General features: G+C 40.8%; 1 pseudogene; it reads left to right on the forward strand.

The window, feature by feature from the left end:
- The first annotated feature begins 7,618 nt into the window (after positions 1 to 7,618).
- Positions 7,619 to 95,542, forward strand: LOC148041535 (putative glycosyltransferase STELLO1; annotated as a pseudogene).
- Positions 95,543 to 144,179: the final 48,637 nt, after the last annotated feature.

Consider the following 144,179-nt stretch of genomic DNA (forward strand, 5'->3'; position numbering starts at 1 on the left):
TATGGAGGAATCTTGACCACCCTTATCCAAGAGGTGATAAAAGAGGCACAAGATGGAGAAGAGTGAGGAGATGAAACACTTGATAGGTCACCTCCTCGTTAGGACAAAGAACAATCAAGTGAGGGGATGGTTAGTGAAGAGGAGGGAGAGCAAGAAGCTCAATCTAGCAAAAGGAAGGCAAGGATGCCTAATAAGAAGATGACACAGAAAAAGTAGGAGGAAGAGAGGAAGAAAAAGGAGGAAGTGGACTTGCAAAAAGCCAAGAATGAGTCAAAAAAAGCTGAGAACACCATATTGGGGAATATGGGAATTTTCCATAAGTTTGGGACACGTGGTCAAATCTTTGGATTTTTCATAACTTGAATACTATAACTCCAAATCAAGCGCTCTATAGCTCAATAGATTCCATTTTTCAAGAGCATTTCAATGATAGGTCATTATATGGTTTTGAGAAACTTATGGGCATGTTATCCGGGTGCCACCTTTTTAGTATTAAAAAAATGGAAATTGAAAGATTCCCAAACTCACTAATATTGTGTTTGAGGAAGAGAGGACAAGAAAAGCCGCCGAATAAGAGGAGGAGTTGAGGAAGAAGGAAGAGGAAGACATTGAGCTAGACAAATGAAGATCAATGGAGCAGCAAGGTGAACAGGGCAAGATGGACACCTTAAGCCCAAGGAGAGAGGAGGGCCCAGGTTTAAGCACTCAGATACTTGAAGGCATGCCAACCACAGTGCAAGAGGGCAAGGACAATGCCCTTGTCCATCCCATTTCACCCCTCATAGTGTCTACCCCCGCAACGACAACGCCCACCCAGAGCACCATGGTTGACGCCACTAATCTCATGGCTTGGGTGAAATATTTTGTTAACAAAGAACTAGCTTAGGCAAAGATCATGGAATATTGTAGGGAAAAGAAGACTGGCAACAGTAGTAGATGCCGAGTCAAGGCAATACCCTAAGCGACAAAAGGTGGGAGCCTCCACGGCTCCCATCCCCACAACTGTGACGCCACTTGCTAACTACGATGGTTATGTCGCGGAGCTACTTTCTCAACTGGAGAAGACCAAGGAAGAAAAGAGAATAGTGGTGGTTGAGTTGGAAGTTGAGAAAGAGTCAGTGGTTGCCTTCTAGCTAGAAAAAACTCGGCAGGTGGCCATGTACCAAAAGGAAGTTAGCGAGCTAAAGGCCAAAAGCTTAGTGCCAAGGACAAAAAGGAGAAAACCTGGAGAGGTAGTAGCTCGAAGACGAGAACCAGGAGCTGATTTCACTACAACATGACTACAAAATCTTGATACTACAGTACCAAGACCTGGAAGCTCAACTGAAGAGAGTCCAACATGGAAGAACTTGCTAAAAGAGAAGCAGAAAGGAAGCAAGAATAGGAGGAGTATCACCGAGAGGTCGAAGACCTAGTAGTCAGGGTGTTCCTGGAAATAGATGAGTAGGAGAGGCTAGAGAGAGAATATGAACACTTGAAAAAGGAGAAGGAGGGGCTCACCCACAAGGGGAAAGAATATGAACACTTGAAAAAGGAGGAGGGGCTCACCCACAAGGGGAAAGAACAAGAGTTGATCATAATAGCCCTAACACGGAGGTAAGGGGAGAGCACCGAGGAGATGATGAAGAGAGTAGAAGACTAGGAAACCCGAAATGAAGGAAGGGTGAGAACCCGGGTGTGTCATCTAGCTCAAGTAGAGAAATACAAAATTCTTGCTGAAAGCAAAGCAAAGGCCGCCTAGGTGGGCTTCCAAATGCAACAACGTGCCTTCTTGAATACCTTGTTGGATGTCACACAAGTGGAGGAGGAAGAGTCCATAGAAGCCATCAAGAAGAAGTTGGGAATGGCATGCAGGGCCCTGAGAGCAGGCCTGCAAATGCCACCACAACTTGTGGGAGTTGGCCTTAACCTAGAAGAGCATCGTCACTATCTCTTGTTGGCAAGCCTAACCCCATAAGAAGTGGACACACTTGTGGATTCATTGAAGGAGAACAGTAGAAGCCAAGGCAGGAGGAGGAGGAGGACATGAACTTTGAAATGGGGTCACACGAGGAAGAGCTTGTCCCATCGCCTCCTTCCCCACGGCTTAACGAGCAGTGACACACAGATGCATCCGCAGAAAGGAAGGCAATGTTGAGAGAAAGAAGAAAACAAATGGTGGAGGAAACATGAAGAAAATGTAATGCCAAGGGAATAAGGGCACCACTGGCACCTATTCCCTCTTGCAAGGATGATTCCCCAACGAGCTTCCACGCTGACCTTGTAATTTGGGAGAGGCAAGAAACAACCAGGAACTCCTTCCACTTTAAATTCCAATTTCCCACCACCCTGCGTAGAGTTTTGCCCATCAAGGTGGTGGAGGAGGTGATTCATATTCAGAGGTAGGCTCGGGGAGAAGTGGCTAAAGGAGAGAGAACAAAACCCCACACTATGGGGCATTAAAGATGTAGAAGTTTGGCAAAACAAAGTTTTTGAGGTGCCAAGGTTTGTGCCTGGTTACGAATGCCAACCTAAATGGAGAAGGCAAATCTGTGACGCCAACATGGACACTTGGATGGCCTTTTGCAACAGTCAACCCTTTGAGCGGAATGACCCAACTTTCATGCCATACCCTTGAAGGGTGGGAGTGGATTTAGACTCTAGTGTCCACGACCGCTATGACTTCCCAATAATTTATAATCCTCATTGTAATACATATGAAGATGGCCTTGTTTTCACATCAGAAAATTTGTATGATACCCTAATCCACTTTTTCAATGAGTTGTCTTCATGCCATGACCCCGCCTTTATTACCACTTGTAAATACCTTAGATTACTTAGGATACTCCTTAGGCAGCAGGAACCCACTCCTCAAGAATGCGGCCTCCCTGTCCTCCATTTTGATCCTAATGCTATAGATAGTCATGCGATGGCTCAACTAATGATGCAAGCTGCTCTACTACCCCCATTTTGCTTAGCTCTTCTAGAAGACATGAATGATAGTAGCAGCTTCACCCATTGCAATCATCCATTCCTTTCCACCACCACCCTTCAAGTCTACTTAGGCCTCAAGGGGTATCTCTAAAGCTGCCAATTCCTTAACAAATCTATTAAGCCTTCCTCTCACCTCACTCGGAACACGAAGACTAGCTTCTGTCACAACTATGTAACTCAAAGAAAAAAAAAAGAAAATAGATATCACACAAGACACCTCGAGCTACAAGTCGATCATAGTCACTGCACCTAGGGGTTCTCAAGTTAGGTGCGTTCGGTGGCCTCGATTGGGCGGCCCCATGTCTAATCCCCTAGCTCCTTTTGATCCTCCATTACACACACTTAGGGAACCTGGGTAGGACATATGAGAGCGGAGTTTTGAGCGCGGAATGTGCCTAAAATTTGCCAAAAAATCCGAAATATAGGGAAAAAATATTCGACATCGAAGGCGACGACTGTAGCTAGGACGATTTTAAGCACCAAGTGAAAGATGGCTTTCAAAAGGCGCCTGAGTGACACTTCTGGATTTTTGATACTTTTTTCGACTACCGTGCGGGATGCCGGGAGCTGCTAGCCAGTGCGGGACCTCAAGACGGACGCGTAGAATTTTTCAGAGGTCAAATCGGAGTCCGGATGCGAAAGTTGCCAAAAATTAGTAAAATTTGAAAAGGTGGACATTGAGAGATTAAAGGGGGGTGCCGTTTGGGGCCTTAACCCCCCCAAATTTTCCAGCGACGGTGGTAGCATGTTGTTGCCCTGTTCAGCGCGCGAAAAAAACGGCCCCCCCAACAAATCGATGAGATGGCTTCAATAGAAGCCATACAACAGATCATAACCGGTAGATCCTCCATCTTTCCTGATCCTATCGCCGCCCTTCACGTGAGATATGGCTAACTGAATGAAGAGATCAGAATCTAGTATTTCTCTCTCCTCCCTCTCTCTCCTCTCTATGGGCTGTTCATGCGCACTATCTTGAAGGAGGAATCGGGAAGGAGATTGAAGAAAACGATGATGGAGATGCTGAAGATTGATGTGCAGCATTGGATTGAGAGCAATGGAGGCTCCGTCCGCTGGTCACGTAGTCATTTAATGCGTCTCGGGTTTCGTAAAAACACAGTATTACTATTTTTATAAAGGAAATGATGGTTGTTTGGTATTTTATGATGGTAATGATGTTTTTATTTGATGAAATTTTGTTTGAGTCCTGGTTGCACCATATTTACTTGTTATCTATGGAAAAATTCCGATTTCATAATGATTTACATGTGCTATTTAATTCCTGCAAAACCTGAAATGCGGTTTTTAAGCGGTAAAATGATAGTTTTGTCATTTCGAGTGGGTGAAATGTGTTCTTATGGGGAAAAAATAAAAAATAAATTGAATGTTAGTATGCTGAAGTGATTGAAACAAGAAAAATAAAAAAATAGCATATTTTATTGACAAATAAATCAAGAAAATGAAAAAAATAAGGGAACAAATAGAACTACGCCTCACAAAAATAAGGAAAAATATAATGAGTGTTTGTGGATCTATGGTAGTGGCAAAGCATGAGGTTTAGCCCTAGTTTTCCCTATCTCTTTGTCAAAGTTTGTGATTTACCGCTTTTCATACATCAAAACATGACAAAATGAACCTCTACACCTATGCAACGAAAGCAATACCTAAACGTAGGGGGTTGGGATGTTTGAATGGTGCGATTTGCGTGCTGATTGTTGCTGATTTTTTGATGCATATCATGATATAGGGTTTGTTGTATTTTAATTAAGAGGATAGTAGCACGGGCGTTGTCTCGGTGCTGTCCTTACATTGCCGCAACGAGTTAGTGAATGAGCGTTGGAAAGCCTAGTTGTGCACAACACGTTTCTGATTGAAAATTATGTTTGAGCACTTTAGGATCATCCACTTTTGCATGTGCATGTCAACCATGGTATCAGAATACAAAGGACTGGATGCATAGCACCTGTTTTCGATTACGATGACCCATGCTTGAGTGTGGAAAGGCAACCTAAGCCGTAGGATAGACGTTCGTTTCTTGGGGAATTATTTGGAAAGGACACATGGTATCTTCTGGAATACGTTTAAAATGAAAGAGTGGAGTTTGTTCGTTTGTTCTATATGTTGAGCAGCGCATCAAGGGGCCAATCCCTGCGATGTAGGAGAGCTGCAGTGGGGCCGCGGTGATTCCACCAAGAGGTTGCCTCCCATGTATGTGATTATCGTGGCATTTATTGCCAATGTGTATGGGTTCTCCCTCTGTGGAGTTTAGAGAAAGGGAAACGTTGGACTACAAAACTATAAATGCATAGGTTGGGCTTTAGGACAGTTCGTCCTTTAGCAGCAGATAGATACTTCTGGTCCGCGAGGCCATGTTGGTGTGTTTGTCTGTCATAGCCAGTGCCGGCACATTTGAGGTCCCATCAACATACCTAGGGAGGTAACACTCGCCTATGGTTAGACTTATCACCCTAAGTTACACGCACCGCACCTCCTTATGCACACACTAGGTCCTCAACTAGGGGACAACCCTAGGCTTTGGTCTAACTCTCTATTCCACTTGCAGAAACACAATGCACCACATGGCAAACCAAGTACACCCCCAAGTAGTGCACCTTATTTTCTTTTTAGGTACACACAAAGGCCCCAACCACTAGCTTCGGAGGCCCCATCATCCATGCAATGCGCTCCAGGTCTACACCACCTTAACCGGGTGATCCAATTCTTCCCAAGACCAATTCCCCTGAGACCTCATCAACATCGACTCACAAGTTCACCCTTTCTCATCAAACCTTCACGAGCTCAAAATCGCAAGTGTCCTAGAGCCAGCACTCGCTTGAGAACGGGGTCATTTCATGAGACAATGTCACCATGAGGTAAACAAGGCAGACATAGGCAACTCAGTCAAACAGTGAATGAACAAGCTCATTTGGAACAATGTAGGAGAAGGCAACCACAGAGGGCCAAATGATGGATCCATCCAGCACCACATTCAATTTCAAAGATGGATCCATCCATCAACCTCTCTCCACGCAAGGATCTGTTCAACACAATATTGAATTTCAAATGACAAATCCCCTCATGACCAAACCCCCGCAAGGCCTTGTCTACACACTCAAAAAAGCCACCACGGCTACACCCATTCCTCCTTCCTACCACTCCACATCAATGCCATGGGACTGGCACTATACTAGGTGGGGGGTAATGTTAACCCCAACTCGAGATGGAAGAAAAAGATGTCAAATACAAAGGCAATGAAAGAAGCAGGACAAAGAACAAGCAAAAGCGCAAGGATAGCCTCTAAAATCAAGCTAAAGGCGAAATTTGATTTTTAAGTAAAAGGCACCCCAAAATTTTTGTAAAAGAGCTCCGCTAGGCTCCCTCCTGTGCAAATTGTAAAATGATAGATGGGCGTAAACTAAAGAAATAGGCCAAGGAGAAGAGAATGGAAAAAAGGACCTTGCCACAATGGTCAGCCATGTAAAAAAGGGGGATAGGTGCCCATGGGAATTTAGGGCATGTATATAAAGTTCAAAAAGTGAATGAGAGCTCATTCTTTGGTGTGTGGTAAAGTGGAATCTTGTGCTTCTCTCCTTCTCTTCTCTTGCTTGCTTGCTTGTGAGTGCTTGAGGAAGGGAGTGTGGGTGAGTGAGGGAGTGAGTGTGTGAGGGTGAGGGATCTCGAAGGTGAAGCCCTTCACCATCTCCTCTCTTCTTCTTCTCTTTTCTTGTCTTGTGCGTGGCTATGGAGGATGGAGCTTGGAGGAAGAGGCTTGAGGATGCTTGATCTTGCATCATGAATCATGGAGCTATCCGAGTGCTCGAGAGAGGAAGTAATTCAATCAGGCATCAAGGTAAGCTCACTACTCTCGTAGAGAGGGATAGCGCGTCGACTATGTGAGAAGTATCCATTAGTGCTCGCTTGAAACATTTGAAGGAAAAAGTGGTCAGTGGGTCTTGGCCGTTGAGTGTGAGCTGGCCTCTACAGTGTCTTTTGGTGGTGCTAGGTATTATGTATCCTTCATTGATGATTTTAGTCGATAAACATGGCTATATATTTTGAAGCACAAGGATGAGGTGCTTGATGTCTTTAAGGACTTTAAGAAGCATGCTAAAAATTAACTTGGGTGTTATATCTCATGTTTGAGTTTTGATGGAGGTGGAGAATATGTATCCAAAGAGTTTGACAAGTACCTTGCTAAATATGGCATAAAAAGGCAGCTCACATGCAGTTACACACCTCAGTAGAACGGTGTGGTAGAGAGGAAAAATTAGGTGCTTATGGAAGCTACCAGGGCAATGCTTAATGAAAATAATTTTCCATATGCTTATTGGGCTAAAGCAGTGGTTATTGTAGTTTATGTGTTGAACTGAACACCTACAGCTGGGATTCATGATTTGACTACGTATGAGAAATTGTATGGGCACAAGCCCAACATTAGTCACCTAAAAGTATTTGGCTGCATTCCCTACATACATGTGCTTGATGAAAAGAGAAAGAAGTACCCGAAGGAGGTTGTCAAAAGTGTTTTTCTTGGCTATGCACATGAGATAAAGGCTTACAAATGCTATAATCCATCCACTCGGGAAACCTGATCAGCAGGGATGTAGTTTTTGATGAGCTAATCTCATGGTATGGTAATCTGAATGCAATGGTCTTTAATGGAGTAGCCAGCCCTACTTATGCTGAAAATTATCCTCAAGCTAGTGAATCTATGAGTGGCCCAATAGGTGATGGTTCATTTATGGTTAGTCCTTGGACAAGACAACTCTGCAGTCGCACTACTGCATCCAGTGACACGGATATGCCAGTGAAGGGGAGATTGGATAAAGAAAAAGAAAATATGTTTGACAATGTGATTGACCCGCTTACAATTGGATATGAGTCACCTGGTAGTGACAATCTTGAAAGTGAATTAGGCATACCATCAGTTATGACGCATGGTGCGAGGCAAAGCAGGTATGTGCTGCCTCATGAGAGGCAAGCCTAGAGTGCAGTACAGTTGAGGAGGTCTGAAAGGGTCAAAAAACCAGTTGACAAACTGACATACAGTGGGTATTCAGCTAGACATTATGCATATATGACTAAAGTGTCAGGCTACAGAGAACCTATGAAGTTCAATAAGGCAATTATAGATGAGAATTGGTGTGTTACCATGGATGAGGAATACACATCATTGGCTAAAAATGAGACATGGGAATTGGTCCATTGGCCTAAAGGCAAAGTACCCATTGGGTTTATAAAGTGAAATGTAAGTCAGATGATTCGTTGGAAAGGTATAAAGCCCAGCTGGTTGCAAAGGGATATGCACAACAATACAGCCTAGATTATAAGGAGACTTTCAGCTTGGTTGCCAAGATGGCAATGGTGATAACAATTATTGCATTAACAGCTTCTAAGGGCTAGAAATCATGGCAGATGGATGTAAAAAATGAATTCTTGAATGGTGACTTGCTTGAAGAGGTGTATATGGAGTAGCTTGAGGGTTATGCACACTTTGATTATCCGACATATGTGTGTAAGCTTAAAAAGGCCTTGTATGGGTTGAGACAAGTAGTAAGAGCATGGAATGCTCGCATAAGCACGTATTTGCAATAGCTTGGTTTTCAAATAAGTCATGTAGATCATAACTAGTTTACAAAGAAGACAAAGCATGGTTATGTTTTTATGGTGGTTTATGTCGATGATTTGATAGTCACTTGAGATGATGATCATGGGATTGCTGAAATTAAAGTAATGCTACAGATTGAATTCAAAGTCAAGGATCTTGGTGAGCTAAAGTACTTTCTTGGGATTGAGGTTGTGTCTACACCTCAAGGTATATTGCTATTACAAAAATAGTATGCTCATGATATGTTGTTGAAATATGGCATGATGGAGTGTAAAGCCATGGAAACACCATTGGATCAGAATGTCAAACTTGCAGTTGATGTTGGGGCTGAGATCGAGAATGCCACTATGTACAAATAGATGGTGGGTAGCTTGATTTGTTGAATATAGCAAATGATGATTGGCCATAGAGGTCAGTTGTATGTCCATACAGACTAAATCTATGCCTTGAAGAGGCTAGAAGATAGAAAAATGATGTATGCTCTAGGATGAGATGTTTAGAATCCCATATGCACAATGAGGAAGAGCGGTACTATCCAAAATTCTATATAAGCATGTACTTGACACTCATTTCAATGAAATGGAACTATTAATTTGAGTTACGCAAGAGTGTCTTTATGAGTCCAAGCTAATCTATATTGGAACCTAATTCACTTGAGTTACAATCTCTCATTTTGATAATGTATCATATGTTTGATTTGCATCCACCATAGCTAACTAGCTCTAGATCCGTGTTTCTCAACATGGTATCAGAGCCATGCCTGAGCTAGATAGCTAGTGAGTATAGCTTCCTAACATTCCCTTCTTCCTTGCATATTCTAAACCCTTTCCATCTCGTTCTTCTCCTTGTACACACCTGTCTCTATTCCAATTTTTCAAGCCAACATCCAGTGTTTTGTATGAGGTGAAGAAGCTCAAGAAGGAAGGTGATGCAGTGTTGCTTAAGAAGCTCAGGTTGGAGTTCACATTAGAGGTATTAAGGTTCATTTCTCATTTTAGAAGTTGTCATTTGGAAGAAGAAGAAGAGGGACTTGCTTAAGGCCAAGCTGAGGGCTTGCTTTCAATTGCAAGTAGGGCTTTGCTTTGAAGAAAAAGGAAAGGGTATGCTTTTTGGTTTGATAGAGAAGAGAAAGAAGAAATGGGTGTAATAGATAGAGAAGCATCGAGTTTCAGTCGTTGCAGAGCCTCATCATCGACGGCAAGAAGATCAAGGCTCAAATCTGGGACACGGTGGGTGAGGAGCGTTTCTGGGCCGTGACCTCGGTGTACTACAAGGGATCCATCGGAGCTCTCCTCATCTATGACATAACCATGAAGATCACATTTGAGAGCATTCAGAGATGGTTGGAAGAACTTCGGCTCCACTTAGACATGAGCGTGATAACTATACTTGTCAGTAACAAGTGCAACCTGGAGCATTTGAGATAGGTGAGCGTGGAAGAAGACAAGGGCTTTGTGAGTTGGAAGCGGCAGCTTCTGATTCTGCTACAAGAGGAGGTATGCAGCCCGAATCAGCTCACTGCCTCTGTAGCTCGATATTCTCTCTATTCTAATTTTTTTTCCTATGTTTTCCTAAAGTTTAAGGCTTGAGGTTGAAAAAAAGACCTAACTCAATCTCTCTTTTCACACTCAAGCTAATTCTTTTAATGTGTGTTCACATTATTACTCTCAAAAGAGGTCCAAGCAGCCCTATTCACTCTATCCTTTTCCTCAAACTGATTTATGTAATCACCTTAAGAAAGTATGTGGTTTTGAAAGAAGATCCAACATCAATGTAATGACAAGCTATATAGCCAATAAGCCAAAAATCAATCTTATGTATTTCAAGACCTATGTAATGGATCAACAAGTCATGTATGTCAAAAAGAATCTACCATGTCAAAGCAATGTACCAAATTATATCTATCACATTGAGAAGAAATATTCTGTCAAGAAAACTGGAGAAAAATGCACATACTATGCATCAACAAAAGGGATAAAGAGCGCAACAAAGGAAAAGAGCCTGAAGACCAAGAAGATGAACCAAAAGATTGAAGGGTGCTAAAGAAACATAACAAAGATGAATAAGATTTATGTTTTCACTGCTGCAAATAAAAAAAATGTATTGCAAAAAATTTCCCATAGTGGATGTAACAAACCCTACGGAAAATGTAAATTTTCAAGCTTGACCTGACTAAGGCTGCCAAAGAACTAGTCTCCTGATTCATGTTCACATGTAGGGGGGGCAAATGATAGTAGGTGTAGGAACTCATCATTTGAAGGGGGTGTTGAGAATAGCAAATGATGCTTGGCCATAGAGGCCAGATGTATGCTCTAGGATGAGACATTCAAAATCCCATATTCACAATGAGGAAGAGCAGTACTATCCAAAAAGCTATATAAGCATGTACTTGACACTCATTTCACTGCAATGGAACTATCAGTTTGAGTTACTCAAGACCATCTTTATGAGCCCAAGCTAATCTATCTTGGAACCTAATTCACTTGAGTTACAATCTCTCATTTTGATAATGTATCGTGTGTTTGATTTGCATCCATCATAGCTAACTAGCTCTAGATCCATGTTTCTCAACATGTTTCACCTTACTATTACCCATCCTGACTTGAGTTATGCAGTGGGGATGATTAGCCAATTTATGCAAAAAACCTTGTAAGCCACACTTAGATGCAGTTAGGAGGATTATGCGGTACGTGAAAGGTATTGTTGATTATGGGCCATTTTATGAGCATGGGAAATCATTCGACATGATAGGTTATACGGATGCTGATTGAGCTGGTTGTCTCTATGACAAGAGGTCAATCAGTGGGTTATGCTTTCAATTTGGGGAACAGTATAATCAGCTAGAGTAGTAAGAAGCAATTGACCATTGCTTTATCTAGCTTTATCTAGTACAAAGGTAGAATATAGGAGTGGAACCTTAGCGGCATGTGAAGCAATTTGGCTTATCAAACTGCTACATGACTTGGATATACAATTAGATAGGAAGGTCACATTGCATTGTGACAATCTCAGTAGTGTGATGTTGGTTAGCAACCCCGTCTATCATGCTAGATCCAAACACATAGAAGTTCATTATCATTTTATCAGGGAGATGGTTCTTGCTGGAAATATTGATCTATTCCATGTGAAAACAGAAGACCAGGTAGTAGATATCTTTACCAAATCACTTGATAAAGAGAAGTTTGTGTATTTCGGGGAGCTACTTAGAGTACAATAGTTAGTTTGATCTTGAGGGGGAGTGTTGAGAATCAAGCTTGTGATCAGTATCACCAACTTGACCGACCTTATCTTGACAGTTTTCATCTTAGCTTTCACTCTACATGTGTGTTGTAATAACTAAGTCGGTCAAACTCAACCATAGTTAGTGGTATGGTCAATTAGTGACCTAGTGTGTTTATCACTTATGTGTGATTAGAATTTAGTAAGCATTATGGAAGAATGAGAAGAACAAAACAAGAGAGTTCACTACTCTCTATTACAGCTCTATGTCTTTGTCTATCTCGCCCTCTGAATCTTCAATAGAAGAGAGAGCTAGAAGAAGATTGGAAAAGAAAACTGAGCGAATAGTGGAGTAATTAGAACTATTGAATGCCGAATTGCAAAATACCTTGCAAGGTGGGCTGGATTTGTCATTAGAAACCAGAAAAGCCACTGGAGAGATGTCTTCTATAGGGACTTACCTAGATTAAATTGGGAGAGGCAAGCAGGAAGCTCCAAGGGAACGAGTGGTACCAACAATGGTAGGAAGTACTAAGAGCATTATATATGACTGTGAGAGCCCTTGTGCGACTTACTGAGTTTACACATTACTCTGGTCATTGAGATGATGATCCTGATATGCATGTCCAATGGTTTTAAGTCACATGTATAGCAAATGAGATCATTGATGATGATCAAAAACTTCATATATTTCCAACCACTTTGAAGGATGAAGCAACTTTGTGGTATGGGAAACTTCCTGTTGCCACAAGGGTGACTTATATAGTATTAAGAGAGGCATTTTTAACTTAGTTTAGGTGGCAAGGGTTCCAAGACCGTTCAGGATTGGAATTTGACTATTTAGCATAGAACATAGGAGAAACTGTGGAACATTATATTGAGAAGATGGAGACACTAATTAGGAAGCTAGGAAAAGATGCTCCCTTAGAGGATATGCAAAAACGGAAATTTATTGAAGGATTGTAGGAAACAGTGAGGAAACATGTAAGCCTTAAGTAGCCAGCTAATCTAGTAGATGCAAATATAGAAGCATGATGGTGGGAGGAAGTATAATTAGGACAATTAAGGAGGAAGGGGTTATATAGTATCCCGGGATTAGTTCCCTCAAGTATGTCCCCACCCATGACAGCTAGTACTCCATATGTAGAAGCTCTGTTAACTCCTTAGGCTACTAACATGATGAATGTAGGCATAGCACCATCATCAATTCCATACTCAGGATTAAATCCGTATATGGTTCTGCTATTTATCCACCACCTTCAACAGTTATTACTGCATCTATAGTAAGGAGTTTGGATGAGCTTAAGGTGATGAACTGATAGCCAAATCCTTGGCAGCTTTGAGGAAAGATATTTTGGCTGAGGTAAACCCCAATATGAAGAGCGTTTATAATGTTAGCTAGCCTGCTAGTGCAATGAGACCAACTCCAATATCTAGACAAAGGAATTCCACACCACCAAGGTCCAATACATGGTGTGGAAAATGTCATGGTTTTGGTCATTTAGCAATAGAGTGCCCCACACCAAGTAGAGTGGTTCTTGATCAACCGAGAAGTTTGTTTTGTGGGTATTGTTTGAGAAACAATCATGTGGAGGATTAATGATGGGTTAAGCAAACTCATCTATGTCAGCAAGTAGCCCAAATGCAAACAACTTATAATTATATGGATAGTCAAAATGTGACTTATCCGATAGGACCTCCTAATAGTTTGTTTATGCCAAGAGGCATGCCGATCCAGGGGACACCTCATGTGCCAAGGAATCAAGGACAGAGTGGATATTTAGGGAATGAGAGGAGGCCCTCATAGTATAGAAATCCTAATTTCAAAAGGAATAATAACACAGGAACAAGTGTAGTTTTTTGGAGATGTGAGCAACCTGGACACGTGGCTAGATTTTACCCAAATGAGCAGAAGAGAAAGGATTATGTCCCTTTGTGTGCCAAGTGTGGCCGTGAGGGTCATTATGAAAAGGATTTTCCAAGAGGAAGTACATCTTCACAAAGCCAAGAAAAGGGTAAAGGCATTGTTGATTCAACAACAAACTTAGTAGAAATCATAGATGACTTGGAGGTGAGACCGATCAAGAAAAATGTTGAGATTTCTACAATCACACCTACTTAGCCTCTTTGTATGGAGCATGGGCTCAGGACTAGAATCCCATAAGCACAGTAGGAAAAGTACTACCATCTAGTTCTTATAAAGCATTGTACTTGCTCTCTTTTCTAATGCAATGTCATAGTACTTTTGTCCTTTAGTAAAGTCTCTATGTCATTGTCAGTCTATACACAAGATTGTGTTTATGAGTCCAAGCTTATATCTTGGAACCTAATTCACTTGTGTAACAGTCATCAGTCATGTCAGTGTCTTCATGAACTCACTCTTTCTCTTCCAACCTCCATAGCTTTCGCCTCAAGCCATGTTCTAGATCCATGTTTTTACAAAAAAATGAGTCACTTTTAATTCTGATGTAATGATTAGGGAAATCATGCATTCACAATCAAATCCAATGATTTATTTAGAGAAGGAATAGGGTTTAGGGCTAAATGAAACTATTAGTACCAAGACCAAGACTTGAAAATAGGAGACACCTTTACCAAAACACTCTGAAGATCATAATATAGAAAAAGAAGCTACAATTTTGCCACCTAATTCAGAAGATCAGCTTGTTTTTCCCATTCCTTTAAGTTCTCCAAAGATTACAAAGGGAGTGGCTCCATTTCCTCAAAGATTGAGAGGATCGAAAGTAGCTAAAGATAATGACAAGGATAGAGGAAAATCTTTTGATGTATGGGATGAATTGGAAAGTTTAAACTTGTCTATTAATTTGAGAAAATTACTTGAAATTGCTCCTACTTGTAGAAGAGAGGCATATCGTAGATTAGTACAATGAAGAGCTAAAAGGAGCAATCCTACGACTATCTTGCCAACTACAAGAGGTGATAATATAAATATAGGTGTTCATTCCGTAAGAGTTGTGGATCTATTTTCGGATCCAGGGGCTCCAGTTGTAGACATAGAGGTGATGAAGCACATGATATTTGGGACTCAGTTGAATTGTGGAGAAGCAATGAATTTAATGACAAAGGAAACAATGCTTAAATTAGGGTTGAACGATAAGAATGAGATTACAAGTATTGTCCTACGTTTAGCCGATCAATGAAAAGTGACACCTTTAGGTCCCTTACGTTAAATTCCAACTGTGATTGCGGGGTTTGATTTTATCATTAATTTCTTAGTAGTGCGACCTATTCAAGGAGCTACTTCTTATCCAATTCTTTTGTGTAGACCTTGGCTGTTGCAGTCTTGATGCGACCAAAACTGGCACAAAGATATTATTACAATAGGACTCAAGCATGATTGGGTGTAATTGAGAGTTGTAGCGAGATTTTTTGCATGAACCAATGGAGGAAAGCACATTGATACCTCTATAACTGAGGAGGAATTACATGAGAGTTCGGAGATTGAGAAAAATTATGCATGGTTGTATAGGGATTTGTGTCATCGAGCCTCATTAGATGGAGACAAGACAATAGTCAATATGGTGCAACAAAAGAATGTCGCAAAACCTTTAGGAATGGGGGAATATTTTGTGCACTACTCTTTGGAAGATGACAATGATAGTGATATAGCCAATTGGTTGACTACTTCTAATAGTGCTTTATCTAATTTATTGAAAGTTTCTGTGGATGAGGGAAATGCGGAAGATGGATGGGAAATTTCTCGCCTTGATGCTCAAAGCTTAGTGAGAGATCATTCAAGGTCAATTGTTAATGAAATGCAAGAGCATGATAATTTTCAAGATTTCTTCTTTGGGTTTAATTCCTGAGTTGTGATAAAATAAGAATAATTCCAAAATGAAATAGAGGAGACAAGATTTTAGATATTATCCTAAAGAAAGATATGGAGATTTTTAGAACTGGATGTCATTTAAAAGAAAAGACAAGTGATATTTTAGTTAGTTTGGAGATTTTATAAAAAGAAAAAAATAAAGAGAGGATTTGCAAAATCGCGCGCACCGCGATTGCAGTACACAGGCAGTGGACAACACTTTGAACATAGAAAAGAAGGAGTGAACTAAGAGCTTTCTAACCAAGTGTCTTGGAGTTTTATCCCCCTTTCAGAGCCAATGGAACCATCAGATTTATGATCTGAGCATCAGATCACTGATCTTTCCAAGATCCCCCTCCACAAAGAGCTCCACTTCTCAACCACAAGCCCTCTTCTCTAATTCACTATAAATATGAGGCATGGGAGAGGTATATACAAGCATAAGGAGACCCCGAGAGGCTGCAAGAGAGAGGTAGAGAGAAGGATACCCCTCCAAGGAGATTGTGAGGAAGAGCTTGAGAGAGAGAGAGAGAGAGAGAGAAGAGTCACCTCGAGAGGCTGCAAGGGAGAGAATTAGCTCAATTCCCTCTATCTCAATCCTCGACTTAACCATCTTCTCTTACGAGCTCCCATCTTGAATCTATTCTACCTTCTTAATCTCTTGAGTCTACCTGCGGACGATGACCTCCAAGCGAAGAATGTTGCGTGTGGATGACAATCCTGCAACTAGCAACAAGGCTTCGAGCAAAGGCATCACTGTCTATCCAATTGCGGTTCCAGTCGTAAGTAATGTATTTTCAAATTGATAGATGTTTGCTTTGATTTTCGTATGAGATACGTTAGGCCCCATCTAATGAAATGATGATAGAGGATTCACTTGATACTTTTGATTTTATGCAGAGAGATGATATTCTATTTGAGTTTGATCAATTACCTTTGTCCATTCAACGACTTTACTTCTATTATTGGAGAGAGAGAATATGAGAATCTCATAGTAGGAGCTGTAGGTCTTTCCAGTCCTTCTCTTGTAAAGAAGATAATGATGATCCTTCAAATGGTGAAGTTGTTTCATGTTTCACTACAATGATTGATTGGGAAGAAAAATGGAAAGATGAATTTAGTCATCATCATCAAGTAGTTGGGATGCCCCAAAGAATTGTGTCTCGTTTAGTGGATGTGCTAGAGCATGAAATTTTATATAATATAGATGAAGTTGTAGATGATAGTGATCTCATTCAACCATTGCTAAATAAAATCACTTAACTACAAATAGATAAAGGTGCTGCAGAGCGTGAAGCATTAAAGAACAAAAAGTTGGTTCAATCCTTACAATTATACTACGATGAGGAGATGAATCATTTAGAAGATATTGTGTTCCAAACTAAGAATTTTTCCAAGCATATATTACAAGAGAAACGGAACATGGAACAAGTATAATCACAATTGATGGATCAATTAGTTATGCAGGCTGCAATGATCAGTGCTTTGCAAGGAGGAACGAATTCAACATTAAAACATGAAAGAGTCATGGTACCCACTAATAGGGGGCAGGGGGCTACAAATGTCCCTTGGCTTTATCATCAATTTCATTAAATAAATGACCTCAATCTAGGAGTGTCTTTATGATCGAGGATGGGAAGTTTATCTGCATGTCTGAGTGGAGAGTGTGGTATAAAAAGGATTTTACCACATCCTACTAAAAAGGTCATGGATTTTACAATTTATGGTGATGGGATTGAACCACATCTTTTATGGCATGAACTAGTCGCTCCAACCAATTTCATAGAGCTTAAAAGGATTATTCACTATTTAGGTTGTCACATACAAGGTGAAGCAAATGAAAATCTTCATTTGTTGATACTAAAACCGAAACGGAAGAAATGGAGGTGGGCTTACGAAGATCAATAATGTCTTGAGCATCATAATTAGATTCTACAAAGTTATCGTTAGAATTTGCATGACCAAAGTAAAAATAAATATACAGGTGCACAATATTGTTTAAAGGACAAGCAAGTGTCCATGAGGAAGCAAGATGTGTTAGATCATTATATAGTTGAGATTACTGAGTTCTCACAATTAGAAGAGTCTTCCACGGCATTAGTTGTGTATCAAGTGTCTTTCAAACCTGTGTCTCAAGATTTATTATCTAAAAATAATGATGGACAACCTATGGGAGTGAGTAATCGGCTAACTCATGTACCTATGAAGAAATCTATTGTGATACCAATTATCAAACCTAACAGGGTTCAGATAGCATATCTTGTGTAATTTTGAAATTGAAACAACCCATTTTGAAGTGGCACCTAATAAGTTTTTGTTATTGGGTGGTCTTGCAAGGTGTTGCTTTGGAGAAATTACAGAATGTTTTTAAGAAATATTATTGTGTGTTTGGTTGGAGCTATGCGGATTTGAAAGGTATGAGACATGAATCGTGCCAACATTATATTGATATTGAACCTGGTGTTAGACCTATATGCTAGCATCAACGGCACACAAATCCTAACTATGCACACAAAGTGCATGCTCAAAATTACTAAATTATTAGATGTGGGTTTTATCTATCTGGTGTGGCATATAGTGATTGGGTTTCACCTATAGTCATTGTTCCTAAAAGAACTCTAATAAAATCAGTATATGTGTGGATTATCACGCATTGAATAAGCACGCTCGTAAAGATCATTTTCTATTGCTATTCTCTGATCAATTATTAGATTAGGTGGCAAGACACCAATTATATTATTTTATGGATGGGTTTAATGGCTATAATAAAATTCTAATCAACCTTGAAGATCAGCCCAAAACTACTTTCACTACAAAATGGGGGACTTTTGCCTATAAGGTAATGCCATTTGGTTTGTGTAATGTACTATAGCTACTTATCAGAGAGCAAGGATGGCAATTTTTCAAGAATTTTTGATTAAGTAGATGGAAGTTTTCTTAGATGACTTGTGTGTGCATGGTGATGAAGAAAATATGGCTGATTGATTGGAGGAAGTATTCCAACATTGTGAGAGCACATGAGTTTCTTTAAATCCAAAGAAGTGTGTTTTTGGAGTATCATGGGGCATATTACTAGGCCACATTGTTTCAAGTGATGGTATTGCAATGGATACATAAAAATTTACCAAAAATAATTGATTTACATGCACCACAAAATTTGAAGCAATTACCAGGGTTTCTTGGTCATTTAAATTTCTATAGGCATTTTATTGAGTCATTTATAGCAGAGTTGTTGCACCTTTAATTGCCTTGCTTAGAAGAATCAACTTTATGATTGGGGTTGAGTGCTAAGCTACATTTGAGAAATTAAAAGCTAAGTTGGTTGAAGGACCAATTTTGGTCTCACCTGATTCGTCTAAAGAGTTTCATATTCATGTTGATGCTTCTATGGATACAGTGGGAGTGGTCCTATGTTAAGCAAATGATAATAATATCGATCACTCGCTTTATTATGCTAGCCGTAATTTAAGTGACACTGAGGAGAAAGAGAAGGTTCTAGAACCTTCTAAGGTCCCCCTGCTTAAGCCTTGTTCCTACTCATCTTGCCCCCTCACTTAAACCGCAGGATCATTGCCACTATTCCCTTCAAATTGAGGGTTGTCGAATTCCTAGCAAAGCTATGGAGTTTCTTGAAAGGTTTGCTCTTTGAGGAAGGAGGACGAGAGCTCGTTCGACGTGATCGAAGTACGAAAGTGGGAGCTGCGAAAAGGGAAAATAAGCCGACCGAATCAAGTGGAACTGTTAATGTCTCAACTCTTGCAGATCAAAATCAGGTTTTTCTAAGACCTGGGATTTATGGTAAATTATAAGTTCAAAAAGATAGTTTAAATGCATTAGAACTTGGGATGGAAAAATTCTCCCGTTCTTCCACGAAGAGGAGACTTACATACTAGGGCAAGGATGTCCTAGTGGACTCAATGCACAACAACATTTAGGAGTTAGATATGCAAACTATCTAGGGAAAAATTCCTATGAAGACCTAGTCGATGCTAAGGTCATTGGAAAGGGCGGAGTACCAGTCCATAACTCGAAAAGCATGAGTTGAATTGGCATTCAACTATGTAGATTCTTGTTCCTTACAAGCAAAGACAAACTTAGGGAAAACCCCAATTCCTAAGGTATTGGATCTTGCGGGTTGCAATCTACCTAAGGAAGAATGCTGAGGGTATTCAGGAAAGGAACTTCACCTTAACAAGAATGTTGTACAAATCACCAAACTTGTCTATGTTTGAAACAATAGGACAATGTTAGCCTTGATCAAATCAGGATCAAGGGGAAGACCACTTAGATCAATTAAAGGATCTAGAAGGAATTTGTTAAATTGACATTGCAAAGCCCTAACCCAAGGGGGAGAGCGGACTTTATGGTAGTTGATTTATGCTAAGCATGTTGCTTGGAACTATTGAAATGGTTTTAATGAAGGTTGATCTTGTTGAAGATGGATTGTTAACCCAAGTTATGCTTGGTTGTTTGAAAAGGGTATCCCCAAGTGAATGTCGACTGGTTGTGTTGGTAAGAGGAGAGAATCTTACTAAGGATAGGTGGATCATAAGCAAGGTGATTGCTTGATGTGGTTTTGGATGCTAATCTAAGTTGTTTGTGATTGATGATTGCATGGCCGGGTCTAAGATGACTGATTGCCATGGAAACAAAAGGGATGTTTTCCCTAGTAAATGTTATTAAGCTAGTTGCTTCAATTGTGGTTGATTTCCTAAAGGGATAATTAAGGAAGGATGGCACTAGCTACCCCCCGCGAACCGCCAAACCCTAACCAAGGGGGTTATGAATCTGCACTGGGAATGTGGACCGAATCCGCTGCGAGAAGTCTCTCTGTGGAAATTACTTGGCGTAGGAGGATGCTTGGGTGCCAGTGGGGGCTCTGGCTGTAAATCCCAATGCCTTCGGACCCTACACAAGTGTTCTATGTGACTTGAGATGGGATCTCAAGGCCTTGATACTAGTTAGAAGGCGGAGTCTTGGTAGGATAAAACTTTGGGTTTTTATTTCAGGGGTACGGAAGGATTTTTCTGCAGAGGCAGAAAGGAACACTTAATTCTCCTGTATGGGCGAGAGACAAACATTAATCTATGTTGAGAATCAGCAATCACACTCAAACAGCCTCTTTGTATGGAGTCTCAGGGTCAAGGACATGCAGGCTAACTTATCCCATATGCACAATGGTGCCTACTGCAGTTTCCTACTTTCCTATAAAGCATTGTACTTGCTTCCTTTCTTAATGCAATGATAGTACTCTTTTCATTTCAGTAAAGTGTCAATGTCATTGTCCACATACACAAGATTGTGTTTATGAGTCCAAGTCTCAATCTTGGAACCTAATTCACTTGTGTAACAAACAGTGTCCATTCCATCATGAGTCTACACTTCTCCTTCCATCCTCCATAGCTTCCGGTTATGTCATGCTCTAGATCCCGCATTTCTAACATGGTATCAGAGCCCAGTTGGGCATGGCATTGCTTCTCCAGCCTCTCTTGATTCTTCTGAACCTCCATCCAGATCAGTGTCAGTGTATGACTTCTTTTCTCAACTCTACTCTCACTGAAGCTTCCATGGTAGCCATAGCCAGCAGCACCCTGTCAAATTGAACTGCTTATATCTCACTCCACAGGTCAAATCTCTTGGAGCTTCCTTCTTGAAAAGTATTCCCCAAATCATAAAGCTTCCCTGTATCACATCAATCCAGGACATTGGACCATCTGGAGCTCAGCATTGTGAAAATCCCCAATCTCTGTTCTGTGTCTGCCATAGCCAGACAGGACCTACCTTTCTTGGAGCTTCCATAACTCTTCAATCAGGCATAATTTCAACACGATTTCTTCTGGAGAAATGTTCCTTGGCTCAGGGCGCAGCTTCCTGTCACTTTAAACACCAACATTGATGATCTACAGCTCCAGCATTGCTCAAATTCGATCTCGCTGTCCAGATCTGCGCCGATTCTGTTCGCGGCACTTGCGCGCTATATACTGACCACGATGTTGACAATCTCCATGGGGCTTTGGTAGCCCATGACATAAGCTTCCTAGATATGTAAAAAGTTTTGAAAATGATGCACTGTAGCTCCTGCAATCAGCAAAAAACCAGGCCCTTGTCTCAGAAACCCTAATTCCACCATAGCCAAAAGCTTCAAAATCTTGACATTTTTCACTGTTTCTCTCACTGAAGTTATCAACAGTGATTTTAATCACTGAGCAATACTCTCTGAAGTTCGTTAAAGTACTGTCACTCAGATCTGAAGGCATCAACATCAAATCAAGAAGGGGAAGATCACTTGGAGTAAAAGACTTTTGCAGATTTGGTATTCATTGACACTCAGTTAGTGCTTTTTAGCACTTGTGTCTCTCAATCAATTCTTCTGTTGCTCAAATCTAATAAAGTCTGAAGTTGATTTGCTACTGTTCCCGTAAATCTAACATGGGCAAAGACTCGCCAAATGCTCGATTCAAAGGAGTCGGATTCCACACTTGGCAAACCCGCATCAAGCTCATCCTGATGAAGAAGGGTCTCTGGGCCATCACAAATGGCAAAGAGAAGAAACCGCGGGACGCGGACCTTGCAACTACTTGGCAAAAGAATGATGACAGAGCCCAGGCCATTATCAAATTGGAGCTAGATGATTGTTATATCCATCACGTGGATAACTGTGAGACCTCACAGGATACATGGAAAAGACTTGACACCCTGTTCGGTGCACAATCTAAATCATCAAAGTATGGTCTCCTAATTGAATTCTTCAGGCTTGAAATGAAGTCCAGCACATCACTTGCCACACATCTTAATTACATGGAAGGACTCCTAACCCAACTTGCAGGAATCAACATTAAAATGGATGAAGATGTTTGCATCGGTGTTCTACTTAAGATCTTGCCTCTTGAATATAATAACGTATCAACAACTTTAATCAACATGCCAAATCCTGAACTTGTTGATATCCAGGCATCACTGTTAGAAGAAGAAAAGAAGCTAAAAACTAAAGAAGAACCAAGTACCTCTAGAGATGAGCATGCATTATATGTTGGCAACAGGTACAAAGGCAAGAAAGATCAGCTCTTTTGTGACTTCTGCAAAAGGACCGGACACACCGAGAAGTTCTGCCACGCAAGAAAGAGATCCCAAAAGGCCTATCTAGTCGCAGTCAAAGAAGAAGAAGAAAATGAAGCAAAGGAAGAAGAAGATGAAGATCACCAGGATCGGAAGGACAAGACTCATCAGTCCTTGTACTCTCATAATTCTGATAGACTGTTTTAATAGCCTTGTATTTTTCCTTGCCCTAATGCTTCCTGCCATAAGCTATGTAAACTCCTTATGTAACTTGGCATTACAGTCCCTATACACTTTGTGAGGCCCCTGTTACAGCCTCTGGATGTCCACCATGTTTATGGTACCCACACTTAGCTTTTTCTGCGACAGCCTCTGGTGTTTTTGCCATGTCTGTGGTATGCCCACACTTTGCAGGTGGTTCTCATTACAGCCTCTACACACTTTGTGCCTTTCCTAGTTGTGATTGAGGAGGGGTGTTGAGAATCAGCAATCACACTCAAACAGCCTCTTTGTATGGAGTCTCAGGGTCAAGGACATGCAGGCTAACTTATCCCATATGCACAATGGTGCCTACTGCAGTTTTCTACTTTCCTATAAAGCATTGTACTTGCTTCCTTTCTTAATGCAATGATAGTACTCTTTTCATTTCAGTAAAGTGTCAATGTCATTGTCCACATACACAAGATTGTGTTTATGAGTCCAAGTCTCAATCTTGGAACCTAATTCACTTGTGTAACAAACAGTGTTCATTCCATCATGAGTCTACACTTCTCCTTCCATCCTCCATAGCTTTCGGTTATGTCATGCTCTAGATCCCGCATTTCTAACAATCTGAAGATAAGTTAAGGAAGTGTTTGATCTTGTTTTTGTGTCAGTGCCCTAAATTACGTAAAGGAACCTGTGATTAATGAGATTAATTAAGGAAGTTGGTTTTATGTGTCAAACATAATGTGGTACGTAATTAGCTAACTAAAACAACCCCCGAGGGAAGTGTGGTGGATGTGACCAATGGGTCTATTCTATGGAGGGGTGGTCTCGATTAGTCGAGAGCTTTCCTAAAAGGAAATGTTAATGAGGAATGTTAGGAAAGGTCGGACGATGACCTTAGACAATGTTGGTTAGAACCATGATACATACCGTTTTAGGGGACCGGAATGGGACTATGCCCTATGGGCAGAGAGGTCGAGCGATGCATCCCTCTCATTTCCCATTCTCTTTGAACCAAGTGCGGTATGAGTCTGCTTTGGCCCAGTTGTGTTTGCGCAAAGTGGAGCAATTTTAGACCGATGCTAGAAGGCTGTTAGGAAGACCTGATTACAAGGAACCCGGACTTCAGGTCGATCCTAGTGGGAATGGCCAGATAAGTTTTACTACGGGGCAGACTCGAGAGACCCTAGTTGGCAAACCCCATGTCATTCCCCTTGGGAGTGCCGAGCGGCGTCTTCTAGATATATCTCTCGATGGACTGCTAAGATGTGTCCCGCAATTTGAGGAGCAGGCACGTTACATGATCCACCTTCATGATATCACTCTAATAGGTATATTTTGGTACGTATCGATTATATAACTAAATGGGTGCAAGCTAAAGTACTCAAGACTAATCGGGTAAGGATGTCGCTTTATTTCTTTATGATAATATTATTACTCACTTTGGATGTCCACTAGAATTGGTTAGCGATATTGGATCTCATTTCTTGAATAATTTAATTATCCTTGTGCCAACAGTGCTCTCAAAGTTACTAATCGTATTGTGATGGCAATTTTAACCAAAACAGTAGCTGAGAATAGACGTGATTGGGATGAGTGCTTACCATAAGCACTCTGGGCATGTCAGACTCCTTACAAGGTAACAACTAATAATACACCTTTTAGTTTGGTCTATGGGACTAAAGCTGTATTTCCTATTGAGTTGGAAGTTCCTACTTTGCGTGTTGCATTATCTAATCGTCTTGGTGAGCGAGAATCTCTTAGTAATCCCTTGTGCAAGTTGATCAACCTGGATGAGTATCGTTTGTTTGCTTTACAACATATTGAAGCCCATTATAAACAAAGGAAAGTCTAGCATGATAGATGCTTGAAGCTTAAAGATTTTCAGAAGAATGATTTAGTCTTATTGTATGATAGTCGTTACTATAAATTTCCAAGGAAACTTCATATATGATGGTTAGGTCCATTTCAAGTTAAAGAAGTGTATGATAATGGTTTACTGGATATTCAAGACTTAGAGGCAATTCATGCACCTTTTCGAGTTAATAGTCTTTGTTTGAAACCTTTTGTGACTTAGTTGAGAAGTTTGGTTGAATGGTGGAGATAAATTATTAAAATGTTTTTCTTGCATATTTTGGTGTTTTGTTTTGTTTGTTTGGGGGGGGGAATATTCTTTATGAGATACTTGTATGAAGATTTTGTGGATGCATGCCCTCAGACCTCATCTTGATGATGATACTCTTGATCCTATGCATACATGGCCTTATAGCATGCCCTGTTTTTAGACACATAACAGGTCTTTGTATGCTTTGAGAGGTGAGGCATGTTGTGGTACATCTTTTATGGTTGTTTTTTGTTTGCAGTATCATCCATGTCAAGGAGAGGACTGGGGAGAGATAAAGAGGAGAGAGAAGACTATAGAAGATAGAGAAGAAGAGAAGCAGAAGAGAGAGAAAGAGAGTGATGAGGAGAGAGAAATACTAAAATAAGAGAGAGAAATATAGAAAATGAAGGAAGGAAGACATGAAAGCTGGCGAGAGGGAGAGAAGATGAAGGAGACTTGTTACTATAATTTGATGAGAACAAATGTCAAGTCCCTTACATCTTATATACCCGCCAGTGTAGCAGGTATTTTTCCTCCATTATTTTATTCCCGTATTTTCCATTATTCCCTGACTCTTACATTTCATCCCCACCCAAGGGTTTTTTCCCTTAAAAACAAAATGAGCACTTATTACAAAACAGGGCAAGGCAGTCTAGACTACTTCTCTACATGATTACAAGGGGTTATTCAATAAATCATGTGGGGGTTATGTATGTATATTGGGTCATGGATACAATATGATGTATGGACATTGTTGGAAAATAAGAAAAATCCAATTTGGCCTCATATTCAAAGAGGAATTGAGTGCTATAGATCGTGGACAACATGCTATCTACTATAGGACCTTGCTGTAGTAAATTTGCAATAACTTTTGATAGGTAACTCCAATCGAGGTGTTTGACATATAGAAACAGAGCTTACTTTGAGTACTTTTATCCCATATATGCATTAAGTGCTATCCATAATTCAGAATCAAATCTGTCTACATGCTATCTAAACAGGCTAACCGTTGACATTTTAGCCAAGTTAGCATCCATAAGATGAGGGAACTCTTCCATGATTGAATCTGATCACCAAGAGGCCTATTCAAGGGGTAATCCTTGCCATTTGATCAAGTATTTCATGATTTATCTTGAGCGCAACTTCTTTTCCCTTTGACCTATGATTGTCTCTAGAATGTATTGGATGATACCCTCTTCATCCATAGGAGAGAGCTCTTCTAAGTAATCCATTGATGATCCAATGAAAGGTTTGAGTTGACTCACATGAAAAACATTGTGAATCTTGGTGGAAGGGGGTAATTCCAACTAATAAGCCAAGTCACCCATCCACTTGATAATCCAATAGGGGGCCCATAAAACATGTGAGCTAGCTTGTTGTTGAGCCATCCTTAAGAGTGGCATACCTAGACTTAAGTACAGCAAAACCAAATCCCCTTCTTGGAACTCAATGTCCCGTCTTTTCTCATCAGCATAAAGCTTCATTTGATATTGAGCTCTCTTTAAGTTAAGCTTACATTGCTAAAGTAGGGGCTGCATCCTATACAATTCTTTGCTTTGAGGATTGATCTTGTCATTGAAGATGACCGTGGGGAGAGGGATCTTATACCCATATAAAGCCTTAAAAGGTGAGACTCCAATGCTAGCATGGGTGGAGTTATTATAGGAAAACTCAACCAAATGTAACCATGCATCCCAAGCATGTTGAACATCATGACAAAAGTGTCTCAGATAAGTTTCCAACCCTTTCTTGACCCTCTCTATTTGACCATCAATTTGGGGGTGATAAGATGTAGAGGGAGCCAACTTAGTGCCCATAGAACTAAATACTGCTTGCCTAAAATTGCTCATGAATTTTGTATCCCAATCATGCACAATGACTTGCGGTAAACCATGCAATTTGAATATATATTCCATGAATTGGCTGGCTACTTGTGATGTAGTAAATTGACTTTAGTGGGATAAAATGAGCTACCTTTGTGAGCCTATCCACCACCACATAGATGCTATTCCACCCTTTCTTGGTGAGAGGCAAACCTGTAATAAAATCCATGGTTATATGAGTCCACTTGCCCTTGGGAATAGGCAATGGCTGTAGCAACCCACTTGGCTTTAATGTGCTATCCTTGTTTTGTTGACAAGGCATGCAGCTCAAGAAAAATTATTTAACATCTCTCCAAAGGCCCTTCCAATGAAAACTATTGCAAAATTTTGTCATAGGTTTTGAACACTCCCAAATGACCAGCTATAGGTACTGAATGCATTTCCTGCATAATCTTTTGCTTGAATGGGGAAGTGCGAGGGATAGCAATCCTACCATTAGGTTATAAAAGCCGATTTTAAGCTAAAATGGAGAGTTTTCTGTACATTGACCTTGCTGTAATTTCTGAAATATATTTCTGAAATTAGCATCCAATAGGTAAGCCTCCTGAAGCTCGTGTGTCCAATCGCTATGCAATTCCATGATGGCAGAGACTTTACATGCCTACATTTTAGACAAGGAATCGGCCACTACATTGTCTTTTCCACGAGTATGGGTAATGTCAAAGTCATAATTTTCCAATGTGGCCACCCATCTACGTTGCTTAGGAGTAAGGTTGGACTGAGATAAGAAATATTTGAGGACGTATGGTCATTCTTGACTCTAAACCTGCTGCCATACAAGTAATGGTGCCATTTCTTTATGGCATGAAGAATAGCCAGCATTTCCTGATCATAAATAATCATCACATCTTATTTTCAACAAGTTTTCAGCTTTCAAAATTTATTATCCCATGTTCTTGTAGCAATAATACACCAATACATCGCCCACTGGCATCACACTGAATGGTAAATTCCTTGGAGAAATCAGGGTGGGGTTGAAGTAAGGAAACCTTTTAGCTGATTAACACTTCTATCTACAAAGGCATCCTACAAAAAATGCTTCTTTCTTCAACCTATCAGTGAGAGGAGCTACAATAGTGGTGTAGTGTCGAATAAATCTATGGTAGAATGAAGAGAGACCCAAGAATCCTCTCAAAGAGGTGGTATTTGAAGGTGTGAGACAATCTCTGTCACATTGCACTTTCTTTGGATCAACTCTAACGCTTGCCGCCTCACTAACAATGTGGCCCAAATACTCTACCTTAGTCTGCATGAAGGAACATTTTGACTCCTTGGCAAAGAGTCTATGCTGTCTAAGTACATCAAATACCTGCCTCATGTGCAAATAATCTCATCGCCTTCAAGCATGCGTATCTGATGGTAGTTGGATCTCAAATCAATCTTTGTGAAATATTTAGCCCCTTTCTGCTCATCTAACAAGTCATCCACCTTGGGGATAGGGTATCTATTCTTCATCATGGTTATCTTATTTAAATCTCTATAGTCTATACACATTCTAAATGAGCCATATTTCTTTTTGAATAGCAAGACAGGTGATGCATAGGGAGATGAGTTGGGCTCTATGAAACCCATATCCAATAAATCCTTGACCTGCTTGGCCACTTCTTCTCTTTCACATTTGGACAACTTGTAAGGAAGCTTATTCACCAGCTTTGAGTGTGGTTCCAAATCAATGGGATGGTCAACAACTCTCTTGGGAGGTAGTGCTATAGGTAGCTGAAACAAATCAGTGTACTCATTAAGAAGAGCCTTTAAAGCTGAATTATCTTGCACAATGCTAGACTAATCTGTATTTTCCTTATTTAACTACAATACAAAAATCTGAGAGCGTTTCTTGAACTCTTTCTTAAGTTGTTTGGCTATAATGAGCTAATGTTCATTGTTGTTTTGGATTCCTTGCAAGTGAACTAATTGTCTAGCATTGAAACACTGCATATACAACAAGGAGAAATCCATAGAAATGGTGCCCAAAGTCTTCAGCCAATCACAGCCCAACACAATGTGTATTGGCCCTATGTCAAGTGCAATTAAGTTTACATTCTACCCACAATTTTGAACAAGCTGAATATGTACAGTTGGGCATATTTGAGTACTAATTTCTTCACTTCCATTGGCAACTTGCACCCTCAGTGGTTGGTGTAAATTAGTGGCAAAACATTTCAACCTATCCATGGCTACTCTATTTTTATGAGACTATGTGTGCTACCACTGTCTACCAAGATAAACACATATTTCCCATGAATATTACCTTGAAGACGAAGAGTATTAGGACTCTTTGATCTTGTCCAAGCATCCAAGGAGATAGCACAAATAGTGGCAGTAGTATGTGAGTCATTCTTGTCACCCGTATCTACACGTACATGACCATCGGGGTCAAAAGGAAAGGTGTGCAAGGTCAAAGAACTCGTCCTCCCCAATTTCTTCATTAGCCTCATCATTTTCAGTAGTGATTACAAAGGCACTTGCATCCTCATGGTCATCCTATGAGTCTTCAGAGACCAATATACTTTGGACTCTTGCCTTTGCATTTCTATAAGCACATTTGGAAGCATGTTCAGTTGTGTACTTTTTCCCACACTTGAAACAAAGTCCTTTTTATTTCATTTCTTTATACAAATCCATGGGAATGGATCATTGACCACCAAAGGCTGAGACATTCTTGTTCTTGCTATCCCCTTGTTTATTCTTAGTCCTGCCATTGTTTACTGCCCTGAAATTATAGGTTTGCCATGAGGCATTAAAGGTGAGATATGTGGGAACTCTAGAGGTGCTAAATGGCATATTTTCACCACCATAACTGGCCCCAAGCTAGCCTTGCTTTACACCAGCTCTTTGCCATCCAAAATTGGACTGTGTAGGTTCTATAGGCTGCCCAAAAGATGGCAGAGACAAGCCTCTTTGTTGTCCATACTGTGGTTGAACTGAAGTATCCCTATGATACTTACGGGAGTATCTTTCAACCAATTCAATAGCCTTGAACAAATCAGAAGGTGACTGCATTGAAACATCAACTGATAATTGAGGATCCAAGCCATATATATACTTATGTATCTTTGCATCATCCCTTATGGACTCAACATACATCATAAGATTAAGAAATTGATTTGTCTAGTCTCGAACTGTCAAGCCACACTACTCTAAGCTGTACCACTATCGGGCAAGCTTCTCTTTCTCTACAGGGGACACAAAAACTTGAACCATAAGTGCTTTAAATGCATCCCAAGTATCAACTTGCTGATTTTCCCTCTTAATATACTGCCACCACATATGAGCAAATCCTTCCAAGGGGATCATGGCAAAGTGGATCTTTTGGCCATCATTTCTTGGTAAATTATCAAAGTAGTCTTCAAGCTTTGAAAGCCATTCTTCCAATTTAGCTGGGGAAGAGGATTGGCCATTAAATTCAGAGAAGATAATATTATCTCTCAACTCTCGTTCATGAGGAATGACCTATCCAAACTGTCACAATTGATATTGATAATTTTGAGTGCCAAAAGTGGTACTATTTCGAGAGTGATTCCTGCCAAAAGTCTGTTGAAACCTTGTTGAAGGCATGGGGGCTAATGGAAGATGAGAATTTCCTTGTGATGCATTTTTTAATGGGTCCTCTTGTCGATGAGAAGGCTCGTTAAGATCAAAGCTACTATTGGGAATGCCCATTCTTCCTAAAATGCCTTGAGAATTTGCATTAACTAATGGGAATGTGATTCTTTCAGCATGACATATCTTCTTGCTCTTTTCCCTTCAATTGAATGTCCAACCACTTAGAGAAATTGGCATTAGTTGTGTCCATGCTGGATCTCATTTAATGCATTTCCTTCATCATCTCAGCATGATTTTTTGTGTTTGCTGCTATGCCTACAAGTACAGCCTCCTGTCTTTCCAAAATAGCCTCATGTCTTTGATTATGCCTTGTCTCATGCCTGCATAGATTGTCATTAAGAGCACTGAGACTTCCAATATCATGAGGATACTCCTCATAATCCATTTTAGGGTTTTTCTTAGTCCTCAGTTCTCATGCATCCTTGATTTGTTGTTGAACATCTTCATTGGCCTTGGTTTTTCCCCTATTCCTTGCCATGGTTAGGTGCAGTCCTGTTATACCACCTATTAGTGTTTCACATGTAACTTGAGCTAGGAATCTCTGATTGACCTAAATTTTTATTCAAATAAAAGCCAAGGATGCCCTCTTTTAAGTGAGTATAAGCATGCACTCCCAAATTTTATACATAAAATTCTATAATAGGAAAAGTAATGCTATACTATGTAGTTCAGCACCCTGTCTACACCTATAGGAGGCTTGTTTTGACCTGTAAGTATCTTGTAGAGTCCCAATAGAGCTCCAAAATTGATCAAGGCACTTAGTAGGACCTATGGGCACTCTACAAGACCTGCATCTTAGTTTCTAGGAGTAGATATACTTCTCTAAATGCAAGCAAATTTCTTATAGCACCCAAGTGGGGGTAAAGAAAGGGGTTGCAAGGGATCAACTTGTCAATGCATGATTGAAGGGTCATCCCACATGGCATAATGCATTTCCCAATCACCCAAATTCACTATTTTCAACCTTTTTCCAGAACTAAGGATATCATAAGCATAATTCCCCATGCATAGGAATCTCCCATACATTCCAAGCATCATATTGACTGCCATTGACTACATATGTATTCTCATGTATGCAAATACATCCTCAATAGTATTTTCCCATACATTTGCAGCCAATAGTACATCCATACATTAGAAAATACATTTCATACATCAGTGCCAAGTAAATATCTTGGTTCTTCAAGAGGGTACCTACACCTGCAAGCAACTTCGGGCTGTGGATTGGGCGCTTTGGATCACCGAGAGGTAGGCAAAGTTACCCTCGGGCCGGGTTGTGCACCCCTTCAAGGTCTTTGATGGAAAGGGGGGTCACCCCTCTTTTGTCTTGCCACCTTGCTTGGCATCTAACTTTTCCACACTTGAAATATACATGGCAGACATTTATTAATTAAACACCCAGCATGAGATGCATTTGGAAATAGGAATTGAACCTTTTCATGAAATGCATGGAATGGAAAATTGGGATCAAGGGCTTACCAAGTAGTGACTCAATGCTGACTTACCCTTATACAATGGATTTTTTAAAATTTAAGTGGCTCAATCATAAAAAAACAACTCAATTGGTTAAGGTAAGCAGAAGCAATAATCCTCTGAGTCTTAGCACATGAATTTACCCATTCCAATGCAATGTGAGTGAACCAAAATGACTATGACGAATTGGATAGCAGACAAGCATACAATTCATCTCCTAATGCCTACTTGAGCTCTTGAATTCTCTCAAGCAATTGATTATGGCTCAGCAAGAGGATGAATTTGAGAGAATAAGAGTTCAAGAACCAAGTACCTTATGATGCTTGATGAAGATGGCAATCAAACAATGATTCATCCTTTCTTGAGTGCTCCAAGATGCTCCATTATGCTCCAGTAAGCTCCATGGTTGCAATGCTCATCCAAGAGAGGAATCTTTGAGCTTGAAGAATAAAATTCTTCAATTGGGATGGGAGGATTGAGCTCTCAATAGCTCATAGCTTGCATAGATGGGCATAGAAGGGAGATCTTCCATAAATGTACCCCATAATGCCTTCCAAGCATCAAAGGCTCTTCCCAATCATGGATCAGTCATCAAAATTGCTGCATTGATTGCATCATGTGGTTCACTCCATGGTTGCAAGAACTATTAAAGTAGAAGTTCCAGAACCATTGAGTACTCTTCCTAGCTTTGCTGTACTCAAAGATGAAATAGCTCAACTAGTTTGGTGTTCAAAAGATGAGAAAAATTATATCCCAGAAGCATTGGCCTCCATATCTCAAATCCCATAAATGCTGAATCGAGTTCTCAAATAACTCAACCAATTTGGTCATCCAAAACTGAAAGATGTATCTCCATGTTAGGAAGTTCACTTTGATCCAATGTCTCTTAGCTATGGATCAGCTGCTCTTTATGGGTGACAAAGTTGCCCCAAGTTTGCTGACTAACCTCACTGATTCTACAAGCAGTTTTGGCATGGAGAGTTATGTTTTCCCTAGTTTGTTAGAATCCTAACTTTGATTTGTCCGCCAATTTTCATATGAGAATGAACTCCAGGATGGGTAGTAGTTGTGTGTGATGCCCTCCTTAAGGGCCATGAAGGGCTTCTGGAGCTTGACCTGTCTACAATTGATATATGGAGGATAGGAGCATGTGTTGTAGTGCAAGTTATGGCTATAAAGCCAGGCTTCAAGCTCAGTCTTAGGGACCTTGGAGGATAATGATAAAGAAGACGACTCCAACCATTTAATACCTCAATTGCAAGATTCTTTACTCAAAGGCCCTCTAGAGAAAGGCGCAATCACGAGATCGACCACATCCACTTCTTCTCAATCTAGAAGTGGCTCAATTTCTATATCTCAAAATTGGGAATGGTTTGTAGCAGGTGCCTCGAGATCTACATCTTCTATTTTTGTGATTGCTTGTTAGCAATGGAGAAGATAAGCATTGTTGTTAATTCCTCGAGCTCTGATTGCAACAAAAGAATACAATGGAAGGTCGATCTATTCTTTTCTTCAAATTCCTAGTGTGTGGAGCAAACTTTGGCTCATACAGAATAGGATCTTGTAGTGTGAAATGAGACTACAAAATAGAAAGCTATGTCAACTGGCAATAAGAGAGCTATAACTGCAGAATTTAAAAGAAGCAAACTTCATGGCATGGAGTAGAGTGATGTTTTTGAAATTAAGCTAGCAACTATTATGACCAAAAATCACGACCCAAATTTGTTAAACTATGATAACTTAAATTTATCTATAGTTGCTTCTCCTCTTTTGGAGTGGAGAAGGCTGCAAATGACAATCTATTAGCTCAGGAATTGGAGAAAACTTCATGGTGCCTCATGAGCATGAAAAGAAAAGTTTATGCTCCAGATGCATCTAGTGTTCCATGTAGTGAGAAGTGGGAGAGCTCACCAATTCTTGTTAGCATGCAATCAGGAGCTCACCACTTCAATTTTGACTTGGGAAAGTCAGATTGTAAGAGGATATCTGTGGAACATAGTCATACAACCTGGAAGAAGCATTGACCCTAGATTTTGCTCAGACATGCTGAGTCGCCACACAGAAAGGAGAAACAAGGCACCAGTTACTTGGTGGAGGCAGGAAGTTGCAACATCCAACAGGTTTTGCACAAAATGTCTAGTCCTAAAGCTATCAAATTAAAGGAGTAGCTCAAACAACTTTTAGATTAGGGGTTCATTCGGCCTAGTAGTTCGCCATGGGGAGCTCTTGTGTTGTTTCAGTAGAAGGATGGAACGACTACAGAGGGTTGAATCAATTAACCGTCAAGAAGAAATAACCTATCCCAAGGATAGATGAGTTACTCGATCGCCTACAAGGGGAAAAAATCTTCTAAAAATTTGACTTAAGGTCAGGGTATTACCAAATCTACATCAAGGATTAGGATATTCAAAAGACAGCTTTCCACACCAGATATGGTCATTTTGAGTTCACAGTAATATCCTTTGGAATAACCAATGCTCTTGCTACATTCAATAGGCTAATGCAAGATATCTTTAGACCATACCTTGACAAGTTTGTACTTGTTTTCTTTGATGACACCTTGGTCTACTCAAGGAAGAAGAAGACCATGAGCCTCAACTTCGCATTGTCCTTGAAATCATGAGGACGCACAAGTTTTATACCAAAAAGAAGAAGTGTGCCTTCCTCAAATGGCAGATTGAGTATCTAGGCTTCATTGTATCAGAAAAGGGAATCTTTGTGGATCTTGCAAAGATTAAAGATGTACAAGAATGGCCCCCACCAACCAGTATTAAGGAAGTGCATAGCTTTCTTGGTCTAACGGGATGGTATAAAATCTTCATCAAATATTACACCTTAGTTGCGGCACCCCTCACAGATCTACTATAGAAGCAGGTTGCCATAGTGTGGACAGTCAGTGAACAAGAAAGCTTCGATGAACTCAAACATAGCTTAGTGACAACACCAATTCTGAAGCTCCCAGACTTGAGCAAGGAGTTCGAAGTTGTTACAGATGCCTGCTCACTTGCACTAGGTTGTGTACTAATGCAAGAAGGTTATCCAGTGGCATATTCCTCAAGGAAGTTAAAAATCCATGAGAATAATTATGCTACTCATGACTTGGAATTGTTGGCTATCATTCATGCCCTCAAACTCTAGAGGCACTACTTGCTCGGAAACAATTCTCCTTGATCATGGACCACAAGAGCCTCAAATGGATCTTCTCCTAGGTTGACCTCAACATGAGGCAACGCCGCTGGATTGAGGTGCTACAAGAGTATGACTTTGAAATCATATATAGATATGGCAAGGAAAATGTGGTCACTGATGCCTTAAGTCATGAAGCATTCCTCAACTCTCTCATGATGGAGGAACCTTCAATGACTACGGATCACTACCACCATGGTGTCAATGCCAGGAAACCCTAGGAAGGACTCTAAACATGACCCACAATATGAGAAAATGATAAAGGAGATCCTAGAAAAGGACCAAAGTCCCAAACTCATAGTTAAATACCAAGAGTAATCTGTCTATGAAGGCCTAGTCTACTTCACGACAAGACTATATACTCCTTCGAGCCAAAGACTTAAACAACGGATACTTTGGAAAGCACATGATTCCCCTTTCTTTGGTCATCTAGGATATGCCAACACCTTCAGCATAGTTAGGAAGAGCTATCATTGGGAAAGACTTAAGGGAGATGTACTCAAATATGTCACGGAATGTTTGTCTTACCAACGCATCAAGGCAGTGCATGTCAAGATGCCTAGAAAGCTACAACCCCTCGACATCCCTCAAATGAAGTGGGATTTTATCAGCATGGAATTTATTGTTGGGTTACCTCTAGTTCCAGGTGGGTACAACTCAATTATGGTTGTAGTAGATATGCTCACCAAGGTTGCACATCTCATCCCAGTAAAGACAAATTATAAGGCTTCAGATATTGCCAGACTGTTCATTAAGGAGATATTTAGACTCCATGGTCTACCCAAAAGGATCATCAGTGATCGAGACTCCCTTTTCACATCTCATTTCTAGAGAGGGATATTTGAAGCTATTGGGACTCAGCTTTGTTTTGTTACAGCCTATCATCCTCAAACTGATGGCCAAACAAAAAGGGTCAATTAAGTGATTGAAGATATGATTAGAGCATATTGCTGTCATGAACCCAAGAAGTGGATCCAATATCTACCCTTGGTGGAGTTTGTCTACAATGCTTCCTTATAGCAAAGCATTCAAATGACACCTTTCCAAGCATTGTATAGGCATGATTGCCATTCTCCATTAAATTTCTTGGACCCTACTTTAAGGGTAGAGGCTTTCAAGAAGATGCTAGAAGAAATGGATGAATAGGTTAAGGCCATTAGACAAGACATCAAAGCTGCCAAGGATAGGAAAAAGGCTTATGCAGATTTGAACATGCAAGAGTGGTTCTTCAGGGAGGGGAATATGGTTTTCATTCGTGTATGACCCAAGAAGAGTTCCTTATCATTGGGAGAATTTAAAAAGCTTAGCCCAAGGTATTGTGGGCCTTACAGGATCCTCAAAAGCCTAAGACCTAATGCTTACAAACTTTAACTCCCTAAAAATGTAAAAGTTCACCACGTATATCATGTTAGTCTACTAAAGAAATAAGTGCCTAATCCTAGCCATGTACTAAGTGATCAACAAATTGTAATGCCTAGCCAAGGAGTCCTTGAGCTGCAACCAAATAAAATCCTAGATACTAGGGAGAGACAATTGAGGAGTAGAACCCTTAGAGAATACCTTGTCCAATGGAAGGATTATGTTGAAGAAGATGCTACATGGATAGATGAGAATGCTCTTCATCAACAATACCCACCACGGTTTCTCTTGAGATGAGGACATCTCGATTTCTCTAAGGGGAGGAGGATGTAATACTTCCATGCAATTAAAAATTAGTTGGTTAGTTCGAAAGTTAGTTAGTCAATTAATAAGTTAGTAAGGTTACTAACTAAAGACTAACTAAAGTAAAAAATAACTAACATTAATAACTAATAATTTCTATTTAATTAAAAATAAAAAAATTGTGAGTTATAATTCAACATTTTTCTCGAATTGACAAGGACTGTAACCATTGTTAACCCTCAAACGAACGAAGGTGGAAAATCCGAAAAAGCTAAAGCAGAAGACAAAGACAAAGGCCAAGGCAAAGAGAAACGGAAGACAAAGACGCACAAGGAGAAGAGTCCTAAATAAGGGAGAAAGGCGCACAAGGAAAAGCGCAAGTTAAAACTTTTCTAAAAGAGCGCAAGTGCATCATGGTTTAATTCAAGGAGCGTCGGGCTCTCACCCGTGCAATTTGTAAATGTAGATGGGCGGTGGAAAGGAAGCTAGGAAGATAGAAGGACAATGGGAAAAAGGGCCTAGGCTACGGCCGGCCATGTAAAAAAGGGGAAAAGGGGATGACCGCCCAAAAGGGATTTAGGGTTATGTTAACCCTCAAATGAACAAAGGTGGAAAATCCAAAAAAGCTAAAGCAGAAGACAAAGACAAAGGCCAAGGCAAAGAGAAACAGAAGACAAAGACGCACAAGGAGAAGAGTCCTAAATAAGGGAGAAATGCGCACAAGGAAAAGCGCAAGTTAAAACTTTTGTAAAAGAGCGCAAGGGCATCATGATAAAATCCAAGGAGCGCCAGGCTCTCACCCGTGCAATTTGTAAATGTAGACGGGCGGTGGAAAGGAAGCTAGGAAAATAGAAGGACAATGGGAAAAAGGGCCTAGGCTATGGTCGGCCATGTAAAAAAGGGGAAAAGGGGATGACCGCCCAAAAGGGATTTAGGGTTTTGTATATAAAGTTGAAAAGTGAATGAGAAGCTCATTCTTGTGTGTGGTCAAAAGTAGCTCTCCTCTTCTTCTTCTTCTTCTTGTTCTTGCTTGCTTGAGCTTGTGCTTGAGAGAGGGAGTGTGAGGGTGAGGGACCATGGGGTGGAGAAGCTCTCCATCTTCTCCTCTCTTCTTCTCTTCTCTTCTCTTCTCTTCTCTTGCTTGCGGCAATGGAGCTTGGAGCTTGGAGCGGGAGGATCGAGCTTGTTTGAAGCTTGCACTTGGATCGTGGAGCTACCGGAGTGCGTGGGAGAGGAGGTAACTCGAACGGCACGGAGGTAAGCTCACTACACCCATAGATATGGATGACGCATCGGTTATGTGAGAGGTAGCCATTAGTGCTCGGCTTGGAACGCTTGAAACAATAAGCAGTCCGTGGGTCTTGGCGGTTGAGCGAGAACTCCAACATTTTGGTTCCATTGTCGGGACCAACGGATTCAAGCCTTGAGCACTTGTGCACTTCGAATAGAGCATCGAAGTAAGGGCTTTTCCCGAACCGGTGCTTGAGATAGGTAGGAAGGGAGGGGGTTGAAGATGGTATTCGATCTCCTTGGCAAGTAGGTTTTTTGCTTTTTTGAGATTTATGTTGTGAGATGGAGTAGTGTAGATATTTACTTTGTGATTTGGATGCATTAGGGTAGGAAAAAACAAAGAAAAAGAAGAAAAACAAGCATCAGGGTTTCTACTGTCATAACAGGGCATGGGGGTTTGATTCGTTTGTTGAATTGCGTTTTGGAGTTTATTGACGATTCCTAGTTATATAGATCTCTTCCCCATCACTCTAGTATCATTCCTATTGAATCTCATAACTTGTAATAATCAATACCTTAAGATTTTTTGACGATTTCATGCTCGAAATTGCGTTCGGGTCTGCGGAATTGGACATCCGATCTAGTGTCCGATTCTGAGAATCGGACGTTCGAAACAACCGTCCGATCAGACCACTCGAACCATCCTGTCCGATCGAACCACTTGGACCAGTCAAAATCGGACCAGTCCAGAATCGGACAGTCCAGAATCGGACCAGTCCATAATTGGACTACTAGAATCGGACCACCCTGTCCAACCCGATTCCCAAAATCAGACCACTTTTTCGATCCGACTCCCAGAATCGGACGTGACCAAAATCGGACCACTGGTCCGATCGAACCAACCCAAAATCAGACGTCCAATTTTGATAATCGGACTCCTGAAAATCGGACATCTGAGAATGGGACAAAAAAACTGCCAAAATCGGACATGTATTTAGAACACAAATTTTGATGCATCTAAACTCGAAATTGACCCCAAAGGCTACGTAGAGCTAAAGGCACATCACAGATCCATCACTGGGCTGAAACTTAGAGCAAGTAGTTCAAAATTTGGCTAGAAACGGTCCTCCAAATTGCGCATGGTGTTTACCATAACGGCCTTGCGGGTTGAGGGGACTGTCCCCCCCGGACCCCCGCAAAGGGGGCTCTGCCCCCTCTGCACCTCCCCCAAGTAGGTTGGAGAGAAAACGCGCACCGTGACAGGTCCTCCAAATTGGACCCTAGTGTAGTAATGGTTGTACATGAGCATGGATTCTCACTTGCAAAAGAGAAACCAAAAGCCCATACCCAAACAGAGAGAAACAGAGACCCTAAAACATCAATGGGTCAATCTAGCCATCAAGGGCAAAAAGTCCACACCACGAGAACACAAAGACATTGTATTCACCATGTCTAGTCAGAGCGAAATGCAACATCAGCAAGCTACAAATGCCAGGATGACTAGACATGACACTCTTGACGAGAGATGTACCTTGAGCAACACTGCACAGACAACCCAAGACATTGGTGGAGAATCCACGTCTAGTCATGCAAGTGGAGACTCAAGGGCATCTATCAGAATGCTTAAATTTACAAGCCAAGACCCGGAAGATGAAGACATAGTACCACCTGCTTATCTTAGGGTCAAACTCACCGCGAAAAGAGAGCATACTATTAATGCTCTGATTGATGAAGGAGCAGATTTTAACATCTTGACCTATGAATCATGGACCCTACTAGGCCACCCAGAGCTCACACCGATTAGTGCAACTCTTAGCCCTTATGGGGGACACCCATAAGCACTCATAGGGAAGTGCAAAATCCTTGCGATAATTGAAACGAAAAGCTTGCCTATCCTATTTCATGTTCCTCCAAATAGTGCTAGCTGCGGGAAAGAAACCCTCCTAGGAAGACCCTTCAAAAGGGTGACCAAGTGTGAGGCCGACTATGTAGCACAGAGGATACACGTGACACTAGCAAGTGTGAGGATAGTCACAACCTTTAGCAAGGGTGACCTCATCAAACCTCGAGGGAAAGGCAAGGAAGGTGCTGACGTAATAGTCAAGCCTACTAACAAGAGCAAGGACTTGTTGGAAAAATTGATACAAGCACAGGTCGAACAACGAGAACTAGTGAATGAGGCCATGCCTGAAACAAGAAGGTCAAGAGACAATGTCAAGGACGGGCTTTGGACTTACAAATCTTGTAGAAGACCCCAAAAGAAGCCCAAGCCTTGTAGACGCAGGCATCGATGGAGGGTCAGCACAATGCCGTGATGGATATCCAAAGCGTTGCTACGTGCTCAAGGGTACTACGCAGGTAACCAATGGATTTGGGTACCAAAATCCCCTGCTAAACCACCTCTATCAGCTGAAGGCCAGAGTGCATCAAAAGCAATGAAGCACAAGAGGAAATCTAAGAGAAACTCTAGGTCTCGAGGCAAGAAACCAGACATGATTGTTCGAAAGAAAGAGTCTCAGTCTAGCATGCTAAATAGACAAATGCCATATGTAGCCATTGAGCATGCACAAAAATCATTAGTGCCCAAAGAGCCTTTGATTTCCCAAGGGGAGAACAAGCATCATAGGCACAACATTGCTCATGGCAAGGCTGCTCCCTCAACAAAGCAAATGGCACAATCGTCTAATAGCCTTGAGCAAATCATTCAGCTAGTGCCACGTCCACCTATGAGTCCTAGATCTCCTATGCCCTCTTTTCCCAAACAGACACAGGAAGCACTACAACAGTTGTCAAGGGCGACTGCTCAATTCCAATCTCTATCTCCATCTAAGCTTCCAAATGTCCAAGAGGTGGGACACCATCTGTAGCTCTTGACCCAAGGATATGCCTAAGCAAGCTAATGTGACTAGATCAACTCATGCTCGATCTACACAGATGAGTGCTCAAAGGGCAACAAAAGGCACAACCACTTCCGATCGCCCTAGGGACTTGACACCGCAATCCACCAAGGGTAGCCAGCCCACGAAACTAGTTGTTACTACTTCCAATCAGGGATCACAGCAGTCATAGCCCTTGGCCGTGACAATGCCCCTTGTGGAACGTGTCCTTAGTAGTTTACTTGTGGAGGAGGTGTCACAACCAACTTCCTCGACAACTCTAGCACTTTCAAAGTGCCTAAAGCCTAGGCTGGAGGAGTTAAACACAAGGGAGTTGGATGAAGAGCTAGACTCTTCGAAAAGGGAGGTAGTTGTGCTCTCACAACCTAGTGGGGCTCTTCAGCAGGCCACGGCCATGTCCCATAAGGACACACTAGAGAAAGAGAATGTTGAGACCCAACCAAGCACATCAATGGTTGACCTAGTCCAGGGTCCTGAGTCATTGAGAGATGCACCTTCACTGACCAGGAAAAAGAGGAGAAAACAATGAAGACAACAGCAATCAGAGGTGGTTGTGGACCCCAAGAGCATTGAGACCAAGAGCGATGGAGAGCTGGGAAATAAAGCATCAAGTCCATCCACCAATGAACCCATTGATGTCTCTCCTAATAGCGGTGAAACCTCAGTCACATTTGTGTGCTCTGAAAAATCAAAGCAGCCGTTGCCATCAACAGTTGCTTTCAACACTCAATCCACCGACAATAGAACTCACATCGACCAATCAAGAGTGGATACAACATTGTCACAACAAGGTGACAAATCTATACCAGTCACATCTGAGAAGAACCAGGACAAAATAGCAGCAAAACCTCAGGAAAAACGCACAATCCCTGAGACCATAAGCAATCCTAGCATTGTATTTATTCCAAGTCTAAAGTGCAATTGCCAAGTGTCTTCAGCCAATTACATCCAATAACAATGTCAATAGGCCCCATATCCAAAGTGATCAAGTCCACTTGTATTGTGCAAGAGGATGATAGCTAAATCAAAGTACATGGACACACTTCTTTAATAGACTCATATGCACCATTTGAAACTTGTATCTACAAGGAAGAATCCATATCAATGGGTAGCAACTTCAGTCCATTCAAAGATTTGGTATTGACAAATCTATGAGTGCTGCCTATATCTACTAAAATATGTGCAACCTTGCTATTAATGAAACCTTTGAGTCTAAGTTTATTTTTCCCTTTGCAACTGGTTCGTGCATCATGTGAGATGGTACATAAGGAAGCATGAGAATCATGAGTGCCACTTAGATCAAATGGAAATCCATCCATGGGATCATATAATCATTTGTTAGTGGCATGCTCTTCTTCATGAATCTCTTTAACCATTGGGTATACATCAACATGTAGTAAATTTTCCTCTCGATCTTCTTCCCCTTCAATTTCCACATCTTGAGTGATCACCATATTGATTTTTTGAGTTCTTAGCTTTACACTTCAGCTTATGATTTTGTGACCACTTCTCCCCACATTTGAAGCATAATCCTTTTGCATGCATTTCTCTAAGCCTATCGTGAGGAAGGAAGTTGATGTTAGAACTATTTTGGGATAGTTTAGGAGCGTTTTCAGCTCTTGAAAAAGTGCCTCTTGTCTTAGCCACATTTTTGAAAATTTCCCTTGTTTTTGTGTATAATTTTCATCTTGTTTAGAGGCATAAATAATGGCAAAAGCTGGCACTTTGCTATTATAATTGTTTTAACTGCTATAACCCATGTTTTCTTGCTTAAGAGAGTCTCTTCATTGGCTGAAAACTTGCCTATATTTTATAGGTTGATTGGAAATATTATTTTCCATACTCATTTCCTGGAAATTTCTTACATCTCTCTTGTCCTCAAGGAGAATCTTTCAGCCAATTGTATGGCCTCATGTAAAGTTTTTGGTTGTTAAGCTCCTACCTCTGATAATAGGGCAGGGTCAAGATCAAAAATGTATTTATTCAGCTTAACAAAATCTAAAATGCCTTTAACATATATGGAGAGATTCAAGTATGTGTTGGAATAGTCTCTAATGGACATTCCTCTTTGAGCACATGCATACCATCTTCTTTGGAGTTTTTCTTTTTCCAAAGGAGAAACGAAGACATCAATCATTGCTTGCTTGAACTCCTCCCAAGTGACAAATTTTTACCCAATCTTATGCATATAACACCACCAAGTATGGGCGCAACCTTCAAGATGAAGAGATACGAAATACATTTTGGCTTCTTCACTTCTAGGATAAAGAGTGAAGTATACTTCAAGCTTATTAATCCACTCCTCCCATTCCAAAGGTGAAGCATTATCCCCTTTGAAATTAGTGATATTGATCTTTTCCTTATATTCTTTTTCATTGTAAGATAGCTGCCCATAAGAATGTTGCCTCCATGAATATTTGTTCCATGAGTTTTGCCTAAAAGTAGGTGGGCTAAGACCATGAGCTGAGGGTTGACCATTTGAAACATACTCTTGGTTTGGGATGTCATGGGCTGATCTTCGCTCATCATACCTTCCACCTTCATGAAATTTATTGTTGATTGCATTTCCTTTTTGTACCTTTGAGACTCATGATAAAAAGTCTTGTAGAAGAGGTCACATCCATGATAATCATTATACCATCGAGTGTTGTCTTATTTCCCTTCATGTCTATGGTTATCTTTTGGGCTACTAAACTGAGGCCTTGGGGTATGAATGCCATGGATTTATGAAGGGTGATTGTTGCCCCCTACTTTTGTCAAGAATCGCGTGGTGGGGGGGCTTGCTTGAGTTGCTGCGCCAAACATACACTGTATACACAAGAGGAAGCTCACTCAAGAACGCAAGAGGAGAGATGGAGGTCAAAACGTTTTCTTGCTGATTTTTTCTTCTTCTTCCACACACTATACAATGTACACAAAGTATAGATAAGATACAACATAAAGGAAAGTGGCCTTCTAAGTCAAACAGTGCATAACCAACTACACTAATCGATTGGCATTATATCTTTGCCAGCTGTAGGTAGGTGTAATAAATTAAATATAATAAGTGATAAGTTAGTGGCCATGTGAGTATCATAATGGCCACCAACATGCTAAGTGTAGATGTGCGGACTCCTCTAGCTAGGCGGTCCATCATCAATGTCCGCACGTGTTGAGCTTGCCATCTCAACACTCCCCCTCAAGCTCAACTCTATCTTTGCAACTCCAAGTAAGCTTTGAAACTTTTGAAGCTTCTCTGCGCCCAATGCCTTTGTGAAAATGTCAGCTATCTGATCTTGTGTGCTGACATATACCAAGTTAATCTTTCCTACAAGTACCTTCTGTCTCACAAAGTGGTAGTGCACCTCAATGTGTTTTGTCCTAGCATGGAACACTGGATTCCTAGCTAACTGTGTGCTGCTCATGTTGTCACAATGAATGACAATTGGACCATCTCCTTGCACATCCAAATTACCTAATAACTTTTGCAGCCATACCACCTCACATGCTGCCATAGCAGCACCTCTATACTCAACCTCTGTACTTGATAAAGCAACTGTAGGTTGCTTTTTGTTGTTCCATGTAACTTCTGCACTACCAAGGGAAAACATGAATCCACTAGTAGATCTTCTGTCTGACATGCTACCAGCCCGATCTACATCTGTGTATCCAAAGACCTGTACGTCCTTACCTGCCTCATAAAAAAGTCCATAATGTAAAGTGACTTCACATGCCTTGTAACGTGCCCGCTCCTCAAATCGCGGGACACGTCTTAGCAGTCCATCGAGAGATATATCTAGAAGACGCCACCCGGCACTCCCAAGGAATGATACGGGGTTTGCCAACTAGGGTCTCTCGAGTCTGCCTCGCAACAGAACTTATCCAGCCATTCCCACTAGGATCGACCTGAAGTCCGGGTTACTCGTAGTCGGGTCGTCGTTACTCGTAGTCGGGTCGTCTTAACAGTCTTCCAGCGTCGGTCTACAACCGCTCCACTTTGCGTAGATACAACTGGACCCAAGCGGACTCATACCGCACTTGGTTCAAAGTGAATGGGAAACGAGAGGGATGCATCGCTCGACCTCTCTGCCCCTAGGGCATAGTTCCATTCTGGTTCCCTAAAATGGTATGAGTGAGTTTTTTAATTTACAAGTTCTAAGGTCCTTGTCTATCTAACATTCGCATCAAATAAATTCCATTGAGGAAAGCTCTCGGCTAATCGAGACCACCCTTCCGTAGGATAGACCCACTGGTCACATCCACCACGCTTCCCTCAGGGGTTGTTTTAGTTATCTAATTACCTACCACATTATGTTTGACACATAAAAGCAGCTTCCTTAATTAATCCATTAATCATAGGTTCCTTTACGTAATTTAGGGCACAGACACGAAGACGATAAAACAAGATCAAACACTTCCTTAACTTATCTTCAAATTAATGTTTGTCTCTTGCCCATACAGGAGAAATTAAGTGTCCCTTTCTGCCTCCGCAGAAAAATCCTTCCGTTTCCCGGCAATAAAGACCCGAAGGTTTATCCTACCAAGATTCTGCCTTGTAACTAGTATCAAGGCCTCAAGATCCCATCTCGAGTCATGTAGAACACTTGTGTAGGGTCTAGAGGCATTGGGATTTATGGCCAGAGCCCCCCTGGCACCCAAGCGCCTCCCATGCCACGTAATTTCCACGGAGAGACCTCTCGTAGCGAGTTCGGTCCACATTTCCAGCGCAGATTCATAACCCCCTTGGTTAGGGTTGGGCTGTTCGCGGGGGTAGCTAGTGCCATCCTTCCTTAATTATCCCTTTAGGAAATCATCCACAGCTGAAGCAACCAACCTAATAACATTTACTAGGGAAAGCATCCCTTTTGTTCCCATGGCAATTTATCCTTACAGTTCCTGCCATGAAAACATAATCACTTGGATATTCATCCAAAACCATAATCAACCAAAGCTAAAACAACTAGCCTAACATCATTTACTTAGAAAAAATGTCATTTTCCATATCAGCAATAACTTGCTCAATCCATCCTTTTTCCACAACTTACTTCCTCACATAAACTTATAACATGGTTTTCAAAATAAACCAGGCATCCCAAAGGTAGAAACCAAGCAATTGAGGTAACAACCACTGTACTCTTTCCAAGATACAGTTTATTCTCTTTACTTACATTTAGAACATTACTTCAAGCATCCAAAGGCTATTATCCAAGTATTGGAACGAATAGTCATTGTATTCCTTTTGAGAATACAACTTACTCCTCCTTGAGACGCACCATAAGAGTCTATGATGAGTAAACACTCTTGTTTACTCTCCCCCTTGGGAACTTTCCTCCCTTGTAGGTATTCGGGTTAGATTTCTGTAAGACTTAGAGGCTTTGTCTCCGCTCAACTTGTCAATTGAAGACAAGTTTGTATTTTTCCTAGAATACATTGTAGCTACCCATATGGTAATTCAATTGTCCTTGTTTTGGATTGGAAGTAGTGCCTCCTCTCATGGTCTAGGGTCTTGACAAATTTATTTACCTATGCACCTCACAAGGTGAAGCCTAGTTAGATCGAGTACCTTGGTATTCCATACTTAGCAACCTTTAACATACGCTAGCTAGGAGGTAGATTTATTTCATGACTTGGCTCCCTAGGTATGGTTTTCAATGATGCATGGCAGTTCCTCTAAGCTTATTGTTACGAATTGCAACAATTCCCATCAACGTTTATTCCTTTGTTGCAAGAAGAGACATCACTCTACTTTTGAGAATCAACGAGGACATTAGGTCCCAATACCTTTCTCTACAAGATTATTGGTGTTGAACTTAACATGATTTAAGATTAAACTATATGCAATGTGAGGTAAACTTTCCTTCATTTTAGTTTTATCTAAATGTTATGATTCCAGCATATCTCCTTTGAATGCAAGACATCCACAATACTTCCATTATTACCTCGTGAGTAAAACCTATTATTTTGTGTGCAAAAAACCATGCAAAATCCATCATAATTTTATAAAAGAATGTGGTTTAGTGCCATGGGATTGGGGTGTTAATTTTTGCTTGAGCTTCTGTCGACTCTCGTAGCTCCCGCATCTCTCATGACTCTCAAGCTTCTTCTCTTCATCTCCTTCTCTGTCTCTCTCTTCTTCTTCTTCTCTTCTTCTCCTTCTCTCTCTTCTCTCCCTCTTCTCTCTCTTCTCTTTTCTTCTCCTTCATCTTCATCTTCTTCTTCTTCTTCTTCTTCTTCTTCTTCTCTTCTTCTCCTTCTCTCTCCTCTCTCTCTTCTCTCTCTTCTCTCTTCTTCTCCTTCTTCTTCTTCTTCTCTTCTCCTTCTCTCTCTTCTCTCCCTCTTGTCTCCCTCTTCTCTCTCTTCTCTCTTCTTCTCCTTATCTCTCTTCTTCTTCTTCTTCTCTTCTTCTCCTTCCCTCTCATCTCTCCCTCTTCTCTCTCTTCTCTCTTCTTTTGCTTCTCTCTCTTCTCTCCCTCTTCTTCTTCTTCTTCTCCTTCTCTCTCTCCCTCTTCTTCTCCTTCGCTCTTCTCTCCCTCTTCTCCTTCTTTTTCTCCTTCTCTCTCTCCCTCTTCTTCTCCTTCTTTCTCTCCCTTCCTCTTCTTCTCCTTCTTTCTCTCCCTTCCTCTTCTCCTCTTCTTCTCCTTCTCTCTCTTCTCTCCATCTTCTTCTTCTTCTTCTTCTTCTCCTTCTCTCTCCCCCTCTTCTTCTCCTTCTTTCCCTCCCTTCCTCTTCTTCTTCTTCTTCTTCTTCTTCTTCTTCTTCTTCTTCTTCTTCTTCTTCTTCTTCTTCTCCTTCTTCTTCTCTCCTTCACACTGATCAAAGGGGGGGGGGGGTGTTTCAGTCGTTGGCCACTGAGGGGAGGTGTTTCCACCTGACAACGAGGTGGGGGGGAGGAGAGCTCTATGTTGGAACCCCAGGGGCACTGCTACTATCGCAGGGAGCGAGAAGGTGATGAGCTCAAGGGGGACCTGCTGCAGGACGATCACACCAGGGCAGAGGGCCGCTGTGTCCCTGCAGGGAGGGGGAGCCTGCCCTTTATAGGAGGGGAGGAGGGTGGCATGGCCGTCACCTCTCCCACCTGGGGGACTGCATGCCCCCCTATTACTTCACTTACTCACTCACACACACACACTCTCTCTCTCCCCACCATGCACACGGCAGGGGGAGAGAGAGAGAGATAGAAAAAAAAATTCAAAAAAATTTAAGAATTTTGAAGGGGGGATTCTCATGGGGGAGGCATGGGGGAAGCACACGGGGGGGGAGGGAGACATTACATCCTCTCCCCCTTAGAGGAATCGAGATGTCCTCATCTTGAATGCACTTAGGGTTCATTGATGACAAGTTATCATTGGGTTGTAAAACCTATTGGTTAAAACCCATCACGCTTTTGCTGTGCAACTCTGATTATGTAGCACAACCCTTAGCTTAAGGAGTTTTGCTCTGATACCAACTGTAACGTGCCCGCTCCTCAAATCAAGGGACACGTCTTAGCAATCCATCGAGAGATATATCTAGAAGATGCCACCCAACACTCCCCAAGAATGACACGGGGTTTGCCAAGTAGGGTCTCTTGAGTCTGCCTCGCAACACAACTTATCTGGCCATTCCCACTATCTCTCGAGTCTGCCTCGCAACAAAACTTATCTCTCGAGTCTGCCTCGCAACAAAACTTATCTGGCCATTCCCACTAGGATTGACCTGAAGTTCGAGTTCCTCGTAGTCCGGTTTTCCTAGTAGTCTTCCAGTGTCGGTCTACAACCGCTCCACTTTGCGTAGATACAATTGGACTTACGCAGACTTATACCACACTTGGTTCAAAGAGAATGGGAAACGAGAGGGATGCATCGCTCGACCTCTCTACCCGTAGGGCATAGTCCCATTACGGTCCCCTAAAATGGTATGAGTCAGGTTTTTAATTTACAAGTTCTAAGGTCCTTGTCTATCTAACGTTCGCATTAAATAAATTCCATTGAGGAAAGCTCTCGCCTAACCGAGACCACCCTTCCGTAGGATAGACCCATTGATCACATCCACCATGCTTCCCTCAAGGGTTGTTTTAGTTATCTAATTACCTACCACATTATGTTTGACACATAAAAGCAGCTTCCTTAATTAACCCATTAATCACAGGTTCCTTTATGTAATTTAGGGCACAGACACAAAGACAAGATAAAACACTTCCTTAACTTATCTTTAGATTAATGTTTCTCTCCTGCCCATACAGGAGAATTAAGTGTCCCTTTTTGCCTTTGCATGAAAAATCCTTCCGTCTCCAGGCAATAAAAACCCGAAGGTTTATCCTACCAAGATTCTGCCTTGTAACTAGTATCAAGGCCTCGAGATCCCATCTCGAGTCACGTAGAACACTTGTGTAGGGTCCAAAGGCATTGGGATTTACGGCCAGAGCTCTCCTGACACCCAAGCGTCCTCCCATGCCAAGTAATTTCCACGGAGAGACCCCTCGCGGTGGGTTCGGTCCACATTCCCGGCACGGATTCATAACCCCCTTGGTTAGGGTTTGGCGGTTCGTAGGGGTAGCTAGCACCATCCTTCCTTAATTATTCCTTTAGGAAATCATCCATAGCTGAAGCAACCAGCCTAATAACATTTACTAGGGAAAACATCCCTTTTGTTCCCAGGGCAATTTATCCTTACAGTTCCTGCCATGAAAACATAATCACTTGGATATTCATCCAAAACCATAATCAACCAAAGCTAAAACAACTAGCCTAACATCATTTACTTAGAAAAAATGTCATTTTCCATATCAGCAATAACTTGCTCAATCCATCCTTTTTCCACAACTTACTCCCTCACATAAACTTATAACATGGTTTTCAAAATAAACCAGGCATCCCAAAGGTAGAAACCAAGCAATTGAGGTAACAACCACTGTACTCTTCCCAAGATTCAGTTTATTCTCTTTACTTACATCTAGAACATTACTTCAAGCATCCAAAGGCTATCATCCAAGTATTGGAACCAATAGTCATTGTATTCCTTTTGAGAATACAGCTTACTCCTCCTTGAGATGCACCATAAGAGTCTATGATGAGTGAACACTCTTGTTTACTCTCCCCCTTGGGAGCTTTCCTCCCTTGGTAGGTATTCGGGTTAGATTTTTGTAAGACTTAGAGGCTTTGTCTCCACTCAACTTGTCAATGCAAGACAAGTTTGTATTTTTCCTAGAATACATTGTAGCTACCCATACGATAATTCAATTGTCCTTGTTTTGGATTGGAAGTAGTGCCTCCTCTCATGGTCTAGGGTCTTGACAAGTTTATTTACCTATGCACCTCACAAGGTGAAGACTAGTTAGATCGAGTACCTTGGTATTCCATACTTAGCAACCTTTAACATACGCTAGCTAGGAGGTAGATTTATTTCATGACTTGGCTCCCTAGGTACGGTTTTCAATGATGCATGGCAGTTCCTCTAAGCTTATTGTTACGAATTGCAATAGTTCCCATCAACGTTTATTCCTTTGTTGCAAGAAGAGACATCACTCTACTTTTGAGAATCAACGAGGACATTAGGTCCCAATACCTTTCTCTACAAGATTATTGGTGTTTAACTTAACACGATTTAAGATTAAACTATATGCAATGTGAGGTAATGAAACCTTCCCTTAATTTTAGTTTTATCTAAATGTTATGATTCCAGCATATCTCCTTTGCATACAAGACATCCACAATACTTTCACGATTACCTCGTGAGTAAAACCTATTATTTTATGTGTGCAAAAAACCATGCAAAATCCATCATCATTTTATAAAAGAACCTGGTTTAGTGCCATTGGACTGGGGTGTTAATTCCCGCTTGAGCTTCTGTCGCCTCTCATAGCTCCCGCATCTCTCATGACTCTCAAGCTTCTTCTCTTCATCTCCTTCTCTCTCTCTCTCTCTCTCTCTCTCTCTCTCTCTCTCTCTCTCTCTCTCTCTCTCTTCTTCTTCTTTTCTTCTTATCTTCTTCTCCTTCTCTCTCTTCTCTCCCTCTTCTCCTTCTCCTTCTCCTTCTTCTCTTCTTCTCCTTCTCTCTCTTCTCTCTCTCTTCTCTCTCTTCTCTCTTCTTCTCCTTCTTCTTCTTCTTCTCTTCTTATCCTTCTCTCTCTTCTCTCCCTCTTCTCCCTCTTCTCTCTTCTTCTCCTTGTTCTTATTCTTCTTCTCTTCATCTCCTTCTCTCTCTTCTCTCCCTCTTCTTCTTCTTCTTCTTCTCCTTCTCTCTCTCCCTCCTCTTCTCCTTCTCTCTCTTCTCTCTCTTCTCTCCCTCTTCTTCTTCTTCTTCTTCTCCTTCTCCTTCTCTCTCTCCCTCTTCTTCTCCTTCTTTCTCTCCCTTCCTCTTCTTCCTCTTCTTCTCCTCTTCTTCTCCTTCTCTCTCTTCTCTCCCTCTTCTTCTTCTTTTTCTTCTTCTCCTTCTCCTTCTCTCTCTCCCTCTTCTCCTTCTTTCCCTCCCTTCCTCTTCTTCTCCTTCCCTCTTCTCTCCTTCACATTGATCACAGGGGGGTGGGAAGCTTCTCTGGTCACACGGCCAGGGGGGGCTTCAGATGTTGGCCACCGAGGGGGGGTTTCCACTTGTTGACGAGGTGGGGGGGAGGAGAGGTCTCTATCGGAACCCTAGGGGGCGCAACTGCTGCCACAGGGAGGGGGGGAAGGTGACGAGCTTGAGGGGGACCTACTGCACGACGATGACCACAACGGAGGAGCAATGTGTCCCCCGCAGGGATGGGGAGCCTCCCCTTTATAGGAGGGGGAGGAGGGTGGCATGGCCGCCACCCCTCCCATCGGGGGGGGTTCATGCCCCCCTATTACTTCACTTACACACACTCTCTCTCTCTCCTCCCGCCATGCATATGGCAGGGGGGAGAGAGGGAGAGTAAAAAAATTTAAGAATTTTGAAGGGGGGTTCTCATGGGGGGATGGGGGAAGGACACGGGGGGACATTACATACCTCAATATACATCTAACTGCATCCAAATGAGGCTTTCTAGGCATTTGCATAAACTGACTGACAAGGCCAACAACATAGCTCAAGTCAGGCCTTGTGATAGTCATGTAAATCAAACTCCCTACTATCCTCCTGAACATAGTAGGGTCTTCTATCTGATCCCCAACGTCGGCACTCAACTTCACATTTTGCTCGAATGGTACTGAAGAAAGAGGCTTACATGTTGTCGTACCATACTTGGATTGTCCTTGTTTTGGATTGGAAGTAGTGCCTCCTCTCATGGTCTAGGGTCTTGACAAGTTTATTTACCTATGCACCTCACAAGGTGAAGCCTAGTTAGATCGAGTACCTTGGTATTCCATACTTAGCAACCTTTAACATACGCTAGCTAGGAGGTAGATTTATTTCATGACTTGGCTCCCTAGGTACGGTTTTCAATGATGCATGGCAGTTCCTTTAAGTTTATTGTTACAAATTGCAACAGTTCCCATCAACGTTTATTCCTTTGTTGCAAGAAGAGACATCACTCTACTTTTGAGAATCAACGAGGACATTAGGTCCCAATACCTTTCTCTACAAGATTATTGGTGTTTAACTTAACACGATTTAAGATTAAACTATATGCAATGTGAGGTAATGAAACCTTCCCTTAATTTTAGTTTTATCTAAATGTTATGATTCCAACATATCTCCTTTGCATGCAAGACATCCACAATACTTCCACGATTACCTCGTGAGTAAAACCTATTATTTTATGTGTGCGAAAAACCATGCAAAATCCATCATAATTTTATAAAAGAACCTGGTTTGATGCCATTGGACTGGGGTGTTAATTCCCGCTTGAGCTTCTGTCGGCTCTCGGAGCTCTCGCATCTCTCATGACTCTCAAGCTTCTTCTCGTCATCTCCTTCTCTCTCTCTCTCTTCTTCTTCTTCTTTTCTTCTTCTCTTCTTCTCCTTCTCTCTCTTCTCTCCCTCTTCTCTCTCTTCTCCTTCTCCTTCTTCTCTTCTTCTCCTTCTCTCTCTTCTCTCTCTCTTCTCTCTCTTCTCTCTTCTTCTCCTTCTTCTTCTTCTTCTTCTTCTTCTCTTCTCCTTCTCTCTCTTCTCTCCCTCTTCTCCGTCTTCTCTCTTCTTCTCCTTGTTCTTATTCTTCTTCTCCTTCTCTCTCTTTTCTCTCTCTTCTCTCTTCTTCTCCTTCTCTCTCTTTTCTCTCTCTTCTCTCTTCTTCTCCTTCTCCTTCTTCTTCTCTTCTTCTCCTTCTCTCTCTTCTCTCCCTCTTCTTCTTCTTCTTCTTCTCCTTCTTCTTCTCCTCTCTCTCCCTCTTCTTCTCCTTCTCTCTCTTCTCTCCCTCTTCTTCTTCTCCTTCTTGTCCTTCTTCTTCTTCTCCTTCTTTCTCTCCCTTCCTCTTCTTCTTCTTCTTCTCCTCTTCATCTCCTTCTCTCTCTTCTCTCCCTCTTCTTCTCCTTCTTTGTCTTCTCTCTCTTCTCTCCCTCTTCTTCTTCTTCTTCTTCTTCTCCTTCTCTCTCTCCCTCTTCTTCTCCTTCTTTCTCTCCCTTCCTCTTCTTCTCCTTCTTTCTCTCCCTTCCTCTTCTTCTCCTTCTTTCTCTCCCTTCCTCTTCTTCTTCTTCTTCTCCTATTCTTCTCCTTCTCTCTCTTCTCTCCCTCTTCTTCTTCTTCTTCTTCTTCTTCTTCTTATTCTTCTTCTTCTTCTTCTTCTTCTTCTTCTCCTTCTCTCTTTCCCTCTTCTTCTCCTTCTTTCCCTACCTTCCTCTTCTTCTCCTTCTCTCTTTTCTCCTTCACATTGATCACAGGGGGGTGGGGGCTTCTCTGGTCACGGCCAGGGGGGGCTTCAGATGTTGGCCACTGAGGGGGGGTTTCCACCTATTGACGAGGTGAGGGGGAGGAGAGGTCTTTGTTGGAACCCTAGGGGGCGTAGCTGCTACCGCAGGGAGGGGGGGAAGGTGATGAGCTTGAGGGGGACCTGCTGCATGGCGATCACCAGGGTGGAGGAGCGCTATGTCTCCCGCAGGGAGGGGGAGCCTCCCCTTTATAGGAGGGGGAGGAGGGTGGCATGGCCACCACCCCTCCCACCTGGGGGGCTTCATGCCCCCCTATTACTTCACTTACTCACACACACTCTCTCTCCTCCCGCCATGCACATGGCAGGGGGGAGAGAGGGAGAGTAAAAAAATTTCAAAAAAATTTAAGAATTTCAAAGGGGGGTTCTCATGGGGGGGGATGGGGGAAGCACACGGGGGGATGTTACATACCTCAATATACGTCTTACTGCATCCAAATGAGGCTTTCTAGGCATTTGCATAAACTGACTGATAAGGCCAACAACATAGCTCAAGTCGGGCCTTGTGATAGTCATGTAAATCAAACTCCCTACTATCCTCCTAAACATAGTAGGGTCTTCTATCTCATCCCCAACGTCGGCACTCAACTTCATATTTTGCTCTAATGGTACTGAAGAAAGATGCTTACATGTTGTCATACCATACTTGGATAACATATCCAAGCCATATTGCCTTTGGGATAGCCATATACCATCATCACATCTGATCACCTCAATACCAAGAAAGTATCTTAGTTCTCCTAAATCCTTCATCGCAAACTTCTTCCTCAAGAAGTACTTAACTTCAGCAATCCCACTGTCACTATCACCTGTAATAATCAAGTCATCCACATAGATGACTATGATGACCAAACTTGCATCTCCCTTTCTCACATAAAGTGAGTGATCAGCATCAGAAATTGAAAATCCAATATTGACAAGATACTCTCCAATCTTGTCAGACCATGCTCTAGGTGCTTGCTTCAACCCATAGACTGCCTTATTTAACCTGCACACATATGTGGGATGCTCTAAATCCTCATAACTTGCTGGCTGATCCATATACACTTCTTCTTGCAATACACCATGCAAGAAGGCATTCTTAACATCCATTTGCTGCAAACTCCAACCTTTGACTGCTGCCAAGGCAATCACATACCTAACAGTTACCATCCTAGCAACTAGACTGAATGTCTCTTCATAATCTATGCCATATGTTTCAGCATAGCCTTCTACAAAAACCAGCCTAGCCTTATACTTGCTAACTGAACCATCTACATTATGATTGACTTTGTAAACCCACTTACAACTAATAACTTTATTACCCTTAGGTAAGGGTACCAAATCCCAAGTCTTATTGGCTTCTAATGCAGCCATCGTCATCCATTGTTGCATCCCACTGAGCATGACCAACAACATCCTCAAAACAAGTGGGCTCAACATCCTCAACTAGTTTCACCATACAAGCATAATGGTGAGCTGCATAACCTTCAAAACCAAATATTTTAATAGGGTATCTGACCTTGCTAGATCTGCGTACCATCGGATTACTCAATGGAGCCTTTACATTACTATGAGCTCTCTGTACACCTGGTGTCCTGATTGAAGGAATACCAAGCTTATCATCCAAACTCTTCAAACCACTAGAATCTCCATCAAATCCCAAATGACTAGTAGATGCATCATTACCATCCAACACTTTCTTCTTTCCTTTGTCCTTCCTTGCAACACTTATATATCCACCTGAAGATGTGGGGCTACTCCTTAGTCTCCAGACCAAGAGCTCACTGTAGGTATAGTACGAGATGATGTTTTTGGTCTACTAAGACTCCGTGATTCTAGTTTTTCTTTTTGCACATAGATGTCCTGATCATTATCATCATCTAATACATCACCATCAGGTGCATACCAACTGCCCATTTCATCAAAGATAATATCCCTACTCACTCTGAACTCACATGTGACAAGGTTATAATAGCGATACCCTTTTTGCTCTAAAGAGTATCCAATAAAAATACATTTTTTAGATTTTAGATCAAGCTTCTTCCATAGCTCATTTGGCACATGAACATATGCAACACATCCAAATACCTTCAAGTGCGATACATCGAGCTTCTTGCCAGTAAAGCATTCTTCAAGAGTCATCCCATGAACTGCAGTTGTGGGGGTTTTGTTCATAATTTAGACAGCAGGTATGAATAGCCTCAGACCAAAAATGTTTGGGCATATTCTTTTCAGCCATTAATGCCCGTGCGACTTCTACAATATACCTATTTTTTATTTCTGTAACCCCATTTTGCTGTGGGATATACCTACAAGTAAATTGCCTCTTTATCCCATGAGTCCTCAAGAAGCCACTAAACTCATTAGAGAGGTACTCTCCCCCTCCATCTGATCTCAAGCACTTCACTTTTAAGCCCATTTCTATTTCAACAGCTGCCTTAAAATATTTGAAGTGCTCAAACACATCACTCTCTTCCTTCATGAAGTATACCCATAGCTTTCTTGAATAGTCATCAATAAATGTGACAAAGTATTTGCTGCTACCAAGAGATACATTCTGTGTAGGCACCCAAACATCTATATGCACTACATCAAGTATTTTTCCACTCACTTCTCTATCATGTGAGAAGGGTTATCTTGCCTGCTTACCAAACTGGCATGCTTCACAGACTTTATGCAATTCTGCAACTCTAAAAGAAGGCAACCCTATAACCACTCCTCTGGACTGTATTAATTTCATCCTTTGCACATTTGTATGTCCAATACGTTTATGCCATATTTCAATATCTGCAACTACTCCTTTTCCTTTAGCATACATAGCAACATCCATTGCAGGAATTCTAGCATCTAAAGCAAACATGCGGCCAACTCTACTTTCTTTTGTGACCAACCTACACTTATCATTAAAGTCTTCTATAAAATAACCTTTTACATTGAATCAGGCTTGCAACCCCTACTCTACCATTTGGCCAACAGACACTAGATTTTTTGTGATTGATGGCACATGTAATACATATGTCAAACCATCATACAATGACAAGGGAACCTTTCAATGTGTGAAATTGGGTGGCATGAATCATCACGTGTTTGCACATAACCTTGATTTTGTAAGTCTTGCATCTCTCCAAACCATTCAACATGACTGATTGTATGATTAGATGCACTTGAATTGACATAGCATACATCATCACGTGTCCCTTTTTCTGTAAGTGCAGTCATCACATGCTTCATAACAAACAGACGCTCATTTTTGTCTTCATTTTGTCGTGAAGATGATGCATAGTTTCCTTGCTGCAATTTACCACTGCGAATATCATCCTTCTTAGCATAGCAATGGGCTACAATATGGCCTGTTTTGCCACAATAATGGCAAACAATAGCAAAATTTCCAGAACCTCTATTCTGCCATCCACCTCTTTCTCTAGAGCTCCCCCTGCCTCTAAAGTTTCCTCGGCCTCCTGAAACCTACATTTCACCAAATTGTTGATTGAACCTGTTTTGCTGGTTATCACCAGCACGTCCCATACCACAGCTTCTCGAAGAGGATCTACCACGTCCCCTTCTTGAACTTGAGTAAAATGCTTGAACCTGTTCACCATTTTTTTAAGATGAGTCACCCTACATATTTATCTCTTCGGCAATCATGAGAGAGATCAGCTCATCAAAATCTGGAAATGGCTTTCGTACATATATTGAAGTAACAAATGATTTCCATGCCTTCTCATTGTTAAGGCCACTCAAAGTGGATGAAACCAAATCATCATCATCAGGCATTGCATCAATCGGTGCTAAAGCATCTGCAATGCTCCTCGTCTTCAACACGTACTCATTGATAGACATTTTCCCTTTCTTCAAGGCATTCAACTCTTTCTTGAGTTGAATCTTTTGTGCCTTTGTATTTACTGAAAACATGTTCTCAAAAATTGTCCAAGATGCATGTGAAGTTTCTGCATTCCTGATATGTTCCAACATCATATTATCAATGAATGTAGATAGCTAGTACATCACCTTTTTGTCTTTCTCATTCCATTCTTTCCATGCTTTTAATTCATCTATAGTTGGAGGGATACCCAGCTCTGGCTCCTTTTCTTCACCCAAAACAAACTCATAAAGGCCCTTTCCAATGAGGAAGTTCGTCACATGGAACTTTCATAAAGGGTAGCTGTTCTTGTCAAGATTCTCAATAATGGGATTTCCACTGTTCTCTGCCATTATCACAAACAAGGATATAACATAGCAAGCTAGTCTTCTGCAGCCTTTCACAACACGTGCACAGCAATACACCAAGCAACCTTTTTCATTGATTACTCAATAGTACATGTAATTTGCAACGTGTTTGCATATGAAACTTATGCTTTCTTCCTGGCAAATGCCTAAAAAAATACAGATTCAAAATTTGTAACCTGTGCACTGTGAGGTGCCCGCCCATCGGCTTTCCAGGCACTCTTTTAGCGGTCTATCGAGAAACGAATCTAAGCGTCGCTGCCCGGCACTCCGAGGGAATGTTCCGGGTTTTGTCGCCTAGGGTTTCCCAAATCTGCCTCGCAACGGAATGTTCACGATTGAACCCACTAGGATCGACTTGAAATTCGGGTTCCAAGTTGTCAAGGTCTCCTATTAGCATTCTAGCATCGGGTTTTGGACATCCTACTTTACGCAGAGATACCCAATCCAAAGCAGATCCATGCCGCACTTGGTTTAAAGAGAATGGAAAATGAGAGGGATGCGGTGCTCAACCTCTCTGCCCATAGGGCATAGTCCCATTCCGGTCCCCTAAAACGGCATGAATCGGGATTCTATCCTAACAATTTCTAAGGTCGAAGATGATAAAAACTTGTGAGAAGCCTCCCAGTTCTCTGGGACCACCCTGCCGTAGGACGGACCCGTCGGGGATTCCATCCACCCGCTTCCCTTAATAGCTTTAGTTTTCTAATTAGGTCCTACCACATTTATGTGTGACACTTAAAATCAACTTCATTAATTAAGCCTTTTAGGGAACACGTTCGTTCGCATAACTTATAGCACACACACGAAAACAAAGCAAAGCAATCTATTGACCTTGTTGTTTTGCCCAAAATCTAATATTTTTGGACCATCTAAACTATACACATTATCCTAGTGATTAATATAACTCATAAGTTTCATTCACGTTGTAATTTACGTGAAGGGTAGCTACGGTCCTTTTTAATCCGAGAAAAATATCAGATTTATGACTCTCAATTTTTCTAAATAAAATATTTTAAATTAAATAAAAATTATCAATAATTAATGTTAGTTAGTTTTTACCTTAGTTAGTCTTTAGTTAGTAATCTTACTAACTTATTAATTGACTAACTAACTTTCGAACTAACCAACTAGCTTTTATTGTGCGGAGATATTACATCCTCCTCCCCTTAGAGAAATCGAGATGCCCTCATCTCAAGAGAAACGGGGGGTATCATTTTGAAACCTGTGGGTTATGGACCCACCATGCTTTCGCTGTGCTACTCTGATCTCTCACAGACATACGGTCTTTTGAAAAAAAAAAACAACCTATTGTATTTGATATATCCGAGTCTTGATGACAAGAGAAATTTATTGTGGTTACATCTCATGGATATCTTCTAGGTTTTTCCTAAGTACTTGGTATATTCTAGATCATTGGAGCTTGTACGGCTTATTTCTTGTAAGCTCAAGTTCTCTTCGAGTTATGTTGGAACAATTGATACAGTTATGTCCAATGTTGTGGCACTCAGGGCATCGGTGTTTAGGGTGCTTTGGACATTCCCTTTTGAAATGACCTAACTCCCTGCAATAGAAACAGCGCGGAGCTTTATCACTTGTGGTCACAAGATTCTTGGTTGTCCTTGGCAGGATTTTCTTCTTTAGACCAAAGTGTCCTAGGATTCTTTTTGCAGATTGGAGTGGTCCTTTATCTTGGAAACTATATTTCCAGATTGTCTTGTCTTTAGTTCGGGACTGAGCTCCATGGACAATTGGCTTTGCTTGTAATACTAAAGAATACTTCCAAGCTTCGACATTCTGGTAAGACCCAATCTATATTAGTTGAGAAGAAATGACTTAAGAGAAATTCATTACACGTTATAACTATCACTCCTTGCCAAAGAATCTCTAATCATTTGCAAGTTCTAGGCTCAAAATAGATGCAACTAATGTTACTCAAGTTAACTGTAGTTACAAGAGTAAAGTTTATTCCGATACAAGTTGTATTTCATGTCGATAAAATTTCTAGGATTTCTAATAATCTTGAAGTGGTGTAGTAGGTTCTAAGTCTTCGTCTTCATCTGATTCCTCTATATATCCGAAGACTGCACTTCTGTAGCTTTGTTTTCTTGGAGGCTCTGTATCTTTTGGACTTAAGTCAGGGTAGTCTACTTGGATATATCCTAGTTCATTGCAATGGAAACATTGACGGTAGGGACATCTCTTACGGATGTGCCCTATCTCTCCACATGTATGGCATCTCTTACCCAAATCTCGGGAGTCATCTTTACTAAAATTTTCCGATTTAAATTCTTGGACGAATGGATTCGCTCGGAGTAATGCGTCTTGCAAGTCTGTTGGACGGATTGCTTCAAGGCAGTGGTTCAGAGGAGCGTTTAGGCCATGGCAAAACTTAGATACTTGCTGCATAATATCCATAGGTGGTGCATATTTGAGTAGGGTTCCAAACTTTGAGTAGTAAGCTTCCAAAGTTAATTCTAGTTGCTTTAGCCTGAAGAATTCATTCATCTTCAAAGTCTGGTAGGTTGACGGAAGGTATCGTCCGCGTACAACATCTTTCAGCTAAACCCAAGTAACATCGGCTTCAGAAACACCTTCATCTTTGCACCATTTCTTCCACCATAATCGAGCCTGGCCAACTAACTTAAGTTTGGCTATCATTGCTTGATTGGTAGAGGCAGTTCCTGAAGCAAAGAAATAGTCATCCATCGACTCAATCCATATCTCTGCCTCTGCTGCGATGTCTATCCCTTCTCCAACAAACTCGGGTGCCTTAATTTGCTTGAGAAGGAATTTCTTCTCTTGTATGTCAACATTCGTGGGTGCAGAAGGTGCCTAACAATCAAGCCATACTGCTTAGATTATTTTGTTTAGGATATGTCTACAAACCATACATTAATCAATCATGTATCATTACAAAGTTTTGCTCTGATACCAACTGTGAGGTGCCTGCCCATCGGCTTTCCAGGCACTCTTTTAGCGGTCTATCGAGAAACGAATCTAAGCATCGCTGCCCGGCACTCCCAGGGAATGTTTCGAGTTTTGTCGCCTAGGGTTTCCCGAATCCGCCTCGCAACAGAACGTTCACGACCAAACCCACTAGGATCGACCTGAAATTCGGGTTCCAAGTTGTCAAGATCTCCTGTTAGCATTCTAGCATCGGGTTTTGGACATCCTACTTTACGCAGAGATACCCAATCCAAAGCAGATCCATTCCACACTTGGTTCAAAGAGAATGGGAAACGAGAGGGATGCGGTGCTCAACCTCTCTGCCCATAGGTCATAGTCCCATTCCGATCCCCTAAAACGGCATGAATCGGGGTTCTATCCTAACAATTTCTAAGGTCGAAGACGATAAAAACTTGTGAGAAGCCTCCCAGTTCTCTGGGACCACCTTGCCGTAGGACGGACCCGTCGAAGGTTCCGTCCACCCGCTTTCCTTAATAGCTTTAGTTTTCTAATTAGGTCCTACCACATTTATGTGTGACACTTAAAATCAGCTTCATTAATTAAGCCTTTTAGGGAACACGTTCGTTCGCATAACTTATAGCACACACACGAAAACAGAGCAAAGCAATCTATTGACAAACAAGTTCAAACAAGTTCCTTAACTTATCTTCAAGTTAATCTTTGTCTCCCGCCCATATAGGAGAAATTATGTTTCGCTTCTGTCCAATAGAAGTATCCCTTCTGCCCTGTAGAAGTAACTGGTCCAATTCACATGGCACCACAAACTCAATCCTTTATCTAGAATAGGATCTCCCAACATGCCCAGATGTTGGGGGCCACGGAGGTCTTCAACTCCATTCTAGACGTAGCAAGGGGTGTCCAGAGCTCCAACTGACCCACAAGCTATCTAGGAGCGAAACATCATTCCCGTGGTTGGCCTTTTCACCACTTGACCTTCGGCCCATGAATTGAGCAGTGCCCTCTCGGGTTAATACGCGGTGCGACCAGGGAGGTGATCCACCCGTACAATATATCCTTCCTTAATTAAATCCTTTAAGAATCAAGCACAAACAAGGCATTCATCCTAATATCATTTTCCAAGGAAACATTCCTTTATTCCCATGGCGACTTGTCATCATAGACCCTTGCCATGCATTTGCCATAAATCACAAGCACTTGGAATAATCATCCAAACAATAACTAACAACCAATTGAATGTAAAAACATTTAGGATGTTGTTAGATCAACCAACAAAAAAAATTGCATTCTTTCCAAACAATGCAAGAATAGACGATATAACATTTCCATCGTATATTTGCTCTTCCCCTTGGGATCTAAGAGCAATACTATGCAAACATGATCTTAACACTTCCTTCCTTTGGCTAGGGCATATGTTAAGGGTTCAAACACTATTCATGATGTAAGTTCTATAGGTCACTTACCTTGATTGATAACCCAACCCTGAATTTGGATTGGTAAAGGTCATCGTTATCCAACGGATCTCAAGACATCCTAGTTTTAACCCCTATGATCAATTTCTTGTACTAGCTCTTAGTCAAGTCATGAGGCAACTAGAAAATTATCCTCATATATCAAACATGTTATAGAGGTATAACGTGTAAATACTTGATAAGATAAGTGTGAGATTATCTCAAGTAATTAGACTCCAACAGGCCTTGCATTGAGCTAGAATCTAGTTTTTCTTAATATTTGGGCTCTTAGGCTAAGTATTTTTGAAGTATCTAAACTTTAAACTAGTACTTTCTATTCATGATTCTCAATGTCATATTCTTTTAGTAATTATGTTATTTGTAACCCTTGACCATACTTTAATCTAGCACTTGTGTGCACAATCTTTTAATGTCGTTCTTTTGACGATTATGGCATTCATAACTCTTGACTAATTCTTCCTTGTAATTGCTCTACTAACAAATAAGTCATATGTAACTAGGTGCAATTATCTTCCCTTGATATATGCACTTCACAAACTCCATCTTCCGAGTAGGTGAGATGAAATTTATCCTTTCCCCTGACCTATACTCGTGCAATAGTATGGGGCCTAACATATCTCATACGAAAATCAAAGCAAGCATCTATCAATTTGAAAATACATTACTTACGACTGGAACCAGAGTTGGATAGACAGTGATGCCTTTGCTCGAAGCCTTGTTGCTGGTTGCAGGATTGTCATCCGCATGCGACATTCTTCGCTTGGAGGTCATCGTCCGCAGGTAGACTCAAGAGATTAAGAAGGTAGAATAGATTCAAGATGGGAGCTCGTAAGAGAAGATGGTTAAGTCGAGGATCGAGATAGAGGGAATTGAGCTAATTCTCTCCCTTGCAGCCTCTCGAGGTGACTCTTCTCTCTCTCTCTCTCTCTCAAGCTCTTTCTCACAATCTCTTGGAGGGATATCCTTCTCTCTACCTCTCTCTCGCAGCCTCTCGGGGTCTCCTTATGCTTGTATATACCTCTCCCATGCCTCATATGTATAGTGAATTAGAGAAGAGGGCTTGTGGTTGAGAAGTGGAGCTCTTTGTGGAGGGGAATCTTGGAAAGATCAGTGATCTGATGCTCAGATCATAAATCTGATGGTTCCATTGGCTCCGAAAGGGGGGTAAAACTCCAAGACACTTGGTTAGAAAGCTCTTAGTTCACTCCTTGTTTTCTATGTTCAAAGTGTTGTCCACTGCCTGTGTACTGCGATCGCGGCGTGCACGATTTCGCAAATCCTATCTTTATTTTTTTCTTTTTATAAAATCTCCAAACTAACTAAAATATCACTTGTCTTTTCTTTTAAATGACATCCAGTTCTAAAAATCTCCATATAGGATAATATCTAAAATATCTAAAATATACTAGTTTTGCCCAAAATCTAATATTTTTGGACCATCTAAACTATACACATTATCCTAGTGATTAATATAACTCATAAGTTTCGTTCACGTTGTAATTTACATGAAGGGTAGCTACGATCCTTTTTAATCCGAGAAAAATATCAGATTTATGACTCTCGATATTTCTAAATAAAATATTTTAAATTAAATAAAAGTGATCAATAATTAATGTTAGTTAGTTTTTACCTTAGTTAGTCTTTAGTTAGTAATCTTACTAACTTATTAATTGACTAACTAACTTTCGAACTAACCAACTAGCTTTTATTGTGCGGAGATATTACATGCACCCACTTTCGGTCAATACAGCCGCAATCACAGTGTACCTTGAAACTATTGTTTGCAACCTTGCGGCTCTAAAACGGGGCTTGAAACGGCCTTAGATGCCCAAACTAATTGCGACAGGTCCTAAAGGGTTTAAATGTAGAATATACAGTGCTCTGCTTGCATACCAAATCTCATAGCAATATGAGATTTTTTCTCTACCCTGCTTCCGGTGCCTCCACAGGCACTATCCAAGAGAGAGAGTGGAAGAATGGGAGAGCTTCTTACCCATTTCTTGCTTGCTCAAACCTTGCTTCTTCTCCTTCACTTCAGCCTTCAAAATTAGCCTCTCTCAGTGGCACGGCTCTGATACCATGTCAAGAATCATGTGGTAGGGGGACTCGCTTGAGCTGCTGCACCAAACACACACTGTATACACAAGAGGAAGCTCACTCAAGAACACAAGAAGAGAGATGGAGGCCAAAATGTTTTCTTGCTGGTTTTTTCTTCTTCTTCCACACACTATACAATGCACACAAAGTATAGATAAGATACAACATAAAGAAAAGTGGCCTTCTAAGTCAAACAGTGCATTACCAACTACACTAATCGACTGGCGTTATATCTTTGCTAGCTGTAGGTAGGTGTAACAAACTAAATATAATAAGTGATAAGTTAGTGGCCATGTGAGTATCATAATGATCACCAACGTGCTAAGTGTAGACGTGCAGACTCATTTAGCCAGGCAGTTCATCATCAATGTCCACACGTGTTGAGCTTGCCATCTCAATAACTTTAGATGGTTCACCCCTTTCAAAAAGTGTACATAGCTAGCTGAGAACTCTCTTTGTTTGGATGGAAAGGATTACCAACAAAGGGGATTGCATGGGAATCTTCATAGTTTGAGGTTCCCTTTGTGGCTTGCTCCCAATTTTCTTTATGACTGAGATGAGTTCTTGGAATTGCTTTGTCTCGCAAATTAGAGACTCCCTTGTTTACTTGTGCCATCCCTTGTAATAAACCTTGATTCATATGTGTTAATCCTTCATTCAAAGTCTTCAAATCCTTAGAAAGGCCTTCATTGGCATGTCCCAACTCTTTTGACAGTAAAAGGTAATCATTCACTGCATGCACTTCATGTATGTCATAACGTCCTTGATGTGTGTTGTAAGCAATCCCAATGCTTAAATCTTCATATATTTGTTCAAAATTATAGGATTCATTTGTGTAATTTTGATCCTCTTGAAAATCCCTGACACCATCATTCAATGCTTCAATAACGGGGTATTTCTTCTTATTCCTGGCCATTAGGAGACAATGATGTAGTAGTAGACAGTTTGTCAATTAATCCAGTGTTTCTCTTAGAATTTAGCACCAATCCCAATTCTTAATAGCTCTATGGGAAGCTTATTATATGGGGATATAACATATTTCAAAAGATATGGACTTGGGTTGGTTACTTTGGGTGGAACAATGTCAAACAGTGTCCCCCTGTATGCTATCTGGGTGTTGTCTCAGTATACCTAGTGTTAGAAAATCAGCAATAACTTGAGCTCCCGATATCAAGTTACTAAAATTTTTGCTTCAAATTGAAGCTTAGGATCCCCTCTTCAAATGGAGCTATTAATTTCTCAATTTGGATCCGGATATAATTTTTTGTAATTAAATCTTCAGGTCTAAACAAGAGTTTCCTACACCCTGTCCATCATCTATAAGTACCTTATTTGATCATGTACGAATAACCTGAGTGGAAAAAACCCTTGTAAACCACTATAGCAACCAAAAGAGGATTATGGGACACGTGTAGGGCTCAAGGATAACATGTAGATTGGTATGTACCTATTGTATGAGACCTGTAAAAATCTTTGTCCAATACCTATAGGTATCCTGAAAATAGGAGATGCCTTGCACCTCTTTCAATCTTATTCCAATGGAACCTTCAACTTCCTATGATACCTTGAATAGGGCTAATCACCACTGTAATACTGCCAAACTTTGATAATGGGGAATGTACCTACACCTAAATTTGAAAATTGCATGGGCCCCAAGACAAGAGGGGTGTGCAAAGTTCCACCTCAAGCCGGGTTATGCACCTCTTCAGGGTCTTAATCTCGGGAAGGGAGGGTCACCTTTCTTTTGTTTTCTTGACTCACCTAGCATCCAATTTTCCTCACATGAACCAACATGGCAAGTACATTCTAATGGCTAATTAGACAAGGATGCTATGCATTGACAGAAAAAGCTTTTGAATCCTTCAATGAAATGCAAGTGGGTATTGGGAAATGATCGAATTGAAAGGGCTATGGATTGGGCATTACTCTTTTGTGGTGACTCACTACTTTTACAATATTCTCACTTACCATTTTTATCATTATTTCAGTCCTATAGTATCAATGTTCAATCATCCAACAAAAATCCAAGTTAAATAGGTAGTGAGTAGCATTTATGCAATCAATTCAGCATCAATATTTGAATGGGCAGGAAAGAAGTTCATCAAGCAATCATAATCAGTCCTAGGTTGAATTCTACATGCCCTTCAATGGGAATTAAGAGGTTCTATTAAACTCAATCTCTCTTATAAACAATAGGACTGGTTCAATAATTGGATAAAAAGAGAGATTAAGTTGAAAGCAATAGAATTACCTATTTAATGTTGATGAAGAGTAGTAGATGAATCCAACCAATCAATATTCAGCATAAACCACCATCAATGGACCAAGATTGAAGATCATAAGGCTAGCTTCAAGAAAGCTTTATCCATTATGGATGCTCCCATATGATTTCGGTTCCCTGACCAATAAGATTGCTCCAATGCAATCAAGAGAATCCACTGATTTGATAGCAGTCTACAATGGCTTGTTGGAGAAGATCCTTTGAGCTTTGAAGAGTATAAATTCTTGTTAGAATCAAAGATTCTAAGAATTTTCAAACATTGCCATGTAGAAGCGAATGAAAATGCATTCAATCTTGAAGAAATTCTTCAATGTAAGCCCAATATTTATGGAATACCTTCAATTAGACCTTCTGGGGTTTGTAGACAACAAAAGCCCCATGAATGGAGGCCTCAATGAAGCAAAATTTGATGAAGGTTGATGGTTGCCCTATTTTTCCCCAATCTAAGATGAGAAAAATGCTTCAATTTCACTTGGGAGCTCCAATGTTTGCCCAGTGTCGGTTGTAGATATTTGCTTTTCACTTCTTGAAGCTAAAAGAGACCAAGATTGATTCAAAACTTCAAGAAATTGCTGAAATCTTCATGTTGTCCACTTTTAGCCATAGCTAGGGTTGTGAAGGAAGCTTCAGGACTGAATAAGAGTGAAAGATCAAGTATTAGAAGGCAAGAACTTAATGTCAAGGCTTCCATTAATCATTCAAATGAGGGGGAAGCTTCAATGATGAAGGAGATTGCTGATTTTTCCCAAGAGAAGTAGGGCTGAAAAATGGCACAAACTATGCTGGCCTCTTCCTGCTCCACGTGATCATTATTTTAATGAAGACATTGCAATAGAGTAGTGTACAGGTTTCTCAGGGTATCAAGAATCATCTCGAGTAGGTGGCTTGAAGAAAAATGATCATGGTAGAGAGAAATGAGCAAAGATCTCCATGGAAATTTTTCATCAAGAAGCTTGGAAAGAGGCTCTAAAAAGCAACCATGATTTAACCTCTCTAAATCCTATTTACGCTTCATTTAAGTCCATGATCCTTGAAAATGGTTCCAAATTGACCATGAACCACCAAAACGACCATGAATCCACCATTATTTCTTCAGACATTCTTCAAGACCATCAAATTTAGTAACGCCTTACTGTAGAGACCTTAACTAGTCACGGTTTTAACTGAGTCAAATCATGTGACTAATTCTTGTCCTCCAGTTACTCTGTGCCTAAATTGTAACCGGATCTACCATGAAAATGACCTTCCCATTGGATCAAAGATGTGCTCTAATATCAGTGTAAAGAAGCTAATTGCCATAGAAAGCCACTAAACTAAAAATACAAGAAATAGACTAAAGGCCACAACCATCTCCTTTTCCTCCTTTTCTCTCTCTAGTTGGGAAAGGAGTTCCTTAACATAATTGTCATAATTTGTAGATGATAGTAGTGCTGTAGGGATAATCCTTGTGGATGATTCTACCTTCAGTCTCTTAGGATCTTGTCATGATTCCGCATCTGTAGCTGTGAGTCTCTTTGTTCTCCTCACTAGGGTTCCTCCACTTGTATCTTGAGTTATCTCTTATTGACTAGAAATTGCACCTAGGTCATGAGGTTACTGGCATCTATTGTAATTGAAGTGCCTTGGGTGGGTGTTCAGGTTGGGATGGAAGGCACTAGGACAGGTGGGATAGGGTCAATTGAACCTTTGCCCTTGCCTTCTACTACTAGGGGTGGCATAATTTGTGGCACTTGGGAACTTTCCCTTGGGCCTTCTTCTCCATGGAGTCTCATGGTAGCTAGCTCCTCCTTTGTGGAGGGTTGCTCCACTGATAGACGGATGGCCTTGGCTATGTCCTCTTCTTCTCTCCTTTTGAGCTCCTCCGCGTCTTCATCTACTTTTCTCTTTCTTTTCTTCCACCTCCTTGGATTCCCTTTGGGCCTTAAGGTAGTTAGCTCTTTCTTTCTTCCTTCCCTCCTCTTTCATTCTCCTTTGGGGGGTTTCTTTTTGGACTTCTTGGCCCCTTAGTGGCTAGACCTTGTTTCCTATTGTCCTTGTTTGTCACTCATGGTTCTCTCACTAGAATGATCCTACTCTTGGTGGAGAGAGGACATGTTTGGTGTCTTGCCTACTCCTTCATTACCTTGTGCTTCCCCCAATGCCTCCCTGATGATGGCAGTCAAGACCCCATGAAATCCAATGGTCAAGGCCTTAGACAATGACTTCTTCCTTGCCTTGAAGGCCGAGGACTCTCCACCTGCAAGTCTTCCACATGTAGCCAATGCCTTAGCTGAAGTCTCGATGGTCTTCTGCTGCACGAAGCCATTCAAGTTCACTTCATCAAAAGATTTGGGTACAATGCTTTCCAACATCAGCACTACTCATCAATGTGTTGTACATTTGGTTGGAAAACAAGGCATGCACCATTTTGGCTTGTAGCTGGAATTCAAGGTTGGGGATATCATTTAAGCTTATGCCGTTATTGGTGTGGACCAACACTTTTTCCATTCCCAAGATACTATACACATCCCTTTTTGGTCATCTTTCAACTTTGTTGGCCAGGCCCAACACTCTCTCCACCAGCTTCATCAACTTCTACTTGGCGAGTGGCCTCTCCTTGTTGCACAACTGCAGTGACATGGTTCTTGTTGAAGGTATGGAGGAACTGCTCACACTTTTTGTAATCCATGGTCTGGCTAACCTTCTCCACATACTTCTATAGCTTGCATTAATTCACAATTTGCCTTATGGTCTGCTTCTCCATGACTACATCTTCCAAATTCAAGATATGCATGAACTTGAATTGGTTGTAGGCCATCTCCTCCACTGAGAGGCCATACTTTGCTTGCTCTTCCCCTCTGAAAATGGAAACTTGCTGGTTTTGTCTTGTCCTGCCATTGTAGATGCTTGTCATGAAGCCATAACTAACCATTAGTATTCTTCATATATTTTTTGTGGAAAGACACATACAAAATGGAAAAAATGCTTAAATACAGATAGAGATATAGAAATAAAGTTTTCCTTCAAATAGTCCATCAATTATTTTTCACTTTTGGATGTTGATTGAGGTTTAGGGTTTGTTTTTATGTTCCACACCTTAGCCCTTTAGGGTTTGTTTTTATGTTCCACACCTTACCCCCTCCCCCTTGGAGACGAGTCTTCGATATGCATTCTAGCTCAACTAGGCATTCTATCCATGCATCCTTCCCATCCCATCTCTTTTGAGAGGCCACTCTCAAGCTAGGGACAAAGAATCATATTGGTAAAATGGTGTCAGTTTTGTAGGTCAACCTAAAGGGAGTCTATCTTACAGCCATTTTATAGGCTGTTCGATAGGCCCATAAGGCTGCCATCATCTTATTGTCCTTGTCATTGCACGAAGTAGAGAAAACTTTGGTCAAGAAATTCACTAAGATCTTATTCGTATATTTTTCCTAGCCATTCGCTTGAGGGTAGTAAGTTGAGGATTTTCAATGTACCATAAAAAATGTAGATAGGAGGTGAGCAATTACTTCATTGATGAAATTGTGTCTTGATCACTAACTAGTTTGATGGGGTAGCCAAATCATGAGATCACCTCTCCCACAGTAACTTAGCTATGGTTCTAGCATTTTTCCTTCTAGTGGCTCATGATTTTGCTCACTTTGTGAGGTAATCTATGGCAATTATTGTATACTTGACCATCAAGTATTGTGTTGTGGGACTAATTAACTCGATGAAGTCAATTCTCCATTTTTCAAAAGGTTGTCTTGCAATGATTGGGGTTAGCTCCATCTTGTCTTTGCGAATAGGTACCTTGATCCATTGGCACTCATCACAGTGCTTTACAAATCGTGCTACATCTCGAAAAAGTGTAGGCCACCATAATTGAGATTGCAGTACCTTGCGGGCTATCGTGTCTCTAGTTAAGTGTCCTCTAGCAATTCCACTGTGTGCTTATGCAAGTATGTCATGCATTTCATGCTTGCACATGCATCTACGCAGAAAGTCATCTTGTCCTAACCTATAGAGATGTCTTGCTATCAACTGGTAGGGTTGCATCCTGAGGATGAGTTACCTAACTTAGGCCTTTTCGATGGGTCTTTCGGGTAGTTTGTGTTCAAGCACTTGGAATATGTCATTTGCCCAGCATGGCATCAAGTTGGCTCTAAAAAAATCTTTCTCACTGACAAGTTAAAGAGATGCACTTCAGGAAAATCATTAGTGATACCCTATATAGCGGTTTCTCCTATGGGTATGCAAGACATGTGGTTAGCCATGTAATGTTATTTTCCCTTGCGCACAACCATAGAAAGGTCAAATTCTAACAACAAAAGTAACCATCGAGCAATGTGTCTTGTAGCACAGGGTTTATTAACAAGATAGAGAAAGTTTTGATGGTCAACAAAGAAAGTAAAAGGCATAGCCAACAAATAATGCCAATTTTTTTTCACATCAAACACCATGGCTAAGCCTTCTCTCTCCATCATGGAATAATTCATTTCAATGTTTGTGAGTTGTCTGCTAGCGAAACTCACTACATAGTCTAGATTGTGTTTGCAAGGCTGGCACAATATTTCTCCCACGACAACCTTTAAGGCATCAATGTAGACGTGGAAGATTATGGTCTATTTTGGGGCTCATGGTATTGGTATGGTTTTTAGAGCCATTTTCAACTCTTCCTATATACATTGCCATTCCTCGATCCATTTGAATATTATCAATAGTTTGTAGAGTGGTCTAGTGTGATTAACATATAGTTTAGCACAAATCGCCAATAGTATCTTGTATGCCCTAGAAAGCTCTAAACTCCCTTGTAGTTGGTTGGTGGTGGAAGTTCGAGAATCACCCTAACTTTCGAGAAGTTAGTGGCAATGCCGTTCTTGGGGACACCACTGCCATAGGATACATCCATGCTTCACCCAGAATTGGCACTTAAGGGGGTCAATGAAGCAGCTTGCATCGTTCAAAGACTACATGGAGTTTGTTTAGGTGTTCTCTCCAACTTGACTAAACACATAGGTCATCAGCAAACACTTCTAACTCCCGACGGAGCATGTCCTTGAAGATCACACATGAGCTATTAAAATGTGGTTTTGGTGCATTTGTTAGCCCAAGGGGCATGAATATGTAGGCAAAGACACCCCACTTTGGTAGCAAAAGCGATCTTATGCCTATCATCAAAATGCACTTGCACACCTGATTGTAACCTGAGAAGCCATCTAGGAAACTGTAGGCTTCCTTGCCAACTACTCTTTCGAGCATATGCTCAGTGTAGGACAGTGGATAGTTGTCTCTCTTCATAGTAGCATTGACTTTCTTATAATCAACATACACTCCGATTTTTCCATTCTTTTTTAGGACGATTATGATGGGCAAAACCCAATTTGTGTGGTCAATTTTGTAGATGAATCCTGCTCATAAGAGTTTGTATATCTCCTCCTTGACTGCATGAGCATGCTTGGGATTCATCAGGTATGGTCATTGCTTGACCGGTGTTGCATCAGGTGTTGTGGGGATGTTATGAGTCACTATACTCGGATCCACTCCCTTCACCTTGTCGTCAAGAGACCAAGTGAAGACATCTATGTGCTCTCGTAGGAGAGCAGTATGAAGGGAGCTTTCAGGGTGAAAGCATCTGCAATTGCAGATGTATCAAAGCATTATAAGGGTAAAATTTTAGCTCTCAGACAAAGGAATGTTGATTCTCACCTTGTAACACAGGCGTTCGTACAACATGTATTCATGCAAAAAAAAATACATATTGCACCATTATGCCCTTTCAATGAAACATTGCAAACAATAAGTATTTGCAACTCATTGAGAATGAGAAATTTCATGATGTCTATGTAACTACTTGTCTTATATTTACAGAAGTATACCCTTCAGATTGCTGTGAGTGGCAAAATGTCGAGAGTTTCACAGGTTCTTTTAAGTGTTACCACCTCGAATTTGGTAGATTGCTCTTTGAGGGGCATTCAGCTAAGCAATTTGTAGAGGACCTTGTTTTTTTCTATGACTCCAAGTACATATTTTCCAAGGGGGGTCGAAAATATGGAACCCTTGAGTCTATGCACATATCTAATCTCAATAGCATAGAATGGCCATTGTGTAGTAGCGACATTTTACACATGTGTAGCAAAAAAATTTCAATAGACATATTGAACTCTATGAAGCCAAGCACCGGCTCAAAGAATGTATATCAAAGTTGGTTCATACCAATTGCAATTTTTGCACATATGTTCAAGGAATGTAAGGGTTTGAGACATACCAAAAGTACATACGTCATAAAAAGTGCATGTGAGGATTATGTAACAAGGATTCTAGGCAAAACTTGGACATAAAAAATGACACACAGTCGTGACACAGTGGAGTGTCGAGTCACAACAAGGGACATGGTTTTTAGGTAAATTTTTTCTCCCTTAGTTGACTATTATCTTAGTTTGGGGTGGATCGGCTAACTTTCCTTTCCAATTATAGGTACTTTGTCACACGACAAACTTTATGCCTAGTGTTCAAGTATCATAGATGGAGGATGCTCAAGGGTAATGGTTGTGCTTTGATCAAGACATGCATCAGCTGTGGATGTTACTATCATTTGTGAGGGTCAGGAGCCCCAAGTGTTGCAAATGAAGGATGATTGGTCCTTGAGTATAATGCGCTAGGAAATCACAATGTTAATGCAGAATCCACCTGTTAGCTTCTATTTTAAACTAGATGGTAGGAAAATTTGAAGCCAAGCTGAGGATATTGTTACCAATGGAAAGTGTGTGGCTCCACATATTTTAGAAATTGTAGAGTCTCCCTAAAAATCCCAACACCACAAGTTGTAATATCCAACACTTGTAAATTTTTTGATTTTTTTGGCCAATAGAATATTGTCACTTGCAAACTTGCAATATTTAAAAATTATGGTATTTATGCAAAATCATACACTTGCTATACACTTTCCACATCAACACATTTACATATGCATGTAAACTTTACAAAGACGTAAGTAAAGCTGTAACTAAATATTGTATGTGAACAACCCTTAATGGTTTAAAACTTAAGGTTTTTAAGATAGAACTAGTTTAGTTCTTGTTTCATTATTTCATTTCACACTTTCTCTCTTCATCTCTTTATATCCACCACATCCCTTCTACTTGCTACGATGGATGCTTGCGCACACTTTGATGAGTGGATCCATGAGACTATCTTTGCTAGCTAGGGTGACGAGATATTTCAGGTTTTCTCTAAGAACTTCAATCTTGAAAGCATGCTCTCATCGTTGGATCCCCCCTTTACGTTTTGGAAGACTTTGTGAGCACCATTGCTACCTGCACATACTCCATCGAGGGATCCGACATGACTTGGGTGACTTTGGAATAGCTCATGTTATTGTAGGTAGGGAAGAATCACCAAAAAGTGGTGAGTAGGTGTTTGGACCACGTGGATCCTTTGCACAGAGTATACACTATTCCCATGGGTAGTGCACTAGGTACAACACCTTTGGATCTAGTGGAGTGTAATTGCGCATTGGCAATTTATCTCCTTGCATTGGATACACCCCTAGAGGAGGAGAGCAATGAAGATACAACTCCACAAGTTGTTACTATCACATATATAGGAGAAGAACTAACTAAAGAGCTCATAGATGTTGAAGAGGAACATCGGGTGGTGGCGGAGCAAGGGTTGGCTCTCATGGTTCCATCTTCTTCAGAACAGCCACAAGTCGACAAACCCAACCTTGCCTCCTTGACACCTATTGAAGTAGATGGTGTATAATACTTGCTTCTATTAGATGTGCTGTAATACTTGGAAATGAAGGAAGAAGAGTTGTTTTCCATCCTAGTTAGGGATGCGATGGAAGACTTGATCGATTATGATTATATGGATGTGCATCGAACGATGGCAAAGATTGGAAGATATGACGCCAGAGCTTAGATATAATGACTCCAGACGCCAGACTTTGGACAAGGGCAGTGTTTAGGCATCATTTTTGGCCAAGATTTCATCGGTGGACTCCCGGGGACCCGATGCACCCTACCGCCAAGTTTCGTCACTTTCTAAGAACTCTAGGTTAGTTGCTAAATATGTTGTTTGATTTGGATTTTTCATTCAGGACATACTGTATATAGATGAGTTTGCATCAAGGCAAGGAGGAGCTTGGCATCATGCGGATTGATGGAAGGATTCAGCTTTGAAGGAGTACATTGGCAACCTTGTTGTATACTTGGTGGTCTTCCATATTAACAAATGTAAATACAATCCAATGGAATGTTGAAGATGGGCTTCCAAGTGGGATCTTCTCTATTGCGCATCGATGCAACACTTGTCACCCTTTGCCAGTTCTTCATTCCTTCCTTTCCTTCCACTCTCTCTATCAAGGAATATAGGCATGGATTTTTTATATTTGCACCATTGGAGATTCCACACATGCATTTTAAAGTTTTCAAGTCTTCTTTTTGTTGAGGCTCACGTAAACACAACTTTACATGTCGAAGGTCGAAGGGTCGAGCTAAACTCATATGTGTACGAGGAGGTGACCCGCATAATCCCTGCCAATAGGATCAAGGTGTTGGGATGCTACGAGAAGAATGGGTACCAAAGGAAAGGATACCCTAATCTTCCAATGACATATTGATTCCTGAAGATCCATGACCCAAATCCATACTACTACCCAGTTCCCGTAGCTAAATATGTAACACAACCTTATTCTCCCCGAATTAATGTATCAGTTGCTCTACCATCCCAAGAAATATTGTACTCCAAAAGGGCTATGCCCATATGAATGAAATAAGACTTCCCTTTTATCAATGTTTGTCTTGTCTATGAGTATTGATAAAAAGTTAAGTGATTAGGTTTCTTGGCTGAAAGCTGAGTAGGGCATTCAACCAAGTATTGACCATACCCTTCAACTGAGAGTATCTCACCATGTTCATGATGATCGATGATTCTTGGAATGCTTGTGTGCATAAAGGATAGCTACAATACCTCAAATGTTTCCTTAAGAACTTCAAATGTAGCGAGCCACCACACATGGCACTCAGATTGAACACTAAAGCTATCTGGTTTGTTCTTGTCAAATTGTAAAGCTCTATTAATCAAAGTTACATTAACTTTTTCAAGCTTTACTCCTTTGATGACCTCACTTTCATCCAATTTTATAACAAACTGCTTTTTACCATTATATTCCTTAATAGACATATTATAGTACATTACCATTTCCAACTGCACCTTGTACAAATCTAAATAGTAATTGTTGAGCTCGGTGAACTTCACCTCATATGTAATTTTGGTCCCAACCTTTAGTGTTTCCATGCATTGAACATGCATGGGATCTTCTATCATCCCCAAAACCTTTGTATTAAGTTGCCATCGGGCCTCTATTAACTTTGAAGGTTGAGGAAGAGGCACAATTCGATTTCTCTTCAACACACAACCAAACCCAGCCTTCACACCTTTGAATATATTTGAGTAAGTCATTGTGCTCACAGATGGATTGTGCATCCACAGTTGAGAACTCATTTGACACATCTTTTAATGTGCGCGCTCAATCACCTTTTCCTTTACAGTCTTAAACTTAGGATTACTCAAAGCATTTTCCAATGTACTTGCCTTCAGTAATCTACTAATACATGATCCAACCTCACCCTCACCTAGGCTCTCATTCTGAGCTACCTTACATGCTTTGATATGTCACTTTCACTGGCCACTATTCACAATTAACTCATTGATTGGCTCCTTCTTTTGTTTGTGCTTCTGTGTTAGCTTGATGTTGATCTTTCTCAGGTCGCCCAATTGTGCCTTTGCCTCCTCATATGAGATACCAATGTCATGGATAGTATCTTGCATTGAAATAATTTGATTGTTTTGTTGAATTATAGTGTCATTTAGCTATACCACTTGTCCTATGAGTTGTTGTATATGAAGTTGATGTGCAACGATCACATCATGATAATTTTTTATTGTTGCTTAGCAAGTTGTAAATACTTTGAATGCAATTGAGCTGCCTAGTGTAATCGAGTAACCCATTTTCGCCCTTGCACACATACTTCAGCAAATTTGTGATTTCTGAGAAAGTTGGAGGTCTGTTGTTTAAGGGGTCAATTGGTTAGATTCCCCCATCAGCCCACAAGTCCACATGTTTCAATCCCATTTGCTTATAACTCTGCAAAACCTGAGGGTTGACACTGGTACACTGGGTTCTTTTGAATAATGGGGTGTACTCAATCTCTATCTCAATATGCAGCTCCTTCTTTCATGTATTCATTTTACAATTAATAGAAATGGGGAGTCTACTTAGTTGTCACAGGAGGTGGAGTGCAGATACATAGAGAAGCACACAAAGGTGCCAAGGGAAAGGAGGGTGTAAGTAATTCACTCTGTTAATGAAGGTTGCATAAACACAGAGAAGAGGTCACAATAGAGCCATGAGAGAGTATAGATATGGGGGAAAATAGCTCAGAGAGTAGGGATGTCTAAGACTTTTCGTATTTTAGACATTTCTATTTTACCTCCAAATTTTTTTTCAAAAAACATGAAATTTGACCAGTTTGTTTATTTTTTTGCCAAAAAGCTAGAATATAAAAAATCCCTAAAATATCTTAAAATGAACTTTTAAAATTTTATTTTCCTTGTTCTTGATTAAAAAATTAATTACCTCGTATCTACTAATCATTTTGTATTGAAAACGAAGCACCACACTCCCGTAACTAACTCCTTTTTGAATATAAAATTTGGTTGAAAAAGACTTATTGAATTAGGAAAGAGAAGGAATCTGAGTATATCTTTGTAGATAATATAAAAAAGGCAAAAGTGGAGAGAGAAGATGATTATTTTACTATTCTTCTCTCCTCTTTTCCTTATTTTAAGGAGGAGAGAGGGGAGGGGGCTAAAAGGCCCATTTGTGAGTACATTTTTTTCCTAATAATAAATTATATAAGAGGTTGCTTTTACAATAAGCATCCATCCATAAGATAGAATGACGAACCACCATCAATTAGCTTCTCAATCAATTGCATCTTCATCTTCAACTCCACACAAGAAGGACAAAACACCACATATACACCATAGAACATACACAAAACTCACACAGACATAAGACAATGTAGTCTAATTAAGGAAAAATTTCAAAGGAATGGTGGGCGACAAGGCTGTTAGGTTAGAACACAATTCTGATGAAAAAAAGGTGTATTCACATGAAAAAATGAGAAAAAAATGAGACACAATTACAAATTAATAACAAAAAATCAGACTCAGAAGAAGGGGAGAAAAAAGGAAAGATGTCCAAGGGAATGAATAGCTTGAGGCTAGCCAAACAGATTGGTATTTTGATGAGAAAAGAGCATGTTCACATGGAAAAAATGGCAAAATCACGTAAAAATAAACCCGTAAATACGCAAAAATAAATAATGGGAAATTTGTGCATAAAAAAGAGGAGCTATAAAAAGAAAAAAGTATCTAAGAAAAGGGAAAGATTAGGGCTATCACATCAAATTGCAATTTTGGTGTAAAAAGGTAGGTTCGCATGGAAATACATCATAAGAGCATAAAATTCTTCAAAAATTAATAGCTCATGAACTATGTCTTCGAATTGAGGATCGTAAAAAGAAAAAATGGCTACATTGAAGGGATGAATAGGTTCTAAGATCATATTGCAATTTCATTGAACGTAGGATGCATTTACATGGAAGATCAGTAAAATGATAAAACCACCAAAAGGGAAAGCAAAGATTGTAGAAACGGGGTAGAATAGGGCAGGTGGGTGAGGAAGGGACCTCAACAGAGCATAAGGAAAATGGGATATCGTGTAAGGATCAATCAACATGGTACTCACAAATGTATGCAACCAAGACGTATAGGGATGCATCCCCACACTTAAGACATGAACATATAGGGTTGACTAATCAACATGGGTCTAATATTTGACCATGACCCATACCCATATGTCCCCACACTTAAAATATGACATACACATAAATAAATGTAAGAGGTAGGATTAGAAACACTTGGCCCATTCATTTGGTTGATGGAGTTCATCATTGACATATGGTGGAGAGTTGAAGTCATCCACAGGAGGTATCAAGGCTCGCCACAACACACTTTCGGCATGGTAGGGACCATGTCGCAACTCCTAGGGAGGTAGCATCGTTGATAAAGAGCTAGTTAATTCATCGATGGCAAAGTATTCATCACTCAATCTCGATTGTCACTCATGTGGAAATGTAGATCAGTCTTGCTCACCTCATAACTCACATCATTTGAAGAGAAGGATTGAAATCCATGTCTCACACCTAGTTTAGAAATTGACAAGAAGGAGGATTTAGAAGGAGTATGCGAGTGTGCACAGTTGATGGTGTATCAATATGTCCCAATCCATTTGGCACAGGTGCAAGAAGGAATGAGAGGGAGCCTTATCGTGCACTACACAAAATAGAATGATATGTGTATGGTGATGGTGGAGGCATGTCCCATGTGTGCATAGGGAAATGAGAACGTACATGACTCTAATTGTCATAACCTCCCTCAATCCTCACCTCTCAATTGATGAAAGGGAAATCAATCATACTTAGCTCCCCCTCTGTCTCATGCTCTATTGATGAATACATGAGGGTAATCGAGGCCCTCACATCCATTGATTGAATCCTCATTGCCACACTTGTGCGAAGGTTGTATGCCTTATGTGCAATTGATGGTGTAGTAGTGCATACTACCTTGTGCTAGCATATAGTGTGAGAAGGAAGGCCAGGGAGCCTTTAAGTGTAGTACACATGAATAGATCGTGCATTGTGCATTGAGAGGCCCAGCCTATGGTGTGCAACACTCCATTCAAACATCTCACCTCTCTATTGGATTTAAAAGGCAAAGACTAGTCACTTATCCCATCCTCTGCCTCACACTCATCTAATAAATACAAAGGGTAGCATAGACTCACATCCCCATCCATACATGATTTTAGTGGTTATATGTCGCCAAATGGGTATACTTTTATTTTTTCGATTTTTTTTTTCAAAACTCGAGTAGGTTGAGTTATAACTCCAAAATTTTTTATTCGCCAACATTTCTAAGGTATATCGAGATTTTGAAGGCTCTTTTGCCATTCATATGAAACAAATATTGAAAAAAATATATTAAATTTGCCACAGTATTTATAAGTTATGGGATATATATAGAAACATTCACCACATGTACATATGTACTCATACACATAGTACATACATAGACACATGTCACATACTACTTATCCTTGCTCCTTCTTTACATACTCATACACATGACTCACACACACCCCTCCATGCACACACATTACTCAACATTACATCTACTCTTGTATTCATACGTACATATACACATTTCTTAGAACCAAAAGGTTTGAGGTACTCATGGTCATGGGGAGTCTACCTTATAGAATACGTAAGATACCATGCGAGTTCAAAAGAAAGGGTATATTTATTATATTAACTTACAGTTTTCTAAAAACAAAAGGGATTTATAAATGTGCTTAATGTAAATTCACATTATGGGTGTTTTTATTTGAAAATTCTCAGAGGCACAATGGGGGGAAATTGGGGGTGGGGGGTTTGGGGGGATGTGTCTATTTGAGAGCCCCAAATAAAAGTCATGTCTCCTTTACCACCACTTTCTCTCTTGGTATACAAAGTGTTGGTTTTTTTTCAAATCACTAGCATGTTTGCTTGGGATATCCCTACTTCATAAGGAGCCTATGCCTCTTTCAACATCCACTGTCAGCTATTAGTTTGTACCTTTCTCATTCAAACCAAAGGCATTGGTCTATAAGAAAAAAACTAATGCTTTCTCTTTGTAAAATCCTCAATGGCAACCCTCAAATAGCATTGTACCTTCCCTCCACAAAAAGACAAAAGAAAAAGCTATGTCTACAAAATTGTACCACACGGTTTTGTTGAAATAGACCTCATTTTTACCAATGGGGGGGTGCTTTCTCTTCTAATCACCTTATCATCCTCTACATGCTAAGACCACTTGCTTCAAAATATGAGGATACACCCTTCTCCATGATCTCTACAAGGATCAAAGTGAAGATTGAGACCCAATACCCTCCTCATAGCTAGACTTGGGAGAGCTACAATTGCATCTCAAGCCCCCCTCAAGTCTTTGGGTCCTTGCTTTATCTTTTGATCTTATGTAGATGTGGAATATCAAAAGTATGCTTGAGATATGAACTTCATGCTCAACCATAATTTTTAGAAGAATACAATATTTGAAAAGAAAAGAAAAGCATTCATCAAACACTCTTATGTTAGGCCACCAAATATGGATGCAATGAAAAAATTTAGCTAGCTTGGTCATGCGTGTCATGAATGGTACACAAGACATAGGGTTCATTGATTGAATTTTATCTTAAAGCACTCCTCTCAACCCTAATGAAAAAAGAGAATAATCTTCACTCTATCATGTGTTCTGAACTCTTTGAATGAATTAGATTAGAAGCTCACTTTAATTTTGTGAAGATTAATTGTTTTGCAAAGGGAAGAGAGGGAGAGTGTGTACATGTGTAATTTGGTGAAAATGTGTTATTTTGTGAAAGTGGAGTTAGAGAGAGAGAGAGAGAGAGAGAGAGAGAGAGTGTGTGTGTGTGTGTGTGTGAACATATGGCGACCATGGCATAGAGAGAGGGTCAACACAGTCCTAGTAGGTCTAGCTTCCCTCGAGCTAGCACGGCAGAAAAGATCTGAGGTATCATCATCATCATCATCCATCAAATCATCATTCTTGCTAGCAATATTTCTTCAAGTCTTAGTGGAGAGTTGGTCTTGCAATCCATAGATCCTCTTTGCATTCAATCAAATCTTAGGAAGGCAAAGGCGGAGTCATAATGGATGCAATACTTCAAAGATCCTCGTAGCTGTGGGAGTTGAGACAATTGCAACAGCAAGGTAGTTTGCCCCAATATATCTAATTACAACATATTCAACCTTTACATCTGATAATGACGCATTCAACCTCTGCAAAATGCATACAATAAGCCTCGAAGCTAGGCTACAACAAAGAGGTAAGTCCTTTCTCGCTACATCTTGATATTGATTTACATTTATCATTTCTTGGATAGCAAAGGTAGGTGTAATTGGTTTTAGTAGAGCATGAGTTGAGGTTATGTGTGAGAGGTAGTCACAAATGTATGTGGTTTGAAGCTCTATGGGAACTTTCGCTCAACCGCAAGACCCACGGACCGCTTATTGTTTCAAGCATTCCAAGCCGAGCACTAATGGCTACCTCTCACATAACCGACGCGCCATCCATATCTACGGGTGTAGTGAGCTTACCTCCTTGCCGTTCGAGTTACCTCCTCTCCTGCGCACTCTGGTAGCTCCACGATCCAAGTGCAAGCTTCAAGCAAGCTGCATCCTCAAGCTCCACGCTCCAAGCTCCATTGCCACGAGCAAGACAAGAGAAGAGAAGAGAAGAGAAGAAGAGAGGAGAAGATGGAGAGCTTCTCCCCCTTGGTCCCTCACCCTCACACACTCACTCCCTCACACTCTCACACTCCCTCTCTCAAGCACAAGCTCAAGCAAGCAATAACAAGAAGAAGAAGAAGAAGAAGAAGATGAGAGCTACTTTTGGCCACACAAAAGAATGAGCTTCTCATTCACTTTTCAACTTTATATACAAAACCCTAAATCCCTTTTGGGCGGTCATCCCCTTTTCCTCTTTTTTACATGGCCGGTCGTAGCCTAGGCCCTTTTTCCCATTGTCCTTCTATCTTTCTAGATTCCTTTCCACCACCCATCTACATTTACAAATTGCACGGGTGAGAGCCCGGCGCTCTTTTACAAGATTTTAGGGTGTGCCTTTTTATTTTAAAATGCGCCTTTCCCCTTTTGCATTTGCCTTGGACTTTTAAGGTTGCCCTTGCGCTTTTGGCCTTTTCTCTTATTCTTTCTTCAGTCAGGCTACCTTTTTTCCCCTTTGCCCTGCGTCTTTTTTATTTCCTTTTGCTTTCTTCGTGTTGGGGTTAACATTATCCCCCTCCTAGACGAGTGCCAGTCCCATGGCACTCACCATCGTAGGTAGCAGGCTATAGCATGCACCGAAGACGTGGGTGACAAGGACGCCTGTGGTTTCCATGGAGGAGTGTTGGTGGTGGTGTGGAAGAAGGTCCTAGGGGCCTGTTGGTGGCCAAGGTGGCTAGTGGAAGGCTGTTGGAGTTGGTGGTAGGGCTGTTCTGTGTTGGGGATGGTATTGATGGCCAGCACAAGTGCTGGTTTTCGGCTTCTTTGCGGGCTTGTCGGATAGTAAGGGATAAGCATTCAGAGTTGGGTGTCGCTAAAGAGCGATCGACATTTCGTTGGAGGCTTCAATACCTGCAATTTGAAAACCTCTTGTGTGGTCTCTCCCTAAGGGGTAGTGCTAGTCTTCTTATCGTACACAAGACATATGTGATTAGTTTGGGAGACAGGTTGAACTCTAAGCAAGCTGAGAGTATTGTCCTGCACTTGAGGACCCAAACTATGTATATACTTCGGTGCAGATATTATGTGAGTGCTCGTGCGTATTTAGATATTACTTAGTTAGAAGACTGTTGGCCTAGTTCCTTGTATAGCAACGAGTCAGTGAAGCAAGGGGCTAAGTTGATGGAAAAATTTGTCGATGAAGATGGGGAGTACACTTGAAGATTGCTTGAGACATCATTATGGTCTTGTCAAGGTAATGTAGCATAATTGAGCTGCTTGATGTCTTAGCTTTTGGTAGCTAGTGCCTAATTGTAGTGCTTGAAAAGTATGTTGTACTTTTTCATTATCTTTCATGCCTTGCTTACCACTGTTGATTGTAATGGCATTGAGATGGAGTGCAAAAGAATTATGCAAGTGGTTCAGGGTGACAGGTCTAACCATAGGCGAGGCGAGCTCCCTAGGTATGTTCTGCCCTTAATGTGCCCTGAAAAATTGTGGGGGATGTGCAAAGGGCTAGGGAATTAGGGACGGAGCCAGCCGACCAAGGTCACTGGACGTATCTAATTTGAGGACCCCTAGGTGTGGTGCTGTGATCTGTGTGCTTTTTTTAAATTTAATTTAATTTAATTTAATTTTCTTTTTCTTTGTTTTTTCCCTTTTTTTCTTTTCTTTTCTTTCTTTCTCTCTTTTTTTTTTGTGGAAAAAATGAATACAATCAATACCATACATTAAGGTGGCTAGCCTTTCATTTGGATTGACAAATGTTGGGATCCAAAGGCTATGAAGAATGGATACTATAGAGATGATTGTGTTACCAGCCTTGATGCTAGAGGAACTGTTGTTGAGATGAAGAGATACACTTGAGATTTTGCAACCCTCTTTGTCACATATGAGACCTTGAACAATTGAGGTAGCACTTGGAGTGAGCTGTGCATGGACAAGGGTAGAGCATCTTGCGAATTGAATCCTGGATGATGAAGAGACGTTCGCCCTTGTTGAGAGCGTGGCTCCTGCTTGATCATAGAGTTTGGCCAAGAAGGAGGAGGTAATCGATGATTATGCTTTGACCATGCTCAGTTGCAATATGTGCTTTCTACAGAGGTGTCCTTGGGTTCTCATCCAGTGGCGTCTCTGTCATGGCTTTTGTTTCTTGGTATTCCTGTCACTTCCTCCCTAATGGTTCTTTGTGGGGTTGGTGGTCGTGTGGTGACTTGGATATTAAACGCCTCTAGACCTTGACCTGTGTCATTCTGCATCCACTTGTCACTTCGTGGGAGTATATGCTCACTTGCGTTAAGTACATCGAACCAATGCAATCATGTTAAGACATAATTTTTCAGAATGCTATGATGCTGATTGCAATGCCTATTCCAGTGCTTGTTAGAGACACAGCATATATTAATGATAGGTAAAGAAAGTGTGTACAAGTGGGAAGTCTGCCCCTTTAATCATCAAAAGGCAAAAAGTTATGGCATGATGACTTTTCAAGTTGCTTGTACATCAAAGGGGCTACTTGATCTGCACAAGGAGGAGTGAGTCCGGGTGGTCCGGCGGACTAAGGCAGTGCTGGTGCGGGGCTCCTGTGAGGTTGGGTAGGGAACATGTCGCCCGGGACATGAATGGTGTAATCCCTGGCCGCCACCGTTTCCAAAATGCTTTTGAACAAATCATTGAATTCTTCCCTGTCTCGAGCTGCCCTTTCTACCTTTCAGCACCTCGTGCCCAAACGTCATTGGGTGTTTGCACAACTGGTGATGCCACTTCTTGCGTGCTTCTTTGAGCTTCTACTCCCCTAACACGCGGATTCTTCGGCCTACGTCTGGGACGGTGTCGCTTAGGGCCACGTTTCTTGGCGTACCTTTTAAGAGTGGGCATGTACCGCACCGGCAAAGGGGCGTATGCTGCATGTTCCCGTGGACTGCGGAAAGCGTCCTTGCAAGCTAGCTGCCCTTGGTTCTCCATGTTTTCCTCGCGGGGGGCCTGTAAGATGCGAATCAAGGATTAGGATTTATCACATGATAAGACAATTCATATGTAAGGGATTATAGTGCAGGTTATCAAGCTCATAGGACGAGAAGGGGAGGGGTGGGACATGCAGTGTTGTTGTAGAGGGATGGCCCCCGTGATGTATATTTTGCCTCCTGCCATTAGCAGATCTTGGTTCACGCCGAGTTACATCGGCTGGCGGTCATGGATTTAGGCAAGGCTCCTCCTCGGAAGGATAGACGGGAAAGGGAAGAAGGTGTATAGAAAGGGATTACACCCTGTCTACACCATCAGAGTTGTTGGTCAAGGCTTCCTATGGTAGTAATGTGGGTTGCGTGCCCTTCACTTAGAGGTGGGGATGGTCACACGGCTTTTAAATGCGTGATGAGAGGAGAACTTGAGAAGCTTAGCCTGTTAGACCCAACTCTTCTCCCTGTGCTTGACTATCATTGCTTGTGTGTGTTGATATTGTTTATACATGGTGACACAAAAATCAGTGTTTATCTATATACATATTTATGAATCCATGTCACTTCACGAGGATAAGAACCAATTGTAGAACTCGGGGTTGTACTGGAGCGTGGCACACACATCCAGCACTCGTGGCAGCTTACTTAGTACCGATAGATATTTTGCCACATCGAGCAGCATGGACCCTTGTCCGAGTCTACTAGCAACATGTAGCTCCTCCTCAGTGAGAACCTTATCAAACAAAGAGTTTTCTTGGCTAGGTTCAGCCAAGTCTGTACCCCAAATGGCAGTCAGCACACTCGAAGGGAAGTTGGTGCCACATAGGTTGGGTCCCTTTGGGATCGCCATTTGGCCAATCGCTCCTCAGAGACTGTCATGATTTGAGCCCCTAGTTCAGCCATTGCAACGCGATCCTCACACCAATGCTGTTCAAATTGACTTCGGCCCTTTGTTAGTTGCTTTAGTTGCTCTATCTCTAAGAGATTTGGTTGGCAGAGCACATCATTGAACGTGACAGTTAAGCGTAGTTTGTCGGCTTCCTCGTCAGAGAGGAGTCGCATGCCTTCATGCAGGGGCCTGTCATAGTGCTCGTTAAGATGTTCTTGCTCTTCCCAGGATAGAGGAAAGGGCAAGTAATCTCCAAGCTTCTCCTTGGGGATTGTGCCCACATCTGCAAGGACATAAACTCGTGCGAACACCTTGAGCTTAGCATCCAACTCAGCTAAGCATTCTGCGATACTTCTATGTTCAACGAGGGGTTGCTCGGTTGCTATCTCATGCAAGGTTCTAGGAGTTTTCCTGGGCTTTAGCATAGCTAGGGGTTTAGGCCTATATGAGCAAGATTGGTTAACGCTAGGATTGCTCATGCTCTTGGGGTTTCCATGTTTTTCTTGAGGCTTCGTTATTGCGTCATGGTTCTCCTTTGGTGTGACTGGTGAGAATTCGTCATCCCGTCGTGACAGTGTTGTATCCACTCTTGATTTGTCAATGTGAGTTCTATTGTTAGAGATAGAGTGTTGCAAGCAGCCATTGATGGTAATGACTGCTTTGATTTGTCAGAGCACGCGGATGTGTCTGAGGTTTCGCCGCTATTAGGAGAGGCATCAGTGGGCTCATTGGTGGATGGACTAGATGCTTTATTCATCAGCTCTCCAGCACTCTTTGTCCCAATGTCCTTGGGGTTCGCAACCACATGCAACTGTTGTTGTTTTCGTTGTTTCCTCCTCTTTTTCTTGGTCAGCGCAGGTGCAACTAACGTCTCAGGACCCTGGGCTATATCGGCTGCCGTTGATGTGCTTGGTCGGGCCTCCGCATTTTCCTTCTCTAGAGGGTCCTCATGGGACCTAGTCGTGGCCTGCGGAATAGCCTTGCCAGGTTGCCTAGGTACAACTGTCTCCCTTTTGGGGGAGTCTAGCTCTTCCGCCCGTTCCCCTGTGCTTAACTCCTCCAGCCTAGGTTTTAGGCGCTTTCGAAGTGCTGGAGTTGTTAAGGAGGTAGGTCGCGACACCTCCTTCACAAGTAAACTAGTAAGGACATGTTTCGCAAGGGGCCTTGTCATGGCCAAGGGCTGTGACTGCTGTGATCCTTGATTTGCAGTAGTAGCAGCTAGTTCAGTGGACTTGCTACTATTGGTGGATTGCGGTGTCAAGTCCTTAGGGCAATTGGAAGTGGTCATTGCTCTTAGAGCATTCACTTGCGCAGATCGAGTATCAGTTGAGCTAGCCACGGTGGATTGCACATGCATATCCTTAGGTTGAGAGCTAAGGGGGGTGTCGTGTCCCACCTCTTGGACATTTGGAAGCTCTGATGTAGGTAGAGATTGGGATCAAGTAGCCGCACTTGACGAGTGTTGTGCTTCCTGTGTCCATTTAGGGGAAGAGGGTGTAGGAGACTTGGGACTCCTAAGTGGCTTTGACACTGGTTGGGAGATTTGCTCGTGGCTGTTAGATGATTTTGCTATTTGCTTTATTGAGCATTTAACCTTGCCATGAGCAATGTTGTGCCTATGATGCCTACTATCCTCTTGGGGAATCAAAGGCTCCTTGGGAACTAGTGGCTTTTGCGTATCCTCAATGATTACATCTAATGTCTGCTTGTCAAGCACACTAGGCTGAGGATCTACCCTCCAATTGGTCCCGTTGGGTTTCTTGATTTCGACCATGAGGGGCTCGGTCACTCCACTGTTTTTGACTTGAGCCTTGGTTTTTCGTTTAGATCTCCGCCTACGCTTCTTTGCTCTTGATACAATCTGGCCTTCAATCGACAAAGGAGGTTCAACAGGGGGTTTTGGTACCCAAATCCATCGATTACCTGCATAATACCCTTGAGCACGTAGCAACGCTTTGGATATCCATCGCGGCGTTGCGCTGACCCTCCATCGATGCCTGCATCTATAAGGCTTGGGCTTCTTTTGGGGTCTTTTATGATATTTGTAAGTCCAAATCCCGTCCTCGCCATTGTCTCTTGACCTTCTTGTTTCTGGCATGGCCTCACTCACTGGTTCTCGTTGTTCGACCTATGCTTGTATTAGTTTTTCCAACAAGTCCTTGCTCTCGTTAGTAGGCTTGACTGTTACGTCAGCACCTTCCTTACCTTTCCCTTGAGGTTTGATGAGGTCACCCTTGCTAAAGGTTGTGACTATCCTCACACCCGGTAGTGTCAAGTGTATCCTTTGTGCTACACTTGGTCACCCTTTTGAAGGGTTTTCCTAGGAGGGTTTCTTTCCCACACCTAGCACTATTTGGAGGAACATGAAATAGGATAGGCAAACTTTCCGTTTCAAATGTCTCAAGGACTTTGGACTTTCCTACGAGTGCTTGTGGTGTCCCCCATAAGGGCTAAGAATTGTGCTAGTCGGTGTGAGCTCTGGTTGGCCTAGTAGGGTCCATGATTCATAGGTCAAGATGTTAAAATTTGCTCCTTCATCAATTAGAGCATCAATAGTATGCTCTCTTTTCGCGGTGAGTTTGACCCTAAGATAAGTGGGTGGTACTATGTCTTCATCTTCTGGGTCCTGGCTTGTAAATTTAAGCCTTCTGACAGATGCCCTTGAGTCCCCACTTGCATGACCAGACGTGGATTCTCCACCAATGTCTTGGGTTGTCTGTGAAGTGTTGCTCAAGGTACATCTCTCATCAAGAGTGTCATGTCTAGTCATCTTGGCATTTGTAGCTTGCTAATGTTGCATTTCACTTTGACTAGACATGGTATGAACACAATGTCTTTATGTTCTCGTGGTGTGGCCTTTTTGCCCTTGATGGCTAGATTGGCCCATTGATGTTCTAGGGTCTCTGTTTCTCTTTGTTTGGGTATGGGATTTTGGTTGCTCTTTTGCAAGTGAGAATCCATGCTCGTGTAGAGCCATTACTACACTAGGGTCCAATTTGGGGGACCTCTCACGACGCATGTTTTCTCTCCAACCTACTCGGGGGAGGTGCGGAGGGGGGGCAGAGCCCCCTCTGCGGTGGTCCGGGAGGGGGGGCAGTCCCCCCCGGCCCGCAGGGCCGTTATGGTAAATGCCATACACAATTTGGAGGACCGTTTATAGCCAAATTTTGAACTACGTGCTCTAAATTTTAGCCCAGTGATGGATCTGTGATGTGCCTTTAGCTCTACGTAGCCTTTGGGTTCAATCTCGGGGTTTAGATGCATCAAAATTTGCGTTCTGGATACCTGGTCCAAAATTTGAGTTCCAAAATCAGACGAGTTGATCCGATCGGACAGTTGTCCGAACGTCCGATTCTCAATCGGATGTCAGATTCTGAGACTCAGACACTGAATCACGTGTCCGATTTCGCCAACCCGAACGCACTTTCGAGTATGAAATCGTCCAAAATCTTAAGGTATTTCTTATTGTAAGCTACAAGATTCCACAGGAATGATGCTGGAGTGATGGGGAAGAGATCTATATACCTGGGATAGCCAATAAACTCCAAAATGCAAATCAGCAAACGAACCAAACCCTCATGTCTTGTTATGACAGCAGAAACCCTGATGCTTGTTTTTCTTGTTTTTCTTTGTTTTTTCCTACCCTAATGCACCCAAATCACAAAGTAAATACCTACACTACTTCATTCCACAACATAAATCTCAAGAAAGCAAAAAACCTACTTGCCAAGGAGATCGAATACCATCTTTAACCCCCTCGCTTCCTACCTATCTACCTCAAGCGCACTGGTTCGGGGAAAACCCTACTCCAATGCTCGATTCGAAGCACACAAGCGCTCAAGGCTTGAATCCGTTGGTCCCGGCAACGGAATCAAAATGTGAAAACTTTCGCTAAACCGCCAAGACCCACGGACCGCTTATTGTTTCAAGCGTTCCAAGCCGAGCACTAATGGCTACCTCTCACATAACCGACGCGCCATCCATATCTATGGGTGTAGTGAGCTTACCTCCTTGCCGTTCGAGTTACCTCCTCTCCTGCGCACTCCGGTAGCTCCACGATCCAAGTGCAAGCTTCAAGCAAGCTCCATCCTCAATCTCCACACTCCAAGCTCCATTGCCGCGAGCAAGACAAGAGAAGAGAAGAAGAGAGGAGAAGATGGAGAGCTTCTCCTCCTCGGTCCCTCACCCTCACACACTCACTCCCTCACACTCTCACACTCCCTCTCTCAAGCACAAGCTCAAGCAAGCAATAACAAGAAGAAGAAGAAGAAGAGGAGAGCTACTTTTGGCCACACACAAGAATGAACTTCTCATTCACTTTTCAACTTTATATACAAAACCCTAAATCCCTTTTGGGCGGTCATCCCCTTTTCCTCTTTTTTACATGGTCGGTCGTAGCCTAGGCCCTTTTTCCCATTGTCCTTCTATCTTTCTAGATTCCTTTCCACCACCCGTCTACATTTACAAATTGCATGGGTGAGAGCCCGGCGCTCTTTTACAAGATTTCAGGGTGCGCCTTTTTATTTTAAAATGCGCCTTTCCCTTTTTGCATTTGCCTTGAACTTTTAAGGTTGCCCTTGCGCTTTTGGCCTTTTCTCCTATTCTTTCTTTAGTCGGGCTACCTTTTTTCCGCCTTTGCCCTGCGTCTTTTTTATTTCCTTTTGCTTTCTTCGTGTTGGGGTTAACAAGCTCTTAAAGGAATAAGAGTTAAGTCCATGCGTGAAGCACAACTGTACTCTCCTAGAATGTGACATGTTGGAGCACTAATAGATTGTTGCATCTTATACAATCTTATTGGGAGAAAGGAAAAGTTAGGATGCATTTTGTAGGCAACATGATTTATTGATGTACTACATGCAATCGTTGATCAATCATTCTTGCAATGCTTTGCGTGGCATATTTTCCATAAAGATTCATCATGGAGGGTAGCAAGATTAAATAGAGCATATGTAAGCCAATGGGTTGGTGACTGGCCCTTCATATCAAGGTGAGGATTATCCTATCTATCATGGCTTTTGACCACATTCCAATCGATGTAGTCTTCAAAATCACCCTCCATTTCAACTCAAGGTATCCTTCCTAAAGAAACATAAATTCATTGAGTAAACCAAACAAGCTTTGGTTTAGGCTGGTTGAAGGCAAGTTGAACCCACTCTTAGATTAGAAGGCTACATGTTTTTATCAGATTTCACTTTCAAAGGAAGATGGCAGAGATCAAATTGCATTTAGAAGAAAACATATGGTTGGTGTTTTTAGATGTAAAGAGTTTATTTTGTATGATATTTCTCTTAATCATAAAGATGTTATTCTCATGTGGCTCCTAGTAGAACATATTGAAGATTTTCTTATAGCTCAAGAGATGAATAAGATTGCAGGTTTGAAAATCCAATTAAAGGGAAGATGGTTGATAGAGGGAGATACCCCCATCCCTCTCTTTTTTTCAATACTCTTAAGATCAAGTATAGAAAAGATATGACAATCGTGATGGAAGAGAAGAATGGATGCTCTCGTTTTGATGGCCTTTGCTGATGCTCTCCACAACTTGCTTAATCATAAGGGAAAGCTGGTTGTTAAGATAAATAAGAGGGTGGATTTTGAGAGGAATGACAAAGCAATCATCTTGAAGTCAAAATACAACTAGAAGAACTTATACCCACAAACCTCTTAGAGAAGAAAAAGTAGGCTCTTAGATGTCTAGCAAGCTACCCATCTACTAAACTGAATGTGTTCATCTGGAAGATATTGGCTAGAAAGCTACTAGTGAAAGATACACTTTCCGATTTTAGAAAGTTTCAGTACTATGCCTTGTTTGTTTTAGGGAGACATAAAACTATCCTACACTTGTTTTGGCATTGCCCAATGGCAAAGACATTGTAGACTAAACCAAAAAATGGGGTCTCCAAAGTAGGTCTTAATGCTTCTACTAGCATGTGTCTATTACCTTTTCAAGGACAAAGGTGCCTTGGATGGCAAAACTCTTAAGCTTTGGAACTTTTTAAGAGCTGTGATTTTGAAGCATACATGGTTTCGTAGAAACATGATTCCTATGTAGAAAGCTAGAGCCCCATAGGTGCAACTTTTTTTTAGATCATGTGTATTTCGAAACCTTAGCCTTATTGAAAACCTTAGGCAATGCCCCACACCCCCCCCCCCCCCCCCAACTACTGCAGTGAACTGTATGCATGGATAGTAATGCAAATGGCTAAGATTTGTAACATCAAATGAATGTTGTGATTTGACCTTCAAGGCCATAATACACATCTCATGGAGCCCAATCAATAGCATATTGTCCACCTAAATAACGAGAATCAATAGAACATTTGCATTTATGTGGACAAAGAACGTGCTCTTAGTGTGAGTGACTAGAACCAAGAGCAATCAAATGACTATGCATCTTGCCATAGGTGCTTGTTTCAAACCATACGAGACCTTATGCAAACAAAACCTTGCTCCTAGTATTTGAAATATCATTCAAGCTATTCTCCAAGAGCTAGGGTGATGGTTTTCAGGTAAAACCATATCGGATATTTCTTGATGATGTAAATATCTATTAATATAAATCGTATTGTTGCGAAAAGAAAAGGCACTTAAAGGAATTGCAATTTTCAAATGCAAAGCTCATTGCATTTCCATTCCCTTGCACAAGAGATAATTTAAGCAAAAATGTCATAAACCTTGAGATTGTGTGCATCTTTGTTGGCATGTGTGTGTGTGGGGTGTCATGAGCCAGCACTGTGACCCCTGCATCTAATCCTCCCTCACAATGCTTGTCCAACAGGAGCGAGCCAATCCCAAGAATTCAGCCATTGCCCACAAGCAGGGTGCAGCCCCACCCCATAGAAAAGATGAGGATGACAAGAATGCTTCCGCGGTGAAGATTGACTTCAAAGCTGCTTACCCTAGATCTCAGCTGCTTTGAAAGGACCCTAGCCGCCTTAGCCAAAAGCAACTTACCCAAGTTTTTCATTTTGGGTCTTGTGCTTCTCACTGTCCTCATCCTCATCGTCATTTGCAACTGCAGTAACTACTCGGCCCTCCTATGTATACACTCAAGCCCAAAGAGTGCCGAGAAGAATCCATACCCTGAAGTAGACTTCAAGAAGGTGTACAATGTGGTAGATACTAGGAAATTCCATGTTGTCAAGGTAGACAAATGGATCATGGTAACAACCTCTGACTCTTTCACAGAGCAAGTTCAGGCTATGGTGAAAATGCAAGGATGGCAAGTTGTTGCCATTGGAGATACAGAGACACCAAGTGATTGGGAAGTGAGAGGAGCCATTTTCTTGTCAGTTGAGTAGCAAGAAGCTCTTGGTTATAGGATCCTTTCCCACCTTCCATATGTTTCATATGTGAGGAAGAGTGTTGGATATTTATTTGCAATCTAGCATGGTGCAAAGGTGATCTATGATGCAGATGAGAATGCATCCATAATAGGGGGGATCTAAGCAACCACTTTGACTTGGAGCTATCTAATAATAGGGGCAAAATTTTTTCAACCCTTACATTCACTTTGGCCAGAGATTCGTGTGGCCTAGGGGCTTCCTTCTGGAATCTATAAGCAACATAAATGCATAGATTTGTTATGGACATACGCCATCTTAGTAAGGATTAGCTAATGGGTTCCCTGACATTGATGTTGTTTTTAATAATACTCAAAAATCATAATCTAAGTTGTCTGATATCAAGTTTGATACAGAAGCCCCTCCTATTGCACTTCCATAGGGTATGATGGCTCCCATTAATCATCTCAAACATTGTTCCATTCTCTTCATCTATCATTAAACCCTCGAGTTTCAGACATAATGAGGGGATATTGGGTGCAAAGACTCTTATGGGAGATCGGGGGTTATGTAACACTATATCCACCATTGATTAACGGGCAAGATACCTTAAAGCCACATTTCTTTGAAGATGAGAAGGAATTACATGACAGTGTTGACACAAGGCCTGACTTTTTGGTCTCTTGGAGATCAAAGAAGGCAACCTTCTTTAAACGAGTTGATGATCTAAGCTATTCTATGGCTCAAGCAGGTTTTTGGACAGCTCAAGTGTGGATTATACTGTGGCTTAGCTTCAAGATCTTGTTTCAGTGGGGTATACCCAACCAAGAATGTTCACTCTTGAAATTGACAGGGGGAAAGCTCTAACAGATTAGTCAGTACATTGGGAGTTCATGCCTTTGGCACTCCCTTCCACACACCTTGGTGTGGTTGAAGCTTTAATAGTAGGCTTTGAAGCTGGAAATTTGCTCAGATGGAGAAAGTTTTATGGGGATGTTGTCTTAATCCTGTTCTGTGATTGGTGAATTAATAAAACAACACTTGGACGGAGAATGCTTTATGGCAGAATTTTCGACACTGTGGTGACACTTTTCGAACAAAGTGATCCATCTTTTGGAGTTGAAGTAGTTGAAGTAGTTGAAGAATGGCAAGCATACAAGTGAGTGAAATAAATACTCTTTTACCTCAATGTGGATATACATGCTGAAAGTTATCAGGACATTCCAATAGCTTGTGTTTGTAGTTCATATCATTTGTTTGTGAAGGTCTAATCCATAAACAAAATCTTGCCTTGATGTCTTGGGAGGATTTTAGTTAATAGGTTTATGAATGACATAATTATTGAGAAATGAAGCTATTGTCCCAGAGGGGGTGCCTTCTCTTTGGGCTTCTTTAGCCCATCTTGTATTGGTAGAGTTTTTCACAACTAAAGCTTTGAAAGTAGTAGGTTCTATTATGTTGCAATGTTAATGCTTCTGAAACATACTAGGATGCCTTCAAAGACATGCTATGTGTCAGCAACTCAAAGCAACTGAAACTCAAAATAGGAATGGATGTCTAAAGCAGGCCAATTTTTTGACACTAGCTTCATTATATGAATTTCCAAAGAGTGGAGTGATAGAAACTTGCTTTGATGATGTTGATATAGGAAAATTAGAGGAGAACGACTTTATTACCACACAAATTTGTGGACCCATGAGCCATGCAAGCATGCTTGGATGATGTTATAGGTGAGGAAAAATACCCATTATCCATACTCTTGCCATTATGACAATGTGCCAATACATCTTCAAGTCTTGTGGAAACGATGAGACCTAAAGACAAAAGTGCTTCAAGCACTATCGAATAGGCCCTTCTTTAAACTTTTACCTCTGTTGTGATTGCCAAATTTTTTAGAACCAATTATTAGCATTCAACTCTTTGGTCACCAAGGGATTAATATCAATCAAAATACTTGATCTATATATCCCAAATATTCCCTCTAGATGTTGTTGTCACAAAACCAATATCAAGTAGCTAGTTGGATGGATGAATCTACTAGTTTTGTTTGTTAACCATCACTTTTTCTTTTGTAGACAACTTTCTCATATCTTTGAGCGTTATCCAAAAGCAGAGGGGTTCCTGTTTATTAAAGATCACATTATTTTGAATTATTGGAGCTTACTGCAAGCCAATAAAACTAAATTCTGGAATTTATAGAAGGTCAATTTGTCAACTTTCTGCCTTGAAAATTAACTCCTTTGTAAATTTGACTTAAAAAAGATAATGTTCCTGTTTTTTAATTTCATTTAATGTAGATTTTATGTGAGGATCAAGAGTTTGGTGTGGGGTCCAGGCTATTATACAGTACATAGATGGAATGATTTCATTAAGCCTTTTTTTTAGTTCCAATGGTTAAGACACATAGTGTTGGTAGCTGTTGTTCACAAGATGCTGTAATGTTGAAACAAGCTATCGATCGACCTACTGCTCTCTTTAAACTATAAGCATATTGTCTAGTGAAAATGGCATTGTAGAGCTTATTCAAACTGATTTGAACGGCCAGCAAAGCAATTGTAATTGATATATCCACTTTAGAAAGGTTGTTCCTTTCCACTTTATTGCTGCAAGAATTATCTTGAAAACATGCTAAAAATAGGCATCATCTCCTCTGAATAGGATGCTTTTGTATAATGTATTCCCTTCAATTCTTAGATATGATTGCTACTATATTGTAGAAGATATCCAAAACACAAAGAGATACTCATTATCTACTTTGCAGACTCTGAAGTTTGAAGGTATGGCCAACAAAGATGCTTAGGGTCTTCATCAAGAAAAGATTCTTACAAAATTGAACATAATCAGATGTTGTTTCATCCTTGACCATTTGATCTTATGCTAAGGAATTAGAGGAACAGGTAGTAGTGAGCTTGCTGCAAGTTAATGTTCATGCTACATGTTGCATTTAAGTAGCTTGATTGGAGAAAAGGATTTGTATAGTTGGCCTTTTAGGTTTAGGAGTAGCAGTAGTAGAAGGAGATCAAATTAGCCCACTCACTATCATTCCAGACTTACTGTCATTCTAGGATTAACTTGGAGAATTTTTTTTGAGCTTTACAACTTCACCAACTACAAACAAACCAGCAATTGAAGCTTCATCTTGAAGACCAGTTTGAACTCCACCACACATGTATTGTGCTGCTAGTACCATAGGTATCAGATACTTGTTAGTGCTCTACTGGCTTCATTTGGTCTTCATGAGTAGCCTCATCCATAGCTTCAACATAAAAAACAAATGCCGATTGCAACATCAGTCTCAGCATAGCTACTTTGAAGGCCTTGGTGCACAGATTGGTCGTTGTATGCGCGCGTAGTGAGCGTCAGAAGATCCCCAAGAACAAAAGAACTCTACTTTTCACACAAAAAACAATGAAGAAAGCTTGCATGACATGAACAAGAGACCAATTGGGTGCAATCTCCCCCCATGCCTTGTGTGAGCGCTCCACAAAGCATGTATTTCATATATTATTCATCTTCAAGCTCAAATAATAGCCCAAATTACAAAATATCACGCTTTTGCTTTTGAGTTTGCTTTTGTGCCAATAAAGAATTAAAGCTAATGGGCGCCCAAGAAGTCAAGCGGTACCCAAATACAATGTCCAATACAAGTATTTAAATCGTGCGCCCATGCGCATACAAAAATAATAAATAAATATCAAGCTCTTTAATAAATAAGCGCAACAAAATATAGGCACCATGCCTAAGATATGCGCCCATCAAAAATTGATCATAATTTTGAATACACGCTATCCTCCAATGCTTCCCACTACCACCGCTGCTTGCTCTACACATCAATTGAAGCATTCACAATTGTTAGAAAAAATAATACAATTAAACCCACAAAAGTGAATACCTAGCAATCTTCAGCTACATAAATAAATCGGTTAGAAATCAATCCTAGCCTTAATTTATACGAGTGCGCACTCTAAACCCATAAACATTTATTAATTTAAATATGTATTTTGCAGAATCACCCGCTATGGAATCACCCATGTACACATAAAATTAACAAAACGCCCGAAAAGGATAGGCGTCCCCATCGACTTCTCGCACAAAGAATCCACTTTGTGTATGAGCCCTGGTAATAATAAAATTTTACGGAATCCTTCGCAAAATCTCACGAAATCCACCGTGGAATATGCCTCCTGGCATCATACCCCCGAGGTGGAATAGCAATTGTCCTCACTTTCTATTAGCTCAATGTGGAGCTAACAGAGTGGGGAAAGCATTTAAGTCTCTAGCGGGCATCCATTGGGCCTCTTCAACAGGATGATTTTTAAACTTGACCAAATATCTAGAATATCTACAGTCAGTTCTAGTGGTCATAAAGTCAGTATTTATAATAGTTTTAGGCTCAAGGATTTCAGTTTCATCATCTAGCAAAGGAGGGTTTTCATAGACAGGGTGTACAGGTAATTGGCCTCTAAAATGTCGTAATAAACTGATATGGAAGGTGTTGTGGATTTTCCAATGTTGTGGTAGTTCTAGTTTAAATGCATTGTCATTGATTTTGTGTATGATCTTGAATGGTCCATAAAATCTAGGTGCTAATTTCACAACTGGGTGTTTATCTACACTTCGTAATCTACGTTTTTCTATTCGTAACCAAACATAATTATCAACTTTAAAATTCATAGCCTGTCTTTTCTTATTTGCTTGTTTTGTATATGATTGCTGGGCTTTGGCAATCATATCTTTAACTTCATCAAAAATAGTAGCATGCATGTTAGCAATATCATCAGCAGTCTGAATTTCGTTTGATAATGATGCAACAGGTGTAGGCAATCGATACCCATAAATAACTTCAAATGGTGCTTTCTTTGTAGCTGTATGTGGTGTATTATTATATGCAAACTGAAGTAAATGTAGATGTGTATCCCATGTGTGTGGTTTTGAAATGGTGTAAGTACGCAAAAGATCTAAAATAGTACTGTTAGTAGCTTCTGTTTGACCGTTTGTTTCAGGATGAAATGCAGATGAAAAAACAATCTTTGTTCCTAAGTTAGCCAACAAAGTAATCCAAAAATTATTACAAAATCTAGAATCATGATAAGAAATAATGACTTTTGGTAAACCATGGTTAGTAAAAACAGTTTTCAAAAACAATTGAGCAGCTTGGGATGCAGTTAAAGTTTTCTTGCATGGAAGAAAATATGCTTGTTTGCTAAACATGTCTACAACAGTCCAAATCATATCATGATTAGCTTTAGTGTTAGGTAAACCATTGATAAAATCCATTGAAATCTGTTCCCATGGTCATGATGGAATAGATAATGGCATTAGTAAACCATATTGTTTACCATGGTGTCTTTCAACTCGTTGACAAACTAAACATTCAGATACAAAGTTAGATACATCAGTGTCCATATGTGGCCAATAAAAATCTTCAGTCAATGTACGCAAAGTAGATATAATTCCTCTATGACCTTGATATGGTGAACAATGAATTTCATGCAAAACAAATGATCGAAATGGAACAGTCACACATAATCTTTTTTTATAAAATATGAATCCATTATTGTAAGATAGTGAATCAATAGGAATCCAATTATTTGAAACTAGTTTGTTCCAATCAGCTTGAAAAGTAGGATCCTGATGATAAGTATCTTTCATAGGGATAAGGGAATCAAATGATATCACAAAAATATTATGAATTACCGGTCTTCTACTCAAAGCGTCAGCTACAACATTCTCTTTCCCAGGTTGATATTGTATAAGGGGATGAAAACTTTGAATAAAAGCGGCCCATTTAATGTGTCGGTCAGATATTTCTGGTTGACTAAGGATATGTCTAATGCTTTGTTGGTCAGTTTTGATCATAAATTTAGATCCCATTAAATAATGTTTCCATTGACGTAAGGCTTGTACTACAACTAGCAATTCTTTGTCATAGGTAGAATATTTAAGTTCAGATGGTTTGAGTTTACAGCTAGAGCAGGCTATAGGATGATTATCTTGTATAAGGGCTGCTCCTATTCCAGATCCACTAGCATCAGTAACTACTAAAAAGAATAGTCTATTGAAGTCAGGTAGTTGTAATATAGGAGCATGAGTTAAAGCATGTTTCAATAAATCAAAAGATTTTTGTTGATTAACAGACCAGTTATACACAATACCCTTCTTTAAAAGTTTTGTCAAAGGTAATGCAAGTAATGAGAATTTCCTCACAAACTTTCTGTAAAAACTAGCAAGACCTAGAAAAGAACGTAATTCATGCACATTTTTGGGTATGGGCCAATTTAAAATTACTTCTATCTTTTTAGAGTCGACTTTAATACCTTCTGATGAAATAATATATCCTAGATATTCAATTTCTGTCTGGAAGAATTCACTCTTTTCTGGATTAGCATATAATTGATTGTCTTTTAACAACTTAAAAACTAAAGACAAATGTTCATAATGCTCATTCTCATTTTTACTGAATACTAATATGTCATCAAAGAAAACTATGACACAATGCTAATGTTTCAAAAATATGCAATTCATCATACAACTAAATGTGGCTGGTGCATTAGTTAAACCAAAAGGCATAACTAGAAATTCATAGTGTCCAAATTGTGTTCTAAATGGAGTTTTGAATATATCAGATTTATCCAATCTTACTTGATGATATCCAGATTTAAGATCTATCTTACTGAATATAGCAGATCCTTGTAGCTTATCCATAAGATCATCTTACCCTAGGAATTGGATATCTATTCTTAACAGTAATTTTATTTAGGACACGATAATCAATGCACATGTGATAAGTATTATTTTTCTTTTTCACTAATAAGTCAGGTGCACCAAATGGAGAACTACTAGGTCTAATTAATTCTCTGTTAAGTAATTCTTCTATTTGATTTTGAATTTCTTTCTGTTCAATTTGGTTATGTCTATATGGTGCTTTACATGGTGGTTGTGTTCCAGGAATTAAATCTATTTTGTGATCTTCAAGATGTGAAGGTGTTAATCCAGGTGGTAAATTAGCAGCAAAACAATCTTGAAATTGGGCAAGAAATTGTGTATGCCTAGGATGCATTTGTTTTTCTTTAGCTTGAAGTTCATTCACCCATATTAAATAATATTTGCTACTTTTACGTAATGCATGTTTAGCGTGAGTATGAGTAAGCAGTGAAAAATTATTGGAAGTGTGCATACCATGCAATGTGATTTGTTTTTCTTGAAAATAAATTTTAATTGAATGCATAGAATAATCTATGTCAAGATTGTATTGATGACGCCAAGGCATTCCTAAAATAATGTCACTAGACTGCAAAGGTACAACTAAGAAATTTCTTCGTTCAGTATATTCACCAATTTTAATTTCTAAATTATGCACCTCTTGTGTTCCATTATATCTAGTACTTAGGAATGCAGCCTTGATGTGATAATGTGTAGAAACAGTTTGTAAATTCAATTCTTTGACTAATTTTGCAGAAATAAAGTCATGTGTGCTCCCATCATCATGTAAAATAGTCTTTTCTTTACCATGCACAAAACATTTCATTGTTAACAAAGAATGAGGAGTTGGCATACCTGGCAAAGTATCCGAAGTAGTACCAATGTCGTCATCATCTTCCGTAAACTCTGGCATTTCCTCACGTTCTTTTTCTTCTATGGCTCCCAGATAATTGATATGGACATGTGGATTTTTGGATTGACAATTGGCTGCTAGATGTCAGGTTGATGGCATTTGTAACAAACTATGGGTTTTGCTTTAGATACATTATTGGTAATGGCAGGAAGTTTAGGAATGTTAGGATTTGACTGTGGGGATGGATTAGGATGTGGATTGATGTTTGATGGCAAGGCAGGTGGTCGTGTCCAAGATTTACGGAATGAAGATGGAAGAAAACAACTTTGATTGAATCTTCAAAAATTTAAATTGAATTGTTTGGAACCAAAATTACCATTAGTTGGAAATTGTTGTGGTCGCTTGTGTCTTCCGCGAATCTTATCTTTAGTATCATGAGCCAAGGAAATTGCATCTTCAAGGGTTGTTGGCTTGAACATATTGACTTCCGCATAGAAATGTCCAAGTAGGCCTGACATAAACTTGCGTTTATGAGTTTCTTCAGGTACATCTTCGAGCATACGTAGTTGCAGTAGAGCATTCCAGAAACATTCAGTGTATTGGGAAATAGGTTCGCGATCCCTTTGTTGTAGAAGATCCCATTGCTTGATGGCTTTTTCATGGAATTGAGGAGGAAGGAAATTCTGCACAAATTTCTTTTGGAAAGTCTCCCATGTAGTGGGGCAATCAACACTCTTGCAGACCATAATCCACCATAAGGATGCTCGGTCAACTAAATGGTTAGTGACACATTTAATTTTGTCTTTCTCAGCATATGTTTCTTCATGGAAGTAATCATCAAATTGACTGATAAAAGCAAGTACAGTCTTTCCATCGTGTGATCCATTGAAAGTACAAAATTTGAAGTTCCTTTTACTTATCTTTGTTTCTTTGCGAATGGATTGGGCTTCAAGTGTTGCATCGATGGTACGTCGTATAAGATCTTTAGGTTGCAATCCATCTTGGTCAGTGGTAGATCATTGCAGATTGGCCAATTGAACTTGCAAATGATCTTGTCGAGCTCCTCGTTCTTCTTCAAGCTGCATCATAATCAAATCCAACTTTTGCTCCATCATTGGTTCGGGTAGATCTCCTTCAAGATCGTCCATGTTTTGTTCAGTCATCCTGCAAAATCCAAAAGACCTCACACTCTCGAAATCTTATTAGCAAGATGAGTGTAGCTCAAAGGTAGGTTTACAAGGCTTGTATATTTTGTTTGGCTTTTGTAGGCATTCTCCTTTATGTTTGCGGTATTTGTTGTCACAATCGTCTTCCAAGAGAATAGTGTTGCGTAGAAACTGCATATGAACTTCTGTGTTTGCTAAAACTGGTTCAGCAAGTCTGCAAGTGTGAACACGGACTTCGAGAGAGCAATAAACTGATTCGTGTACTTCTGCGTATGAACTGTCTCTATGATAGTTATTGAGTAAATCTTTAGTGACCTTGTGACTTGCAGGATTAAGAAGGCTTGGACTACTTGGAGAACTTAAAATCTTAAGTCACCAATCTGATTTTCGTGGACATCAAGATATACTCGATGGAATCGACAGTAGCGAAAAGATACTCCCGCCACAGGCTGCCCCGCAGGCGGAATAATTCAAGTCTTTAAGCTTTTTAATAAGCTTACTATTAAGCTTAATAAGCTTTATGTTAAAGCTTTGAAGCTTTGAGCTATGGAGTTTAGTTTTTTCTTATCTGAATGAAGATGACTTATTGAAGGAAGTATCTGCGTGGTCCTTCTCCTACAGAGGCTGGTCTCTCGCGATCTGAGGGTGCAAAAGGGGGTTCTTGACTGCCAGGAACACGCTGGTATTGACCGTTCGTGATGAAACTGACTGTAGAGCTCGATCGTTCCAGGAGCTCTGCATTCACGCAAGATGGTAAGCGATTGAAAGCTCTCGATCTCAGCTTCGCTCTGATACCACTGGTGCACAGATCGGTCGCCGTATGCGCGCGTAGTGAGCGTCAGAAGGTCTCTAAGAACAAAAGAACTCTACTTTTCACAAAAAAACCAATGAAGAAAGCTTGCACGACATGAACAAGAGACCAATTGGGTGCAATCTCCCCCCATGCCTTGTGTGCGCTCCACAAAGCATGTATTTCATATATTATTCATCTTCAAGCTCAAATAATAGCCCAAATTACAAAATAGCATGCTTTTGCTTTTGCGTTTTCTTTTGTGCCAATAAAGAATTAAAGCTAATGGGCGTCCAAGAAGTCAGGCGGTACCCAAATACAATGTCCAATACAAGTATTTAAATCGTGCGCCCATGCGCATACAAAAATAATAAATAAATATCAAGTGCTTTAATAAATAAACACGACAAAATATAGGTGCCATGCCTAAGATATGCGCCCATAAAAAATTGATGATAATTTTGAATACACGTTATCCTTTAATGCTTCCCACTGCCACCGCTGCTTGCTCTACATATCAACTGAAGCATTCACAATTGTTAGAAAAAATAATACAATTAAACCCACAAAAGTGAATACCTAGCAGTCTTCAGCTACACAAATAAATTGGTTAGAAATCAATCCTAACCTTAATTTATTACGAGTGCGCACTCTAACTTCATAAATGTTTATTAATTTAAATATGTATTTTGCGGAATCACCCACTATGGAATCACCCATGTACATATAAAATTAACAAAACGGCCAAAAAGGATAGGCATCCCCATCGACTTCTCGCACAAAGAATCCACTTTGTGTATGAGCCTCGGTAATAATAAAATTTTACGAAATCCACCGCAAAACCTCACGGAATCCACCGTGGAATATGCCTCCTGGCATCAGGCCTTCAATAATCTATTCAAGATTCAATAGGCTTACAAAATTTTCTTCCTTCTTATGGTTGCTTTCTCATGGAAGTCCCAGAATGGGAAATGGGTTAGGCTAAGTCATCACTTGAAGCATCAGATTTGCAAGTCCGTTTGTGCTCATCTAGATTTGAACACTATTTCTCTCTTCTTGGTATCTAAAGACTACTAACAAAAAAAAGATCAATGTACTCCTATTTGATCTCTAGAAATTGTCAAAGAAAAGTTTATTCCCCACCCTATGCATAATAATATCCCAGGAATACACAGATCTTGGAGCACACATTAAGGTGGAAAAATTTGAGTCCATGGCAAGATAGTAGCCTTGTCATTGCTAACAAGCCTTCTGATAACTCGATCATCAGTAGTTGTAACCTTGAAGTTCTTATTCTTGAATTGCCCCAAATGTTGCTCACTCTTTGGAGTCACATGGTCATAAGTCTTATCATAATATTCAAGGTCACCACACATGAGAAGGTCCTCTGGCTCTCCAACATCGAAGCTAAGCTTGCTTAATGTAGTAAAAGGGATCTAATCTAACATAGTCCATTCAGGTTGAATGTCAATAGAATTGTGAAAGATAGCAGTCTCAACGCATTGCGTATTCCAGATCTGATTGTAGAGTCGGTTGTGGCGGATTTTCTCTTTATCAACCTCGTGCTTGCTAGAGAGTTAGAAACTATAAAGCTATCTTGAAGCCTAATAAAGAAACAACAAGATGAGCTACTCAAGTAGGACTACCATTTTGCTGTGAATACCTTATTGCCAACCATGCTGACCTCCCTAATCATGTCAAGCAATGGGGGAGGGAGCAGCAGCACGAACGAGGCGTCATGTGGTCCACCCTAATCATGCGCCCATCCAAGAACTGATTATTCATTTTGTATTATGCGATATCTGCTTGAGCCTCCTCAAGGAAGGTGACAAAGCTGAAGCCCTTTGACCTATTCGTCTCATAGTCCATGATGACATGGCAGTCGATGATCTTACTATGTGCTTGGAAGGCCTTGTGGAGGGACTTCTCATCAGTATGGTATGCTAGGCTACTAACAAAGAAGTGGGACATGGATTGTATCTATACAAAGCTAAATCCATGTCTGAGGGCTTGGCTCGCATATTTTGATCCATCTCTTCTCTCACATATTTTGATCCTCTTTCCTATCATTGGTACTGTCATGTCAATCTCAAACATTTGTGTCAAAGCATAAGTCACATGCAATAATTTACATCCATCAAATGTAGTCTTATCTTATCTAGAAAATTGTCCTATAGGACCACCTTGCAGAAAATTGCTCATATCTATTGAACCATAACTCAGATCACTAGGCTTTAAAAAGCAAAAATGTAGCCCCGCTTTGATGTACAACTTTGCTAAAGACACTGAGATCAAATTCTAAAATTTTTAGCCCCTAAATTTTTATGCGCAACCTGCAACTGCTCATTATAACATGTTGTCCCCTGGCCAGATATCGACCTTCTCGACTTTGTATCTCATGCATACAAACATGGGTATTAACCAAACTTTGTTGGACCCTTCCCAAGGTATCAAAGGCCATTTTGGATGCATTGGTCACTATTAATCATTCTCGACTTTGTATCTCTTGCATACGAACATGGGTATTAACCAAACTTTGTTGGACCCTTCCCAAGGTATCAAAGGCCATTTTGGATGCATCGGTCACTATTAATCTTCTCCCAATTAAAACAGTTTTACACATCTTTAGTTTAGCTGTGTCTGTCCACTGCAATTTCCAACAGCCACATCGCCCTCCTGGGTCAAACATCCACTAGATAGTCGACCAATAAGGCATAAATACATGCAAGACATCCCCTTCAGCTTTAAATAACTAATCATACGGAATATACCAAGATCAATATCCACATCATTAACCTACTTAATCTATATAGGTCGTCTTTCTTTGCATCTCGAACGAGGGTATCCTCTGTAACGTGCATCAATGTCTCTATTGTCTTTTCTATTATTTGTTTACCCTTAACATTATCCATATTCTATTTCTCAGTATCATTCATTCCTTCAAAATTTGTAGCATCTACATCTTCAATCTTCATATATGCATCATCAAACTCTGTAGCATCCACATCCACAAACTCTACATCATATTGGAGCTCTTTTTTGATCCTGAATCTCTATATCATCTGTAAGCTCTTCCATAGTTTCCTCTGCATCATCAAGTTTTTTTGCATCCTACATGTCATGTGCTCCATCTGCTAATATTGCATCTATAACGACCATTAATGCATCTGTATTGTTTAGCAAAAGTCGAAATCTCTATATCTTTGGTATTCTCCTGTAATGCCTTAGTGATGTTGGTACCTTGCCTCTATTGTCAGACCATTCATTGAGATCTGTTTTTGAGGCCCTACATGCTCTTGACTTGGGCTTCTCTTTTCTCTCAATTCATGGTCTTCCTAGTCTTGGAACTCGTATTGTCTACATCGAGCTAGCTGTCTTTGTTGTAGATTCTTCTATAGGAGCCACTTTTGTGATATGTTGGTAGGAGAGGGTACTACAGGCCCTCATGTCAGTCTCAAATTTCTCTATGCCACATGCAATACTTTATATCCATTAGATTCAGTCTGATCCTATCTAGAAAACTATCCTACAAGACCACCGTGCAGAAAACTGCTCGTATATTTTGAACCATAACTCAGATTTCCAAGGTTTAAAAAGAAAAAATGTAGCCCTACTCGTGATCTACAACTTATCTAGAGAGACTTGGACCAAATTTTGAAGATTTCAGCCCCTAAAGTTTTCTACGCAACCTGCAATTGTTCATTATAGCATGTAGTCCTAGCTAGACATCGACCTTCATGACTCTGAATCTCCTACATACAAACTCAGATGTTAACCAAACTTTGTAGGACCCTTCCCAAGGTATAAAAGCCCAATTTGGATGTATTGGTCACCATTAATCCTCTCCAAATCAAAATAGTTTTAGACATATTCAGTTCAGTCCTTCCTGTCCATTGCAGTCTCCTACTTGGTCAAACATCCATTGGATAGTTGACCAAGAAGACACACATACATGTACGACATCCCCTTTGGCTTTAAATAACTTGTATATCACATGGAATATGCCAAGGTCAAATATCCACATCATTAACCTATGGTTGATCACATTAGACATACAAATATGGATTGAAGTCTGCTTCCATATACCCCCTCTCCCAAAGGGGGTTGGTTCATTGGATGCTATACATCCTTAATCTAGGCCTATTAGGTTTTAGAGAACTTGCTAGTTGGGCAAAGAGGGTGTAGGAGGGTGGCTCGCCTTAGCTACAGCCTACTGACTGATTGGCCTCATCGAATTGCAGTCCCTTTTTGTGTTGTAATCCTCAATCAGCCCCTTTAGTAACCTCAACATCTATCATTGTCATTAACGACTTTTTTCCCTACAACACCCATAAAATTCTATCCAATAACATTAGGTGAGTCTTGCAGATTCTGGTGCCAGCAAGTGGAGTAGTTTACATATCAATTAATGTTGTGAATTTTTTGATTTGTTTGGTGGCTGGACAAACTAGTACATTTGTTAATTCTGTTAAGGCAATGTACATGTATCAGACCTCGAACTCTCAACGTGGCCAACTCTAGACCTTTTTATGATTGAAAAGTAGTCCCATTTTCCATCTTCAAAGAAATTTGGACTATATCTTTACACAAGTTGTTTCCATAGAACTCTTTTGTTTCAATTGTATAGATATCATCTCTAATCCTACAAATAGGAGTTTTCTCTAGTAGTCTACTTGTGAGGCAGAGAATCATGGCTTAGATAAGAGAGAGGATGATGCATGCCTCTAGCCCACCACCCAAGTATGCTCTAATCTCAGGCATCACCACAACTATCAGTAGTAAGAAATAGAAAGATATAGGCTTCCCCTTTGTCAAGCAATAGTCCTAGGTGCTTCATTGAGTAGTAAGGAAGGTATATGGGGCTTAATGAGCACCACCCAAGCATCAAAGGGATGAAAACGTGCTATTGTGGCTAGGGTGAATAGCACCAGGCCTTGAGGCTGCCTGGCAAGGAAAAGGGTGCATCTTCATCTACCTTGTCATCTTTGTCTTTCTTTTGTCAAGTCCTCCACTGCATACTCTTTTATATCTCTTCTCTTAAACACTTTGAACCTTTTCCTTGCTCTGGGTATCCTCAAGTTATTCCTATCCACCTCTCTTAAAGTATATGTTGCATACAATACTTTACATCCTTTAGATTCAATCTCTTTATGCCCGATGAAAAACTATCCTACAGGACCACCTTGTAGAAAACTACCCATATCTTTTGATCCGTAACTTGGATCACTGAGATTTCTTCTGCAAAGTTGTAGCCTTGATTTTGATCTACAGCTCTTGTGAACAACTCAAACTAAATTTCAAAGATTTTAGACCCTTAAAATTTTTGCGCAGCTTGCAATTGTCTTTTACTACACATAGTCTTGGCCAACATCGACGTTCTTGTCCCTGTAACTTTCCATACCAAGTTGGATGACAACAAAACTTGGCAGGCCTCTTCCCTAGGTATAGAATCCCATCCTAGAAGTTCCAGCCACCATAAAACCTCGCTGACATAGAATAGTTTTCAAGATCTTCAGTTCTGCTCCAACCTGACTACTATAGTAACCTACAGCAATATTCCTCCTCTTGGATCAAACGACTATTGGATAATCGACCAATAAGGCATGCATACATCCCATACATTCGCTTTTGGTCTAAAAAACCTATATATCATACTTATCAACACATGGAGTCCATTAGGATTGAAAAATTGCTTCATCATTCTACATATGTCATCCTCTTGAAGTCAATCACTTGAATATTCTATCATTCCCTTTTCAAGTTGGTGAAACTCTTGAAATCCATAGATAAGTATGTATACATCTCCTTGTTTTAGCATCCATATCTGAAACACAGGTTGAGTATCATCACCCCCTCTAGCTTTGCAATCCATAGCATATCTCTCTGTGATTAATTTTGGAAAAACACCTATGAAAGTATATTTGTCTTGTACAAGCAACATTGTCACAATGTCTTCTTTGCTCTCCTCTCTAACTTTTGCATCTTGCATATGAACACCCTCAATCAAAATGTTCAGTTCTTCTGTATGATCTTTATTCTATACCATCTACATGCACTTTATCCACATTTACATTCTCAAGTATTTTAGTATTAATAATCTTAGTCAAGGTATCATTAGTATTTTCAGTGTCTCTTTTGCATTCATTGTCGATATAGCTTCGATCTTTCTAAACATTGCATCAGTAGTGAGCATATTCTCCTCAAAGCATTGTCTCTTTGCAAGAAGCAAGAACTCCCCATTCCCGATCTTCAATTTTTCTAATGTCTTTGCTAAAAAATATTTTTTGGATTCATCAAATTCAGCTGCTTGGCAACCCTCTTCATTTTCCCATCATTGTTAGGAGGTAACGACCCTGCAACTAGTTTCACATTCTCGTCAACTGTTGGTTTGAACCTTGGCTTCTCTTTTTCTCTTGTAAACCCAACTTTTGTTGCAAATGGGGAGTACACAACCCTATTAGTTGAAATAAATAATTCATAGTCTCTTTGGACTACATATAAATAGCCCCAAACTTTGTATGTTGAAATGAATCAGCATAAAACTCTTTTGGCTAAAATAACTCATCTTCCTGTAACTCTGCTGGCTGATAATTTAGCCCTCTTCTTTGTTTGCTGAAATACATAAGAAAATAACTCTTTTTGTTGAGAAAACTCAGTACCCAACCCTCTTTCTTGCATAAAATCAACAATCTCATGGTACATATCTAGGGAATGTACTTGCACAAAATTGGAACCACTTTGCACCTCTGTTTTCAACATATCTTCAATCTTTGTAATAGTATTCGCATAAGATAACCCATAATACATCCTATCAACGCACTCCTCATCGTGCAATAAACTTGCTCTTCTCAACCCTTTTTCCTTTCTTCATGTGTATTGCTTGGCAACTCTAGACATCTTTGAAAATTTGTGAAAACAAACAATACTCTCAGCTCAAAGATCAATAAATCTTGAAGAAACAGCATTGTTGCCAGGAGGAAAGAGATTTTCTCTCCTTATACCATTGTCATCTTGTAGGGCAGAGGAACCTAGTAAAAATTTGGCTCTTTTGCGGGTAGAGGAGAATCCCACAATGTATCTTTGTTTCGTGGGTGATTTACGCATACAGTCATAAATTGCTTAGCTCTTTTCCCATCTTTGCTTCGGATCCGCATACATGTAGATCTGTCATCTATAAACTTTGCTTCCATTTGTGCTTCATGATAAAGGGCTGACCCAAAATGACATCATAAGAACATGAATCCTTCATTAAAAAATGACAATCACCGTGAACATTCCCTATGGACACCCTCATATTCGAACATGTTGCATATAGCTCTCTTGCAATATTATTGGTGGCTCTCATCTGTCAGCCATGTTCTATATCTATAGGCCACTTTCCGCTCTCATACAAATGATAAACTATAACATTTATCTTTGAGTTGTGATGTAGCAAGGCAACACACGGTGTCTCCATCTCTCCAATCTTAAGCATTGTCTCAATGTTGCTCATACCCAATGACTTTTAGAAAAATGCATGCAGGTAATCATTATAGGTGCATGATCCTCTACATAGCGCACTGGTTGTATACTCTTCATAATCTTTGGATATACTACAACACTCTCAACAAGAATTTCATCATCACTCTCCTTAGTCAACTCCTCAATTGTGATACCCTGCATGACATGCTCTTCTATAGTCTGAATCACATGTTTCTTTCTCTTTATGATATCTATAATTTCTTCATGAAACTCTCTCTTTACAATTCCCAAAATCTCTCCTAAGGTGAATTAAATATTTCTATTCAAGATTCTCTCCTTCAATACGCTTTTAAGATCTATTGCGGACTCAGTATTTGAAGCAAGCTTGGATCCTGGTTGTCTAGCAACTTATTTCTTCTACTTCTTCTGTGCATCCTCTTAATTCTATTCAGGCTGTGGTCTAGAAGGTGGTGTTGTAGGCTCACCCCCTATAGTCTTCTTAGAAGTATCATCCCTTTTTTACTTTTCCTTAACAATCACTTTTTGTACCCAGGGTCTTTGTTAAATAGGTATAAATTGATTATTTATCAATTGGAGATCCCCACCCAATCTTTATTGTGATGCTTCTCCTTGCACTAGATAAAATTGCTTGCTACACTTAGTCCTTATTTGTAGTCTGTAAAGCAAAAGTCCATAACTTTGACTTACACTTTGGTTTCTTTTCAATCTGAACACTATAAGCCGAAGCATCTCCTGTGGCTACATAATATGTTCGAGTAGTCATATCCTCAAAAAGCTTCTTCATTCCACCCTTACCAAAATTTATAGCAATATACTTATCAGTCTTGGTTGCACAGATCTTTCCATCCAACCAAAAAATACAAATTTTTTACATAACATTCTTAACTGATTCACAATCTTTATGCTCGTTCTTAGGGCTATCACACCATATGCATCTACGCACGAAATTATTCCTAGGCAGAGCTTGTGAATGACCAGTTTTCACAGAATCTTCCTACTTAGCCAATTTAATCGGCAAATCCTCCATAGTTTTTCACCAACTTAGTAATGACATCCTCTTTCCTTGACACTTTAAACCTTTTATTACTTTATTATTTTCATTAAAAATATTCTCCAACTGATTATAGGATATCTTTGGTATAGAGAACACATCGCCACACTTTCGAAAGTCTAAAATACAAGTTTCGCCACATATTCTATATCATGAAAGTATACGTTGGCTCTTAAAATCATCTATGTCCCCATCTAGTTAGGATGAAAGCTCATATCACTCAAAGGATTATTGATGAAGATCATATTCATCTGGTTGACAATGTCCACTTGTATTGATTGGTGAGGAGGCATACCCAAGGAGGTAGACAACAAATCTAGAACTTCGATTGCAGGTGATAGATGTCATCTGTTATAGGAGTCAAATGCATGGATGGAGTTATAGGATATAGCACATCAAGGAATTTGTCTTCATAACTACATCATGAAAAATGGACTAATGATTTAGCTGGTCTGGATTGTGGGGTATTTCCACCTTTTTCACAGCCAGCTTCTCGTCCAAGGGGGTTTGCTACCTTGTCTTCGAACAAGATCCGTTATGACATGGTATTTCAACCTTTTCTCCCATAATAGTATTTTTCTTTTTTTCTTTTTCCTTTTTTTTCCTACTCTCAAGGGGGTGTTTTCACATTTTCTCAAAGAATAGGTCGGCATGACATGGACCAAAGTTCTTTTCTCCCATGTGACCAATATATATTTACGTTTTTTTTCAAAAAGGAGAATGGCAGGAGTACCATGTATTAGAACCATCCACTCCACCTTTGCTAGATCATGCAAGAGAAGGGAAAGAAGGAGGAGTGGAAGGTGGCTATGAGGAGCCAAAAAAATGAGACCACCTCATCAGTATCAGTAGGAGGGCTATCAAGAGCAACATGCAAAGCATTACCTATCGACATGCAAGGAATGAAGGGGATATCAACAATGATTGTCATGATCCCTAAGGAGGGTAATAATTTTTTAGGCGATATCCATTAATTAAGAAAGGATCATCAGATGTATCCATGGCCTGTATCTGAACAGAGCGGTTAGGGACTAGGGTTGACAGCAAGTACCTTGTAGGGGCCCATCCAGTGTTGTTGGAGCTTTCCTAAAAACTTGCCAAATCTCGAGTCATAGACCAGGACTAAGTCACCTTTCTTAAATTTCTTATGCTTGATGAAACTATCATGATAGGCCTTTTGTCACACCTATGTGGCTTCCATATATTGTAGGGCCATCCTGCAAGTCTCATCCAGACATTCCAAGTGTAGGAGATGTCACTGCATGGACTGATCATCACCTAGGTGTTCTTTGATAGCCATGTGCAAAGAGGGACGTAGCTGTAACTCTACAAGGAACACGGCCTCTGTACCATACACAAAGTGAAAAGGTGTCTGTCCTCTAGTAGCCTTATGGGAGGTTTTGTACACCCAGAGGGCCTCTGTAAGTCAATCGTCCCAATCACAGAGATATGTAGCAATCGTCCTTGTCAGAATCAAACAGAAGATATAATGGTAACTTTGACTTAGCCATTGGCTCTAGGGTAGTAGGGTGTGAACTTGCGATGGTAGATCTTATATAGCTTTGTCAACTCTTCCATAATCTTGTTGAGGAAGTGAGTATCTCTATCATTGCTAGCTCTAAGGGATTGCCAAAATGGGTGATGATCTCATATAAGAACAAGGCCATGTTGTTGCCATCATCCCACTTTGTCACGTAGTCCATACTACAGACTAGAACATATATGTTCTACTTCCTTCTAGTTGGCGGATCAATGGGGGAAACAAAGTCAACTTCCCATTTCTCTAAGAGCTTTAGGGGAACGATGAGCTGTAGGGGCATAGCGCTACTTTTGGTAGGCTTTCTTTTCAATTGACAAGCATAACAACATTTTTAGTAGTCATGGGCATCCTTGTGGAGGGTTGGCCACCAACAATATTTTACGAGTAGAGCCTTTCTGGCTATCACTTCTCCTACAAAGTGTCCTCCATAGGTCTCATCATGGCAAGATTTTAGAACTATCCCAATCTCATCTCTTGCTACACATCTTTACAGTACTTCATCTTCACATTTCTTGTATAGAGTGCTACCTAACAAGGTGTAAGGGGTTAATTCCAATAGAAGCTTCTTCTTCTCATGACTAGAGATATCAGGAGGATACTATTGAGTAGCCAAGAGGTTGGATATATTTGCATACCATGGGTTTACAATTTTGACTAGAAAGAGGGAAGCATTAGGGAGATCATGGTCATTCTACTCCTTTTTTTTGCTCTGCTCCTCTTTGTCACTCTCAGGAATTTGTGACAAATAATCAGCTAGGACATGGGAGTGACCGTGTTTGGTAACCACTTCAAAGTCAAAATCCTAGAATAGAAGGAGCCATCTCATCATTCTTCCCTTCACATATGCTTTGGTCATTAGGAAGGACATGGCCTCAAGGGCCACATAGAATTTGAAATGCATGTTGACAACAATTAGTGTCAAAACTTCTCTAGGGAAAAAATCATTGCGAGGCATCTGAGCTTCGTCTGTGTGTAGTTTCTTTCTCGATCTGTTACTTTTTGGCTTGCATTGTAGATAGGTTGCTTTAACTTTGAGGAACCCTTTTGACATAAGATTGTGCCTAATTCTTCTAGAAATGCATCAGTATGGAATTTCTTCGTCCAATTAGGAGGTTGCAAGATGGGTGCTTTAATCAGACACTGCTTTAGGGTGTTGAATGCTTTGTCATAATCACTAGTCCATATAAACTCTGCATCTTATCTCATCAGGAGCTTATGCAAGGGGGCTATATTTGTTGCAAAGTGTGCAATAAACCATCTGTAATAGCCCACATGACCGAGGAATCCCCTCAACTATTTGAGGTTGGTTGGCACTCTTAGAGCGGCAATCTTCTCAATCTTGATGGGGGGTCTATTGTTGCTATCCCTTGTGTAGAAACAATGTGGCCTAGAATAACTCCTAAAGAGACTTTGAAGACACATTTTTTGGGGTTGAGAATGTAACATGCTAGCCTATTAGCTGTCCAAGAATGCTTTTAGTGGTCCATCGAGAGATGAGTCTAAGCGACACCACCCGCCACTCCCATGGAATGTCACGGGGTTTGTTGCCCTAGGGTTTCTCGAGTCCGCCTTACAATGGAATGTCCATAGTCCAAACCCATTAGGATCGACCTGAAATTTGGGTTCCTAGTAGGCAATGCCTCCTAGCAGCATCCTAGTGTCGAATTTTGGACATTCTACTTTATGCACAGATGCCCAAGCCGAAGCAGATCCATGCCACACTTGGTTCAAAGAGAATGGAAAATGAGAGGGATGCAATGCTCCACCTCTCTACCCATAGGGCATAGTCCCATTCCGGTCCCCTAAAACAACATGAATCGGGTTCTAAGCTATTCATACCTAAAGGTCAAACGCTGGTAAAACCTTGTGAGAAGCCTCCCAGTTCTCTGGGACCACCCTGCAATAGGACAAACCATCGGGGTTCTGCCCACCCGCTTCCCTTGATACATGCATTGCAAACTCCATCTTTCGAATATGTAAGAAGAGGCTTATCCCTTCCCATGACCTATTCTCATACATCATAGCATGGGCCTAATGTATCTCATGCGAGAATCAAAGCAAGCATCTATCAATTTAGAAATACATTACTTACAATCGGAACCGCGGTTGGATTGGTAGTGATGCCCTCGCCCGAGGCTCCATTGCTTGTTGAGGGATTGCTATTTGTATGTGACATTTTTCACTTGGGGGCCATGATCTTCTTCTCTTTTAAATACAACTCGCACAATACTTTAGCAGCCACTTGCTTGAGAGGAGGGAAATTGGGGAAAATCGGCTTGTGGGTTAGGGGATGAGCTCAGGGAAAAAGAAAAGAGAGAATGCATGTGGCCACCCTCTAAGGAGGGGAAAGGGAGGAAAAACTCTCTCTCTCTCTCTCTCTCTCTCTCTCTCTCTCTCTCTCTCTCTCTCTCTCTCTCTCTCTCTCTCTCTCTCTCTCTCTCTCTCTCTCTCTTAAGATCTCTCTCACAATCTCTTGGAGGGGTATCTTTCTCTCTACCTCTCTCTCGTAGCCTCTTGGGGTCTCCCTATGCTTCCTTGTGCCTCTGCATGCCTCATATTCATAATGAATTAGAGAAGATGGGATGTGGCTGAGAACAAGAGTTCTTGGTGGAGGGGCTCTTGGAAGAATCAGTTGATCGGATGCTCAAATCATAAATATGATGGTTCCATTGGCTCCAAAAGGGTGGTAAAACCCCAAGACACTTGATTAGAAATATTTTAGATCACTCCTTCTTTCTCTCCCTGTTTGAAGTGTTGTCTACTAGTAGCCTATACTCTAGGATCGCGGCGCACACGATCTTGTCAATCTCTCTCTTTATTTTTTTATTTTTATAAAATCTTCAAAATTAACTAAAACATCACTTGTTTTTTCTTTTAAATGACATACAGTTCTAGAAATCTCCATATCTTTTTAGAATAATATCTAAAATATCTAGAACATGCTAGTTTTGCCCAAAATCTAATATTTTTGGACCATCCATACTATACATATTAATACTAGTGATTAATATGGCTCATAACTCTCGTTCACGTTGTAACTTCCTTGAAGGGTGGCTATGGTCCTTGTTAATCCAAGAAAAGTATCAGATTTATGACTCTTAATTTTTTAAATAAAATATTTTCAATTAAATAAAATTTTAAGTTATTAACGTTAGTTAGTTTTTACCTTAGTTAATCTTTAGTTAGTAACCTTACTAACTTATTAATTGACTAACTAACTTTTGAACTAACCAACTAACTTTTAATTACGTGGAAATATTTTAGAGAGAGATCCCATCCTCTCGACATCTTTCAAAGCACTGCTTTTAGGTGTTCCCAATGCTCACGGATTAGGCTATAGACACAGAAGTCATCTAGATATACCTCAATGAAATCATGCAGATGGTTCTGAAATGAGGTCATCATCACTCGTTGAAAGGTAGCATGAGCATTAATAGAGACAAAATGACATTACCCTATAGGCATAGGTTCTCCATTCTGTTGTGAAGGCTATTTTGGATTGATCCTATTTTGGATTGATATTCTTCTACGATTTGGGCTTGATTATATCCACTGAGTCCATCCAAGAGGGAATAGAGTTTATATCCAAACCCACTGTGTCCAATAGTTGGTATGTGAAAGGGATAGATAAATGATCCTTCTTAGTCTTGGAATTCAGCTTTCAGAAGTCCACACATATTCACATCTTTCCATTTTTCTTGGGTACTACCGTGATGGGCAAAACCCATTCACTATTGGCCATTAGATAGATAAACTCAGATTCAAGGAGATTCAATTATTCGGCTTTCACTAGGGTGGAGTAATTTGGATTCATATGCCCCTATCTTTACCTCATAGGTTTGGCATCAAGCTCTAGGTCAATGTAGGGTTGACATACCAGATGATCAATCCCCTTTAGATCTTAATAGGACCATGCAAATGCAACCGAGTTCTCCTTTACAAGGTCATATTGTTGAGATGGCAAGCTCAACACGCGTGGACATTGATGATGGACCGCCTGGCTAGATGAGCCCTCATGTCTACACTTAGCACATTGGTGGTCATTATGATACTCACATGGCCACTGACTTATCACTTATTATATTTAGTTTGTTACACCTACCTACAGCTGGAAAACATATAACGCCAGTCGATTAGTGTAGTCGGTTATGTACTGTTTGAATTAGAAGGCCACTTTCCTTTATGTTGTATCTTATCTATACTTTGTGTACATTGTATAGTGTATGGAAGAAGAAGAAAAAACCAGCAAGAAAACGTTTTGGCCTCCATCTCTCTTCTTGTGTTCTTGAGTGAGCTTCCTCTTGTGTATACAGTGTGTGTTTGGTGCAGCAGCTCAAGCACATCCCCCCATCACGTGATCCTTGACACATACAAGATCGACATCTCCTCTTTTGGAAGACAGATTCCCACCTTCAGGTGATGTTCAGTGCCATTAGCATCCACAAAAGTTAATTGCTTTTCATCTTCCACTTCATGGATAAATGTCCCACACGGACTGCTTCTAGGTACAAATTTGACTTCAGAAGATAGTGGGACCAGTTGGTCACATATAACCCGCATTAAGATAGTGACATGCTTCTACCATTGAGGGATAAACTTCCTTAGCAATGAAGATCTCCAACTCTGCAATAGTTGCAAGGATCCATTTTAAGCCTCTATTGGTGCTTATTAACGGCAATTTTCCCCAGTTGTACACCAAAAACATGTATTGTATCATCAATAAGTATGCTCTTCATAATTTAATCAATGACAAGAAAAAAAACAACACCAATCTTCTCAAATCTTCATACAGCTTCATATCACAACAACACATTCTTCGTAATCTTTATCAAAAGAATAAGAGAACACAAAGAAATGTTCCACTTTGAATGGAAATCATCAATAGCATTCATCTTCAATAGTTTCATAGTCTTCATACTATCTCATATGATCTCTCACTCATAGATACATTGTTTTGCATGAAAAATTGGCTCTCTCTCACTCTATATCTCTCACACACATGCTCTCTCTCAATAGTACATTGGAATAGTCAATAATCATCATCCATAATCCCTCTTTAGTCATGAACACCCCTCCTAAGTTGTAGGTTTGATATGAAAGATCACCAAAGCTGCTATAGTGTCCTTTGGCAGCTCAGCACTATCATTATCACTTGAGTCTTCAGTTGAGTAGCCAACACTAGTAGAGGCATACAGAGCAAAAATAGAACAAAAACAGAGGCTCTATAGACTGTTAGCAAAAGGGTCTATAGAAAGTCATCAAAAAGCACTTCGCTCAACTAAAACCATTCAAAACCATAAAAAATCATTCAATAAGATTTTAAATACTCTTAAAGTCTATTAATTATCATTCCATCCCCTCGTATATAAAGAAAAAAGAGCAAAACAAAGCTCAACAGAACGAATCAGGCACTCAACAGAACCTATCGGTACATCAAATCTCCACTGAAAAACATCACGAGCTTCTCAAACTTATTCAACCTTATCCAAAACTCTCTCAAACACTTCCAAAACAATCAATTATCATTCAAATAATTAAAAATCACCTAAAAATATAACCAAAAAATAGCCAAAAACACAGTCATGTCAACACACTTCATGCCATTCTGGAGGGGAAGATATTCTCTTGTGAAGGTATCAAAATTCATTCTTTTGATGATTGCCATAGTGCCATCATCTTAATAGTATCAACTTCGGAGGGTCTCAATGGTGTATGTTGTAAAGAACACTCTATCTATCAACTTCTAGTGGGTTGCCAATTGAACAAACATAATGTTACCTATGCACCAAGTGTCCCATGTGTCCTACTATTGTGCATCTTGAACAAGCCCTAGCTTTTTTCCTTCTTATTCTTGTGAGCCTCCATTGACCATAACTCCTTAAGCTTCTTCACAATCTCCCACTTGATGATATCTGGAATTTCTTTAATGAGAGCCAAATCTTCCATTGATATTCATTCTTTCTATTTTTGCTTCTTTAGTTTTCTTCCAAACAGGTTGACACAAAAATACATGTCTCTATTGCTTCCATAGAGAGACGAAATAGTCCATTGCACAAGGCCTACATCAAGATAGCATTGTGCTCTTACTGTTGGCAAATGATTTTCTTGAAGAAAGTAGCTTTGCCTATGAATGCCACTAATTCTTTTTTCATGCTTGGAACACCATATTAGAGATTTTGGAAAATTTTCAAGTCCCAATTTCAACAAATAAGTGATAAATATTTGACCACATGGCTAAATCTTGATCTATATTTGAAAATGGGATTAGAAAGTTAGCTCTATAAGCATTTAGTGTAGACTCCACCTTTAAGTAAGATAACAAGATTTGACCATGTGGTCAAATAATAAAGGTATTGGGGATTCTCAAAGTGCATGGAAATTTCTAAATTCCCTAATATAGTGTTTGGAATCTTATGACATGCTGTGGTTTTCCTCTTCAACAATGCCATTTCCTTGATTTCTAGCCTCATGTAGATGCTTGTTAGTAGCAATTTCCCCGACTGCGCACCAAAAACATGGAGCCCCAAGAGGAACACCAACAAAATGGGAAAACTACTATAAGAAAATCTATTGCTACACCAACAAGCTTGTTCTTCATACTTTAATCAACCACAAGAAGAAAAAGAACACTATAAATAACAATTCTTCATGCAACATCATCTAGTGAATTTCCCATAGATTTGTTACAAAAAGAACTTCAACATATTCTTCATAGAAACCATCAAATAATCAAAAGAACACAAAATAATAATTAGTGTTAAATGGACTTTATCCATAGTATTCATATTTTATCATCTTCATAGTCTTTATAGACTTCCTCTCAATCTCTCTCCTCTAGATAAATGCTTTTTCATAGAAATTTGATTCTCTCTCATACACTATCTATGTCACATATGCTCTTTCTCAATAGTATATGAGAATAAAAAAGAATTACACTCAATAATCCTCTCTTGGTTGTGGATGCACCTCCCAAGAAGTATATTTGATATGAAGGTTCACCAAAGATAGTATAGAGATCTCTCAATGCTTACTACTGCCATTAACATTTTAGTCTTCACTTCAAGTCTTCATCAGGTACTTTCTTTACTCTTTGAGCTTTTAAGAGCTTCCATTATTCTCTTTTCAAGATTGAAAAACATCCCCAAGCTAAACATCCATAAAAAAGAATACTCACAGGAGCATACTGAAGACAACTGATATGAAGATCAACAAAAGCTCATCAAAAAGTACAAGAAACCACTTAGCTCCAATCCAAACCATCCAAGTCACTCTCAACCATTTCTCAAACTGCTCATATGCTATCTCTCTTGAATATAAAGAAGTTAGATCAAAACAAAGGCAAAAGAGACCGATTAGAACCAAATAGACACACCATAGAACAAATTAACACATCTTAACTCAATTAAAAACCATCATGAGCTTCTTAAACCTACTCAACCCACTCCAACACACCCGAAAACACTTCCAAACCATCTAAAAACCAATCAAGCATACCTTAGATAAATTAAAAAGCACCCAAAATCCAACTAAAAATAGCTAAAAATTCAATCATTGTGGCCCTCAACACAAACTTCTGTAAAGATATTAACCATTTGGCTAGGCGATCTAGGGGTTGAAGCTTGTTCAATAGTAAGTCTAGTCCCTCAATCTTGGTGAAAAACACCACATTCTCATGAAGAATATAATGTCTAAATTTCTTGGTGGGGAACACCATAGCCAAATATACTTTTGCTAAAGAACTATAATGAAGCTCTGAAATGCCCAATTTTCAATTGGTAAACCCATTCGAATGATAAAGCTATGCTTTCTGAATTTGGGATAGGTAGCAATTGACATGGTGCATGGTAACAACTATAAAGATATAGAAAACTTTACACCTTGAGGATCCTTAAGTATTGCTATTTTGGAAAATTCCATCTTAACATATTCACATACATGGTTTAGTCTATTCAAACACATGGCTATGTGACAAGAGGTTTGTCAAAGGCAAAGAACGCTCAACCAATGTGTTAATGAACCAACGATAATAGCCCATAGACAATATAAAACTATAAACCTCCCTAGGGCTAGTGGGTGGACTCATGGCCACAATGATTGCTACTTTTTCAAGATGAGTGGCAATACTAGTTGCACTCATCACAACATGGCCCAACAACAATCCATAAGGAACCTCGAGAATATACAATTTTTAGGATTTAGCATGATATATAATCATGATAATGCTCAAAAAATTTACCCAAAATAATAAGCTATCTATTTTGAATTGTAGTAGCCCCCAAATCATGTATAAAGACCTTGAATTCTTCGGGGAAAATATTGACAAACATCCTATTATCCATTCTTTGCCAAGACCTAGGCAATTGCATGAGCCAAAAGCCATAACATGGTACGTAATGATACCAAAGACAATGATAAATGCCACTTTAACCTTGTCATCATCAGCTATGGCCATTTTATTCTAGCTTGCAAAATTATCCATGCAAGAATACATCTCTGCCCTGCTAATTGGTCTAGGAATTGATCGATAAAGAGCAAAGGGTGGTAATCCTTCACAATCTACTTGTTCAACTCCTTGAAATCCACACATAAGAAGATTTGATTGTTTTATTTTTCTTCCTTAGCATAATCTTGAAGCACCATTCAGTGTGTTAAGTAGGAAAATTATACCTACCTTCCTTAGATGCATCAATTCGTCAAAAAGAGGCTCCCTCAGCTCAAAAGGCATTTATTGACCTTTTACCTTTTTGTCTTATTGCCTTCTTTCAATGGGATTATATACATAGCAATAGTAAGAAGAATCCCCTTCAATTCATCATAGCTCCATGCAAATACATTCTCTAACTCGTGTAGAAATGACAAATAGTCTACACACTCATTATTGAATAATATAATATCAAACAAGGATCATTAATAGTCATGTACCCAACCTTTTGGCCCTATTAGCTCATTCAAACACACTTGATAGACCTCCTCCATTTGTGTAACCCTCATCAAAACCACTAGAATTTGATATTCCCATGCTAGAGGTTCCCTCAAGTGCCTCCCATTCTATAGTGGAAGGTAATGCCCTTTCATTTAATGGGCACTTAAGATAAGCATCCAAATTTTTTCTTTTTGACCCAAGCCCAAAGATCAACTAACTAGTTGGGATATCCACCAAACAATCAAAGTGTAAGATCCATGGTTTCCCAAGCAACAAGTGATAGATTAGCCTCCCAACAAATCAGATAACATGAAACTCAAGAACACATTGAATATATACTAGGCGACATGTACCTGAGATACCAATCCTTTTGACTATCTCAAACTATCATCAGGCATTTTGAGGATTGTTGTGACATCCTTTTGGATGGACAGACCAAGTCTCTCCAATAGCTCCATACTCATTATGTTCACAAACAAGCTTGGGCTACTAGTGTGCTTTCTATCAAAATTGCCACCCACATACGCGTGCACCCTAGAATAATGTTTCTCCATATGTTCTTACCATTTGCTACCAACAATATTGACACAAGTAGGTTCTACAACATAACATGTTTAGAGGATTTTCTTGAAATCCTTGCAAAAGTTAGGTAACAATTGAATTGATTGTGGAAATTTCATTTTTGTCTTGATTTCACATAATACATTTGCCAAGTCAAACTCACAGAAGTTTGCAATAGCCTTCACCATCCTCTCTTTTGGCTTTCTGACAGCCGTAACAACCTCCTTTGCTTTTGAGTTGCATTTACTCTTAATCATTGGCTCCTTTAAGATACCTTTACGTTTAAGAGGACTTGCTCGAGTGTTGGCATCTATGACCTTCTTATCAACCACACTAGTCTTAGGGTTAGCTTTGCTTGTACTTGGGCAATTATTTTGAATATCTTTCATTTTTTGGACCCTAGTGATTGCTCTTACATTGTTAGAGGTTGCATTCTCATCGATTGGAAGTACCTCTACTAAACTAATCCCACTAGGCATTTCCTCTAGGGTGGCTTTCCCTTTTGCAAGATTTTCTTAGGGTCCTCTCCTTGAGTATTTGCATAATTTACATGATGATTCATTGGCCCAAATTTTTGATTGCCTTTTTTGTGTGGTGAAGTAATTCTACTCCAACATGTATCAGTCATATATCATGACATCCCACATATATTGCACTTTCACATGAGGACAATTCTATGGGAGGTATTGACCACCATACCACATAGCTAAATCTTGATAGATTTTCATCATCAAGCTTTCTAGTGCCTATCAGATTTTGTTGATGTTTTTGTTGAGTTAGCTGCAATGGTGCTTATGTGTAGAGATGTAGGTTGAGCAAGAGAAGAGATAGAGACACACAATTTGTGGTACTGAAGAGTGTACCTCAATAATTTTTTGGATAGGTATATGTATTATGTACAACCTGGTCCTTATGGGCAGACACATGCATTGCCCTTTATTCCAAAAAACTTCCCCCTAAAGGAAATGTGCCCAAAGGTAGAGGAAAAGAATTAGCTAAGTCTAAGTATGTACAAAGCTGAAGAGACTATACCTATCTAATACCCATCATCTGTCGGCAATGGGTAAACCTCTCTGTCGAAAGACCTTTCGTGAGAAGGTCTATAGGGTTATCATCAATGTGAAACTTGATCAGCTCAATTCTCTTGATGTGGGCTACCTCTTTGATGAAATGATACTTCACTTGTATGTGTTTTTTCTTTGCATGAAAGGCAAGGTTCTGTGCTAACATGATAGCACTCTGATTATCACAATGGAGAACATGAACCTCAATAATCCCAAGCTCAGCAACCAAACATGACAGCCATAAGGCCTCTTTGCATGCCTCAGTGGCAGCCACATACTCTGCCTTCATAGTAGATAGTGCAACACACTTCTGTAGCCTGGATATCCAAGAGACAGATTCCCCTATGAAGTTAAACACATACCCTATAGTGGACTTCCTGTTGTTCACATGTCCAGCATAGTTTGCATATGTAAAGCCAATGATAGATGCATTTTTCTTACAAAAGCAGATGCATAAATCCTTTTTCCCTTGAGGTATCTCATAATACCTTTCACTACTTCCGAATGCTTCTTGCCAAGATTTGCCATGTACTTGCTAACCATTCCCACTGCAAAGGAAATGTCTAGACATCTAGCAACCATAGCATACATCAAACTGCCAAAACGGTTGAAGCATACGAAATCTTGGCCATTTCATCCTTTTCATCATCAGATGTAGGGCTATCCTCTGCATTGAGTTTCACATACGAAGGCAATGGAACTCCGATTTCTTCACCCCCTCCATATTGAAATGCTGCAAAATCTTGGATGCATACTCCTGCTAAGATAGATAGAGTAACCCCTTCGATCTATCTTTGAGTATCTGCATCCCAAGAATGTGATTGGCATCACTAAGATCCTTCATGTCAAATCTGCCATGAAGACTTTGCTTCAATGAATCCAAGGCATGAGTATCCATGCTAGCAACAATCAACATGTCATCAACATATAGAACCAATATGATCAGGTCACCATCTGCTGCCTTTCTAGTGTACAAGTAGTGATCAACTTGATTTCTCTGAAATCCCTGAGATTGCATTGAAGTATCAAAACTTATGATACCATTCCCACAATGCATGTTTCATCCCATATAAACTCTGTTTCAGTTTATAGACCATTGTCTCTTTGTCTTTAGCAACAAAACCTTCAAGTTGTTGCATATATATGTCCTCATGTAGATCATCATGTAAGAATGCAATCTTTACATCCATCTGTATGAGCTCCATATCTTCAGTTGCAACCAAGCCCAAAAATGGTTCTTAGAGTAGTCATCTTGACTATAGGAGAGAAGATCTCATCAAAGTCAATTCCATGTTCCTGCTTGTACCCCTTTGTAATACCAGTTCACGCTTAGGTGGAATGGGCAGTTACCCTTTAGGCAACTACACCAAGTCCCAAGTACCATTCTTATCAAGTGATTCCATTTCTAATAGCATAGCCTTAAACCACTTCTTGTTGCTGTCCAATCTAGTCATTGCTTCCTTGAAGAATGATGGCTCACCACAATCTGTCAACATTACATAATCTGTAGCATATTGCACACCAAAGAACAAATATGTCAGGTGTCTTGATGGTTGAGTTAGCCTACAAAGAAAAGGCTTAACATTTGCTGCCTATTAGGCCTGCAATCTGCATTTACAGGTTGCTGTCCTGAAATGTGGGCTTGTACTTCTACATGTACAGGTTGCTGTCCTGAAATTTCAACATGCTCTCATGAAAATTTAGGTTGTCCTAACTACATGTTTTCAGGTTGAAACTATGTTATATCATGGGAAATACCTTATTGTTCATTTCCAACACCATTTCTTGCATTTTTAGGAGTATTTATAGTAGGTATATACTAATGTCCAAACTTGGTACAAATGGTTATCTAAAAGGTACATCCTCCCTGAAAATAACCCTCTTGACTTCCTCAATCTTCTCGGGCTACTTATGCATGCGATCTTCATAGAAGATGATGTCATTGCTGCATACTATCTTTCTTTTCTTGGGATCCCAAAGTCTATACCCCATCTCACCCTTGTCATCATATCCTAGGAATATGCATTTACAGGACTTTGGTTCTAGTTTGCTGTGTTATTCTTTTCGTATGTGTATCCAAACACTCACAAATGAGCACAAGAAGGTGGCTTGCCCGACCACTCTTCCTCCTGAGGGACTTTGCCCCCCCAAAGATCTGTTTGGTGACCTATTAATCATATGAATGGCTACCATAATAGCCTCTACCCAAAAGCCATGGGGTAATGCAGCATGAGACAACATCGTACGAACCTTATCCTATATGGACTGAGTTTGTAAACCACTCACGATGAGGGGTGACATGAAAAGAGGCACCTGAATCCAAAATCCAAGTGTGCATGTCATCATTTGTATCTGCTATCAAAGTATGTGCACTGAAACATGAAGAGACAAATAGTACATCATTCCCACTGTCACTCTCATGACTGACTACATTCACCTCTTCGATCTCTACACTGCTCTTCTTACTAGGTTGACTCTCTTCTCTTCCTTGCTGTCATTCATTTTCTTGCCCTTCCCTTTGTCTTTCTTCCATTTATAGCAATCATGTTTGAAGTGACCCTTCTTGCCACAGTGATGGAATTCAACATCCTTACCGCATGTGATTTATTATGCCCCTTGCTATTAGATTTTCCTTTTTGCTGTGATCTGCCTCTAGTATGCGAAGCACTAGAAGACTTACTTGATGCATTGTTCTCCACAATTCATTTCTTCCATGAGTAGAGCACTCTCTACATCAACATACAAAAGCATAGCATTAGAATTGCTCATAGTAGTCTTGAAGGTATCCTAGCTCTCTAGCAGAGTGCAAAGCAAGAACCTAGCTTTGAACTCATCATCAATATTGAACTTCAAAGTTGCAAGTTGGCTAAAAATGGAGTTAAACTCACTAAGGTGAGTAGACATTGCAGTACCCTCTTTCATATGCAAATCCATGAGTTTCTTTAGCCAATAGACTTTGCTTGTTGCAACACTCTTCTGAGCATACAATTCTTCAGTCGCTTCCAAATGTCATAAGCAAAATCCAACCTTTTAATGTTAAATAACAAGGCATAAAAAATTGATAGCTCAATGGTCTAGCGGGCAAGCTCATTTAGCTCATCCTAGTCATCCTGGTCTATATCAGCTAGTTTGTTCCCTTTACTTTAATGGGCTTTGCTTGCTTCTTTTGCAACGAGATGTTATAGCACTTTTTTTTGCCAAACTGCAAAGTTGTGTGCTCCTTCAAGCTTCTTGATATGCATAAGATGATTGTCAATATTGCTAGCCATGATGTTGAGCATGTAAGCTTTGGTGTTTGCGGGTGTGTATATGTGAAAGCACTCTTATGTGGATCAATATGGATGAGAGATGTCGATGAATATGTTTGGTGCATGAATATGGATGAGAGATGTGGAGTAAAGTGTGCCACATAGGGCACACATGTAAAGTGTGGGTTGTATGGTGTCACATGGGGACACACATGGAAAGTGTAAGGGATCATTGATGGGTATCTCCTCCTTTATATATGTAACCAGTCTATGCAATGAAAAAGAAGAAGAAGAGAGAACATTTGAGTGTGGATATTGTGTGCCTTCTCTTTATAGCCATGGAGTTCCTTGTCTATTACAATCCACCATAAGTATGTGTCAATCATGTTATACACACCATGATCAACCCCACGTTGAGATTCTTGGCATGGTATCAATGTAAAGATGCATATAGTTGCTATCATTGGTATGGCAAGTGGTGTTGGTTTGGTTGCAATCCAAGTTGGAACATGCTGGTTAGGCATGTCTCATATGTACGCTCAAGGATGAGTATGCGGAGTGGAAGCAAGGAAGGCTTTTACACATTGGCACCTTGAAGGCTTCTCAAGAAGAGAAGCATGTGAAAGGCAACCTTGAAAGTGTATGTCAAAACAGAGAATGGAGACCTACAACCATGGAAAAAAAAATTGTACTTGTGGAGATGAAAGAGAATTACTTGCACCAAATTCATCTCCTATAATTGAAACAACTCCACCCATGGCAAATCAGAAGGCTCCCTCCAGTCTGCCAACACGCAGATTTTTGGTCAACAAGCAACATGCTAATCCTACTTTTACAAGGGAAGAGAATGCATATCACCTGCGAAAACCTAATGGATCCGATCCAGAGGGGCTAAGGGTTTCCTGCAGATAAAAAGCAACTGGGTGTGTGTTAAGCGTGTGCATGTCTCTCTGTGTGTGCCTCTTTCACAGTGAGACTGCACTGGATCCAGTGAAAGCAAAAGGCGACGTGCTCAGATGTATCCCTCTCACGGAAGACGAATTGAATCGGGATAGGTCAAGTGGACCCTGCACGTCTGTATGTGCAAAAGGAGGATGAGAGGAAGTTATGTAGAGCCCCAAAATTGAGAGAGAGAGAGAAGAAAAAGCAGTGGGGGAAGAAGAAGAAGAAGTAAGGGGGAGAGAGAGAGAGAGACTCCTGTTTTCTCTCTGCCAGGGAGAGAAGAAGAAGTAGCAAAAGAAGAAGACAGTGTCGAGGAAACGATCCCCTTGGGATGAGGATGCAACATGTGTGTCAAGATGACAATATAGCTCTGACACAAACAGAGATGCCGATGCCAACTTGTATAATGGCATATCAGCCTTGCGTGAGGTTGAGTTGCAGACTGCACCTTTCTACAGTAGCCTACACCTATGGCGTTGCCACCATTGCCCAGTCTGTACGAGACAACAAGGCCTAGATTGAAGAGCAGCTCATCTGCCACCATGGCACCCTACTTCTCTACAGATTACCCATTGCCTCCGCATGCAACTTCAACGAGGTCGTGGAGGCTCAAGGCTACGAGGAGCTTCTTGTCCCACGCTTAGCATGAACATCGATGGACGTGTCTTCATGTCAAATGAATCTCCACCCAACCAAAAGATTCTTTGATGGAGATAAGAAGATGGAAAAATAAGATGAGTCATGACCACATGTGCCATATGCCTATTATCCAAACCTTTTAAGATTGGCTGTATAGAGCTTCTAATTCACACAACAAAAGTGAAACCATAAAAGTTGTAAATGTCTTCATGATTCACATTTATGTCACATGCAATTGTACTCGAGATTTTGTATTCACCCATCGCATGAGGGTACTCCTACCTGAGCCGCATAGAACTCAAAAGTGATTGGTTTCATACATATAAATCTTGACATGTAAGTTTGCACAAGAATTGGCTTGTGTGAGGGGTTCTCTGCTCAAGATTGAGATCTCAAAAGGAATTTGTGAGTGCATGGTGTAAAGCGTGCAAATGATTGTTGCACTTTGAGGTTTCATACCTTTCCCGAACATCTAGGATTGTTCAAAAAGGATGGGGTAAATTCACCCGAGCAAGTGGTGCTCAAACGAACATTGTGCACGCACATAAAACATGCATATGGTGGACTAGATGTGTCTAGTCATGTAAACACTCCAATATAGCATTGAGGGGGAGTGTTGAGAGGTAGCGAATATGGTCATGCAATGCTATGAGAGGTAGAGAGTATGGTCATGCAATGCTACATTGGATGGGTGATAAGGTAAAGTAAACACCTCGCTTAAGAGGGGGTGTTGAGCATGTAAGCTTTGGTGTTTGCGGGTTCGTATATGTGAAAGCACTCTTATGTGCTTAAGATTGTATGGTGCATGAATATGGATGAGAGATGTGGAGTAAAGTGTGCCACATAGGGCACACATGTAAAGTGTGGGTTGTATGGTGTCACATGGGGACACACATGGAAAGTGTGAGGGATCATTGATGGGTATCTCCTCCTTTATATATGTAACCAGTCTATGCAATGAAAAAGAAGAAGAAGAGAGAACATTGAGTGTGCATATTGTGTGCCTTCTCTTTATAGCCATAGAGTTCCTTGTCTGTTACAATCCACCATAATTATGTGACAATCATGTTATACACACCATGATCAACCCCACGTTGAGATTCTTGACACATGATTCACAACCAAATAAATGTATGACAATAAATGAGAGCTAATACCAAGCAATGAAAGCTCCAAAATCCACTCAGTAGTATGTTAGGAATATCCCCAAGTATGTAGCAACTAGAACATACATCATTTCATTGCCTGGAATGCCTCAAAAGCATTCAATGATAGTAAACATACCAATTTCTTAACAAAAAATAGAGTTCATTCCTAAAATTCTTGACAATACAGGTGGCTATCTTGCAATTCAGGAGTGCAGTCCTCCAGAAATTCTTGACAATATAGGTGGTTGTCCTACAATTCAAGAGTGCAATCCCCTAGACATTCAGGAAAATCTATCCGAAAAATTTAGAACTAAAATAACCTCTTAGATTGATTGAGATTGAGCTCCAAAGACCATGCAAAGCTGCTCAAAACATCATCATAATGTTCTTGCATAGAAACATATCAAATATCTTGACAATGGGGTATGTTGACTTGGATATGCAGAAAATTGTCCTGAATGTATAACAGTATACTTGTAAGTAAAGCTGATCCAAAAAAAGAGCTTTAATCAACGCTCAAATGCATTTCGGAATCAAATCCAAGCATGTAACATCAACCAAAAGCATGAATACATGGTATAGAATGCTCGAGACCAAGTCTAGAAGCAAGACATAATGCATAACAATCAAAATGGCATTCAGCCTTGTTATTCCAACAGCCAAATCTCTGTCAAAACTGAGTGAAATCTTAGTCAAACTTATCCCAAATACACTTCAATACATAGGCATATCATTCCTTGGTGTCTTGACATCACTTGAGCATGTATATGCATCAACATGCATGTCCAAAGAGGCCAACGTCATTAAAGGATAAATAGTTGCCTATAAATTGCAAGTTGTGGACTATGTATTCCAGCCACAAGCAAGTCTACAAACTGAGCAAAATGATTGCCAAGATTAGCTCCAAATGACCTCAATATAATGCCACATGATCCCTGAGATATCCAGCATCCCCACTGACATTCAATAGCCATCAAATGAGCATGATCTCTATGCACCAGACATGCAAATATATGTGATGCCTTGTTATTTTAGATCTGAATATTGTGTATTTCAAATTTGGAACTGAATGTATATCAGCCCCAAGTGTAATACTACACTTTCAATGCTCAATGCAAAGCATTGGATGCAAAGTTTGGAGCACAACCATGATGCCAAATGAAGAGGAGCAGCTTTTGTAGGTCCTGAGCATGTTGAAAACCATATCTGCATACCCACATTGATGAAACCTTTGGCCCTGAAGAGATTGGAATGCTAGTCCAAGTGTTGGAGATGATGGGGAGGGTCTCCAAGTGGCCAATGATGGCTAACAACAAGCTTAAATGAAGAGGGAAGCTTCAAGCTTCAAGAAGAAGCTTCAAACCTTGCTGCCCTGCTTGTAGACTCTTCATAGTGAACTCTTCTTCAACTTCAAGCTCTTGCTCCTGAGGAAATGCCAAGCTCCTGATTGCCTAAACCAAGCTCTAATACTAGTTTGTTGAGTTAGCTGCAATGGAGCTTTTGTGTAGAGATGCAGGTTGAGAGAGAGAAGGGATAAAGACACACGATTTGTGGTAGTGTGAAGAGTGTACCTCAATAATGTTTTAGATAGGTATATGTACTATGTACAACGTGGCCCTTACGGGCAGACATGGGCACTGCCCTTTATCCCAACAGTTTCAAGACATTGACATCCACTACTATTTCTCGATATTGTTTAGTAATCATGTCAATGTAACATTTCATCATGTCCTTAACTTCCTCTACAATATTTGATGTAGAGGATTCATAACCCATGGCATTAGGAGCCATCGTTACACTAGGTTATACAATCTATAAAGGGGCAGGTCTTCACATCAAAGTGCAAGAACACTAGGAAGAAATTAAAGCTTGGGCTAAATGCCTCAGTAAACTAGAATACCTTATTAAAAGCAACTCATACCTTGGTTGTTGAAAAAGCTCATGGAACCTACCATGGTGTAGGTACTAATTGAGTAGCAATGATCTAATTTCATATTCAAGCTACATTGTTATCCACATTTTGCATGTAGTTGCTAGAAGAGACATGATGGGTTAGTAGGTTCCTTATGTGTATATACCCATTCTTCCTTGAATCATGATTAAAACTATTTGAATTTGTAAATGAATATCTCCTCAACAAAGGATGCCTTTAGAGAACACTTTGACCTTTCCCTGAGCATTACCTTCTAAGCACTCATTTGTGTTTTAGTTTTTAAAAAATAGGAGGAAAAAAAATAAAACAAATGAAAAACTTAGCACACTTTCACTACACCTAGGGATCCTCAAGCTAGAAGCATCTAGTGGCTTTGATATCCCAGCTTTATCTCTAACCCCCTACTCCACATCACCACATCACAGTCTTAGGCCACATTAAGGGTAGGATATCATCCCAAGATGCGCAAATAGCCTATCACACTAAGATCAGCACAATACAATAACTTCACACCAACTAGATCCTCAAGTATGGGAGAATTTTTCATGTTTACTTAGAATTTGATTGAGCTCCTAGTTGCACAGGCATGTACACCACTCATTGCATAAGGTAGACACACCCTTAGAGAGATCAGGAGTGATATAACATGTATATCTTATTGGAATTTTGGTACCATTAATACCAATGGCCCATGTCAACCATGATCCATGACAACCATCACTCCACCACTCTTGGGTGCAACCTTGTCAGAGCATGAGCACCTTCAATCCCACAAGCTCATTCCTCTTTACCTAGATCTTCAAAATCAACCACTAGGCCTCATCTTTATCAAGATTTCCTCATTGACCATCCCAAGATTCATCGTCACAACATCAAGCTACCTTTGATAGGATTGCCATGGGACTAACAATCATCTACGAGGGGGCATAATGTTAACTGAAAATGCAAAAGGCCCCTTATTTTTTAGAAATAGATTGTTGTATATGTTAGTTGGATATTTCATTGAGATTAGGGGGGACTTCTTCCCATGTAATTTGTATTAAATTAAGTAGCGTCATGAGACCAGAATGTGTATTAGTTAATTTTCTCATTAAAATTAAGGCCTAGGTGCATGGAAAAGGAGGGAAGAATAGTCATCTAGCCACAAAAAGGGTTGCAAGCCCAAGGGAAATAGTAACTCTAAAAATCATGTATAAAAAGGATAACAAAGAATAGAAAAAGAAATTCATGTGTGTGCTAACTTTGCTTGTTACCTCATTTTCAACTCTATTTTCCAATTGATCCGAGTGTGTGGTGAGAGGAGTGAAGGAGAGGGAGTGAGGGAGAGTGTATGTGGAGCGAGTGATTTGTGAATAATGAAGCTTTGCCTATTTTCTTCTTTTGTCTTCATCCCCATCCCTTTGTGGTGAGTTGAGAGATTGAGCTAGACTGTTTGGTATTGAGTTTATGAGGGATGTGCAATGTGAATCTCTTTTCCATCTCTTTGTCTCCTCTTATTCATGGCATCAACTCCTCTCTATCACATGCATGAGAATGAAAGCAAGGAGATAAGCAAGCAAGTATGTGCATGGATCATGGAGTGTAGCTTACCCCACTATGAGTGACTACAACATGGTGAATATTAGTAAGTGCATTCACTGTATTGGGTCAATTTGTGGAGATTCATATAAGCAGGTGAGTAGACTATGTGAGAGGTAGTTGTGTGCTTCATGTGTTGAAATCCTTGAAATGATAAGGATATGTTTGGTACTCCCAACATTGATATCATAGCATGACCTTAGGAATTTTATGCTATTATCCAAACTCAAAATGTAGACTTAGACACACTTGAAGGGAAGGAATCATCCACTTCAATAGTAGTTGTATCAAGAAGTACTATCCTCCAAGGTCAATTACCTGAAGAAACTCACATTAGATATACTAAAATTCAATGAGAAACTATAAGAGTGTAACGTGTCCGCTATCCAGGCACATTTTTAGCGGTCCAGACGAGTCTAAGCGATGCCGCTCGGCTCTCCCATGGAATGTCATGGGATTTGTTGCCTAGGGTTTCCGGAGTCCACCTCACAATGAAACATCCATGGCTGAATCCACTAGGATTGGCCTGAATTTTGGGTTCCTAATAGACATGGTCTCCTGACAGCATTCTAGCGTCGGGTTCTAGACATCCTACTTTATGCAAAGATACCCAAACCAAAGTTGACCCATACCACACTTGGTTCAAAGAGAATGGGAAACGAGAGGGATGCGCTGCTCGGACCTCTGCCCGTAGGGCATAGTCCCATTCCTGTCCCCTAAAATAGCATGAATCGGGTTTTAACTTAACAATACCTAAAGTCGAATGGAAACAAATCCTTCTGAGAAGCCTCTCAGTTCTCTAGGACCCCTCTGCCGTAGGACAGACACGTCAAGGTTCTACCCACTTGCTTCCCTTGATAACTTTAGTTTTCTAATTAGGTCCTATAGCATTTATGTGTGACATTCAAAATCAACTTCCTTAATTAGGCCTTTTAGGGAACATGGTTCATTTGCGTAAATTATAGCATCGACACGAAAACAAAACAAGTAGTTCGTTTTACAAAAAAGTTTCTTAACTTATCTTCAAGTTAATCTTTATCTCCTTCCCATATAGGAGAATTATGTATCCCTTCCATCCAACAAAAGTACTTGGTCCAAATCACATGGCACCATAATTTCTATTCTTTATCTAGAATAGGATCTTCCAACGCTGTGGACGTTGGGCTCGCGATAGTCTACAACTTTGTTCTGGACTCAGCAAGGGGTGTCCAGAGCTCCACTGACCCTGAGCGACCTAGTAGTAAGATTCACTTTTCTTGGTTGGCCTTTTCACCACTCGACCTTCGGCCCGTGAATCAAGCAATGCCCTCTTGGGGTAATCCGCGGTGCGATCTTGGAGATGATCCACCCGTACAAAATATCCTTCCTTAATTAATCCAATTAAGAATCAAGCATAATCAAGGCAATAAGCCTAATATCATCTTCCAATGAAACATTCCTTTATTTCCCATGGCTACTTGTCATTATTGACCTTGCCATGCTTTTACCATCAAACACAAGCACTTGGAATATTTATCCAAATCACAATGCAACAATTAGTTGATTGTAAAAAGCACTTAGGGTGTTGTTCAATCAACCAACAAAACTAATTGTATTTTTTCCAAACAATACAAGAATAGACTCAATAATAATTCCATCGCATATTCGCTCTCCCCCTTGGGATCAAAGAGCTATTCTATGAAAATTTTACTTATTACTTATATGCATAATTCCTAATGTTATTTCTTTTACGATTTTGCTATTCATAAACCCTGACCAATTGCTCTATTAACGAATAAGCCATATGCAACTAAGTGCAATTAACTTCCCTTGATACATGCACTTTGCAAACTCCATCTTTCGAATATGTGAGAAGAGGCCTATCCCTTCCCATGACCTATTCTCGTACATCATAGTATGGAGCCTAATGTATCTCATGCGAGAATCAAAGCAAGCATCTATCAATTTAGAAATACATTACTTATGACCAGATACGCAGTTGGATTGATAGTGATGCCCTCACCCGAGGCTGCGTTGCTTATTGAGGGATTGCCATCTGCGCGTAACACTTTTTGCTTGGGGGACATGATTTTCTTCTCTTTTAAACACAACTTGTACAAGTATTTAGTAACCACTTGCTCGAGAGGAGGGAAATTGGGGAAATTTGGCTTGCGGAATAGGGGATGAGCTCAGGGAAAAGGAAAAGAGAGAATGCATGTGGCCATCCTTTAAGGAGGGGGGAAGGGATGAAGAACCTTCTCTCTCTCTCTCTCTCTCTCTCTCTCTCTCTCTCTCTCTCTCTCTCTCTCTCTCTCAGCCTCTTGGGGTCTCCTTGTGCTTCCTTGTGCCTCCCCATGCCTGATATTTATAATGAATTAGAGAAGAGGGGATGTGACTGAGAACAAGAGTTCTTGGTGGAGGGACTCTTGGAAAAATTAGTGATCTGATGCTTAACTCATAAATTTGATGGTTCCATTGCTCAAAAAGGGGGGTAAACCCCAAGACACTTGGTTAGAAAGCTTTCAGATCACTCTTTCTTTCTCTCCTTGTTCGAAGTGTTGTTTACTACTTGTAGACTGCGATCGTGGTGCGTATAGTTTCACCAATCTCTCTCTTTATTTTTTCCTTTTTATAAAATCTCCAAAACTAACTAAAACATCACTTGTCTTTTCTTTTAAATGACATCCAGTTCTAGAAATCTCCATATCTTTTTTAGGATAATATGTAAAATATCTAGAATATGCTAGTTTCGCCCAAAATCTAATATTGTTGGACCATCCATACTATACATATATACACTAGCGACTAATATGGCTCATAACTCTCATTCACGTTGTAACCTTTGTGAAGGGTGGCTATGGTCCTTGTTAATCCGAGGAGAATATCGGATTTATGATTCTTGATTTTTTAAATAAATTATTTTTAATTAAATAAAAATTATTAGTTATTAATGTTCGTTAGTTCTCACCTTAGTTAGTCTTTAGTTAGTAACCTTACTAACTTATTAATTGACTAACTAATATTTGAACTAACTAGCTAACTTTTAATTGCATGGAAATATTACAAAGAGCTTCACTTATACTATGTAAGTAGCCGAAGAGATGTAGATATGGTCAACAAAGAAAACATATCCCCACAAAATAAATTCCTAAGACCCTATTAATATCTTTTAATGATAATACAAGGTCAATTGTTACATATGGATACCTAAGCAAGCCTCTCAAGCCTTCCAAAATCCCCTAATTGATGCCATTAACACACAACATAGAGCGTCATGCAAAGGAAAAACCTCAATCAAATACCATATGGCCATGTGTTATCCGTCAGACGAACAAGGTGGAAAATCTGGAAAATCTAAAGCAGAAGACAAAGGCCAAGGTAAAAGTGAAATAGAAGATGAAGGCAAGCCAAGAAAAATATGGAAGCACAAGAAGTGCAGAAAAGTCCTAAATAAAGGAAAAAGACGCACAAGAAAAAGTGCAAGTCAATACTTTTGTAAAAAGAGCATAAGCACATCATGGTTTAATTTAAAGAGTGCCGGGCCCTCACTCGTGCAATTTGTAAAGGTAGATGGACAGTAGGAAGGAAACTAGGAAGATATAAGGACAATGGGAAAAAGGGCCTAGGCCACGGCTGGCCATGTAAAAAAGGGGATAAGGGGATGACCGCCCAAAAGGGATTTAGGGTTTGGTATATAAAGTTGAAAAGTGAATGAGAAGCTCATTCTTGTGTGTGGCCAAAAGTGGGTCTCCTCTTCTTCTTCTTCTTCTTCTTCTTCTTCTTCTTCTTCTTCTTCTTCTTCTTCTTCTTCTTGCTTCCTTGAGCTTGTGCTTGAGAGAGGGAGTGTGAGAGTGTGAGGGGGTGAGTGTGTGAGGGTGAGGGACCGAGGAGGAGAAGCTCTCCATCTTCTTCTCTCTTCTTCTCTTCTCTTCTCTTCTCTTCTCTTGTCTTACTCGCAGCAATGGAGCTTGGAGCGTGGAGCTTGAGGATGGAGCTTGCTTGAAGCTTGCACTTGGATCGTGGAGCTACTAAAGTGCGTGGGAGAGGAGGTAACTCGATCGGCATGGAGGTAAGCTCACTACACTCGTAGGATCAACGGCGCATCGGCTAGGTGAGAGATAGCCATTAGAGCTCGCTTGAAACATTTGAAACAATAAGCGGTTCCGTGGGTCTTGATAGTTGAGCCTGAGTTCCCTCTATATTTTGGTTCCATTGCCGGGACCAACGGATTCAAGCTTGAGTACTTGTGCGCCTCATATCGAGCATCGAAGTAAGGCATTCATCCCCGAACTGGAGCTTGAGATAGGTAGGAAGCTGGGTTTTTTGATCTTCAAAGCAAGTAAGTATTTTGGGATATTTTGTTTGTTTGATGATTGGAAAACATGGAGAAATCATTTCAGTTTTTTGCTTTCGATTCTTGTTGCATTTGGATTAGGAAATCCAATCAGAAAAGGGTAGGGTTTACCGTTGCAAAACAGGGCACAAATCATGCAAAAAATGGCAAAAAGATTACTTGGGATGCTTAATGTCGACAAGTGAGTAATTGGGAGCGTCCAAACCTTACCCATGAAGGGGTTTAAGAGGCAAGAGGCCAAGGGAGAGCTCATTTGCAACCCTTGTAGTGAGAGAGAAAGAGAGAGAGAGAGAGAGAAAGAAAGAAAGAAAGAAAGTTATATTAACGTCTTCTAAAGACCAAAACTGGCCTATGAGACAAACTGTGATACAACTGATGAGGTCCAGCTATCCAAAATAAAAGTGCTGAATGAAAAGCTAAAAACTGGAAACTGAAAATACGGTGCTGTGAGTGTGATAAGTGTCGTATATGTGTATGTGTATGTGCGTATGTAGCTCTGGTACTCCAGATAATGGCTACAAAAGGGGAACAAATGTCGGCTGTGATAGGGGAACAACTGTCGGCTGTGATAAAGTGGTGCGATGTGTATATGTAATAGATGCAGGGAGATATACTATCCTGGGATGTAGTAGCAGTCATCGAAGTTGCTAATAGCAGGTGATCCCTCCTGGATGCAGGATGTGGTACATCGGCGGTGGAGAAAGAGCAAACTGGAGATCTGAGATCCAATGTGTCGAGTGTCGTTAGATCTCAATCTGCTGTCGATGTAGATCAAGAAACCTCCGGATCTCCTGTCGGTGTGGTTGTGGGGTCCGAAACCCACGGATCCTTGTGCGGCGTCGGGTACGCTGGTCCTTAGCCTGCTGTAGTGTGAGCTCGGAGGTCTGGCTGGAGGCTGGTACAGTAGCTCTCACTCTCTCTGTCTGAAAGAACTGTGTAATAGTCATCTGGGTGGGCCCCTCTCTGACTAGGACCCGCTGTGTGCTCTGCTCTCTGATGTGCCATGCCTCTCCCAGAAAACGGCCAAATGATCTCTGATCCATATTAGTCATACATCCCTGAAGTGAGCTGCTCAATGTGTATCTAGATCTCAACTCTGAGTATGCTGGGCATCTGAGAACAAAATGCTCCTCACTCTCCACCTCTGATCTGCAAAGGGGGCATATCCTCTCCTCCCATGGGATGCCACTTGCTCTGCCACTCTCAATCATAAGCTAATGATGATACCCTGAGCTGTCCAATAAGAACTCTCAATCGATGTGGCATATAGATCTGCATATATCTCAGAATCTCTATGAATCCCTGCTCTGATATCCTCAAGAACTGTGTATAATAATGTGCCATCTTCGATGGCAGTGGCTGTGCAGGGCTGACCCATGTCCTCTGTATATAAATATGCCATATCTCCTGTCTGATGACTCTGTTCCTCTCAGAGAGAGAGAGGGTGTAAGTGGGAGCCTGAGTATCATATAGAAGAGGTGGGAGTCTATCAATGTCCAGCCCATGTATGTCAAACCAAGCTCTAGTCTATGCATACCATGATGTGGTATCCCCCGCTCGAGCCATCTCCTGAGATGCCATATATGCTCTATATGCAATGCGATCTCTGTCCATATCCTGAAATCTGTGTAGGAAGCAGACTGTCTGAAATAATGCCTCGACTAGCATGGGCGGTGTGGCAAGCTCTGCTCGCACAATGTCATGTGGGACTGAGGCCTTGCTGCGAATCAATCTAGATATCATGATCACCTGAGGTCTCTCCATCAATGTCCATACATAATCGGCAAGGCCTGGCCCCCATATAGCTGCTCCATACATCAGTGCTGGAGTGACTAGAGTATCAAAGAGCCACCCCTTGGTGCGGGGCTCCTGGAAATGTGCCTGATGACACTGTCGCTCCATAAGAGCCAATGCTAAGTATCCTCTAGTGAGGCGGTCACGAGCTGCCTGTGTCATCGAGAAAGTCCCTGAAGCTGTTGTAAAGGTGACTCCCAAATATACATATGATCCAGTGACCTCAATACTCCCTCCTGCTGCCATGAAAATACTCTGTCTGCGTATCTGAGCTGATGTATGGAATATAAGAACCTTGGTTTTACCAAGGTTCACTGTCATGCCTCTCTGTATGCAAAAATCATCCAATGCTAATAAATGCTGCTGTAATCCCTGAGCTGAGTCTGAGACCAACACAATGTCATCTGCATATAGTAAGATATGAACAGTGGCTCCACTGAGATCTATACCTCCACCGGCTCGCTGTTGAATAAACTCTGCTATCTCATCAATGTATAGCCCAAATAGAGTCGGTGAGAGTGGGCATCCTTGCTTCACACCAATGGTGCTCACAAGGGGATCTGATATACCTCCCGGACATCTGACTCTGCCAGTAACCCGCTCATATAGTGCATAAATACCCCACATCATGTCATCATCCACCCCCAGATCAAGTAGACGTCTGAAAAGCCTCTCTCTCGGAATCGTGTCAAAGGCTTTGTGGAAATCCACAAAGCAACAGTACAATCTCTGTTTCTTCACTCGTGTCTGGTCGATCAGACAACGGAGAGTGAAGATGTGGTCTATGGTAGAAAATGCCCGTCTGAACCCTGCCTGTCCGGGTGTGCGCATGCACTCTCTCTCTACTAGCGTGCTGAGCTCCTCCTCCATCACCGTGCCATAAAGTTTGGACAAAACTGGCCCAATCATGATGGTCCTATATGTGTTAGGATCCATAGGATCCCCTGACTTGTGGATAGGTACAATGGTGTGCTCTGTCCACGAGTCAGGGAACCCCTCAGACAATGCATGGTTGAAGAGGTGAGCAATGAGTGGAGCCAATGTGTCTCTGCCATATATAATATGCTCTGCCTGAAGATCAAACTGGTCTCGAGCGCGGCCATGCTGTAACCGTGAGATAGCATGTTTCACCATACTAGTGGTGAAAAAGGATGAAATACCTGGTCTCGGTGTACATGGTGTGGGTATCAGTGGCTGTGCGGGTACATGATATAAACTCTGTGCGTATCCATGCCATACTGCAGGGTCATGTATCAGTGTGGGTGAGCGTGGTTCTCTGATCTGCCTCCATGCCTCTGCACAATCTCTGCTCATAAGAAGGTGGTATATATCCCAATATCTCTCCTCCTCCCATTCCCGCTTTTTACAGCGGGTCAAGCAGTGCATGCGTCTCTGCACCTGTCTGTGTGTGATCTCTCCTCTGGCCTCCAAATCGCATAGTTGTCGACATAGATCTCTGCACTCATCATCATACCACCTGTTCTGTGGCATGGTACCGGTCCGAGGGGGTGCGTGTATGTGTGATGTGGAAAACTGAGTGTAGCAGAATCATGCAGAATGCGTGTGATATCAGTGGTCAGTGTATCAAGGGGTGCGTATGGATCAAGTGACATGATGTGCTCCTCCAGATGCTGTGAGTAAACATGTGAGAGCTCATGAGTGAAGTGTATGGTAGTATGCATGTGGGGTATGATATCTGCAGGTGGTGATGGTAATGAGGTGAGGAGTGAGAAACTGAGAAAGGTGTGATCGGCACCGAGTGGAAGTCTCCCAAGGCCGAAGGACTCGATAGTATGCATCCCATCGATCGGTCCGAGCAGATAATCTACAGTACTCTCGCCCCCCCCCATGTGGGAAGCATGTAAGGCCTCCTGAATATGGCCATCGTGCCATCCCGTTATAAATAACGAGATGATGTCTACTACCAAGCTCAAGTAAATGCCCTCCATACCCTGTGGTGTCTGGCCCAGTATCTGATGACTCCCTACTGATCCCCAACTCCTTAGGGTCTAATGCTCTCATGATCTTTAGCTGCTCCATATCAAAACTCTCACACTGTCGGCTCTGTGTGCACCCGTTGAAGTCCCCCATAAGGAAGACCTCACCCAAACTAGAAAACAGAATAATGTCCTCTGAGAGCTGTGAATAAGGGGAGGGGGAATCTCTGGCCTGAATATCACCCTGCGTAGTAGCATATCTGGACCCTCGTGGTGAAAAGTAGCATACTGCCATATAGATCCATCTCTCATCTGATATCTGCACTCTGATCCATATGTAACTGGCCTCCTCATCTCGTCTCACGAACTGGATATGTCTCTGTATCCCCTGACGGAATAGAACTGCCACCCCTCCTGAGCCCCTAGATGTGCTCTGCCTAGTAGTAGCCCGGTATGCAGATACCCACTCAAATCCTGTAATGCGTGGGAGCCCTCTCTCTGGGCTCTCATGTGTCTCTGTGAGGCATATAACATCATGGTCGGGTAAAATCTCCTCAAGTCTGTCCGGTCGTGACCATAGGGAGCCGTTGCAGTTCCAAACTGCCACACGTATCGGGGTCTCCTGTACAGTCCTCTGCCCCGTCTCATAGGCCACACCCCCCTATTTGGTGGGGCGTCCATCTATAAAAATCCGACCATCTTGATAGAAGGCCTTACGGCCTTCTCTACGTGCTTGGAGTATCTGTGGCATGCATGCTTGTCTGTGTGCAATTTGCATCTGAGTCAGGTCCTCATCCATGAAGATGGGAGCCCCAGTCATCCCTCGGAGCGAAATCCGCTTCCGAAAGAAGGCGGCTCTGTCCTCCGGTGTGCTCATATGTAATATCAGAGCTTTGACCCTGGTAGTATCTCATCCTGCACGCCATGCTTGAGTAAAGGGCATGCTCGTGTACCCTAGTCGGGTGTATAGCCCGCGTGCGTCCTCCTTCGGAGAGGCCCCTTCGGGGAGCCTGGTAATACGCACGTTCAATCTACGCGCATTCCTGAGCCTCTCCTCCTCTAAGGTCTCCTGAACCCAGACTACCTCCTCCTTTTTATTTTCTTCCTGGACCTCCTTCTTAATGTTCTTCTTCACTACCTCAATCCACCCCTCCTTATTCCCTTCTAATTCTTCCTTCATGTTTGCTTTGATTTTTTCCTCCCATCCCTCTCTCGAAGCCTCAACTTCGGTTTTAATGCATACCTGGAGGTCCTCTCGGCATTCCTTCGTGATAGCCTCTCGGAGGTCCGCTTTGAAATCCGCGTCCTCTCTTGCCTCCCGTAGATGTGACACTTCCATTTGTAGCTTGTCCAGGTCGGTTTTGAGATCCCTCTTCTCTTCCGTGAGTGTCTTCACCATCTCCTCCAGTCGCGTCGGATCCTCTCATGGAGACGGCGGGTTTCTTGGTTCAAGGCATTATCCGCATCCTTCTTGAAATCTTTCTTTGCCTCCTTGATAGCCTGGCTGATTAGAAGCTCCACGTTATGGAGCTCGAGTGGCATGTCGCCTCACGGGGAAAAGCCCCCTCGATAGACCTGTTGAATGTCAGAGAGACCACCTTCAATGAAGAAAGTTTCCCACTTTTCACCTCCTCCTGAAACTGCACATCCACAAATGCTGTCCCAGCTTGCACATTCCAGGAGCCTTCCTTCTGCAATGCCTCTAAGCTTGACAATGTGTAACCCTTTGGAAGAACATAAAAATCCTGCACACTACAAATCTGAATGTATGTGACCCCAGGCTGGGCAGGCTATTTTAGAGCATGAAAAGCGAGAGCAGAAATGCCAGATCCTCCAATGCCCAAAGATGTGAAGTCGTATACATGACCTCTTTCTAAAGACAACTCTATTTGCCCAAGAAGTTCAACTTTCACACCCAAGTGCTCCACTCTCTTGCCTGGCAATGGATCTATCCACACCTCCCCTGCTACTGTCTCTCTACTGTGAAAGACAGGAAATGTTGAGGAGAGACCATTTTCTTTACGAATGGAGGCCTGCTTTCGTGTTTCACCAATCCCAAAATAGGTAAGTCTTCAAAGCACACGATCGCTCTGTTTGCTTGCTTGGAGCTCGATTCTAACAGGGATGACGCTTGCAAGGATGATCAACTGGTCTCGTCATAAAAATTATTTATCTGTCTTCACGTCAAATCGCAAAAATCAGTTCATCTTATAATTGACGTTGATGCGACCTCAGACAGGAGGACGTGAAATTCACCAGAACTGAAGCTCCCGTGTTCTGCTACAATGAGCTCGTCGGGAGAGCGTGAGGGAGAGAGATGTCGTCTGTGACTGGGCCGACCCTGGTACCTCGTATGTCCTCCAGAGAGAGAGAGAGAGAGCGCCCGTGGAGAATCGATTCGATCTTGTTTCTGGAGAGCCTACCGATCACTTCAGGTATATCAATCACTTCCCCTTGCACCCTAGTTGTGATCTAGAAGGTTGTGTGTGAAATGATTAGCTAAATCGTCAGTTTCGATCTAAATCGCCTCGATGCTACCTCGTCGCGCACAACTCAACCGTTCGAGCAGTTGATTTCTAGGCCGAGTCCCAGAATCGGCCCCCCGAACCCCCATAGAGGGGGCTCTGCCCCCTCCTCACCTCCCCCAAGTAGGGTGGAGCAAAAATGCACGCCGTGACAGGTTCTCCAACTTGGACCCTAGTGTAGTAATGGCTCTACACAAGTATGAATTCTCACTTGCCAAAGAGCAACCAAAAGCCCATACCTGAACAAAGACAAACAGGGTCCCTTAAACCTCAATGGGCCAATCTAGCCAACAAAGGCAAAAAGGCCACAATGCGAAAACATGTACATGTTGCATTCGGACTGCATCTAGTCAAAGCAGAAAGCAACAACATCAAGCTACAACTGCGAGGATGACTAGATATGATGGTCCTGACGATAGATGCTCCTTGAATAGCACTACACATACGATCCAAGACATCAGTGGAGAATCCACATATGGTAGTGTAGTTGGGGACTCAATGGAATTTTTCAAAAGGATTAAATTTACAAGCCAAGACCCGGAAGACGAAGACATAGTACCACTTGCTTATTTTAGGGTCAAACTCACCGCAAAAAGAGAGCACACTATCGATGCTCTGATTGATGAAGGGGCATATTTTAATATCTTGACCTATGAGGCATGGACCCTACTAGGCCAACCAAATCTCACACCGACTAATGCAACTCTTAGTCCTTTACAGGGGACACCCACAAGCACTTATAGGGAAGTGCAAAATCCTTGCAACAATTGAAAACTAAGAGC

The sequence above is a fragment of the Lygodium microphyllum genome, chromosome 1, assembly GCF_053477565.2.
Source record: "Lygodium microphyllum isolate KBCC chromosome 1, Lygodium_microphyllum_v1.1.10, whole genome shotgun sequence".
NCBI lineage: Eukaryota > Viridiplantae > Streptophyta > Polypodiopsida > Schizaeales > Lygodiaceae > Lygodium > Lygodium microphyllum.